Here is a 127,013-nt window from a genome sequence, read left to right as displayed (position 1 = left end):
ACTTAGATTTTCGCAGGGTCTTTGAATTCAGCCCTTTGTATTTCCAAACGATGTGGCATCCTTCCGTTCCTAACACATTACCCAGTCTATATCAGTAAAGATATCCAGCATGATACTTTCCCCAGTGAGATCTGATGTATTTTCAGGTGTTCCTTTAATTTTTTTTGAGGTGTGTGTATATATACACACACACACATATATACACACACGCTTTTTTATCTGGGTGGTAAATTTAAATGGATTGCCATCTATTTTGGTATTGTTCCCCCCCTAAACTAAAGCAATAATTCTTCCTATACAATTGTGATCACCTGCCACATTAACCCACTACTTTAGATTTAGTCAAACCATCTCTCAATAGAAAACATTCAGTTTTACCAAAAGTCTTATGAACTGAATATACTATAACTAACCTGTAATAAAGAAATATGACCAGCGCTACGGACTAGATGTTTGGGAGAAAAATATAATAGATAGAGGTGTAAGGTGCAAGTGTTTAAAAAGAAGTGTGAAGATTGGTGGTGGCGCTACCTCTGAAATAAAAGCAACCGTATATATAATGCCCCTTGTGAAGTGTAAGGGGAAGTATACTGGTAAAAATAACCCACAAATGGTGCAATATCTAAAAATAATGATAAATAGAAATGGATAACAAAGATGTATCCAAAACAAACAACAAATGCGAAAAAAAAAAAAATATATATATATATATCGTGACAAAAGACCCACAACCGGAGATATGTGAGTGATTTCCAAATGAACTATGGATGTGCCACGTGATCTGTATCAGCGTGAGTGAAAAAAATAAAATAAAAGAAAGTGGATAAGTGAAATTCCACGAGTGGCCACTAGGTGGCGCAAATAACTTGGTACAACCTGTATGCTGATGTATGGGGATGTTCCTCTTCGAGATGAACGAGCAGTCAGAGAAGTCAGCGGCGGGTGCCCTGAGTGCTCACATAAAAGGAAATATACCCCATGGTGAATAATAGTAACACACAGTTATACATAAGCGGCGTAGTAGACTCACTCGTATAGTAGATCAGGATCAGAATAGTCGTATTCGCCGGGAGGCTTCCGCGTTCCACGGCCGACAACCGGAAGTCACGTTTGACGTCGGAGACTCCGCCCTACGCGTTTCGTCACAATGACGTCAACATAGCGTACTCCCGGAATATTTATAGCCGCCCGTATCCAGGTAACGGAGGGGACGGAACAAACACCGCCATCTTGCTACTCCCTCTCCGGAAGCCATATTGCTCAGCCATTAGCTTCATTATGGATGTGCAGGGGAACGGCCATACTTCATCATATCTGATCTCATTAATTTGTCTGAGTGTGCTACGAGCCTTTAGCTTTCTAAAAACATAACTTTATTGTGATCATATAAAACATGCTAAAAAAGCCCGGATTATAAAAAATAAAAAATAAGTGAAAAATAGGTAAAAGAATATAAATAAAAAACAAGAGGGCCATATCTACGTATATATCATCATGAAACCTATAACACAAAGCATAAAAAATATATATATAAGGGTGAAGAAAAATTATGAGATATATATATACATAAATATATATAAAAAATGTGTATAAAGAATTCCTCGAACCATACAGGACAGGTCTTATGCAGTCTATGTAAACACGCAAGAGGCATCATAAGTGAGGATGGTTCAGTGCGGATAAGAACTATATCATTTAGTGATACCTGTGCAGAGGATTCAGGACATGGAAAAGTATGTACATATACATGTGTCAATGTTACCAGGTGAGGAGGACAAACACGCAGAAAAAAACAACTACCAAAAAAGATGGTACACACCACTGTGTCAGCGATCAATGATGCTGGATGAGAAGGTCGGGTGCCATGAAAAAAAGGGGGAAAAAAGGACGGAAAGTCCACATATATATCCAAAGGTGGGTACTGATGTGAAAGGAAATTGTAATAGATACATTGAAAAAAAATTTGAAAGAGAATACGTACAGTGCGGAGCATAATGCATAAAACTTAAAAGAATGAAATAGAAATTGAAAAAGTATAAACTTATTTTGGTGAGACTGATTAGCTAAAAGAGAATGTATATTAAGTGTAGTTTACAATGAAAAAAATGAATAAGAAGTAAAAAATGTAAACATAAAAATAAATATAAAAAGGTGAATTCGTACAAATGTATCGAGAAGGGCATGGGAGGAAATCAAAGATGTATTCGAAAAAATGTATTCAAAAAAATAAGGATGGAGCACTAAATTATGTACTTTTGGATTGCAAAAAAAGGGGGATTCCATTGATGCTGGATGAGAAGGGTAGTCCAAAACATACCTGTGTGTAAAAAATATTTTTAAACCAGTATGTTTTACGATTAAGGTAAACAACTGATAGAAAGCCACAAATCATTGGTAAAAACGTAAAAAGACTGGTTTTTAAAAAGGGCTTTCTAAATGAGACTACATAAAAGGACTAGTTATATAAAAAAAAATGTTTTAAAAAATTTTTTAGTGCTCCATCCTCATTTTTTTGAATACATTTTTTCGAATACATCTTTGATTTCCTCCCATGCCCTTCTCGATACATTTGTACGAATTCACCTTTTTATATTTATTTTTATGTTTACATTTTTTACTTCTTATTCATTTTTTTCATTGTAAACTACACTTAATATACATTCTCTTTTAGCTAATCAGTCTCACCAAAATAAGTTTATACTTTTTCAATTTCTATTTCATTCTTTTAAGTTTTATGCATTATGCTCCGCACTGTACGTATTCTCTTTCAAATTTTTTTTCAATGTATCTATTACAATTTCCTTTCACATCAGTACCCACCTTTGGATATATATGTGGACTTTCCGTCCTTTTTTCCCCCTTTTTTTCATGGCACCCGACCTTCTCATCCAGCATCATTGATCGCTGACACAGTGGTGTGTACCATCTTTTTTGGTAGTTGTTTTTTTCTGCGTGTTTGTCCTCCTCACCTAGTAACATTGACACATGTATATGTACATACTTTTCCATGTCCTGAATCCTCTGCACAGGTATCACTAAATGATATAGTTCTTATCCGCACTGAACCATCCTCACTTATGATGCCTCTTGCGTGTTTACATAGACTGCATAAGACCTGTCCTGTATGGTTCGAGGAATTCTTTATACACATTTTTTATATATATTTATGTATATATATATCTCATAATTTTTCTTCACCCTTATATATATTTTTTATGCTTTGTGTTATAGGTTTCATGATGATATATACGTAGATATGGCCCTCTTGTTTTTATTTATATTCTTTTACCTATTTTTCACTTAATTTTTATTTTTTATAATCCGGGCTTTTTTAGCATGTTTTATATGATCACAATAAAGTTATGTTTTTAGAAAGCTAATGGCTCGTAGCACACTCGGACAAATTAATGAGATCAGATATGATGAAGTATGGCCGTTCCCCTGCACATCCATAATGAAGCTAATGGCTGAGCAATATGGCTTCCGGAGAGGGAGTAGCAAGATGGCGGTGTTTGTTCCGTCCCCTCCGTTACCTGGATACGGGCGGCTATAAATATTCCGGGAGTACGCTATGTTGACGCCGCTCCAGTTGACGTCATTGTGACGAAACGCGTAGGGCGGAGTCTCCGACGTCAAACGTCACTTCCGGTTGTCGGCCGTGGAACGCGGAAGCCTCCCGGCGAATACGACTATTCTGATCCTGATCTACTATACGAGTGAGTCTACTACGCCGCTTATGTATAACTGTGTGTTACTATTATTCACCATGGGGTATATTTCCTTTTATGTGAGCACTCAGGGCACCCGCCGCTGACTTCTCTGACTGCTCGTTCATCTCGAAGAGGAACATCCCCATACATCAGCATACAGGTTGTACCAAGTTATTTGCGCCACCTAGTGGCCACTCGTGGAATTTCACTTATCCACTTTCTTTTATTTTATTTTTTTCACTCACGCTGATACAGATCACGTGGCACATCCATAGTTCATTTGGAAATCACTCACATATCTCCGGTTGTGGGTCTTTTGTCACGATATATATATATATTTTTTTTTTTCGCATTTGTTGTTTGTTTTGGATACATCTTTGTTATCCATTTCTATTTATCATTATTTTTAGATATTGCACCATTTGTGGGTTATTTTTACCAGTATACTTCCCCTTACACTTCACAAGGGGCATTATATATACGGTTGCTTTTATTTCAGAGGTAGCGCCACCACCAATCTTCACACTTCTTTTTATAACTAACCTGCACTAAATATACTGTATATAACTGACCTTCACTGCACTACCACTGGGCAGGAAGACTTATGCCTCGTACACACGCAACGATTATCGGCCGACCGATCGGCCGTCTTTTGTCCAGTGTTGTTGTGTTGGTTGAAATGTGCTCTAGACTGCACACAAATTTTGTCGGCCAACAAAAAACTACTTCAGAAGTGATGTCATGTGCTGGTTTACTTTCCGTGTGTTTTTTCTTCTCTGAGCATGCCCAGTCTTGTCTTGCTCATCAGATTTTTGTCTGCTGAAATCTGTACTGACTGACAGAAAATCGGCCGTTGTGGTGACGGCCAACAAAAATTTTATAGCCTGTACACCAGATTTTTTTCGGCCGAAAAGTCGGAGTCGGTTGTCGGAAGCATCATACTAACAAGCTGAAAAACGGCCGATCGAACGTTGGCCGAAAATTCACAGCCGATAATCGTTGCGTGTCTACGGGGCTTTACTATTTCTCCTGTACATAGAACTCAGTTTGCTTTGGCTGAGCCGGAAATTATATTTTATTCAAACACATATATTCACAGTTCATAGTGCCAACGCATTATGAGAGCAGCGGTCAAGGAGGTGAAAACCAAAAAAGCCAAACAGTGGCATGGTGTGCCAATTATACTGCTACATTCTTAAAGATACGGAGAAAAAAAATACGTGATAATGTCAACACTGCTCTCTGCATCAACAAACTGTGAATGCTATGTGACGTGGTGACATCCTGCACTCATAGCACGTTCTCAGCCCTTGCTGGGTGTCATTCAACCCAGAAGACTGAGGGTTAAAACTTGTGCTGGAATTACTGCGGGGAACAGTGATGTAGGGGAGGTAAGGGGAGTACAAGAGCCAGTGTTGCTTTTCTTTTTAGTGCTGGAATACCACTATATATATATATATATATATATATATATATATATATATATATATATATATATATATATATATATAAACAACATTAGCTCAAAGTTGGAATTTATTAGGTCTAATCTACCCAACCAAAGCTAAGTCCTTTGAAGGGGAAACTGTCTATTTGGGTGCTTGTTTTCTCCCCTGCTGAAGGGGAACCACCTGACACGTTCCCACCAAACTACAACTCGAAGTGCGAGCGCGGAGCTCGCCAGCAGTGCGAGCCCGGAGCTCGCCAGCAGTGAGAGCACGGAGCTCGCCAGCAGTGAGAGCACGGAGCTCGCCAGCAGTGAGAGCACGGAGCTCGCCAGCAGTGAGAGCACGGAGCTCGCCAGCAGTGAGAGCACGGAGCTCGCCAGCAGTGAGAGCACGGAGCTCGCCAGCAGTGAGAGCACGGAGCTCGCCAGCAGTGAGAGCACGGAGCTCGCCAGCAGTGAGAGCACGGAGCTCGCCAGCAGTGAGAGCACGGAGCTCGCCAGCAGTGAGAGCACGGAGCTCGCCAGCAGTGAGAGCACGGAGCTCGCCAGCAGTGAGGACACTGCAGTGTAGCAACCCAAAAACTTTAAGCAGAGTGGGGGCCATGCAAAATATTTGCTACTGCTTCTCATGGTGAGGAGCAATTCAGCTGCAGTAGAATGCTGCAAAAAAAAAAAGTGCATCTAATGTGAACACAGCCTAAAACAAATGGTCATCGGTAGAGACCAATTTTCATTCTGCAATCAATGAAAGACCCCTCATATCTGCAGCTTTCATGTTGTCAAAAGAGAACCCAAGAGACTCCGAAAGCAGTCAAGTCTATAAACTGCCCATGGGTACAGATGACAAGGTAAGGTGTACAAAACATGAATTCCAATTCTCATTTAGTTTAGTAGGGTCTTATTACTAACTTTGGCTGCCTCAAAAATCTTCATGACGGCAGAGGAAATCTCAGGCCCGATCCCATCTCCTGGTATCAGAGTGACCGTCTGCATCTGTAGATAAGAAGAGTAAAGAGAAAAATAAGAACTGATGTATGTACAAGTCTTTACAACACATCCATCAGTGCAAAGCATGCTTACATTGCTGGAAAAGGTTCTGGCTCCATTTTGGTTATTGACTGCTCCAGCCAAGCGACAGATCTGTTCAAAATATCAGAACAGAAACACAAAATTAGCCATTACATGGGCATGGAACACAGCTCATTACAGTTCAGGAGAGAGCTCATCATTTACCAGATATTTTATATCACTCAAATCTTCAACAGACATACATCAGATTGGAACTAAAAATAGTAACAATAAAAAAAAGCTGCAGAGCTGTAGTACGATTCTGGGAGAATTGTAAAGCGGAACTAAACCCTCCTATCATTTACAGCCAAGGAAGCTGCCATCTCGGCCTCTGATCTTCAACTGCCATGATGCTGCACATTAGGAGTATTGTTTACCAACAGTTTACACACCAGCCATTTGATGGTTTGACAGCTACATTTCTGCCACGTTTTCAGGAATGTAACTGTTTAACCAAAACAGGCTAATTTGCAGCTTTCAGCTGTCACACTTTGACTGAAAATCCCGCGGTCATGCAACACTGTACCCAAACAAAATGATTGTCTTTGTTTTCACACAAATAGAGCTTTCTTTTGGTGGTATTTAATCACCAATGTTTTTTTGTATTGTTTGCCAAACAAAAAAAAAAATAAAAATCACGCTTTGTTAAAACATTTTGCAAACAATTTTTCTCCTTCACTGATGTGCACTATTGGGACCGATGTCCCTGTAACAGAAGCCAGTTTTCGGCTTTCTGCTCCTCTCCTTACGCTGATGAAAAAGCCTTATAACCGCCTTGTCTTTACCTCCTGTGATCAGCTGTCATTGGCTGACAGCTGATCACGTGGTAAAGTGCCGCTGTGACTGCCCCTATACCCTGATCTGTGATCAGCTGAGTTTAAAGGACTCTGCGATCACAGAACGCGCCGCCCTATGCCACAAGGAGCGTGCGGACAGCGCAATCACGGGAGGACATCTATAGATGCCCTCCTGGCAAATTAAGCCTGCAATGTAGCCGTTAATCGGCTATAGCGGGGCGGGAAGTAGTTAAACTGTTAAATTGATGGGTTCAGTTCCTCTTCTAAAAACATGTCTACTGAGATGTACACCAGACCTGTCAATGTTTAACATTTTTTTAAAATACTGGTTGCCTGCCTGTCAGTTAAAGTGGTTGTAAACCTCAGACATGAAATCTGAACAAAGCATATCCTGTTATAAAGTGTACTTGTCTCAATTAAGAGCACTAGGTGTCACTTTTGTCTGCCGCTTTGTTCCTCTTCTATCAACAGGAGTCACTTCTGACAGTTTTTAAGGCACCACGAGAAAAATGGTGACAGGGGAGGGACCTCCAGCAAATAGTCTCTGAGAGCCTCAGCTCTGTTCCTGACAGTGCTCCTCACTGAGCTCTGCAGAGTGTAACTTTCGGCTCTCCGTCCTCTTTGTTTCCTGAACAGTCATACAAGCTGCATAAATTCAGCACTTTGAACAAATGTAGAAGAGAAATGTTGCAGACAAACGGGTACAACTTTTATAGGAGGATTTGTTTAATCTCTGTATCACCTGAGGCTGGTCACTTCACTGGGTATATGGAAGGGATTACAACCACTTTAAGGCCCCTTTCACACAGGCGGACCGTTCACATCCGCCTGTCAGTTTTTTGGCGAATCTGAACGGTCCCCCCATGCATCCCTATGACATCCGATTCCGATCCGTCAAATCTGGATGGAAACCCTATTTTCCATCTGTCCAGCGGATCGGATGAGAACGGACCGACGGTCCGCTCCCTTCCGATTTCCCGCATAGAGATGTATGGGGAACTGACAGCTGTGTCTCCACACACAGCGCGGAGACACAGCTGTCATCCTCCTGCTCAGCAGGGGAGCGGCAGATCGATCCCCCGCTGAAAAGAACGGACTCCGTCCAACGGACAGAGTGTATGAAAGAGCCCCAAGTCAGAACTCCCAAGCCCAGGGCAACTTCTGTTTTTAGCTTTGGGCTGAATATAAAAGCTTAGGTCTGTATCAGGAGTGTACCCAATGTGGAGTTTCCCCCCCTTCTCGGTCATAGGAAGGGGGAAAGCTCGCTAACAAAAATGTAAACATCAATAAAATATATATATATATTTTATTTTTTTAATCTCACTTCCCCTCACTTGTTATGTGGCATCCACAAAAACAGCCACAAACAAAGTAGATTCAGTATTATCCTGTAGTGATTTGCTGCTGCACACCAGGTCTTGTGTCACCATCTTTCTCTGATATCATCGGGCACCGTCTGTTTCTGCCTGGCTCCTTAAAACCTGTGTGCTGTAGCCAGCAGTAGAGAAGGGAAGCCAGCAGCACTGCTGGGGGGCCCAGGCAGCCAGGGGGAAGTGGAGTAAAAGCCAGCAGCACTTCTGGGGGCCACACAAGGGGCCTGGGCAGCCAGCAGCACTTCTGGGGGGCCATACAGGGTCTAGGCCAGTGATGGCGAACCTTGGCACCCCAGATGTTTTGGAACTACATTTCCCATGATGTTAATGCACTCTGCAGTGTAGCTGAGCATCATGGGAAATGTAGTTCCAAAACATCTGGGGTGCCAAAGGTTGCCATCATTGGTCTAGGCTCTCCTCTGTGACACTTCCTGATGGGATCACTCAGGGGGGTTGGAATTAATATCTGATCACACCTGAGCTCATCCCTAATAAGGATTCTTTCCAATCAGGATAGATGTTATACATGTACTACATAGATGTTGGTAGATCCCAGGGAGATTGTATAGTGTATGTCCACCCACAGTCTGACCTTTATACAGGTGAGAAATGCACCCTGTATGAGTGGGAAGAGGACGATAGGGGGCGCCCAGCCAGAGTCACCCCACACACAGTAGAGGACATACAGAGCGCACACATGCCGAGCAGTCCATAGAGCACACATATACAGGCGGTCAGAGTCGGCTCACATTTCCTTCTATTCCCTCTACCGTAATTCACCTAGACAGCCCGAGCCTCTATGCCAGGTGCCGTACACGCTGCTGGTCACTTCACCCGCCCGGGCTGCTATATTCGTCTCTCCTCGGTAATAAGCCTTCCCTCACCCCAGCACAGGCCGCGCGTGTCCCATAAACACAGCGGCCCCATCACTCACCAATGACCTCCAGCCGCTGCCTGCCATGTTCTTGCGGGAATCTTCGAGGGGGCGGGGCTTCGCACGACGCTTCTAAATCCCGGAAGTCCCTCCCTGTGCCATACCGGAAGTGTCTGTTGCCTAGCTGCAGAGCTGTGTGCACTAGAGATGCTTTCATGTCAGTCATTTTGTATCTCACCCCATATAGATAGTGTGTATCATATATGGTTTATAAACATGAATGACTAGCTTATGGTTTAGAATGCTGATATTTGTTTTCACTAATAATACTGGTATGGTATTTGTCAATCAAAGAGGAGTCTGTCACTGTGTCTATTGAATGCAATGTAACAGGCTCTTCTCATAACACCCCCCTCCCCCCCACTATGACTGATACTTTTACCACACATTGTATTCTGCTATTTCTGTGTGAGAAACCTTAGAAATATGTCACTTTCTCAAGGTATACAGCGGCCAATAACAAGGCCTGGATACTATCACATGACGAGGGGAGGAGGTCATGAACCCAGTGTAAGCTCCAACACAGAGGTGGAGCTTTAATCTTGTTCAGAGCAGAGGGGATTATGTACAGCAAGTGATCTTATAATGGAACATGGATTCAAGAACACCTCTATGTGAGTTACTATTTTATCTTGTCAAATAATAAAATTGTTGCTACATTCAGCGGCGCCTGTTTTCTCTCCTTTCTAGCTTTAATCTTGTGGTCCCCAATGCAAAAGTTGACCTGCCCCCCGCCTGCAGCTACAGATAACAGGGAGGCAACACAGGCCCCCTGGAGTATGGGCAGGGCCATCATTAGGACCCATCAGGCTTTGCCCATGCTCCTACTAGGGTTTCCACCTCATCCCTTTGACACCAAGCACATATTAATTACACAGGTGGCTGATGAAGGTGGCAATTAAACTCACTTGGTGCCTTATCTGCATTAAATTAGCCAAAGAACCTGTGTAATTCATATATGTTTGGGTAAAAGAATGAGGTGACGACCCTAGCTCCAACACATACTAACAAAGCACTTACACAGGAATTAGACTTAGGAAAACAAGGCAGCGGGGGAGGTAAGTACCAGCGGGGTAGGTCTGTCACTCTGCTTTGAATAAGCCAAGTGATAGATTCACTTTAACCCATTTGCTGTCGGAAACATTTTTTGCTTAAACAAAAAAACATGCCAAGTGTACGTGTATATGTGGCGTCACTGCAGTGGGTCTTCATCTGTGGGGCCACATATATTTACTGCTGTGTTTGTGCTACTGAAAAGTAATCTGTTACTGCACACCCCTCCTGACATGCACGCCACCTACCACAGGAGCATGCATGTATGGGTGTCTCCTTACCACCTGGCTAAGTAAAGGGGACATCTGCAAATCACACCTCCCAACTTTTTGAGATGGGAACGAGGGACACCTATTAGCAAAAGTATGTAGGCATAGGACAAAAAAAATGATTAGTTAAACGTCTACAAGTGCTTTTTTAACACTACTATTTCTTTATACTGGCTGTTGAAAATTAAAAATGCAGCAGTTTAGAAATAGGATGAAAAGTTTAGCACGAGGAAACACTTTTTGACAGATAAATAGTGCATTTTATATACAGTATCTCACAAAAGTGAGTACACCCCTCACATTTTTGTAAATATTTTATTATATCTTTTCATATGAGAACACTGAAGAAATGACACTTTGCCACAATGTAGTGAGTGTATAAATATGCTGTCCCCTCAAAATAACTCAACACACAGCCAATAATGTCTAAACCACTGGCAACAAAAGTGAGTACACCCCTAAGTGAAAATATCCAGATTGGGACCAATTAGCCATTTTCCCTCTCCGGTTTCATGTCACTCGTTAGTGTTACAAGGTCTCAGGTATGAATGGGGAGCAGGTGTGTTAAATTTGGTGTTAATGCTCTCGCTCTCTCATACTGGTCACTGGAAGTTCAACATAGCACCTCATGGCAAAGAACTCTTTGAGGGTCTGAAAAAAAAATTTCTGCTCTACATAAAGATGGCCTAGGCCAGTGATGGTGAACCATGGCACTCCAGATGTTTTGGAACTACACTTCCCATGATGCTCATGCACTCTGAAGTGTAGTTGAGCATTATGGGAAATGTAGTTCCAAAACTTCTGGGGTGCCAAGAGTCACCATCACTGCCCTAGGCTATAAGAAGATTACCAAGACCCTGAAACTGAGCTGCAGCATGGTGGCCAATGCCATACAGCAGTTTAACAGGACAAGTGCCACTCAGAACAGGCCCCGCCATGGTCGAGCAAAGGAGTTAAGTGCACATGCTCAGCGTCATATCCAGAGGTTGTCTTTAGAAATAGAAATATGAGTGCTGCAGAGGTTGAAGGGTGGGGGGTCAGCTTGTCAGTGTTCAGACTATACACCGCACCCTGCACCAAATTGGTCTGCATGGCTGTCATCCCAGAAGGAAGCCTCTTCTAAAGATGATGCACAAGAAAGCCCGCAAATAGTTTGCTAAAGAGAAGCAGACTAAGGACATGGATTACTGGAACCGCGTCCTGTGGTCTGATGAGACCAAGATAAACTTATTTGGTTCAGATGGTGCCTAGCGTGTGTGGCGGCAACCAGGTGAGGAGTACATAGACAAGTGTGTCTTGCCTACAGTCAAGAATGGTAGTGGGATGAATGGCCTGGGGCTGCATGAGTTCTGCTAGCCCTGGGGAGCTACGGTTCATTGAGAGAACCATGAATGCCAACATGTACTGTGACATTCTGAAGCAGAGCATGATCCCCTCGCTTTGGAGACTGGGCCACAGGGCAATATTCCAACATGATAACGACCCCAAACATACCTCCAAGACCACCACTGCCTTACTAAAGTATCTGAGGGTAAAGGTGATGGACTGACCAAGCATGTCTCCAGATCTAAACCCTATTGAGTATCTGTGAGGCATCCTCAAATGGAAGGTGGAGGAGCGCAAGGTCTCTAACATCCACCAGCTCTGTGATGTCATCATGGAGGAGTGGAAGAGGACTCCAGTGGCAAACTGTGAAGCTCTGGGGAACTCCATGTCCAAGAGGGTTAAGGCAGTGCTGGAAAATAATGGTGGCCACACAAAATATTGACACTATGGGCCCAATTTGGACACTTAGGGGTGTACTCACTTTTGTTGCCAGTGGTTTAGACATTAATGGCTGCGTATTGAGTTATTTTGAGTGGACTAATTTACACTGTTATACAAGCTGTAAACTCACTACTTTACATTGTAGCAAAGTGTTATTTCTTCAGTGTTGTCACATGAAAAGATATAATAAAATATTTACAAAAATATGAGGGATGCACTCACTTTTGTGAGATACTGTACATCTATATAGATCAGAGGAAAATGAGGGACAAATAAGGAGGAAAGAGGGACAGAGGGACTTTGTCCCAAATCAGGGACAGTTGGGAGCTATGGGTTGAATATCAAATGAATCAGGAGGACAGGACGTACACATTCTGCTTCTTCTACCAATGTTTACGCATATTTATTATTCCAGATTCAGCAAAACTGTTCCTCGGATGTTGGAAATAATGACTTAATTATGTTTTGCCCTGAATTCCTTATGTGTGCTTTGTAGGGGTACATTGCTGTCCTTGTATGTTAATAATTATTACTGGTTTTTGGAGCATGGAGACTGCACATCCCTGCCAGACAGTGAGAGCCAATGCGGCATATGTGTCAGATTTAATCAAGCACATTGACCCCTATGAAATTAAGCACTTTGTGTCCAAAGTCCTAATAAAGTATTTCTAATCTTGAAATTTCACAACATAAATGAACAGAGGTTTCCTTTCATGATCACAAACAGCGTCTTTTCATAATCACAGACACCGTCTTTTCATTGTAGCACCCTCCTAGATCGGTGCTAGAATAAAAGCATTGTTTTGCTCTTCTGCTTATAAGGGAGCAGGATTGTTAGTTTTGCCTGTTGCATGTGTCCATGTGGATTCACTTGGTCTGAGGGAGTGTCCCCACTGTATCCAATAGGAGAGCCTGTTGGACAGTGAATGAAACCCAGCCAGTGACACACAGGCTTTTGTGACAGTCCCAGTGGGAGGGCACAACCACAGTACATCCTGACATTGATCATAAAAGCCAAGGGCACATGTGACAGGGCGTCTTTGACGGGAAGCAGAGTCCCAGGAGGAGGGTGACGGCTGTCTCTCCTTCTGTATGCAGAGGAAAGTGGTTACAGGCAGTCGGCCTGGTGAGCCAGGTGTGGAGCTGAGCCATAAAGGTCCTGGAGAAACTGACAGTGGAGGAGAAGGCAGAGCTTCCTGGGAAAAACAGTGTCCATGAGTACCAGGGGGCTTGCCAAGGGGTCTGCCCAGGAAGGGGACCGCTCCAGTGAAGTCAGTGGACAGAAGGTCAGCGCACATAGTCAGTGAGAAAGGGGGTGCAAAGTAGAACTCCGAAGAGTAATCTACCAAGTAGTTCACCTTTCAAATACTTCACTTCAGTGGCAGGGTGAAGCAGCAGCCTTGCCACATTTATCATAGATAGAAGTCCTCAAGATTGTGCATAGTTTGCTAAGTTGGAGTATCCCATTCATCCCTTCTCCCATCCCATCATACAATTAAAAGAACAAAAACCAAATCCCCTGGACTGTTTACTGACTGAGCCAAGAATCTTAAGTACTAAGAATTTACAAGTCATTGCTATGGGTAACCCAGTGGAATCCACTTTAAGCAGCTCCCATGGGAGTAGTGCTACATTTGGGGGCTCATCTGGGATATCGCCCTGGGTTACGGGACCAGTTGCTAATGGAAGAAAATCTGTGAAAATGTTGTTTTTTGTCTCAAGGACTGTGTTCAAATGCTCAGACAAGTATGAGGCCTGCTCTACAGAAGATAGGGAGAGTGGGATGAAGAGAAAATTGCACAATAATGGTTGCCAGTGGCAACGGAAATTTTCCTGTCAGAATCGCAAATTGTTTGCTCAAGTGATGTGCTGGAGAGTGGGAGAAATGTATCTTACTGTAAAAATGGACTGTGTCTGCTTAACAGTAAATGGTGCAAGTGTGGACGGAGAAATGGCGGCCCAGGGCGCGTGGATCGGTGTGCCGGGAGCCGTGTGTGTGTCAGAGCTATACAGAAAAGTGTCGATCGTGCATCTAATGACAGTGGGACATTTTTCAAATACAGTATGGCGAGTCTTGCTTGTACAAGTCCTAAGAAGAGAAATGTTGGCCGTGCATATGACAGCAGGACAATTCTATGGACTAGCAAAGAGGGTCAGCTGGCTCAGAGTGATGGAGGCGCAGTTGGAGCCCTGGTACATGTAAGAAGAGTGGATGCGTGCAAGCTGAGAGGCACGGTCAGCTTTACAGTAACTTCCATGCAGGCTGAGCTGATAGAGAGTGGGCATCGGAGGGGTTACTGTACCGCGCGGGAAAGCGTGTGCTGGAAAGTTCTGCCTAGCAGGAGGAGCTGCCGCCAATCTGGAGATGTGGGCGGAGACATCGCTCACGCACAGCCAATCGAGAGCAGGAAGGAAAGTCTATAAATTACTTCCGCCTCTTGGTGTGGCTGAGAGGGAGACACATGTGCGGATTCGCAAGATGGCGAGTACCGGATTGAGCCGGAGCGCAGAGGCCAATCCCCATGTTGGCAGAGAAACTGCGGAGCAGACGAGAGAGCCAAAGACGTCCACCCTGTGGGATACAGGAGTGCGAATGGTGCCTGATGGAAGACAGGCGTTGTGCACAGGAGGAGGCATGGAGCATTTGGGCCTGGTATGTCCTCAGTGTCTGAATGTGATCATGCTGTGCAAGCTTGGAGGCCAGTGCAGGCACTGCAGCAATCTGCTGCTCCGGGCAGAGAGGAGTGAAGGTCGGCCCAAGAAGTTGAGTGTGACATGGGAGACCGGGGTCACTCGTGCCTTGTCTGCTGAGGAATCGGGGCCTCTACTGGGCCGTGGAAGAGGAATGCTGCGGCTCATGATGCAGCAGGAGACCATGCAGTCTGTCAGTGGTCCAGCATGCGGGTGGAAAGAGGCCCGGATGTCCAAGTCAGGATGCATGCAGGTAGTGCGGGCCGGGGAGTGGCCACTTGATGCTTTAAAGGCTGCAGCGGCAGAGACAAAGTCTGCTTCTACACAGGCAGAGGAGAAAAGATGGCCAGCGGTGACTGGGGCTGCCAGTGTGAGTGAGGAAGAGGCCGGGGTCATCCATATGGGGTCTCCTAGTTTTCAGAATCGATTCAGGTCCTTGGAGGAAGGACTAGTTGTCTAGAAGTCTGAGGAGGAGACTGAATAGGACTGGGGGTCCGAAGAACGGAGCAATCCAGCCAGGCTTGATGTGCTAGATGAGGAGACTAGGGATTCTGTGGTGCAAGGAGAGTGCGCCAGGAATCTGGGGTTCTGTGAGGCCTATGTAAATTGGGTCCCAGACTTAATCCCACCCAAGAACTATGCCCAGGCTCGGGATCAGAATAAGGCCTATAACTCCCTCATCAAAAGAGAAGAGACCCCATATTCTCCAGCTGGGAGAGGAAATCAGAAGACCCTCCCCAGATTTTCCAGGATGCAACGTTGGATACAGAGGAAGGTGGCCTTGGAGTATGGGTATGATTATCCCTACTCTCCACGGGAGGTCATGTTTGGGATCAAGGCCGAGAGAGAGTCCTGGTGTGATGAGGCCATATTGGACTTCCTCTTTGTCCCCAAACCGCAGCGGAACCAATCAAGGATAGATTTGTGGAAGACCTTTTTGTCTGTCAAGACTCAGTGGAATCATGGGCGGTCCATCTACCTGGACTGAGGGGAGGTCCGCCGCCCAGATGAATCTTGCCAGGCTTGATCGATTCGCATACAGGATCAGGATGGGAAGCTGGTTCGTATTCCCCATCCAGATTTCTACTGTTGAGGAGAATATTCAAATTCAAGTAAGGCTGGCTAGCCTATGTTTGTGAACTGAACAAACAGAGAAAAACATTTTCAAGCTCAGTTATTATTAGCCAAAAATTAATTATATAAAAATGTATCAGCGCAACACCTATATGTAAATGGATTAATATTAAAGCCGCTGAACACTAAGGCCTCTTTCACACGGTCCGCCTCCGTAGGCGGATCCGTGTTGCTCAGCGGGGATCAATCCGCGATCCCCGCTGAGCCGGCGGATGACAGCTCCGTCTCTGCTTGCAGAGCGGAGAGGGAGGTGTCTCAGCCCCCGCTGCCCTCTATGGGGGATCGGATGAGAGCGGACCGCCTGTCCGCTCTCATCCGATCCGATTACTGAACGGATGGAAAAATAGGGTTTCCATCCGTCCAGATTTCACGGACAGGATCGGATACAGATGGCAGCGGGTGTCAGCGGAGGTGTCTCCGCTGACATCCGCTGCCCCATAGAGCTGCATGGAGGATCCGATCAGATCCGCCTAAAAAACTGACAGGAGGATCTGATCGGACCGCCCGTGTGAAAGAGCCCTAAAGGTCAAAATACATAAACCCAGCCATGATAAATATACAATAGAACAGTGCAGCGCTAGAGCAACAATAAAATGTAATGAATGACACAGCCTCTATACTAAAGTCAATGCAAAGAGGGCCCGTGACTGGAAAGATGCTCAACACTCCACTTGAAAGGGGATAAAATGATCCACTGTGCAAAAATCCTCCACCACACAGATTAGCTTCTCACCTCATGGACTGCATAAAATAGCACATTGGATAAAAAGTAAAGCCTCTTACATTCAATACAGATGATGCAGGCAGGTAACGGCGGTGTCAGCATCGGCTAACACTTCGCTCCACTTCCGGATGACAGCGGGGGACGTCAGCAACTCCTCCCTTCCCTCCGCATGTGTATCATCCCAAGGGGAGGGACTTCATCAGCAGTATAGGGAAGAGGAGAAGGCACCCGTTTAAGAGGAAAAAGGACATCAGATGATTGGTTGTTTTTAACAATAAAAACAGAAAAATATACAGTATAAAAAACACAACCAGAAACAATAGAAAAAATGTAATTAAATTAACGGTCAGAAATAAAAATAAAATTTTTCTGTTTTTATTGTTAAACTGGTTGACAGCGGGTGATTATTATTCACTCCTCCCGTCATATTCTGAGGTCTACTCAGAACGTGATTTTATTATTATTATTTTTTTTAACTCACCTTTAGGTACTGACATGCCTTAATTTTTAGAGTTATTTATTGGCTTAGAGTATGTCCAGGGCTGGTATTTTGGCTGCTCATTAGTGTTTTTATGTGTGTATTTCTATGGCTGGCAATGTTGTCTTGTGACCCCGATTTGTTAAAGATTGCTCTTAGTTCCTGGCAGCTACGTGAGGCCGCGGCGTCCTTGTTGCCATGGATTTATGTCCGGGATTTGCAAACCAATCATCTGATGTCCTTTTTCCTCTTAAACAGGTGCCGTCTCCTCTTCCTTTACCGCCGATGAAGTCCCTCCCCTTGGGACGATACGCATGCGGAGGGAAGGGAGGAGTTGCTGACGTCACCCGATGTCTTCCGGAAGTGGACGCTGACACTGCCGTTACCTGCCTGCATCATCTGTATTGAATGTAAGAGGCGTTACTTTTTATCCAAATAAACAAGTTTTATCAGGTTTACACTATGGTTCGTTCCCTTTGCTTCCTTTTATGTTAACTCTGGAGAGGATTTCTTGCCTTTCTTGGAGTGTTTAAAGCTGGATCATTTTATACCTTTGGGTCTCAAGCATATTCTTGTTCCCATCTGGCATCCTTATATGTGAGTGTTCCTGCTCTCTGGGACCCAGGAAGTGGATCTATGTGCTATTTTATGCATTTAACGTGCGGATAAGCTGGAAGCAGCCGTTTATTAAAATCAATATACTCACAAACAGCCACTTGGAGTCATGCTTGTAACAATGAGATCGCACAGCTGAGAGGATACACCGAGCAGCAGGGAAGGATTTTAATAAACGGCTGTTACGAGCTTATCCAAATAGAGAGCATTGGATTTCTTTTTGCTTCTTTGCTTATGTGGTGATCTCTATGTGCCCTGTGTGAAAGCGGCACCATCGTTGTTACATTGTCCCTGTGCATCCGTCTGAGACCTCCTTACCATTTGGTGACATCTGCCTGTGACCCCAGAGGGGTAAAAAAGCTGTTTTTGACTCAGTGTTCTGGGTCAAATCTTAAGGTGAGAGGCTTTGATCTCTGGTGGCGGTGGAGTGAAACACAATACCATACATTAATCACTTCTGTGGTGGCCATTACTTTGAGGATTAGAATGCACCTATTTATGGACATTTAATTTCATGATTTTGAGTGTATGCACATATTGATTTATTGACACTTATTTATTTTTTGATTTTTTGTGTGATATTGGGAAGCACTTATGATTTAAGGTCATTGAGTTTGCTTATTATTTACACATATTGTCATTATACACATTATTTTTTGACATATTCACTATTCATTTTTCTGGCGCAGCAACTGTTTGTTTTGAACATCTTAACGTATATTAAAGGATTAAAGTGTTTGATATACGAAACATGTTAACAAGGTACCGACATCCCAGTTGAATAATCAATATGTGGTAGAAAAGGACTACCAAAAAAAGTGGATGGGGGCTCGAGGTGTTCGAGCCTTCATCCAGAAAATACATGGAAAGCCATGGATGAGCATAGAAAGGAAAGAAATGTAGGGAGGGGGAAAAACAAAGGCTGGGTAAAAAGGGGGGGACGAGAGACAGAAAATGAAGAAGGAAAGAGAGGGAGGGGAAGAGAAGGGGAACAGGAAGAGAGAAGAGAAAAAAATATATATGGAAAAAGAGGAAAGAGAAGAAAAAAGAAGAACAAAGAGACAAAAAATAGAAAAATGAGAAAAAAAAGGAAGAAAAAAAGAAGAACAGAACAAAGATCCAAGAAAGAATATTAATGAGGGCTGGTGGGATTTTAATGGTACCGTAGAAAAAAATCATAGAAAAGGTGATAAAATCAAATATTTTATTTATACATCATTAAAAACCAGGTAGGGGAAAACATTTGTATATGTATAAAAACATATCAGCGGGTACAAACAGTACAGTAACAAAGGTATGGACAATAAGCGATGATAGATTTATAGCTCATCCGGTGTGCAAGACCTCGGAGAATTAACCCAACATGTTTCGCAGCCTGTATAGGGCTGCTTCTTCAGGGGTCTGTAACATGCTACATAAGAGGAAAGTTTTAATAAACCTATGTAGAAACAAAACAAGTAATGAATAAACAAATAAAATACAACTTAATGGTTAAACATGCACATGCGGCTCCTGTGTGTACAATGCACAGCCCATCACCACAAATCATCACCCGGCAGTGCACCAAGGAGGGAGAGAGCCCGGGATCCCCACAATACGTCTTACCCACGGATGTGGAGGAGAAATAAGACAAGGATAGTCAAATGGCGTAAGTGTTGTGAACCAACCGAGGTACCCCGAGGGATACCAGTGGGGTTCGAAAAATGAAAAGAGAGAGCACACCAAAAATTTCCAAAGGGATATCCAAGGGAAGTGTTTGCTAAGGCAAGTAAAAGTAAAAATAGAACTTAAAAGGCAATAAATTTACCTTTAATGGTACTGAATTATATATGACTCGATAATGGGACAGAGTGATTTGGAACCCTAAAGCTCCTATCTCTAAAGAGAGAAATATAGAATATATTAAAAGGCATAACTAGTCCTGACAAAGAAGCAACTTAGAAGGACAAAACGAAAGGAAGGGAAAAGGGAAAGGAGCCAGAGAACATAAAAAAGAGAGAGAAAAAAGGATAAAACAAAAGAAGCAACACAGGGAAAGAAAGAGATGGGGAGAAAGAATGGAAAGGGAGACAAAACACACAGCAAGCGTTAAAAAAGGAAAGGAGAAAAAGGGGGTAGGAAAAAAGGGGGGGAGGAGGAAAAACAAAAAAGGGAAAGCAAATGAATGAAAAGAAAGGAAACGTGAAAGAGATGACTACCTCACAGAGAATGCTGATAAAATATGGAGAGGCCGATTGAGGAAAAAGCAACTAAGCGTCTACAGCTGCAGTGGGTAGTGTCTAATTGTCATGCTCGTTCTGAGGTACGCCAGAGGGAACCACCTATAGGTATCCAGATAGAGTTGACCAAGTAGCACAGAGCACCTAAAGGGAAGATACAGAAATAGTTTGAAATTGAGACATAGCCTCGGGGTTCGTATGATAGCAAACCTCCAGGCATGGCCATCGATCAAACAACAGACCTCCGGGCATGACAAGCAACACGTACTTACCCACATGTGTTCAGATGGAAAGCATGGCCTTCTCACAAGGGTATGAAACGCCAAACCTCCCGCTTATATACTACCTCAACCCGACGCCGGACGCACGTCATAGACATGCGCCACGGCGTGGGTCAGATCCTCAACGATGCGCGCACCGGAAGCGCGCATAGTGCTGCACTGGACTCGGCCGCACCACGCAGCCGCGTGCAGCCATGGAGAGCGGAAGTGGAGGTAATCATACCTCCACATCCCGCACCTCCATCCGAGGATCACACATCCGTGGGAAGCGAGAGGAGGAGCCAGGGCTCTCCAACCCATCACAGGGGCAAAGCAAACCAGGCGATCGGAGGGGTAGATGAGCGTGCATTGCAGATAGAGACAAAAGGAGCAAAAAAGCATGTGAATGGATGACACACAAACAAAAAAGGAATTAACATATAAACAACAAAGTATACAAAGTCATACACCTAGTGCAGCAATCAATGCAGCATACATGAAGCACTCCATTTAGCAATGACGTGGCGATCCGTGGCTGGGAAGAAAGGACGAAAAAAAGGGGGGGGGGAGAGAGATACAGGAGGGGAAGGGAAACATCACCAGCCAAGGACCGTCACGCTGTATACAATATAAAGTATCACAAATTACCTTTCCATAAATACATCAACAATTTATGGAAATGGCCACAAGGGTCCAAAATGAGGATTGGTCAGGAACAAATCATGAAGAAAATAAATAAATATAGCTCCCAGGGAGCGGTTATCAAAAAAAGCCTTACAAAGGCACAATTCCGTCTGTGGAATGAGCAAATTTTTAGATTTTTATTTCTCCCAGAGTCTTTGTGGCCCCATCTCATGACCGCCAGGTGGAACAAGGGACCAACGTGCAAGGGGTAGGGGTCCCACCAGGTGTGAGTGGAGTAGTATGTCTAAATGCAAGAATGCAAGACAGTCTCTATCCAAGGAATGGTTTGTAGGTTAAAACCTCATTAATTCCTGGGGGTTTGATAGCATCCAGCAACTCAATCCAATAGGTTTCTTTTTGTAAGATGCGCTTGTCCCAATTACCCCCGCGGGGGTCTGGGGCAATGACATCCAGGACCGTGAATTTCACAGTTTTATTATTGTATCCATGATGCAAACCAATGTGCCTGGTGACACTCGTTTGTATGGTTCCGCCGTCAGAGTGGTAGATGTGGTCCCCAATACGTTGGCTCAACTTGCGAATCGTCTTGCCGACGTAGAAGGCCCCACATTGACAGGTCATCAAGTAAACAACACCTTGCGTGTTGCAATCAGCAAAGTGTTGGGGCCTAAAATATCTACCGTTGGGTAATCGGACCTTAGATCCGCAACGGATCCAGGGACATTTGTCACAGGATCCACAGGGATAGGTACCTTTTTTTGAAAATTGGGGGGTGTTGTATGGTCTATAGTGACTTTTTGTCAAGCGGTCACGAAAGGAAGTCGCGCGTCTGAATACCAGATTAGGTCTGGTACCTAGATATTTGGCCAAGATATGATCCTGGGTAAGGATAGGCCAGTGTTTGCTGAGAATCTTACGCAAGAGATTGTCATGTGCAGAAAAGGTGGTAATGAATCTAACATTTTGATTGACCTGTTGGTTCTTGACTTTGTAGAGAAGTTCAGTTCTCGACCAGGACTTAGCTCGATTGTATGCTTTTCTGAGCAATTTTCTGGAATAGCCCCTCACAAGTAGGCGTTCTTGCAAGTGTTTGGCTTGTATTTTAAATTTGTGTTCCGTGGAACAATTCCTGCGAAGTCTTAAATATTGGGCATAAGGAATGCTATTTATCAGGGGGGTGGGATGGGCACTTGCTGCGCATAGGATCGTATTGCCAGCACTAGGCTTGCGATAAAGATCGGTATCAATAGATCCATCTGGCAAAAGGCTGATCTTCACGTCCAAAAAAGGAATCTCAAATTTATTGAAAGAATAGGTGAATTTTAGATTCATATTGTTATGATTTAAAGCTGCAAAAAAGAGCATCAGATCCTCTTGAGTTCCCGTCCAAATAATGAGCAGGTCATCAATGAATCTGTGCCAGATGAGTATATAGGGCAGCCATCTGTCCATATTTTCGTCAGAGAAGACCAGTCGTTCCCAAGCGCCAAGGTAGAGATTAGCGTAAGAAGGTGCGCAGCAAGTGCCCATCGCAACCCCCTGAATTTGCAGGTATATTTGATCAAGGAAGGTAAAATAGTTTCTGGTGAGTATGAACCTAAGGAGTCTGAGAACAAACTCCATTAGGGGCCAGGTAGTGTGGTCCTGCTCTTTAAGGAAGGACTCAGCCATCCGGATGCCCTGGTCGTGCGGGATACTTGAGTACAAGGCCTCAATATCTATGGCAACGAGCAGGGCATCCGGAGGGACATGAATCTCTTCCAAATGTTTGAGCAGGTCAGTGGTGTCTCGGATGTAAGACGGAAGTCTCACAACATGTGGTAACAGAAAAGAGTCCACATACCTGCTGGCATTCTCAGTAAGTGATTGGTTTCCTGAAACAATTGGCCTACCGGGGGGGCGCTTAAGGTTCTTGTGTACCTTAGGCAAGGTATAAAAAGTCGGGGTCTTGGGGTGTTTGGTATTCAAAAAATTATAAGTGTCTCTGTCAATCAAACCGTCGGTGAAGGCATTTGAACATAATGATTTAAATTCATGGATGAAGTCCTGAATATAGTCGGAAGAGATAGGAAAATACCAATCTCGATTATTCAAGACCTCAAGGCACATGGTTTCATACTGAGAAGGGGACAGAACAACAATATTACCACCCTTGTCAGCTGGTTTTATCAGAATATCTTTATTGGTTTGAAGTTGCTTAAGAGCCTCTGTCTGCTCAGGACTTAAGTTGCTGGGTATGGAGGGCCACGTCGTTTGTTTGATTTCCAATGATACTCTTTGGACAAACGCCCAAATATTGGGGTTGGTCGTCAAGTCGGGGAATTTCTCCGACTTGGGCTTGAACTTGCCGACCTTGGAGGAGGAAACCAAGGCCGATGAGTTCGTTGCCTGGGAATCAATGGAATCTATAAAGGAGCACACTTCGGTGTTGCCCTCTTCATAAAGGAGAACCAGGTCTCGAAGAGCTCGGTTTTCTGCCATAGTGAGGTGCTTGGTCTGCTCCGCTAGTTGTTTCTCCAGCATTTTTTGTTTTCTGTCATCGTCATAAAGATATTTAAAGGTTAAATTACGAGCAAATAAGTGCAAGTCTTTAATAGTTTCTGACGAATCCAAAGGCCTGGCAGGACAGAAACCTAGACCGAGACCAAGCACCTCCCTATGAGCAGTAGATAATGCAAAGTCAGTCAAGTTGATGATATTGAAGTCATTGGAAGCAGTGGAATAGTTGTGGTCAATACTAAAAGACGTCACCCCCTGGTAAGGACAGTCGGTGTGGTGTGCCTGAACCGACGTAAGGGGGGTAGCCTGTAAATAAAGAGGGCACCCCCAAGGGGAAGAGGTAGAGAAAAAAGGGTGAAGGAGGGTGGGGTGACGATCCGAGGCAGCAGGCCGGTCAAGGGGAGGGGCGGCGCTATAAAGCCCGCTAGCTCCTCCCACAAATACCGGCCTGCGGCCGCACACTTGTGGTCAATACTAAAAGACGTCACCCCCTGGTAAGGACAGTCGGTGTGGTGTGCCTGAACCGACGTAAGGGGGGTAGCCTGTAAATAAAGAGGGCAAAAAGAGTAAGCAAAACAACACACTTTATTCAAAAAATCTAGGACACAAGCTTGCGAAAAGCCAATCTCAATTCCCTCTCTGGGTGCGGTATATACACTTGGAAGGCGTCCGACTCCCACCTACCAAGCCTTTTAATGATATGGCCTGGCGTATTATTCCCTGAAGCAGCCGTAGCCGCTCCTATCCGGAAGGAATGGCCAGAGTGCGCTGCCGGGTCCCACCCCAGTCTGATGCAAAGAGAACGTATGTAGAAAATGAATTTGGACGTAGTGAGGGGAACATCCAGGAGCGCAAAGAGCGGTGCATGGCTGGGGCTGCTCCGGGTCTGAGCCACGAAAACATCCAACACCCTGACCGGGCACCAAAGATTCCCTGATGGGTAAAACGGGATGGTAACGGGGTGGCCCACCTGCCTGGTCTTGGTGCTCTGCAGAGTCAAAACATAATGATCCCCCCATTTGACGAGATCTCGCTTGAGGAGACACAACCGCCCCTCAGCTGCGGAAGCTACCGAAAACTCCCCGGGTCTGAGAAAACCGTAGAAAGCCAGATACATCGCCGCTTTGACCACGGCATTCGTGTATGGCTCAAAGGGCGATGTGTCCAGTAAGTTGGAGAGGGCCCTAAATTTCACCCCATCTATCGGCAGCCGCCTGATGGGGGAACGGTGATCCAACCTGCCAATGCCCTTCAGGAGGCTCTTCAGAGGATATGCCCGGAGGAAAGGCAAGGAGTTTGGATGGTGCGTCAGAAAGTGGTGTTGAACACCCGCCAGATATAGTTTAATAGTACTGACAGATAGCTTGAGTTGGAGGTGGCAAAAAGCAGCGAAGGCGACCATGGTCTGCACTGACTGATCAACCAATCCAAAATCCACTAGAAACCTTCGGAAGATGGTCAAGGCTCGGTCATAAGCCTTCCTGGTGTTGGATGACAGAGCCAAACGGGCCAACTCCCGTCCATGCGCCATGATGCGGGCTAGTCCAGGAGCAGATCCTTGAACTCTGGGGTCCGCGTGGGACATCTGTCGGCCGTCGGGTGGAGAGTGAAGAAAACCTGCAATTTGGAGCGGGAAAGAGCGTCAGCGGCTAAGTTGGTATGACCCGGAATGTGCTCACAGAAAAGAAAAAACTGGTAAGTGGCGGCTACCAAGGTCAGCCTGCGGACCAGTCTCATAATAGTCAGGGACGATGAACGGCCTTTGTTGATGATATCACAAGCAGCCATGTTATCACTGAAACATTTGACTGCCTTCCCTGACCAGTACCTACCCCAGGTGACAGCAGCTGCCACAATAGGGTATAATTCAAACAGCGCTGAGGTCTCCCGGAAAGCAGGTAAGGCTAGAGACTCAACCGGCCAACTATCCCTGAACCATGAATCCCCGAAGATGGCTGCGAACCCGGTACTGGCGGCCGCATCCGTCCAAAACACAGGGGACTGGGCAGAAATGGGCGGGATGAACATGGAGATACCGTTCCAGCTTCCCAAGAACTCAACCCACATACCCAGGTCCGCCCTGGCAGGGGGATCCAGGTGGGAGATGACACCCTCCGGAAGACCTGGCAACAGCCGCAGCAACCGAGAGATAAAGGACCTGCCCTGGGGGATGATACGCATGGCAAAATTTAATGACCCGATCAAGGACTGCAACTCCTTCCTGGAGAAAGTCCCTAGTTCCAGGAACCTGCCTACCACCCCACGAATACGTTCAAGTTTGTCCACAGGGAGGCTGGACTGCATGGAGACAGAATCCAGGGTAATCCCCAAGAAATCCAGCCTGGTGACCGGGCCGACCGTTTTGCCTGGTGACAGGGGAACCCCTAAGGTGGAAAATAAGGCCAAGGTACTATTTAGACTGACCGGCGTGCAGTTGCTATCCTCGACCAACAAAAAATCATCAAGGTAGTGCAACACCGAGGGGCACCTGGAGACATTCAGAAGGAGCCAGCAGAGCGTCTCAGCAAAGGTATCAAAAATCTTGGGGCTGCTTTTAGACCCAAAAGTCAGCCTGCAAGCGAAATAATATTTCTCCCTCCACTTTACACCGTGGATGTGCCATAAGGAGGGGTGAATAGGCAGCAGTTTGAAGGCATTGGCAATATCTGTTTTACTGAGCCAGGCAGCCCTGCCAGCCCCCAAAATGGCCTGGATGGCATTGTCCACGGTAGCATAGTGGAGTGAGAACTCGGCCGAAGGAATAAGGGAATTAAGGCTGGGGTTGGTGGAAGAATGAGGAGCCGACATGTCGATAATCAAACGTTTTTTATTGGTGAATTTGCTTGTGGCAATACCGATCGGGTTGGTACGCCAAGAGGAGAAGGGGGGGGCCGGGAAGGGGCCTAACATGAACCCCTCCTGCACTTCCTTCTCAAGAAGTAGATCTACCGACTCCGGGTCCTCCGTGGCCGATAGTAAATTGGGACATTCCAGGGTCCCCGTGGGAAGAGACACCAGCCCCGTGTGGAACCCACCCAAGAACCCCTGAATCAGATACTCCACCAGGTGTGGAGACGGATGAGCCTGCAGGTAGAACTCCAGTACCTCGACCTTGACCCCGGTTAGTCATTGTTTGGGGTACATCTTGGATGGACACATGGATTTGGTGTGAGCCCTGAAACAGATGGAGCAGACATGGAGCAGCCTGCAAGCACTGAAGCTGCACGCCCCCCCATTGAAATTATTGCAAACCTGGGCTTTACCTAAGAACACTATGGGACGACCCAGCTTATCCCTAAGGCCACGCTGCTCTGACCTGCCAGCCCCCCCCCCTGGGACCCCGGCCGGGGAGGACACAGCCTCCATGGGGCAAAGGCTGGCAGAATGTGAAGTGGAGGAGCATGTGGCACAGGAGGGAGGTGCCAAGCCTGCGAAGTGCCTGCAGAAGAGCTCGGTATCCAGTAGACTCCAATCCACACGAACATTGAATTGAGCCAAGGCTGCCGCCGCCTTGGCCGAGACTGATTTATGAAAGTCGAAGAAGGTAAAACCCCCGTATTTGTGCCCTAAATCCACTATCTTATGCAAGTAGAGATCTAACTCTTCCCGCCGCTGCGGGTAAACGGAACATAAAACGTCCCTGTAGATGCCGAAGGCCAGGACAAACTCGGGGATAGTGAGCTTCTTATTAAGCCGGGGGTCCCTGGCCTTCATGACTACGGACAAATCACCGTAATTGTAGACCTTGCTTTCGACCATGTCCTGGGAGGCAATGAGGAGAGCCACTAGGTTGACATCCTTCCCCTCCAAGATATCCTTGCGGAGAGCCGCGGGGACCAAGTGGGCCGGGGTGATAATAGGAGAAACCGTGGAAGAAGGCAAGATGGGAACTGGGGGCCTACCCTGATCACCAGCAGGAACTGGGGTTGGGACCGGCAAGGAAGGAGGGGGGCCCCCTTGGGCCGGACTGGCGTCCTCCAGCTTAGTCAGTCTATCGCCGATGGACTGTAGGGAGGATAGGATGGAGTCCAGGGTTCCCTGTATGGCAGATGAACAGCCCTGAGAGCTGGTGCCCAGTCCCGGATCTTCTGGATGTTCCATCATCAATTTGAACAGCTCCGCTTTTCTTGCAGTGGCCGGGAACGAGATACCCTTCTGGCGTAGGACCGCCGAGATTTTCGGAATAGTCCAAGACCCGTAAGAGCCCAGCGGAGAAGGAACCCGACGACCCCTGGGGGTACCGGACCTGACAGGGGTGCTGATCCTGGCTGGCGTGGAGGGGGAGGAAAATCCATCTTCCAGGGTGGCTCCTTGAGGCCCGCTGTAGAAGGAAACAGAAAAAGTAGAACGCCCAAGACCGATTAGCGACCGTAACGTATAGGAGAACCACTGGCTGGCTAGCTAGAGCCCAGAGGCGAAAAACTTAACTACCCCGTGACAGGTGAGGCCCTGCTAGATGCCAAGCGGCCGGTGAGAGGCTCTACCTATGATTTGGGCGAGGGGCGTGAGCCACAGACGTGGTGGCGGGAAAGATGGCCTCTCGGTGACAGTAAAAGAATCAAAACGTGTGGCCGTGACAGGTGAGGCCCTAACTATAAACCCCATGAGAAGGGTGGAGCGAGGCGCTAGCTTTGGTTTGGCCCGTGGGGCGAAATAATCTCCGACGAGATTGGGAGGTTGGCCTCGCGGGACCGGCTACGAAGGGGGGGGTCTAAGGCCAGCGCCTGAACCCTAACAGCCAGTTGACTTGCCCTACAAGGGGGGGGGGAGGGCAATATATGACAGAACCATACAGCTGAAAAGACACAGAAAAAAAAACAGTGACGACAAGAAAGACGGACAACATGAAAATGTGGTATGTGCGTGGAGGTGATGAAGCCGTGATGGAGCACGGAACCAAAGCAACCGCAGGTGAAGCACATGAGGAGTGTAAGAGCCTGAAAAACCTGGAAGGGGCTGACCACCGGGCAACCAGACAAAGATGACAAAGTGTGGTGGGGGCAAATGACAGAATGCCTACCAGTGTCTATGGGCGACGCCAGGGTAGCGTCTGTGAAGACTAAAAAATGAGTGGAGCCGTGAGGTACACAAGGAACCTGAACCTGAAGTAGTACCTGATGCCGGTATTGAAGGACATGGTGAGAACCTGAAGGAAAAAGGAAAATGGTCAACAAATAGGGGGGGGTCACCCAGACCCCCCACTGGAGAACATCATGAGGAACCTAACAGAACATGCACACCCTGCGAGCCATGAGACCCCCCACCCCCCCCCTCCCACCAACCCTCACATGCCAACCCCCCCCCCCTCCCTCTGGTAAGACCGGGCCACCCCCCCCAAAGCAATGACAGCCGTGACAACCAGGAACAAAACAGGGAACATGATATGGGGGAGACAAGCTGACGGAGGCTGAAATGAGCGTAGAGACACGTAAATGTGAAGTAGCCGTGGCCTAGTGGAAAGGCAGGCAGTGTGTGCATGAGACTGTGTATGGAGGTAGCCGTGGCCTTGCAGGAAGGCAGGCAGTGTGTGCAGGACCGTATGTGGAGAAAGAATAGCCGTGGCCTACAGGGAGGCAGGCAGTGTGTGCAGGAAGATGCCAACCCCCCCCCCCCTCCCCCCCATACCCTGCCGTACCTGACCTCCTGCTGAACAGCGGGGAGAAAGCAGCGGAGTGGCCGACAGAAACAGCAGAGCAGACGGTGGCCAAACGCAGGGGAGCCTGACAGGATACCAGCGGAGGGAGAGCCAGGCAACTTGACAGAGGCTGTGCTGTGGAAGAGGAGCTCGGGGAGCAGCGCTTCCTGCTGCACGACCCGACCGGACGTCCGGTCCACGAGGAGGAACAGCGAGATCCGACGTCAGGTGATCACTGGAAACACCTGACCAGTGACGATCCGAGGCAGCAGGCCGGTCAAGGGGAGGGGCGGCGCTATAAAGCCCGCTAGCTCCTCCCACAAATACCGGCCTGCGGCCGCACACTTGTCTAGTGAGTTTTGGACTTTATGTAAGTGTCCAGGTTTCCCTGTTTTGCATTTCTCGGAGTTTGAGGGTTGGGTAACCCTAAAAAACCGTCATCTGTAGATGTGGATGCGGAATCGTCAGAGGGTGTGGTGGGTGTCAGACCTTTGTTTAATATTTTTTGTAAAGTGGGTGCTAAGTTGGTCATGTGAGTAGGTGTTTTTAATTGTGCGTTAGTGTCCGGTTTTTTCTTGCTATTGCCATGAGATTGTGTAGGTGAGGGGCCTGTGCTGCCTCGACCTCTTTTTTGTGATTTAGTGCGTTTGTTTGGGATAGAGTGACCTTGTCTAGAAAGTTGTGAAGTATGTGAAATGGAACTAGAAAGTGAAGAATCGGATTCCAAAACTTCATCTGTGCGATTCGAGTGGTGTTTCGTGTGTGTTTTAACATTCCGTGAGGTGCGTATTTTACTGTTCCATCTGTAAGCATAGCCTTCGGCGAAGGCTTGCTTGTCCTTTTGGAACTTGTTTTGTTTTTTCACAATAATTTCCTTATTCATAACTTCCAATTTATTTTTCACTTCCAACCAGTTGGTGGAAAAGGTTGGCAGTTCAAAAATATGCTCAAATTGGGTATTCATTGCATCAACTTCTTTATCCAATGATATCATATCCAACTTGTACTGGACTACGAGTGATTTCATTAGATCTGTACTGCATTTATTGAGGATTTCTTCCCACTCCTTTTTGAAACTCTCAGAGGGGTCTCTGAGAGTAGGGAGGGTATGAATTCTCAAGCCTTGAGGGCTAATATTATCATCTATGTATTTTTGAAAAAACTCGATGTGCCAGTACAAGTGTGATTTATGCTTGAGCAGACCTTGCATTTTGTTCAAATATATTCGGAGGTCTTCCTCCGCTTTAGTCCGAGATCCACATGTGGATTGAATACCTGACATGAACCCCGTCCAAGCCACACCAAGCAGGTCCATGATTCCCAACAGCACAAGGTCTCGAGGCACCCGCGGACAAAAGATGGCAATGACTCAAAAAAGAATGGAGAAAAAAAGAGGAAAGAAAAATTATTATAAGTAATTAGATAACCACTACATGGGAGAGTTCAAAAAGGAGAGACCAATAACCTTAACAGTTTAGACTCTAAATAGAACAAATATTGCACAATATATTAGTTCAAACACTTCTGGCACTAAGCCAGAGAAAAAGAAGGCGCCCTCGGGTGTGTTATAACACACCCGAGGGCGCCTTCTTTTTCTCTGGCTTAGTGCCAGAAGTGTTTGAACTAATATATTGTGCAATATTTGTTCTATTTAGAGTCTAAACTGTTAAGGTTATTGGTCTCTCCTTTTTGAACTCTCCCATGTAGTGGTTATCTAATTACTTATAATAATTTTTCTTTCCTCTTTTTTTCTCCATTCTTTTTTGAGTCATTGCCATCTTTTGTCCGCGGGTGCCTCGAGACCTTGTGCTGTTGGGAATCATGGACCTGCTTGGTGTGGCTTGGACGGGGTTCATGTCAGGTATTCAATCCACATGTGGATCTTGGACTAAAGCGGAGGAAGACCTCCGAATATATTTGAACAAAATGCAAGGTCTGCTCAAGCGTAAATCACACTTGTACTGGCACATCGAGTTTTTTCAAAAATACATAGATGATAATATTAGCCCTCAAGGCTTGAGAATTCATACCCTCCCTACTCTCAGAGACCCCTCTGAGAGTTTCAAAAAGGAGTGGGAAGAAATCCTCAATAAATGCAGTACAGATCTAATGAAATCACTCGTAGTCCAGTACAAGTTGGATATGATATCATTGGATAAAGAAGTTGATGCAATGAATACCCAATTTGAGCATATTTTTGAACTGCCAACCTTTTCCACCAACTGGTTGGAAGTGAAAAATAAATTGGAAGTTATGAATAAGGAAATTATTGTGAAAAAACAAAACAAGTTCCAAAAGGACAAGCAAGCCTTCGCCGAAGGCTATGCTTACAGATGGAACAGTAAAATACGCACCTCACGGAATGTTAAAACACACACGAAACACCACTCGAATCGCACAGATGAAGTTTTGGAATCCGATTCTTCACTTTCTAGTTCCATTTCACATACTTCACAACTTTCTAGACAAGGTCACTCTATCCCAAACAAACGCACTAAATCACAAAAAAGAGGTCGAGGCAGCACAGGCCCCTCACCTACACAATCTCATGGCAATAGCAAGAAAAAACCGGACACTAACGCACAATTAAAAACACCTACTCACATGACCAACTTAGCACCCACTTTACAAAAAATATTAAACAAAGGTCTGACACCCACCACACCCTCTGACGATTCCGCATCCACATCTACAGATGACGGTTTTTTAGGGTTACCCAACCCTCAAACTCAGAGAAATGCAAAACAGGGAAACCTGGACACTTACATAAAGTCCAAAACTCACTAGACAACTATTCCACTGCTTCCAATGACTTCAATATCATCAACTTGACTGACTTTGCATTATCTACTGCTCATAGGGAGGTGCTTGGTCTCGGTCTAGGTTTCTGTCCTGCCAGGCCTTTGGATTCGTCAGAAACTATTAAAGACTTGCACTTATTTGCTCGTAATTTAACCTTTAAATATCTTTATGACGATGACAGAAAACAAAAAATGCTGGAGAAACAACTAGCGGAGCAGACCAAGCACCTCACTATGGCAGAAAACCGAGCTCTTCGAGACCTGGTTCTCCTTTATGAAGAGGGCAACACCAAAGTGTGCTCCTTTATAGATTCCATTGATTCCCAGGCAACGAACTCATCGGCCTTGGTTTCCTCCTCCAAGGTCGGCAAGTTCAAGCCCAAGTCGGAGAAATTCCCCGACTTGACGACCAACCCCAATATTTGGGCGTTTGTCCAAAGAGTATCATTGGAAATCAAACAAACGACGTGGCCCTCCATACTCAGCAACTTAAGTCCTGAGCAGACAGAGGCTCTTAAGCAACTTCAAACCAATAAAGATATTCTGATAAAACCAGCTGACAAGGGTGGTAATATTGTTGTTCTGTCCCCTTCTCAGTATGAAACCATGTGCCTTGAGGTCTTGAATAATCGAGATTGGTATTTTCCTATCTCTTCCGACTATATTCAGGACTTCATCCATGAATTTAAATCATTATGTTCAAATGCCTTCACCGACGGTTTGATTGACAGAGACACTTATAATTTTTTGAATACCAAACACCCCAAGACCCCGACTTTTTATACCTTGCCTAAGGTACACAAGAACCTTAAGCGCCCCCCCGGTAGGCCAATTGTTTCAGGAAACCAATCACTTACTGAGAATGCCAGCAGGTATGTGGACTCTTTTCTGTTACCACATGTTGTGAGACTTCCGTCTTACATCCGAGACACCACTGACCTGCTCAAACATTTGGAAGAGATTCATGTCCCTCCGGATGCCCTGCTCGTTGCCATAGATATTGAGGCCTTGTACTCAAGTATCCCGCACGACCAGGGCATCCGGATGGCTGAGTCCTTCCTTAAAGAGCAGGACCACACTACCTGGCCCCTAATGGAGTTTGTTCTCAGACTCCTTAGGTTCATACTCACCAGAAACTATTTTACCTTCCTTGATCAAATATACCTGCAAATTCAGGGGGTTGCGATGGGCACTTGCTGCGCACCTTCTTACGCTAATCTCTACCTTGGCGCTTGGGAACGACTGGTCTTCTCTGACGAAAATATGGACAGATGGCTGCCCTATATACTCATCTGGCACAGATTCATTGATGACCTGCTCATTATTTGGACGGGAACTCAAGAGGATCTGATGCTCTTTTTTGCAGCTTTAAATCATAACAATATGAATCTAAAATTCACCTATTCTTTCAATAAATTTGAGATTCCTTTTTTGGACGTGAAGATCAGCCTTTTGCCAGATGGATCTATTGATACCGATCTTTATCGCAAGCCTAGTGCTGGCAATACGATCCTATGCGCAGCAAGTGCCCATCCCACCCCCCTGATAAATAGCATTCCTTATGCCCAATATTTAAGACTTCGCAGGAATTGTTCCACGGAACACAAATTTAAAATACAAGCCAAACACTTGCAAGAACGCCTACTTGTGAGGGGCTATTCCAGAAAATTGCTCAGAAAAGCATACAATCGAGCTAAGTCCTGGTCGAGAACTGAACTTCTCTACAAAGTCAAGAACCAACAGGTCAATCAAAATGTTAGATTCATTACCACCTTTTCTGCACATGACAATCTCTTGCGTAAGATTCTCAGCAAACACTGGCCTATCCTTACCCAGGATCATATCTTGGCCAAATATCTAGGTACCAGACCTAATCTGGTATTCAGACGCGCGACTTCCTTTCGTGACCGCTTGACAAAAAGTCACTATAGACCATACAACACCCCCCAATTTTCAAAAAAAGGTACCTATCCCTGTGGATCCTGTGACAAATGTCCCTGGATCCGTTGCGGATCTAAGGTCCGATTACCCAACGGTAGATATTTTAGGCCCCAACACTTTGCTGATTGCAACACGCAAGGTGTTGTTTACTTGATGACCTGTCAATGTGGGGCCTTCTACGTCGGCAAGACGATTCGCAAGTTGAGCCAACGTATTGGGGACCACATCTACCACTCTGACGGCGGAACCATACAAACGAGTGTCACCAGGCACATTGGTTTGCATCATGGATACAATAATAAAACTGTGAAATTCACGGTCCTGGATGTCATTGCCCCAGACCCCCGCGGGGGTAATTGGGACAAGCGCATCTTACAAAAAGAAACCTATTGGATTGAGTTGCTGGATGCTATCAAACCCCCAGGAATTAATGAGGTTTTAACCTACAAACCATTCCTTGGATAGAGACTGTCTTGCATTCTTGCATTTAGACATACTACTCCACTCACACCTGGTGGGACCCCTACCCCTTGCACGTTGGTCCCTTGTTCCACCTGGCGGTCATGAGATGGGGCCACAAAGACTCTGGGAGAAATAAAAATCTAAAAATTTGCTCATTCCACAGACGGAATTGTGCCTTTGTAAGGCTTTTTTTGATAACCGCTCCCTGGGAGCTATATTTATTTATTTTCTTCATGATTTGTTCCTGACCAATCCTCATTTTGGACCCTTGTGGCCATTTCCATAAATTGTTGATGTATTTATGGAAAGGTAATTTGTGATACTTTATATTGTATACAGCGTGACGGTCCTTGGCTGGTGATGTTTCCCTTCCCCTCCTGTATCTCTCTCCCCCCCCCCCCTTTTTTTCGTCCTTTCTTCCCAGCCACGGATCGCCACGTCATTGCTAAATGGAGTGCTTCATGTATGCTGCATTGATTGCTGCACTAGGTGTATGACTTTGTATACTTTGTTGTTTATATGTTAATTCCTTTTTTGTTTGTGTGTCATCCATTCACATGCTTTTTTGCTCCTTTTGTCTCTATCTGCAATGCACGCTCATCTACCCCTCCGATCGCCTGGTTTGCTTTGCCCCTGTGATGGGTTGGAGAGCCCTGGCTCCTCCTCTCGCTTCCTACGGATGTGTGATCCTCGGATGGAGGTGCGGGATGTGGAGGTATGATTACCTCCACTTCCGCTCTCCATGGCTGCACGCGGCTGCGTGGTGCGGCCGAGTCCAGTGCAGCACTATGCGCGCTTCCGGTGCGCGCATCGTTGAGGATCTGACCCACGCCGTGGCGCATGTCTATGACGTGCGTCCGGCGTCGGGTTGAGGTAGTATATAAGCGGGAGGTTTGGCGTTTCATACCCTTGTGAGAAGGCCATGCTTTCCATCTGAACACATGTGGGTAAGTACGTGTTGCTTGTCATGCCCGGAGGTCTGTTGTTTGATCGATGGCCATGCCTGGAGGTTTGCTATCATACGAACCCCGAGGCTATGTCTCAATTTCAAACTATTTCTGTATCTTCCCTTTAGGTGCTCTGTGCTACTTGGTCAACTCTATCTGGATACCTATAGGTGGTTCCCTCTGGCGTACCTCAGAACGAGCATGACAATTAGACACTACCCACTGCAGCTGTAGACGCTTAGTTGCTTTTTCCTCAATCGGCCTCTCCATATTTTATCAGCATTCTCTGTGAGGTAGTCATCTCTTTCACGTTTCCTTTCTTTTCATTCATTTGCTTTCCCTTTTTTGTTTTTCCTCCTCCCCCCCTTTTTTCCTACCCCCTTTTTCTCCTTTCCTTTTTTAACGCTTGCTGTGTGTTTTGTCTCCCTTTCCATTCTTTCTCCCCATCTCTTTCTTTCCCTGTGTTGCTTCTTTTGTTTTATCCTTTTTTCTCTCTCTTTTTTATGTTCTCTGGCTCCTTTCCCTTTTCCCTTCCTTTCGTTTTGTCCTTCTAAGTTGCTTCTTTGTCAGGACTAGTTATGCCTTTTAATATATTCTATATTTCTCTCTTTAGAGATAGGAGCTTTAGGGTTCCAAATCACTCTGTCCCATTATCGAGTCATATATAATTCAGTACCATTAAAGGTAAATTTATTGCCTTTTAAGTTCTATTTTTACTTTTACTTGCCTTAGCAAACACTTCCCTTGGATATCCCTTTGGAAATTTTTGGTGTGCTCTCTCTTTTCATTTTTCGAACCCTACTGGTATCCCTCGGGGTACCTCGGTTGGTTCACAACACTTACGCCATTTGACTATCCTTGTCTTATTTCTCCTCCACATCCGTGGGTAAGACGTATTGTGGGGATCCCGGGCTCTCTCCCTCCTTGGTGCACTGCCGGGTGATGATTTGTGGTGATGGGCTGTGCATTGTACACACAGGAGCCGCATGTGCATGTTTAACCATTAAGTTGTATTTTATTTGTTTATTCATTACTTGTTTTGTTTCTACATAGGTTTATTAAAACTTTCCTCTTATATAGCATGTTACAGACCCCTGAAGAAGCAGCCCTATACAGGCTGCGAAACATGTTGGGTTAATTCTCCGAGGTCTTGCACACCGGATGAGCTATAAATCTATCATCGCTTATTGTCCATACCTTTGTTACTGTACTGTTTGTACCCGCTGATATGTTTTTATACATATACAAATGTTTTCCCCTACCTGGTTTTTAATGATGTATAAATAAAATATTTGATTTTATCACCTTTTCTATGATTTTTTTCTACGGTACCATTAAAATCCCACCAGCCCTCATTAATATTCTTTCTTGGATCTTTGTTCTGTTCTTCTTTTTTTCTTCCTTTTTTTTCTCATTTTTCTATTTTTTGTCTCTTTGTTCTTCTTTTTTCTTCTCTTTCCTCTTTTTCCATATATATTTTTTTCTCTTCTCTCTTCCTGTTCCCCTTCTCTTCCCCTCCCTCTCTTTCCTTCTTCATTTTCTGTCTCTCGTCCCCCCCTTTTTACCCAGCCTTTGTTTTTCCCCCTCCCTACATTTCTTTCCTTTCTATGCTCATCCATGGCTTTCCATGTATTTTCTGGATGAAGGCTCGAACACCTCGAGCCCCCATCCACTTTTTTTGGTAGTCCTTTTCTACCACATATTGATTATCTTAACGTATATCTATGTTCAAAATGTAAAATCATATATTAATTTTCACATTATATTTCAAATATTTTTAGCCTACACCTATTACTCTGACAAATCTTGAAGTTTGTAAATTTACTTTGTGAAGACCCCCCACATTTACTTCCTTGAATTCTGTGACACTAATTCACTGTGCCCTGTGGGTAGTCACCAGGCTCGGGCAAAAAAAAAATAGGCCCAGGCATTTTAAATTAGGCAGCCCAGTCCCGGGGGGGGGGGGGGGGGGTGAGGCAATGGCAGGGGTGGTTGGTGACAGGATATTCATTCCGAGAGACACCCCATGCAGCAAAAAGAAATTCTCATATACCAAAAAAGACATCACCATCCAGCAAAAAGACAGCCCCGTATAGCAAAGGGACAACCTAATCCAGCAAAGAGACATCCCCATATGGCAAGAAGACATCCCAATCCAGCAAAGAGGCATCCCCAGTCCAGCAAAGAGACAGCCCCAGTCCAGCAAAGAGACAGCCCCAGTCCAGCAAAGAGACAGCCCCAGTCCAGCAAAGAGACAGCCCAGTCCAGCAAAGAGCAACCCCCAGACCAGAAAAGAGACACCCCCATGCAGCAAAGAGACCTCCCCATATAGCAAAGAGACACCACCATCCAGCAAAAAGACAGCCCCGCATATAGCAAAGAGACAGCCCAATCCAGCAAAGAAACATTCCTATATGGCAAGAAGACATTCCCAATCCAGTAAAGAGGCATCCCCAATCCAGCAAAGAGGCATCCCCAGTCCAGAAAAAGAGGCATCCCCAGTCCAGAAAAAGAGGCATCCCCAGTCCAGAAAAGAGACACCCCCAGACCAGCAAAGAGACACCCCCAGACCAGCAAAGAAACAGCCCGAGACCAGCAAAGGGACAGCCCCAGTCCAGCAAAGAGGGAGCCCCACACCAGCAAAGAGAGTCCCCCAGACCAGTAAAGAGGCAGTCCCAGTCCAGCAAAGAGACATTCCTATATGGCAAGAAGACATTCCCAATCCAGTAAAGAGGCATCCCCAATCCAGCAAAGAGGCATCCCCAGTCCAGAAAAAGAGGCATCCCCAGTCCAGAAAAGAGACACCCCCAGACCAGCAAAGAGACAGCCTGAGACCAGCAAAGAGGGAGCCCCAGACCAGCAAAGAGAGAGCCCCAGACCAGCAAAGAGAGTCCCCCAGACCAGTAAAGAGACAGTCCCAGTCCAGCAAAGAGACAGCCCCAGTCCAGCAAAGAGACATTCCCAATCAATCCCATCTAATCACAGCTAAACAACGTACAAAAAAAAGTCTTATTTGGCAAAGAGGCAGTCTGGCATAGTGGTACTTACTTTATCAATGGTTTGGGCCCTGGCGTGTGTGGCTCCAGAGACACCTTTCCTAAGGTAGCACTGCCCCCTTAAGGACTGCTGGATACTGACTCTGCAGGCTCCCCTGGTTACCAACACATGGTTATAAGTAAATACAGTTCCTAAATTCCTCTTGGCAGCAGCAATAAACAGTCTAGGGGTATTGTTTTTTTTGTTGTTGTTTATTTTGTAATTGGGATAGGAAAAGGGAATAGTGGGATACTCCAATTTAACTATTCACAATATCTGAGGACTTCTATCTTCACAACTCCACTTGTAGATATGAAACAGCCAGGCTGTTAATTCATCCTGCCACTTTAGATGAATGGGGTTAAGTCTCTTGCTTTCTTTATCCTCTCTCACAAGACGACTTAATGAACAATATTTTATCTCCAGGATACTCTAAGTAGCATCCTCTTTCTGCTGACACCCGTCCACTGACTATCCTACTAGCAGGGGTGGCCCCCCTCAGGTCAGGCCCCTGACACACGATACAGCAGAAACAGGACATCAGTGTCTCCCCTCTCAATCAGCTTCCCTGGACTTCGCGGTTCAGCTCCTATCGACCACTCCTCCGGCCCTCAGAATGACCTCCTGAGACCGCATGGCTCTCCAACGAAAAGCCCCCGAGCACATGAGCTCCTGGCCTTTATACAGTATCCCAACATGCACTGAGGCAGCCTGCCTTCTGCCAATCATCAGGACTGTATCAAAAGCCTGTGCACCCATCTGTCAGGTTTCTTTCCACTGTCCAACATGCCTCCCTATTGGACCAGCGTGAAACACTCTCTAGACTGAATGAATTGCATACTGAGCACAATGAGCAGACCTCACTAACAGATCCTGCTCACTGGTAGGCAGAGAACAATATAGATTTACCTGTAGCCACTCTGGTAAGCAGACAGAGCTCAAAACTATACTTCCTCTCTAGCACCTATCTAGGAGGGTGCTACACTAACATCAGGCCAAAGGGGTCTCCTCCAGTTCCTCCCCCTTCACTGTCAGCTGACACATAATTTCTGTCTCCTGGCTCTCATGGCCTGAATTGAATAGGAGGCCGGATGCCATGGTCCTGGCCGCAGAGAGGCTGGGTGAGCGGCGTTGACCCAAGGAGCAGCACAGCTACCTAGTGAGTCGGGACCCAGAAGGCTATGCACACCAATGTGCCCTATGGCAGAGGTGCAGAGAGGAGGCATTTCAGGAGGCAGAGTCAGTAAACGGATTCAAGCTTGCAGGCAGCAAGGTACCATGGGAAATGTAGTCCTTAGAAATTGAAGATTAAAGAGGAGCTCCAGGCCCCTCCAAAAAAATTAAAAGTCAGCAGCTACAAGTACTGTAGCTGCTGACTTTTAGCCCTTGTTCACATTGAATGCAGGTTTGTAATCGTGTGAGTTCATATGAACTTGCACAGTTTCAAGCCCACATTTCAGTGCGAGTTCAGGGGCAATTTGAAAGACATCTCTGCGGGTTCACGCACAGATGTCTATTGAAATTGCCCCCGAAGTCGCCAAAAGTAGTGCAGAAACTATTTTTGGAAATCGGTACGGCGTCTCAGCGATTGCGACAGTGCCGTTGCCGGCAATAGGGTTCGATTTGGCATGCGATTTGACATGTCAAATGGCGCCGATGTGAACTGGGGCTAAATTTAAGGACACTCACTTGTCCAGGGATCCAGCGATGTCCTCACCCGAGCTGATTCTTCAATTGGCTTCAGGTGCAGGTTCCGGCATCACTAGTAGAGAAAACAGGATGTGAAGCTTGCGGCTTCACAGCAGGTTTCCTACTGCACATGCGCGAGCCACGCTGCGCCTTGTAAATGGTCCCGTAGTCTTCTGGGACCTGTGATGTATCTCAGAAGACTGCAGGGAAAGGAGAGGGGATAAGCTTCACCCTCAAATCGCCTCGGCGATCTAAATTTAGAAGTGGGAGCGTGTAGCTGTCAAAACCTAGGTACCTGCTCCCCCTCCTCCCATCAAGGGGGGGGGTGTAAACAAGCTGAACTTTCCTTTTTGGGTGAAGTTCTGCTTTAACATCAGAAGAGAAGCTGCAAAGCATGCAGGGAATCCAGGAAGGTGTGGAAAGATATGGCCAGCAGACAGGCAGAGCAACAGGAAAGGAGATTTTTCAAGTGAGCTTACATTGGATTGTCAAAAATAACTAGTGTTTGTATTATTATGCTGCTGAATTTATATATTATTGTTATGATATAATATATTATTATATATTATATATACTATTATTATATATTATGATGGTATTAAGGGCCAGTTCACACCATAGAAACACAGTATGGATGCTTTTTTGTACTCACATTTTTTTCGCCGCGTTTTTTGATACGTTCCGGTGCATTTTTTTACTCCTCTTATTTTTCCACCATAAATAAGAACATGTGTGTTCCAGTGCATTTTTTTGGTGCGTTTAAGTGCTGTTGGTGCGTTTTTGATGCGCTTTACCGTGTTCTAGTATAGTTCATTACAGAAAAAAATGCATGTTCGACTTCTTTTTTTCTGGAACTGACTGCACTGGTGAGAACTATGCCATTGAAAACCATATAACTATATAACCTACTTTCCATGTGTTTTTGATGCAGAAAAAAAACGCACTGGACCGCATGTGATGTGAACTGGCCCTGAATTAACAGGTTGCCGACCGCCGCAAGTACATATACTGCGGCGGTCAGCCCCAGCCAGGCAAAGTGACGTATATATACGTCACTTGCCTGTCACTTGCTTGTGAGCCAATAGTGGGCGAGCGCGCGCCCGGGGAGGCGCGCGCCCGCCCCGGCTCGTTCCCTAGGAAGTCCATGCGTGTGACCGGCGGACCCAATGTTCGCCGATCACTCGGCGATCGTCGGTGGAGAGGGAGAAAGGCAGGCGGCTAATGTAAACAAGCCGCCTGTCATTCTCCCCTGTGTAGGAATGGTGATCATACGGTTCTCCTATGCAGGACCGTTGATCACTCTTCCTACACCAGTAGCCATGTCCAATCACTGTTAGAAGCACGCCCCTAGGGACACACTTAACCCCTCCTTCCCCAATAAAGTTAACCCCTTCCCTGCCAGTGTCATTTTGCAGTAACAGTTCATATATATAGCACTGATTACTGTAGTAATGTCACTGGTAACCCCAAAAGTGTCAAAAATGTCAGTAAAGGGTCCGATCTGTCCGCCGCAATGTCGCAGTACCGCAAAAAATATCACAGATCGCCGCCATTACGCGTTAAAAAAAAACACCAAAAATGACAGAAATCTTTCCCTTAGTTAGTAAATGCAATAACTTTTGCGCAAACCAATCAAAATACGCTTTTTGCGATTTTTTTTCATAAAACAAATTGGCCTAAAATGTTAAAAAATTTAGATTTTTACATTTTTTGGGGGGGAATTTCATATAAAAAATGTGAAAAATATTGTTATTTTTGCAAAATTGACGCTCTATTTTTGTTTATAGCGCAAAAGGTAAAAATCGCACAGGTGATCAAATACCACCAAAAGAAAGCTCTGTTTGTGGGAAAAAGGGACGTCAATTTCGTTTAGGTACAGCATCGCACGACCGCGCAATTGTCCGTTAAAGTCACGCAGTGCCGAATCGCAAAAAAAAACCCTGGTCGGAATGGGGTAAAATCTTCCGGGGCTTAAGTGGTTAAAAAGTGTGTGCTGTGAACTCATTTGCACTCCACTTTAAATATATTTTGTCACCAATACAACTATTTACAAAACACATATGACAAGATCACTGAATAGTCTTACCACTGTCATTCATAGTATCTTTCATACCAACAGAAATGACAGAGGGTAAGATGTTTCATTTTGATAATTTGTTATAACTTTGAAAATGTTTGAATCTCAGATCTGCCGTGGGATAATATGGGAATAATGTGTTCCTTCCAGTCATGTGGACAGCACAGCTATAGCATTTAATTACATTAGAGAAAACCCTAGAAGGGCTGGCTCTAGTGTTCCGCATCTAGGTATTGTGCTTTAGGGGTATAATTTATTCATGTGTCCTGCCCCTTGTTTTCACCCCCAGGCTAATGGGATATAAAGACAATCCCTTACATATGATATAGCAGAATTGAGTTACATGGACAGTTTGCTCTACTACAAGAAACATTAGACGCACTTCTCATACAAAGCAGCACATTCGTTTAACCATACACAAAATGTATGCACTTTACATATAAGGGGTTATATACTATAGATGTTTATACCTTTATTATAAATAAATGTATATGTCCCTATACAGGATAATGAAATATCTCAGTCACAGGAAAAACTAGGAATGCTTGCTTGTAAAAAATACAACTTTTGTTCAAAAATCAAGTTCCACTAAAATCCAGCCATGTGTAACTGTTGATGTAAACCTAATGGACATGTGCATGGCGAAAACATTTGTTTAGTTTTGTTTAGATTCATTAATCTAGGTATTTAATTTTGTTAAATTCGTTTACTTCTTTCAATTCGTATTGGGCATTAGTATTCAGAATTCATATTTGAAATTCGTTTTATTTTTTTTTTTTTAATTTTCTTTGAATTAATAGATTTTTTTTTTTTGGATTTGAAATGTTTGAATTGATACGTTTTGAATCGGTCTAATCAAAATCTTTAGACTTTTTTTATTTCTTTTTTAAATTCGATTGTGGCAAAGTGAACAAACAAAAGAAAATTCTTCATCAAATGATTACAATGACTCTCATCATTGGCATTATTTCGAAATGGTACACTAAGTGCAGGTTCACACTATTGCGATGGCAGACATCGCATGTGATTCGGAGCGCACTGCTCCTAAAATCACATGCAATGTCTGTGCGGTGCGAATTTTACAGTTTGTATGGCTGAATTCGCACTGCAATCGCAGTGAACTTGCACAGGACCCTTTTTTTGGTCCGCAGCAGAATCGGATCGCATGGTGGTTCACACCAGTGTGATCCGATTCCTGTGCGAACTCTCAGTTCGCACTGCGATATGCGATCTGATCTGGGGGGGTGTCGTTAAACTTTGAATTGACACCCCCCAGCATATCGCATATGGCAGTGTGAACTGCCTGTGTTGCGGATGCGATGTGGGAACACGCAGTAAATTCACAGTGTTCCCGCATCGCAATAGTGTGAACCGGCACTAAGTCTTTGATTTCAGAAATATGTTTGCATTTTGAATTCAACTGGAATTCAATGTAAAATTTGAATTTGAATTTCAGTTTGAATTTTTCAAAATTCGGATGAATTTCATTTTGTTATTCAGAACATTCAGTAAGCTACCTTTATAATGCAATTCAGGTATTCAGATATATCCGAATCTCCAAATAACAAAAATTTTGTCCAAATATTAATTCGGAACGAAACGCACATGTCTAAAACCTAACCCAGGGACAGAAACTTCCCCTGGTACCCTCCAGCTCTCACTCCCATCAGACCCACCACAGATATTCAAACAAGATTCCAGTTTTGGGATCCCTCCTCCCCTCGGCTCCAGAGGTGGTCTTTAGAAAACCTAGGGACCTTAGGCGTCAGATTGCCCCTAGCAGGGTCAGGAAGACAAAGGAGCGCGGTGGCGTCACCTTGAGTAACCCGTGGTTCACCGTGTTTGATCAAAAGGGTAATTTTAGGTGTGGAGTGAGTAATTGTGGAACTTGTTCATACATGTGGCACAGGAAGAGTGAGGTCTTTGGGTTGGATGGCCGTAGTAGGAAAATTAAACAGTTCATTAATTGCGGCACCAATTATGTGGTCTACGGTATTGTCTGCCCGTGCAACCTACTCTCAGAGATGTATAGTAACTAAGTAGAACTACTTCACAACTGTACTTAAGTACCAAAAGGCGGTATCTGTACTTTCCTGGAGTAGAATTTTTTTCTCCTACTTCCACTTTTACTTCACTACATTTTTTCGATGATTTCAATACTTCTACTCCAATACTTTTTTTTTGTGCTGCATAGTTACTCGTTACTATTATAAAAGTTACCACTGCCAGAACAGTAGATGGCAGGTTTTATGAAGTTCAAAACATGTGTATTATCAGCGCATACGAAAATAAATGCTACTGTATGTATAAATAAAAGCTGCATTTGAAATAAAAAAAAACAATATGATGTTCAAACTTTTGACTTCTTTCTTTAATAACTACATAACACAGTACTTGTACTTTTACTTTCAATACTTGAGTAGCATTTTTTTTTCAAAACTACTGGTACTTTTACTTTCAGTACTTGAGTAGCAAAATTTTAAAAAAAACTACTTGCAATACTTAAGTACAAAAAATGTTGAATACTTTAGTACTTCTACTCAAGTCACTTTTTGATCGAGCACTTCCACTTCTACTCAAGTCACTTTTTGATCGAGCACTTGTACTTTTACTCAAGTATGGGTTTCGAGTACTTTATACAACTCTGCCTACTCTATTTGGGCCGAACAATACGGCCCCTTAGAGTAAGGTTCGGAGAACATAAGTGCAGTATCCTGAACAGGAAAACGAAGGCTGGAACAAAAGACCGCAATAGTTATTCTATACCTCGCCACTTTGAGCAGTACCATGAAGGGGATCCGACGGGCCTACGAGTCTTTGGCATTGAGTCAATAGCCAAGGACCCTGATGAGGGAGCTAGGTTTCAGAAGCTGTGTAGTAGAGAGTCATACTGGATCTTCACCCTAGGGTCTATGTCCCCTGGGGGATTGAATGAAGATCTCGAGATCCAGGGCGTTCTGTAATGTCATATAGCGTGTACCTTCCCCCTCTTCCGAGCGTGTCCCTGTTCCCTTGGCCCCTGTTTAGTTACACTCGACCCTTTCCCTATGGCTCCGCCCTAGGGTTGTAAATTGCACTATTTCTGCTTTCCCTTGAGGGGTTCACATGTGTATGCCGTTGTGCACATGCATATGTGAGTGTATATGCATGTGGTCCCCTACACATGTGTGTGTGTGTATAGATGTATGCACGTACATATACACGCATGTGTGTTATTTATACACCATCTCCTCCTCTCTTAATATAAATTAAATTAATAGTGTATAGTTTATAGTGTAGGTACCCTCACATAGGGTCTCTCGTTAGTTCACTGAGTCATGTTCCCTGATTCTTCAAGGTTTGTTTTTAGAGGAGGTATAGTACGCTTATAATTGCGTCTAAAGTTTTACACACCATATCTAATAAGCCATATACATTTTTAATATAGATTTTACATCAATGAATTGTTTTTTTTTTTATTATATTATATATTTATATTTTTATTTACCACTGTATTTATGGTAATTGTATATTAAGTGTGTTCTTATTAGGGATGATCGAACGGTTCGGGTCGACCATCGGTTCGACCCGAACATTGGATGTTCGATATTCGGCCGAATACCGAACTTTTTGCGGCAAAAGTTCGGTATTCGGCCACCAGAACCGCCCAAAATGCACTGGGACAGGAACTGGGCTTTAAAAGCCCGTGATTGGCCCAGAAACGTCTGCAAAAGCCAATGAGGGGGCAGGAGTCTCCTAGGAACGTGATTGGAGTGACTACGGGGACCAGAGGCCAATCAGGAGTGAATACGCCCCACACTATATAAGATGGCCCCGCCTAACCCCTAGCACAGTTATCCAGAGCCTGTTGAAGAGAGTTGAAGCAGTTCTGTCTGACTCCTGCTTGCTACACTACATTTCCTACATATCGAGTGGTTCTAAAGCTCCATATAGCAGAATTGTATTTAGCTTACAGCCAGTGTAGTTAGATACAGCGATTGTGCTGGTTCTTAGAGTTAAAAAAAAAAAAAAAAAAAAAAAAAAAAAAAACTTAAGGGACAGTGTCAGTCTTCTGCTGTATGGAGCTTTCTATTTAGTGGAAAGGGATATCTAGTGTAGTTAGGGAACTTTGTACTACATTAGTTAGATTTGAAAATTTAGTTTCTGTAGGGAAAGTGTGAGGGTTCTGTTTAGTGAGCACGTGGCACAGTGCTGCTGTATCACAGCAGGTATACGTGCTTGCTAGGCAGCAAAATACAGTGACAACTTAACGCCTGTTGTTCAAAGCGTTAGGTGCACTGTACAAAAGCCTTTGCAACTGTGCGTGACACGCAACTGCTGTGCTGTATCCAGCGACAACTGTGGGTCGCATAGCAGTGTGCGTTTTTCACCGCACACAGTTGCCAACGCATCAGTGACAACCTAACGCCTGTTGTTCAAAGCGTTAGGTCCACTGTGCAAAAGGCTTTGCTACTGTGCGTGAACCGCAACTGCTGTGCTGTATCCAGCGACAACTGTGGGTCGCATAGCAGTGTGCGTTTTTCACCGCACACAGTTGCCAACGCATCAGTGACAACTTAACGCCTGTTGTTCAAAGCGTTAGGTGCACTGTACAAAAGCCTTTGCAACTGTGCGTGACACGCAACTGCTGTGCTGTATCCAGCGACAACTGTGGGTCGCATAGCAGTGTGCGTTTTTCACCGCACACAGTTGCCAACGCATCAGTGACAACCTAACGCCTGTTGTTCAAAGCGTTAGGTCCACTGTGCAAAAGGCTTTGCTACTGTGCGTGAACCGCAACTGCTGTGCTGTATCCAGCGACAACTGTGGGTCGCATAGCAGTGTGCGTTTTTCACCGCACACAGTTGCCAACGCATCAGTGACAACTTAACGCCTGTTGTTCAAAGCGTTAGGTGCACTGTACAAAAGCCTTTGCAACTGTGCGTGACACGCAACTGCTGTGCTGTATCCAGCGACAACTGTGGGTCGCATAGCAGTGTGCGTTTTTCACCGCACACAGTTGCCAACGCATCAGTGACAACCTAACGCCTGTTGTTCAAAGCGTTAGGTCCACTGTGCAAAAGGCTTTGCTACTGTGCGTGAACCGCAACTGCTGTGCTGTATCCAGCGACAACTGTGGGTCGCATAGCAGTGTGCGTTTTTCACCGCACACAGTTGCCAACGCATCAGTGACAACCTAACGCCTGTTGTTCAAAGCGTTAGGTCCACTGTGCAAAAGGCTTTGCTACTGTGCGTGAACCGCAACTGCTGTGCTGTATCCAGCGACAACTGTGGGTCGCATAGCAGTGTGCGTTTTTCACTGCACACAGTTGCCAACGCATCAGTGACAAATATGCCTGGTAGACCAAGAAAAGGCATACGTGGCCCTGCTGCGGAAAGGGGCACAGCTTCTAGGGTGTCTAGAGGCAGGGGTGGACGTGGTGGTCAGTCCTCAGCCAGGCCACCATTTGGATTGTTCTCCGGCAGTGGCCAAGCTATACGTCCACAGTATGTACAGGAGGTGGTGGACTATATGAACAAACCCTCATCATCGGCATCATCTGCAACTACAGTGACCCAGGCAGAGAAAAGTGGTCAGTCTTCTGCAGTTGTCAGAACAAATACAGATGAGTCCATGTCCACCTCATGTCCTCCCTTAGACCCAATTTCAGACATGGCAGAGGAGTCAGCTGAGCTGTTTGACCACAGTGTCGGCCATCTACTCCAGCCTGATGCTCAGTCCTTTATGGAGTCTGATGTTGGGTCTGAGTTTGAGGAGGAGGCAGAGCAAACAAGAGGGGAGAGCAGACGGCCCGCTCCATCTAAGGCCGCACCTGTTGTCTCCCAGGCCAGGCCTGATGCTCAGTCTTTGATAGAATCAGATGTTGGGTCTGAGGTTGAGGAGGAGGCAGAGCAAACAAGAGGGGAGAGCAGACGGCCCGCTCCATCTAAGGCCGCACCTGTTGTCTCCCAGGCCAGGCCTGATGCTCAGTCTTTGATGGAGTCAGATGTTGGGTCTGAGGTTGAGGAGGAGGCAGAGCAAGCAAGAGGGGAGAGCAGACGGCCTACTCCATCTAAGGCCGCACCTGTTGTCTCCCGGGCCACTATACACACCTCATCTTGCTGGGCCTTTTTTGAGACATCCCATGCAGATAAAACAGTTGCGATCTGCAAGATTTGTAAGAAGGGTATAAAACGTGGCAAAAATGTCAACCACCTGGGTACAAGCTGCCTAAACAGGCATTTGACAACCCACCACTCGGCCCGTTGGCAGGAGCATTTAAAGAACCCACAAAAGGGCCAAAGATTGGTCAGTCGGCCTCCTAGTTCTCCTCGCCCTCCTCCTCATGCTCCATCTGCTCCACCTGCTCCACCTGCACATCAGTCTGTTCCTGGCCCTGCTATAGTCACTCGTCACCTGTTGGCAGCCTCCACTGGCAGGGATGATGATATAGCAGGCAGTGTCGCATCTACCTCCAGCACACCACCAGCTGTATCATCTAGACGCCAAATTTCGATTCCACACATGCTGGAACGAAAAAAAATGTATACTCCCCGCCACCCACATGCCCAGCGTCTAAACAGTAGTTTGGCTAAACTACTGGCTCTGCAACTATTACCATTTAACCTGGTAGAGTCTGCTCCCTTCCGTGACTTCGCAAAATGTGCAGTTCCACAGTGGCAGGTGCCAAGTCGGCATTACTTTTCCCGTAAGGCCCTGCCATCCCTATACCAACATGTGGAAGGCAATGTAGTGTCATCCCTGGCCAAGTCAGTCAGCCGTAAGATACACTTGACGGCTGACACTTGGTCAAGCAAACATGGGCAGGGACGGTACATTTCTGTCACTGCTCACTGGGTGACACTGCTTGCCAGTGGAAGGGATTGTAGCCAGGGCTCGGTGCTGCAGCCAGTGTTGCCCCCACGTCTGCAAACAGCTGGTGGTGTCGCTGATCCGGGTAGATCGATCACTTCTACCCCCTCCTGCTCCTCCTCCTCTACCTCCTCCATGCCCTCCTCTGCAGAATGGTCCTTTGAATATGATGAGATACCACGTAAACGTTCAAAGGGCTATTCTATGTCTCAGGCCAAAAGGTGTCACGCAGTGCTGCAGCTTGTGTGTCTAGGGGACAGGCAGCACACTGCCCCTCAGATTCTTGGGGCTCTGCAGGCACAGGCCCAGAGGTGGTTGACACCACGCCAGCTGCAGCCAGGGATGGTGGTTACTGATAATGGGTCAAACCTCCTGGCCGCCCTTCGTCAGGGAAAGTTAACCCATGTGCCATGCCTGGCGCATGTCCTGAATCTCGTGGTACAGCGGTTTTTGAACTCGTACCCGGGAATGCAGGATGTGCTAAGGATGGCAAGAAGGGTGTGCAGTCACTTCAGGCGGTCGTACAGTGCCACTGCACGTTTGGCCGAAGTGCAGCGCGAGTTTCACCTGCCGGTACACCGCCTCATCTGTGACATGCCCACCCGCTGGAACTCCACCTTGGCTATGCTGCAGCGCCTGTACACGCAGCAGAGGGCCCTCAATGAATACCTATGCGAGTACGGCACCAGCACTGGCTTTTCGCGCCTGGGCTTCTTTTCACCACGGCAGTGGCTTTTGATTAAGGATGCATGCGCTGTCCTCTCGCCATTTGAGGAGGCCACAAGGATGGTCAGCCGGGACAGCGCATGCATCAGTGACACCCTACCGGTACTGTTTTTGTTGGAGCACACTCTGCGTGGCATTATGGACAGGGCACTGGAGGCAGAGCAGCAGGAGGAAGAGGAGGACTTCCTTGCCTCTCAAGGCCCCCTTTATCCTGAGAATCCTGACCCCATTATGCCTAGCTCCCAGAGGCCCGAGCAGGATCCAGGGGTGGAAGAGGAGGAGGAGGACGATTCTGCGGGAACTTTTGCAGGGTTTGAGGAGGAGGAGGAGGAAGACATGCGGCAATCTGCAAGGCCTAGTTTGACTCCCTCGGGACACTTTGGAGTAGTACGTGGCTGGGAGGAGGAGGAGCCCGTTGAAGATAATGTCGTTATGAGTGACCCCGAGGAGTCAGCTTCTCAGGCCTTCGCTAATTTGCGACGCATGGGAAACATCATGCTCCAGAGCCTGCGAAAGGACCCCAGAATCAAGGCCATTAAAGAGACTAACCACTATTGGTTGGCCACCCTACTTGACCCCCGGTACAAGTGTAAAGTCTCGGAGCTTTTCCCATCCACCCATAGAGTCCACAGGATCAAATCCCTTGAGGACAGTCTCAAGAGGAATCTGGTGAACATGTTCCCCGACTCCCGTAGGGTGCAGGGGCGGGGACAACCTACCATGGATTCTACTGGTGGTCACGAGAGGAGCGTTGGAGAAGGCGTGCGGTTGACGGATGCCTTTCGGTCTTTTTTTAGTCCTCACCGCCCAGGCCTCTCAGCTGCCACATCGCATCGACAGCGTCTGCATCACATGGTGGACGATTACGTGAGGGCACAAAGTGACACAGAGGGCTTTTCATGTGACGAATCCGATCCACTGGCATACTGGGTCTTAAGATTAGACCACTGGCCAGAACTGGCCCAGTATGCCATGGAGTTGTTGGCCTGCCCTGCTTCCAGTGTCCTATCGGAACGGGCATTCAGCGCAGCAGGAGGATTCGTCACAGACCATCGAACTAGACTCTCCACCGACTCAGTCGACCGTTTGACATTCATTAAGATGAATCAGTCGTGGATATCAAGCTTTGATGCACCTGATGCAGACCTTGTAGACTAGGCTATCGTTGTGATGTGGCAGTTGAGCCTCAGTTTAAGCCTGGACCATGGTGCCACCCTCAAACCCTCCTCTCATTCTCTTTACGTTCACAGAACCTCATTTTGGTTATGACAAAAACGACAATGTTTGCGCACCTGTTCCACAGGTGCACACCTTTACAATTTTTGGGCCTCCTTCAACACCAGCTCTTTGGGGTTAAGGTGGGGAGGCTATGCTAAAACAAAAACGACAATGTTTGCGCACCTGTTCCACAGGTGCACACCTTTACAATTTTTGGGCCTCCTTCAACACCAGCTCTTTGGGGTTAAGGTGGGGAGGCTATGCTAAAACAAAAACGACAATGTTTGCGCACCTGTTCCACAGGTGCACACCTTTACAATTTTTGGGCCTCCTTCAACACCAGCTCTTTGGGGTTAAGGTGGGGAGGCTATGCTAAAACAAAAACGACAATGTTTGCGCACCTGTTCCACAGGTGCACACCTTTACAATTTTTGGGCCTCCTTCAACGCCAGCTCTTTGGGGTTAAGGTGGGGAGGCTATGCTAAAACAAAAACGACAATGTTTGCGCACCTGTTCCACAGGTGCACACCTTTACAATTTTTGGGCCTCCTTCAACACCAGCTCTTTGGGGTTAAGGTGGGGAGGCTATGCTAAACAAAAACGACAATGTTTGCGCACCTGTTCCACAGGTGCACACCTTTACAATTTTTGGGCCTCCTTCAACACCAGCTCTTTGGGGTTAAGGTGGGGAGGCTATGCTAAACAAAAACTACCATGTTTGCGAACCTGTTCCACAGGTGCACACCTTTACAATTTTTGGGCCTCCTTCAACACCAGCTCTTTGGGGTTAAGGTGGGGAGGCTATGCTAAAACAAAAACTACCATGTTTGCGAACCTGTTCCACAGGTGCACACCTTTACAATTTTTGGGCCTCCTTCAACACCAGCTCTTTGGGGTTAAGGTGGGGAGGCTATGCTAAAACAAAAACGACAATGTTTGCGCACCTGTTCCACAGGTGCACACCTTTACAATTTTTGGGCCTCCTTCAACACCAGCTCTTTGGGGTTAAGGTGGGGAGGCTATGCTAAACAAAAACTACCATGTTTGCGAACCTGTTCCACAGGTGCACACCTTTACAATTTTTGGGCCTCCTTCAACACCAGCTCTTTGGGGTTAAGGTGGGGAGGCTATGCTAAACAAAAACTACCATGTTTGCGAACCTGTTCCACAGGTGCACACCTTTACAATTTTTGGGCCTCCTTCAACACCAGCTCTTTGGGGTTAAGGTGGGGAGGCTATGCTAAACAAAAACTACCATGTTTGCGAACCTGTTCCACAGGTGCACACCTTTACAATTTTTGGGCCTCCTTCAACACCAGCTCTTTGGGGTTAAGGTGGGGAGGCTATGCTAAACAAAAACTACCATGTTTGCGAACCTGTTCCACAGGTGCACACCTTTACAATTTTTGGGCCTCCTTCAACACCAGCTCTTTGGGGTTAAGGTGGGGAGGCTATGCTAAACAAAAACTACCATGTTTGCGAACCTGTTCCACAGGTGCACACCTTTACAATTTTTGGGCCTCCTTCAAAGCCAGCTCTTTGGGGTTATGGTGGGGAGGCTCCGCCAACACCAAAACTACCATGTTTGCGCACCTGTTCCACAGGTGCACACCTTCATAATTTTTACGCCTTCTTCAACACCAGCTCTTTGGGCTTACAGTGGTATGGCTCCGCCAACACCCAAACAACAATTTTTGCGCACCTGTCACACAGATGCATATCATTGTAATTTTTTTCCTTACAAAGGCAATTATTGCTTTCATTACCAGCACTTTCATAGGGATATGGTGTCAAGGCATCGTCCGCACCACCAAATGCCCAATTTTTAAGCATCCTTTACTTCTATTCAAAGTCAAGAGACAACAGTATTCATCCAAAACATCTCTAATCTTGTTCACTCTGCACTACATTGTGGCCCCTACCCCTAACCCTCAATGTATCCGTGCATATATGTCTGTTTCTTGTGAGATTTCAAGTTAAAGTGCACCAAACACCATTTTACATGAAATAAAGTGCAATTACATACATCTTTGGACTTCTTGAAACATTTGGTAATAAAAGCCCCATTGTGGAAATACACCCGTTAATTATATGCACATTTAAAGAGACAGCACCTTTTTCCAAAAAAACCTCTAATCTTGTTCCCAGTGCACTGCATTATGTCCCCATCATACACATTGGCTGAGCCGTTGATTAGGAGCAAAAGAAAGGTGCGGTTAAGCAAAAAAGTCATTTTTGAAGGTTTGGTATGCTGTAATTCTGGTTCTGGACATGCTACAGAGCTGAAACTTCACAGGTACAACTTTTAGACCCCCCAGACACTAAATCCAAAGAAATCTCTTTTTTTTTTTTTTTTTTTATTTTTTCAATAATTGGCTATCTATCAAAAACGACAATTTTTAAGAACTTTTTTTTGTGTGATTAATAGTCCCTGGGGCATGACCCAGAACCCTAGGCACTTTTTAGGGGCATTTATTGGGTTTTAGGGCTTAAAAATGGTGTTTTTTGATTACAGAAGTTCGGGTCCCATTGATTTCAATGGGGTTCTGAAATCCGAACCGAACTTTCGTGAAGTTCGGGTGTTCTGGTCGAACCGAACTTTTCAAAAGTTCGATCATCCCTAGTTCTTATATGTATTTCACATATGTGATTTTATGCTGGCTTAGTAAGTAACATTATTGGTCCATAATTGTGTATTAATTTCACCTTTCTAGTCTATTACATCTGATGCTCTGTATAGCAATATTATTATTATTATTTTTTACCTCTATTCTCCTCACACTGGTATGCTTTCCACACAATTCCCACCGTAATAGATTTTTTATTTTATTCTTTGGATACGGTCTTTTGATGATTATAAAGATCGAGCGGGGTTTGTAGTAACTGTCATTTGATTTGTCATATCCCGGCCTATATTGTGTGGGTTGTGCTATCTTGGGGCGGAGTACATATTCGTCCTCCTCTCGCTGCGATTGTGGGGACGGTCTGTTGGGGCTGCCGTCGGATTAGATAGGTCCATCCTCTGGTTGGATGGCTTTCCCCGCCTTTCCGCATCCGGCAGTTGCGCCTCACCGCCCGGATGGTGAGACGGGCGGAAGTCGTCACCATCCGGACGGGCGGAAGTCATGTCACGTGGTGGAACGCATGGCAGTTCCGGGATGAGCGGCGTGCGTTCCACTGCCGTTCCGCCGTTAGGAGACGATCGGTATGACATTCAGAGATGTCTAGTTAACAGTAGACATCGCTGTGTCCCCAGGTAATGTGTCCAATACCACTTCTCTTGCACATATTAACAAGGGATCTACTAGATTATCCTAGATACTCTACATTCCGGTGCACTAGTCCTACATATTGCTTGCCTGCAGGAATTATATATATATATACAACTATATATATATATACATACATTTTTTTGATGTACACAGGCACCAGTCTGATATTAATCATCATGCGCCAGATTGGTCTTACATCGCCACGAGAGGAGGACGAGACGTCCTGTACATCCTGTAGTATCTAAAATGTACTACTTGAAATGTATAATAACTTTGATGAAAAATCTATGATGAGCTGGGAAGTAGTTGTGGATTGGCCAGCATACCAGTAGAGTTAGTGGTTGCATAGGGCTAGCAAATTGAAATCTGTAATGTTTTGGGCAATTAGTTGTGTAGCCACGCCCATTTGGGCGATATCTCCTCCCACATCCCTAAGGGTCATGTGGAGGCCTGGTCTTCCATACTATATTTAAGCCACGGATTTGGCCATGGTCTCCAGGCTCTGAGGAAGAGGCACGGCCTCGAAACGCGTCAGCCCTCTGCTTTCAATGAGATATCGGACCTCTGCTATGAGGCGGATTTATGGAATTGATGTGCCTGAATTTCACGAATGTTTGTGAGTAGCTGATTTTTATTTTGATTTAATAAACTCGCTGAGGATAATGCGCTAGGCTGGTGCGCCCTTTCTTTGTTTTGTATCTACAGATATTCAAACATACTGGGAGAATGCTTCTGTAGCATTATTTTACCATTGTCAGGTTTTGTGCAAATATGCGTGCCCCGTGTGCGAAGGGGGTGTGCTAGGTGTGCCTGGACACATGCTAATCACTAGGTGTGGTCACAATTTCCCTCTACTGCCCCGGATTCCCCCTGTGTTGCCGCAATGCTGCTGGCTTCCCTTCTCTCCTCTCCCCCGGCCCGGCAGGATGTTTCAGGAGGAAGAGCAGGGGAAGGGGCTAGTAAATGGGTAATTTTCTAAATGAACACCGTAAACACACTCGCTCACTGTTTTCATTAATGAAGGAAGCATAGAAAAATGTGTTTACTATGCTTCAGTTTATGAATGAACCACAAGCCGCTCGAAACAGAGCACTTCCCATTCCTTCACTGCGCCATGCAGCTTAGGCTGCAGAGAACAGCATGTGTGTTTGAGCTTTTGCGTAGTATCTGCACACTGAGTCCCCGTTCACACTAAGGCGACCTGTGAGGCGACCTGGTCACCTCACAGGTCGCCGTAGGTCGCCTCCCATAGGGAAGCTGCGGACCTGTTCTAATAGGAGCGACACAAGTCGCTCCGACTTAGAAAAAGGGTCCGGAGCTTCTTTGGGGCGACCAGGAGGCGACCGCCATAGACTTCAATGTTATGAAGTCCGTGGCGGCCGCTCCGAGGACGCGGTGCGAAGTAGCGTCGCTTGTATGTGAACGGGGCCTTATAGTCCCTATGGTTACTAAACAAACACTGCTAAGCTGGACAAGTGTGAGTAAGGGGCCTCTGGGAGCAGCTTTAAGAAGTTTGTTAGCCCAGGGGCCCCTCTCGGACATGTGCCTGTTTTGGCTGCTATAACCATTGATCATATAATTATACATTGTAACAAATATATTACTCTTTAAATAGCAAAGGAACCAAAAGGGAAAGCAACAGGTCGTGTCTAATGGACCACCTAGGATTTTGAGGATGGGGGCGTACCCATCGGATAGAAATTACCGTACATTATGATATTAATATTCAATATGGTACATTTCTCCAATAAGAGGGAGCTAGGCAGATGATTTATATATCCTATTTATTGACATGGAAAAAGTGAATTATCATCCATGTCTATAAGCTTATTTATGTTAAATTAAAGTACATACATTTTTAGTTTACATCTGCATCTAAACCTATATATAAAAAGGTTCTAAAAAATCCACATTCACAAGATGTATTAATTATAAGGAAATATATCTGAAATAAAGTAGGAAGAATCCCCATCTAATGTTGAAGATAGATTCCTTCCTGCTATATAATGCAACAATGTATACATAATCCAGAAAGAACGCTTACCTAAAAACACATGTGAGGACAAATGAGTTCCAATATAATCCCAGGAAAGAGGGAGAGGTAATTCCACGAACGCTGATGGTAATTTTAACGGGTAATAGTATGGTCAAATTGTCCACAGCACTCCACCCAAGGGTAAAATATATATGGGTTCTCGTTATTCCCAGTTCAATAGACTCTACCCTAGGATCCAGTAATAGATCTATATTAGTATTCAGTAATATCCTATGTAGCACTACTCTCATGGGAGCTGCTGGTTACGGATTCCCCTAGGCAGAGGCGTAACTAGAACCTTCAGGGCCCCGGTGCAAGAAAACATAAAGGGCCCCCCCGGATCCCCCTTCCCTTCAAGCCTGGGGCTCATCCAACTGATCCTGGGGCCCTTTACTCTTGTTGCCGGGCCCTTTATTACAGTCCCGCAGCGGGACCCTTCCACAAGTTCTGCAGTGGGCCCCCTTCCTGCCATCTTGGGGCCTCCCCCACGGTGGTGGAATGCCAGGGCCCCGGTTGCAAGTGTGACCTTTGTGATCCTTGAAGTTCACCCACTGGTGTCAGTAGTTTTTATTGTTTGGTATTGTAATTGTATTATTTTTTATCATTTTATTTTTTTTTTTTTACAATGTCACTGACTATGACTCTGTCCATTCAGGAAAGGAAGGAGCCAGTAAATTGCATATTTACCGACCCCTTCCTGGTTCTCTATTATGTCACATCCCCTGCCACAGCCGGCAGGAGAGGGGAGGGAGCACAGTAGGGGGGGGGGGACCAGGGGAGCACACAGGGGCCCAGAGACAGGAGAACACAATTGAACTGGATAGGAGGAGCAGTGGGGGCAGCATACAGAGGAACCAATCTTCTCCATTTTCCTCCTGCAGCTACAGGAGGAAAAAGGAGGACAGTGATTTCTCTACATGCTGCCCCCCGCCACCCCTCCCCTCCTATCCAGGTGTACAGGGCAGCCACACAGGCCCCCCTGGAGCATGGGGCCCGGTTGCAATTGCAACCCCTGCAACCCCTGTAGTTACGCCCCTGCCCCTAGGTTACCCATAGCAACAACTTGACAAAATAGCATATTCTAATTGCTTGGCTCAGTGAGGAAACAGTCCAGGGGTTTGGGTTTTTGTTGTTTTATTGGAGAACTGGGATGGGAGAAGGGATGAGTGGGATACTGCAACTGAATAAACTATGCTCAATTGCTGGGACTTCTGAATAAAGTTGAATGCGGCAAGGCCGCTGCTTTACCATGCCACTAAATGAAGAAGAATTAGATGAACTGTACTGTACTGAACTGTGAATCGCTCTTCAGAGTCCTACTCTGCACCCCCTTTGTCCCTACTCTTCAGGGTTCTATACGGCACCCCCTTTTTCATCTAACACTCTGTGTGAGCTGACCCCTTTATCCTCTGACTTCACTGGAGTGGTCCCCCTTCCTGGGATGACCCTTTGGCAAGTTCCCTAGTACTCACGGACACTGTTTTTCCCGGAAGACTCTGCCAACAGCTCCACTGTCAGCTCCACTGGATCCTCTGCAGCTCAGCTCCACACCTGGTTCACTAGGCCAACTGCCTTAGACCACTTTCCTCATGCAACAGGAGGAGAAACCAGCCGTCAGCCTCCTCCTGGGACTTTGCTTACCACCAAAGACGCCCTGTCACATGTCCCCCTGGCTTTTATGAGCAATCCCAGGATGCACTGCAAGAGTGCCCACCCACCGAGACTCCCATAAAAGCCAATGTATCACTGGCTTGGTTTCCTCCACTGTCCAACATGCTCTCTTATTGGATGCAGTGGGGACACTCCCTCAGACCCAGTGAATCACATTTGGAAACATGCAACAGGCAACTTAATAGATCAGGCTCCCCTGATAAGCAGAAAGAGCATAAGATGCTTTTATTTATCACCTACCTAGGAGGGTGCTACACCTATATGAAATGCTATATCTCCAAGGGTGTAAATCTTACCGTTAAATAAAAGATTTTATAGTACGGAATCCCCTGTAATTGTAAAGGTGCCAATCAAAGTGTCCCCTCCTGCTCAACACCATCCTTCCATGGTCTCCCTTTAAGGTCACAAACGTATCCTCAGGTAGCTAGAGCTAGCAGAGCCGCCCTTCTCTTCCTTGCTGTAAAGCCACTTTTTCTAGGCATGCCCCAACAGAGGAGTACACGCTTGCGCTCCGTGAGCGGGCGATGTCACTCAGCTGGGCCGGAAACACAGCCCCTGACCCCCCGGCACAACACATGCGCAGAACAGGATATGCGCCTTTGCAGTAGGGCGCCGCATCGGGCGAGCAGGGAACTGTATTGCGCAAGGAACCTCCCTCCCCAAGCAATTGCGCGTGCCGCCCACCCCCTACAACGAACAGAGCAGGCAATGCTCCGTCCCCTATAGAGGATGACGGCCCTACCAGCCGCACCCTCAACCAGGTGGAAGTCCCTCTAACTAACCTGCTCATCCCTAGGTGCATGCTTCCTGCCAGTACAATGGTTAATCAATAAACCAATGAGAGCAAGCCACGCTCAGGCAGTGAGCGCAAGCCGCGCTCATCACAGCACCATCCACAAGAGGGCACCGGTTTGCACATAGGAGTGTGTATCCCGCACCAGCAGGCCACAAAGCCGCGGCTTCAATTATCGGACAGCCTGAGGCTAGTCTGCGCACCTGCGGGTGGGCCACATGGGAGGATCGTGACCACTACTGCGGTGTAACCCAGGCTCCAGGACGCAATTTCCAGTCGCCATTGCAACCTGGTGACTGGGTTTTGTCGAGGCCTGCTGTAAGCATATATCCTAAGTTTTCTCATTCACAGAATCATAAGTTAAAGAGGAGCTCCAGTCCCCTATGTAAAATTAAAAGTCAGCAGCTACAAAAACTGTAGCTGCTGACTTTTAATAAACAGCCACTCACCTGTCCCATGGTCCAGCGTTGTGCTCAGCCCAGTTGTCTTTACCCTGTGTCCTCTCTCCTCTGCATCGGCATCTTCACTATGGGCATCTGGCTGTGAGAGCTTACGGCTTCAGAGCTTGGTGCCCACTGTGCATGCTGCAAACTGGGAATGGTCCCGCAGTCTTCTGGGATCTGTCACGTGTCCCAGAAAACTGCAGGGGTGAGGGGGAGAAGAACTTTCACTTCTGATTGCCCAAGCAGTCAATGTGGAAGTGAGAGCAGGCACCTGTCAAAATCAGTTCCCGTCCATTGACAAAGACAGCAGGACTGGGTCCTGTGTCACTGGATTTGATTGACAGCAGCAGAAGCCAATGGCTCCTGCTGCTATCAGTTGGTCCAATGAGGAGAGGGACAGCTGCTAGAGCCTCTGCGCTCATCCACATCGCTGAATCGGATGGGCTCAGGTAAGGAAAAGGGGGGGGGGGGGTCTGGGGGGAGCTGCAGTATAGAAGGTTTTTCACCTTAATATATAGAATTCATTAAGGTAAAAAAACCATGAGGCTTTAGGACCACTTTAATTTGCTGGGATTTCCTCTCACTTCCTGTTTGGCATCGAGGCAGGAAGTGAAAGGAAATATCCACAATGGGACACAAAAAAATCTGACAGGGGTTATAACCCTCCCTTACTCTAGCCAAAAAAAAAAAGAAGGCACTGACAAATAATAAAATTATACTAAAAATGAACATGAAAATGAAAATGAATATGGTACAATACAATTAGGCTCAAAAATGGTACCATGAGCAGGTGGATGATTCTAAAAGAAAATGTCCAAGGCACTGAGCAGCTTTTCCACAGATGAGGAGGAGAATCTGTATGGACAAAAAGAAGAGGGGAGAAGCACTCTAAGTGCAGACAGTAGCACCTGAGGAAAGAGCGCGCAGGGTGTAGATGACCCCGCGCATGCTCAGAAATGCGTCGTGCATGCCGTACCCATCGGACAGATCCCACCATCCCTGCCTATGAGAGTGCCTCCAGCTACCACCCGCACAACGTAGCCGCAGACCGGAGCTTTCAGACCGCTCACCGCTAATTGATGTGGGAAGCAGCCGGCTTCCTTTCCTCCCACCACCAGTGATCGTACTGCAAACGGCTTTATGTGAACGGAGAACACCCCCCAGAGGATGGCTGCAGGACTGTTGGAGAGACACAGCCTTTTTATCTTTCACGTCTAGTGAGTTGTATATAACTTTGCCTTGTGATCAATAAAAAACTGTCTGCACTTAGAGCGCTTCTCCCCTCTTCTTTTTGTTTACATAGGCAGACTGCCCTTCTGTCTCTATGGGGAGTGATCGCTGGTGGCCGGCAGACATCGCGTCCACCATAGCCGCTGATTGGCTCCCCCTCTTGCCAATCAGCTTAAGCACCCCCACTGTCTATTAAACAAAACTACGTACAGGTACATTGTTTTGTGTAATAGAGCTAACCTGCCGCAGTAAAAGTGTGGCGGCTGGTCGGCAAGAGGTTAACCATGTGGAGTCATGGATGTGACACATAGTAGCTGTGGCCCTATATATAAAAATATAATTTTTTTTCTTTTTAAATATATGTTTGATGGTGGGTAGAATGTATGCTGTTACATTTGTGTATTAGTTTGATCACTACTAGCAATGCTTGCAATTTAATTCTGTTTCCGCCTCCTCTAATTTTGGGTGCATTTTCACTATTCATTAAAAATAGAAGGCCAGTGGAATGAAAACAGAGTTGTTTCAGCTGCTGCCCATTAAAGAAAATGTAAACTCAACATTTCATATTCCTGATATTTGCTCGCTGTTCCATGTACTTTTATGAATATGTATCCTGTTCCCTTTGTATTGCTTTCTTTGTGTGAAATACCTGGTGTTCCTGTCAGCCCCTCTGCTTCCTGCTTAAAAACTGACCACCCTAGGAATGAAAACACAGTGTGGTCAGTTCTCTAGTAGGGCTGCAACTAACGATTAATTTGTCTGTCGACTAATCTATCAATTATTTTTACGATTAGTCGACTAATCTAACAATTATTATTATTTTTTTTTTTTGCTTAATTGAGTGTTTTTTTGATTAGCTAATTAATCCTGTAATTAATACAGACCCCTCAGTAAGCCCCCCTATCAGTACAGACCCCTCAGTAAGCCCCCCTCCCAGTACAGACCCCTCATAAGCCCCCCTATCAGTACAGACCCCTCAGTAAGCCCCCCTCCCAGTATAGACCCCTCAGTAAGCCCCCTTCCAGCACAGACCCATCAGTAAGCTCCCTCCCAGTACAGACCCCTCAGTAAGCCCTCCCACCTAGTACAGACCACTTAGTAAGCACCCCCCCCCCTCCCTCCGACGTGTCGTGGCAGCCCTAGATCAAATACCACCAAAAGAAAGCTCTATTTGTGGGGGGGGGGGGGGGTGAGGACATTTTATTAGGGTACAGCGTGGCACGACCGCACAAATGTCAGTTAAAGAACGCAGTGCCGATCGCAAAAAACGGCCTGGTCATTCAGCGGGCAAATCCTTCCGGTCCAGAAGTGGTTAATAGAATTTAAATAATTTCTTCCCAGTTAAAACTATAGAAATAAAACAAGAAAGTGCCCCAAAACAAAATACAGGAAGAGGAATTCGCACCCACATCCATATTCAAAAAAGTTAACAATCTCAGCTGTGTGATAAACAGCCAATCATGAGGGAAGCAGAAAACAGTAGGAATAAATGCAGCCAATGAGCGCACAGATTCAGTCACCCAGCCAATCGTGGAAACCTAGAAGGCTTGGCTATCCGGATTCCTGTGTTGGCAGCGCAGGCCGCAACAGCCAATAAGTAAAGGGAGACAAGGAGCAGCAGCCAATCAGCTCAGCGCTATCAGTAAACCGCTGCAAAGTTCGTGGCGCTTCCTGTCAGTGTAAAGTTCGGTGTCCCGGTGTCCCCCCCCCCCCCGTTCCCGGGTACCTGAAGTAGTAGACATGGCTCAGCCCGAGCTGCCTAATGACCTCCTCCTTCCAGCCCGGTGGCAGAGCCGGGCACTCCATCCTCCGCTTCTCCATCCAGCAGCGCTCACTGTCCTCCTACACCAGCATGTCCCACTCCTGTCTCCTCTCCCACAGTCACAGCGCCACCTAGCAACGCCGTACCCCTCCACACCCCGAGCTCCCAGCGGAGGGATACGCACTCATATACACAGCCAGGGATAGCCAGTGATGCGGTCAGCCAGGGGGCGTGTGACGTCACGTGTTGACGCGTCGAGCCCTTTCACGCACGTCGACGATTTTTAGTAGTCGACGTAGTCGACTACGTTGACGCGTCGTGGCAGCCCTATTCTCTAGCTGACTAGAAGAAAACACAGGCGCCACTCTAAGTGCAATAACTTGTAACTTCTTTATTGGATTAACCGCTAAAAAGGGGGGTACTCACAAAGGGATGAAATAATACAGCTCATAAGCACACTCCGGTGAGGATCAGGATGGCTCGAGTGGTAGCAGGTAGATAGACTGTAGCGGTAGCTGCCGCACTTCCTAGTCCCGGGGACACTCCAAACACCATCCGTCATCACTTCCGCGAGCGGGATTACGTCAGGGCGCCGGCCCCGGGACTAGGAAGTGCGGCAGCTACAGCTACAGTCTATCTACCTGCTACCACTCGAGCCATCCTGATCCTCACCGGAGTGTGCTTATGAGCTGTATTATTTCATCCCTTTGTGAGTACCCCCCTTTTTAGCGGTTAATCCAATAAAGAAGTTACAAGTTATTGCACTTAGAGTGGCGCCTGTGTTTTCTTCTAGTTGGCCCCAAACAAATCTTCTACTTGTTACAAGAGCTGCCTCAGGAGTGCACCTTGAGCTTTCTATGGATTTTATGGACTTTTCCATGGACTTTATTATACATGGATGTTTTAATTAATGTTCTAATCTATCAATTTTTAATATTGTCCTTCTGATTGATCATGTGTGTCTAGTGCTACTGGTATGGCCCCTGGTGATTATTGTTCCCCGTTGTGCGCCAGCTATTTATTTTCTATTCTCTAGCTGTGCTGGGAACTCAGCCTGTTCTCATCCAATGATCAGACTTGTCCTGACACACCCCTCCCCACCCACAAAGCCATTCAATGGGAAGATCAGTGTGCTACTTATTTTCCTCCCCCAGCTCTCTGTCTCAATCCAGATCACAAAATGTAATTTCTGTCTGCTGATTTGTTCCTCTGCTATCAGCATTAATCACTTCTGACAAGTTTTTCTGGCAGGAAGAGAAAAATGGTGATGGGGAGGGAGCTCCAGCTGTTTGAAGGGCTCAGCTCTGTTTCTGTGGGCTGTGTGAAGGGAATGTGCCCCTTCCCTCCAATCAACTTGCAGAGCTCTCCTCACTGAGGTCTGCAGAGTGTAATTTCAGCTCTCTGTCCCCTTTTTTTCTGAACTCTCAGACAAGTTTAATGCTGTTAAAAAAGGTGACTCAATAGGTCACGTGACCGCGCCTAGGAAAACAGTGCAAGTAAATAAATAAAATTATACTTATTTGTGAGCTGCTAGTCCAAAAACAACATGTGTTTAGTAAATATTAAACAGAAAGAGGGGGGACAGCGCTCAAATATAAATAACCAATAATCAAAATTCGGTGATTACCGAATTTTGATTATTGGTTATTTATATTTTAGCGCTGTCCCCCCTCTTTCTGTTTAATAAGTTTAATGCTGTACTTTGAATGACTGTAGAGATAAGAAGGCTGCACATAAACAGCATAGTTGCCAACATTTGAAAAAAATTTCCAGGGACACTGTGCAGCACAGCTATCAATTACTTACCACACCCACGTCCCAGAACCTCCACCCACTCTGCATAATTAATCTCCGCCTACTTATCATCAGATTATAGGGTCTACTCAATAAAGAGAGAATTACAGGAAATTGAAAAGGGAATTTCAAACCTAAGGCCAAAGTAGCAGAGTTGGAATAATTCTCCCATTCAGCTGCACTACTTTTGCCTAAAGTTTAAAATTCTCATCACAATTCCCTGCAATTCTAAAATGTCAAATGTGCTCAGGTGTGACCATACAAAAAATGGAATATGTAAATATAAATAAAGTGCAAGGTGTAAATAAGTATGATAAAACCTAATTATACTATCTGGTATAATTAGGTTTTAATGGCACCAGGCAGGCAGCGCCATTACGTAACTGTGCATGCGCTCACACGGCTGAGCTTGTACGAGCTTTTTCGAGCCCGGCAGGCATCGGAACGGCGCATGCGCAGTTACGATGTCGGCCCGCAACCATGTTTTTTACGGCACCGCTTGCAGGGACAATGTAAATTACCTGCAAAAACGGGACAGTTGGCAAGTATGAAACAGGTAGAACATATGTAGAAGGATTTGTTTCCTCTCTGTGTATCACCTGAGGCCGGTCACTTCACTGAGTATATGTGGGTGTTTACAATCACTTTATTAATCTCGGTGCTATAAGAAGAAAACAAACAGCATCTGCATCCCTGTTGGCATGCAAGAAACCTACTTATCAAACATGAAATTGCAGGGAATGGCTGTAGTTTGACTTCAGGCTCAGCGTAGACTTCCTAGGAAAGTAATAAAGTGGAAGTGTAGGATACATATAAGCCTTCCTAAAAACACTGCTCCCCCCTCCTCCTACCTATGTTGTATATTGTTTGTAAAAGACATGTGTGTAAATACCTTTTTTTGAATCTGCTTGAATCCGGCCACATGATGCAGTAGCTCCGGCTCCATTTACCCCAGGGCTGAAATGGCAGAGCTGTGAAGTCACCCACCAGCATCCATTGCCCCGGCATTGTCGGGGTTCCCTCCTCTCCACTGCAACAGCTGCTTGCTGACACAGGGGAGCTGCTGCTTCTGCATCATGTGACTGGACTGAAGGGGATTCAAGAAAAGGTATTTACACAGATCTCTGCATAGGTAGAAGGACAGGGGAAACAGTGTTTTATAATTTATTATACATTTTATTATTATTATTGTACATGATTTATATAGTGCCAACAGTTTGAGCAGCTCTTTACAAAATACAAGGAGACCGTACATTTACAATTGAATACAAGAGGGTTCAGAGAGCCCTGCTCATTAGAGCTTACAATCTAAAAAGGAGGGTAATAACTGTCAGAGATGAGCTGACAGAGAATGTAATAGCACAGTTTTTTAGGTGGAGGAATAATAGGCTTCCCTAAAGAGATGAGTTTTCAGGGATTGCAAAGAGAGTAGGAGAAAACTAGAGAGAATGGGGTAAGAAGTTCCACAGGATGGGAGAGGCTTTGAAGAAGTTTGGGAGGCAAGCGTGGGAGGTGACTAGGGGGCTAGAGAGCAGGTGGTTATGAAAAGAATAAAGTGGACAGTTTGGGTGGTACTTTGAGATGCGGCTGGTAAAGTAGCTTTGGGGAGAGTTGTGGATGGCTTTGTATGTTGTAGTATTTTGAATTGTATTTGTTAGATGAGCAGAAGCCAGTGGAAGGATTGGCAGTGAGGGTGGCAGGCACTGAGTGGTTGTGAGAAATGGATGAGTCTGGCAGCAGAATTCTTGATAGACTGAAGGGGGTTCCCTGTGTAAAGACCAGCCACTGTGGAGAGGCGTGAAATAACAAGGGAGTAAATTATGGAATTTCTGTGCGCCGTGTACAGAATGCCTCCAGTTTTGCCTATTACCAGGAACAACATTTAAATGTTTTGGTAGTTTTAGGAAACCAAACCAACTGCATCTTGAGATGTAAAGGGAACTTTAATAACAATAAACAATAATAACAATAAATTACAGAGCAATTAAATTACAAAGTGTGTATGTAGCAATGTATATATTTTTAGATTTTATCAATTCAACCTTTAAAAAAATGCAGCTTTGAAACATCGATTCACAAACTATTTATCTCAGCAGAACCCTGGAATGAATCCTGGTTTGGGGTTAGGACTGGTCAACTGCTCTGTGATTTCTCTGCGCCATCTAGTGGCCTGTGAAAGAAGTGCTGAGCTGTAACAATTCAGGAGGGAGTGTCTTGCCCTCACTGATGAACTGAGCAGCACATAGAACATGCACAGACATCCTGGAGACTGCAAGCTGCTGGCAGAGGAGCATCAAGGAGAATTCCGAGAAATCCACACACCATTCTCTACTATCTGATCTAAAACCCAGTGGATGCTTCTGAAATCTGACACTGACCCATCTCATCTCTCCTCTTACCAAGGACCCTGATGTCCCTGACTACCCCATCTGCCTCCTTGTAAATGCCAATGCATACACTAGATATCCCAGCTGCCTCTCCCTGTGTGATGCATTTCAGGAGAGCAAAGATCCCTTATTTAACATGGGAAATAAGCAAACTATATTTACTGATGAACAGCTAGATGCTTACCAGGTAAGGACCAGAAAGTGTCATTTTTGTATTGGTGTGTGCTATAGTCTCTTATACCTGTTATAATTACATTGGTGTGTGCTTTATTCTCCTATACCTGTCATAATTGTATTTGTGTGTGCTTTATTCTCTTGTACATGTTATATTTGAATTGCTGTGTGCTATAGTCTCTTATACCTGTCATTACTGAAAATCCATTATTATTACCAAAGAATGGATAGTATAGGAGAACACTTATGGATGGTTGTATTGGGCCATCAGCTGTTCATGATCACCAGTGTTTATAGATAGACCATTATTATCCTAGTTGTATAACACATACATTACACTCTGGTTTATTATTGTAGTTGTATAACACATTTATTACACTCTGGATTATTATTGTAGTTATATAACACATGTATTACACTAGAGATTATTATTGTAGTTATATAACACATGTATTACACTCTGTATTATTATTGTAGTTGTATAACACATTTATGACACTCTGGATTATTATTGTAGTTGTATAACACATGTATTACACTCTGGATTATTATTGTAGTTGTATAACACATGTATTACACTCTGGATTATTATTGTAGTTGTATAACACATTTATTACACTCTGGATTATTATTGTAGTTGTATAACACATTTATTACACTCTGGATTATTATTGTAGTTGTATAACACATTTATGACACTCTGGATTATTATTGTAGTTGTATAACACATGTATTACATTCCAAATTATTATTGTAGTTGTATAACACATGTATTACATTTCAGATTATTATGGTAGTTGTATAACACATGTATTACATTCCAGATTATTATTGTAGTTGTATAACACATGTATTACACTATGGATTAATATTGTAGTGTAACACATGTATTACACTCTGGAATATTATTGTAGTTGTATAACACATGTATTACACTCTTGAATATTATTGAAGTTGTATAACACATGTATTACACTCTGGATTATTATTGTAGTTGTATAACACATGTATTACACTCTGGAATATTATTGAAGTTGTATAATACATACACTGTGGATAATTCAGTATCGAACACTCTATACTCAAGGCTCTAGTGACATTTATTTTGCATATTTCGGCATGGATTGAATAATACAATGTAGAAAGATACTGATGTGCACAATTCTCTGTATGTATAAAAAGGTAAGCTAACCATGAATATGTAATAAGCTCATGTGTATGCAGTGAACTGTGTCCAACTCCATTAAGTTGTTTTTGTTGATGTACAAACATAGCATTGACAGGAAATGAGATCTTACTGTTGTGTGACTCACACATAATGCTCATTAGCTTGGGCTTTGACATCATAATGCATGACATCCTCTTTGGAGGAGATGGCTTCATTCTGATTGTAGGTGGGTTATGTGAATGGAAGGCAATTGTTGGCCCTGGGTATCACCCCACCAGGTACTAAGGAGGAATGGATACTCTGGGCTACAGCCCAAAGATAGACTGGGCTCCATATATAAGATAATGGACTGGATTGAAAGGTATAATGCTGCTATCATGGTTTGATGGCTGTAAAATTAATGGTGGCCTACAAGACTTGTAAACAGGGAAACGGTGCTGATGGAAGGGTAATAACCAAGGATAATTTATAGAAGTTTCTATGTAATTTGTTGGCTGTCTGTTTTCTAACATGATAACATCTGGCACACATCCCATGCCATCCAAGCCTATATTCAACATATTATTGCTTAGAGGCCAGGCATAGAAATGACAGGAGCTAGATATCAATTCATGGTGAATATATAAAGAGCACGGCCTGCAGCAAATCTTTCATTACAAATGTCAGCTCGGGAAGAGGCCTAGTGGGATTAATGTGGAAGGCACTGCAGAGGAGAATATTTCATCAGGAAAAAGAAGAAAATAAACACATTACACTAAACAAATAGGTGAGTTACTCTGGTTTTAAAAAAAATAATCTATTCAAATATAATAGCTTGGCTTGTTCAGACTAGCTCCTGTATGAAGAGCATTTAGGGCGATAGAAAAAAATAAAACATAACATTGCAGGCTATAATTTTATATTGGACAACACCTAATTCTATTATGTCATAGAGCTTTGAAGTGACTGAACATTGTGATTTCTGTCTAATATTAAAGTGCACCTAGGATCAAATATCTTTTTTCATAAGCATGCATGTTAAAGGCGGCCCTAATATTTAGGTGCCCACTCTCCTTGCAATAACCTAAAAAAATGTGTGTGCGGGTTGAGCAAAAAAAAAAAAAAAAAAACGGACCTGATTCCCCCATCCACACTTTCAAAGTGGATGGGGGAATCCTTCTGCTGTGGCATTGTATTTTAAAAGTGGGGAGACTTCCCCTCCATCAGAATACACTGATCAGCACTGCAGACTATAGACTGCAGTGCTGATCATGCAGATTTTTTACAGCAGGCTGGTTGAACAGAAGTCGATTGGTAGACTTCCGTTGAACCACAGTGCCCATTCATTCATTGAAATTCAGCCAGTCCCTGCTGAACCAGCCAAACTTCGATCAATATAATGCCAGCTTAAGTTAGCCATATACTGCTCAAATGTCAGCATCCCAACTTAACAAAAGTCATTTTTTTCAATGTATTATTTAAAGGAACTGAATCTTAACTGATCAGTGCTTGCATCTAATCCAACATAAGCACTGTTCAGGTATTCAATAGGCAGCAGCTTACATTGCTCTATACATGCTGTTTAGAGTGGATGGGGGAATTGGTGGCTTTTAGCTTGAATAAGGCATGTGTGGCCAGCATTATCTAATCCCTAGTTTCTGCCCATGGTGCCTAGGCAAGGGTGACATCACTATAGGGTAGGGACGTGCGATGAAGTCAGTGGCTGGCGAGACACTGGCTAGTATCAGAGCCAGATACAACCCCCACATTATTTAGTGAATAAACCCCCCACAGCTTAGCCAAGCACTGTGAGATGAAAAATGTCATCTTCAGGCAATTGGCTTACACTTAAAAAACTTGCGCGTCAGGACGCAGGCAGTCAGGTTCCGCCAGACAAATAAGCGTCTTGCGAAAGTAATCTATTGGACAGCAGATTTTGATTTCTGCATTCTGTAACAGCCCTGTAAATGGTGAGATTTCACTGCTCAAGTACAGGACTGTTACAGAATACAGAAATAAAAAATAAAATTTACACTGTGCTCTATGTAGCTACCAACAGTCCTGATTTTATTAAAACAAGTCCTTTATGTTGGTTAAATTAGTAAACTGTGAGAACTAATGAAAGTGCCATAAATAATCTATATAATAAAAGAATAGAACCTGAATCATTCTCTGATTATATAGATTATATATGGCACCTTCATTAGTTCTCATAGTTTACTAATTTAAAGCGGAGTTTTGGCCACGAAAATGGTTTTTCAATAAAAATACCCCTGGGACAGTCAGGGCTAGTACATTCCACAATGGATAGCCTCTGATCTGTCCCAGGTCTCACTTACCATTTAGAAGAAATACTTACCTTGAAAATTTCTTCTCCAGCGCTGCCATCTCAGGTGTGGGCAGCTGAAGCCAGCGCGTCCTCCTCTGCGTCCTCTTCCGTGTCCTCTTCGGTCCCACAATGCACTGCACCGGCCCTGCCGTCACTTCCTGGGCAGGAGCGTTATCCCTGCACAGCTTCTGGGCATGCCCAGAAGCTGTTTAGCAGGGAATGACGCGCCTGCACCGGAAGTGACGAGCGGGGCCGGTGTTCCGTGAAAAAACCATACCCATAAAAATTCCATAGCCTCGTCACTTCCGGTGCACTTACGTCAGCACCTTTGTCAGTGAACAGCTGAGGAGCTTACTAGTGCGCATGCTCGGAGGGTATGGAATGTTCATGGTAGTGTGTTATAACGTTACACCGCATCACCAAATTAAAACATCTCCGCTGCAACATGAGTCATCTCCGCTCCTACCCCTGTCACTTCCCTGATCTTGGCTACTAAATGTAAAAGCAGATCACGGAGCCGACATCCCTGTGATTTAGATTCCATACACCTGCCACCGCTTTTACATTTACTAGCCGAGATCAGGGAAGTGACAGGGGTAGGAGCGGAGATGACTCATGTTGCAGTTGAGCTGTTTTAATGTAACCGCCGCAACAGCTGAGGCGGTGTAACTTTATAACACACTACCGTGAACATTCCATACCCTCCGAGCATGCGCAATGCTAGGCTCATCAGCTGTTCAATAACGTAACCGGAGCTGTGAGCATGCGCACTGCTACGCTGCTCAGCTGTTTCTGACAGGAAGTGACGTGGGTATGGAATTTTCACGAGGTATGGTTTTCTCACGTTACACCGGTGCAGGCGCATTGATTCCTGGGAGAGATGACGTTCAGCTCCCAGGAATCAATGCAAGCAGGAAGTTACGGTGCGGGCCGCGACTGCAGAGGGATGAAGTGGAAGGAAGGTGAGTATATTTTCTTCAATAACAAGGTAAGTAAAAAAAAAAAAAAATCGTGACTATCCATTTCTTTTACAGGTGACACTGAGCAAGCGGATGGCCCAAAGTGCATTTTGTGGCCGGAACTCCGCTTTAACCAGCATAAGGACTTGTTTTAACATATGTAAACGGTGTTCAAACCACACATGTGAGGTATCACCGTGTTCGTTAGAGTGAGAGCAATAATTCTAGCACTAGACTGCCTCTGTAGCTACACAGGTAACCTGTAAGAAATTTTAAAGCCCCGCCTATGGAGATTTTTACGTATTGAAGTTTGGCACCATTCCACAATTTTAACTACTTCTGGACCGGAAGATTTTCCCCCTTAATGACCAGGCCATAGGGGGGGCTGGAACAGCAGGGAAAATCAGGGCGGTCGGGCAGAGGGGCAATTACAGAAGGATGCCCTGTGCGGCTCTCTGCAGCAGCTGAAAGCCTGTTTCTCTCCCTCCCGCCAGCTTTCAATTGCTGCAGGGAGAGACACAGACACAGGGCATTGTTCTTGTAATTGCTTCTCCGGCTCCCTCCCAGTTCTGTCTGTTTCTGATCCCCCCCCCCCCCCCCGTGTACCCCCCTGTCAGTCTGACACCCCCTCCCCCTTGTGGCCCTCTCCTGTAAAAAAATAATTTTTAAAAGTAATAAATCATTTGAAAAAATTAAAGGGCTAATTCACACAGGTTCTCTGTTATGTTTGTGTCCGCTAACAATGATTTTAGTGTATTTTAAGTGAAAATATTGCTTTGATATATTCTGTGAGGCCCTGCCAGGTAGGCTGTACAGGGCCCCATGATTTCTAACAGCAGCCCTGTTCTCTGCACTAGAGTAGTCAGTGGTAAAGGTGAGCATTATATCTAACTTTTTTTTTGTAACTGCATGGAGTCTGCTTTAAAAATGTGTCAGTGTGACACTTACAAGTATTTCTGAATTTGATGCCCTGATCTGCTTTTTCTCCATAAAGATGGAGGCACCTTTGTGCAGGCAACATGCATGGACAGCATCTACTGGATAAGGATATTGTTTAGTGCAGTGTTTCTTTTTTCAGTCAAGGCACCCATTAAAATTCTGCACAATCTGGAGGCACCCCCTACTAAAATGTAAAAAACAAAACAGTTTTCAATATCAAAGAATCATTCACACATGTAGGATACCCAACGTGATTTATTTTTACAATGCAAATTAATGGGGAGCTCCAGTCGTTTTTGTGCTTATTAAAAGTCAGCAGCTACATAAACTGTAGCTGCTGACTTATAATTAGAGAGAGACTCAGCCTGTTTGAAATCCTAGTGAGACATTTCCCGGTCCGCAGCTGCACAGACCGGAAAATGTCTCACTGCCTGTGATTAGTGTTGTGCAGTGTCGGCTTCCTGGCGGGATCGGTCAGGTGGGTTGGGATTAGGTATCCGGAACACGCCTGCGCCCATCTCTACTTATGATAAACACACCCTCACCTGTCTCATGATCCAGCGATGTGCTCACCTGAGCCGTCCCTTTTCTCCCTCTTCTCCCCCCAGCATTGGCATCTCAACTGTGGGCCCTGGCTGTAACAGCTTGTGGCTTCACATCCAGGTGCCCACTGCGCATGCACAAGTAACGCTGCGCCTCCTGAATGGTCTGGCAGTCTTCTGAGATCTGTGCCCTGTCCCAGAGGACTGCAGGGAGGGAGGGGAAGAGGAGAACATCCAAGCAGAAGTTGGAGTGGGTACCTTTCAAAACTAGGTACCCGCTGCCCCTCAAAAAAATTGCATGCCAAATGTGGCAGGGGAGGAGTACTTAAAGTGGTTCTAAAGGCTGAAGGTTTTTTACCTTTATGCATTCTCTGCACGAAGGTAAAAAACCTTCTGTGTGCAGCAGCCCCCCAATCCTTACCTGAGCTCCCTCCATTTCAGCGATTTTCACGCTATAGCCTTGGCTGTCTCGGGACTCTCCCTCCTGGTTGACTGAGACAGCAGTGGGAGCCCATTGGCTCACTGGCTGTGAATGACAGCAGTGGGAGCCAATGAGAAGAGAGCGAGGCCGAGACACTGCTCTATGTGTCTTATGTGTCCACTTTAAATTGGGTGGAGCTCTGCTTTAGGCTTTTCACACTGGAACTGACTAGTATTCCAGCGTTTCTCTTCTCCATTCGTTTCTCTACCTCATTTAGCTAACATAACCCCAGTGCTGACAGAGAGGGGCAAAAAAAGGACATCTTCAGGTGCCCAACGTCCTCTTTATCAATCTATAGCTTCATCAATTGTTAGGGCGCTGGCAGCTGGCCCGCATATTACCCAAGGTTGTAATGCTGCACAACAAAATCCTCTAGCTTTGCGTAACAAAAAAGGCAGGCCTTTCAGTTTTTCAGGTGGACCTGATTGGATCCTCCAGTCTCCTCTATGGAGTGGCGGATGTCAGCGGATACATGTCTGCTGACATCCGCCACCATCCGATCCAATCCTGTTTGCAAAAACCAGATGGTGGTCCTATTTTCCATCCATCTGGCTGATCGGATAGGATCCGATGGAAATGAACAGGCGGGCCATTTTCATCCAATTTCCCTATAGAGGAGAGCGGGACTGTGTCTGTGTCCACTCTGCATAGCACAGCGGAACACGGACCTGTCATCTGCCTGCTTAGCGGGGATCAGTGGAGTAATCCCCCGCTGAGCAAGTGGAATCTGTAACACGGAGGCACATGTGTGAAAGGACCCTTAGGTATTTTGGCAAGTCACCTCTGAAGAACCCAGGAAGCACCCTGGTTGAAAAAGGCTTTTTAGTGTCACTTTAACCTGTTGTTTTTGGCTGCATATGTAAAGCATTGGTTCACTTTACCACTTGTTTACCACTGGGATCTCTGCGCCAGAGGCCAACTTTTCTTCATTAAAACATACCAGCACCAGAATCTACTGTTCCACTGTACTATACGGTTCAAATGCTGGGTATAATTATTATTAACATGTCACCTTTATTACGTACATCATCTGTAGAAATGAAGATAAATTGTGGCTTCGAATGTGTAGAATTATGGCAGATGGTGCAGCTGGTCCTATAAGCTTTCCCTAGGCCTTGTAGAACACACAAGTCTTCTTATACCGTTTATATACTGTTTATATATCAGAGGGGAGATAGGACAGATGATTACAGTCCGGAGGATGTTGTGTGTTTGGATAGCCATATATTTACTGACTGCCATCTTATCCTTAGCACATGCCTGAATTATTCATTCCAGAGGCTCTAGAGAACAAACCTGGAACTCTAGACATTGATAACGTATCCTCCAGAACATTCTAACAAACCTCACTCCCCATCCCCCCACTAGCCATTAACCCCATGGCTGCCGGCCGTGTACGTTATGGAACATCACACACAACCCCAGCAATATCTGTCTCATTAAATGATTCCAATGAAACATGCTTAACTGTGCAGACAGGAAGGACTAAATCTACATGAATAGAATGCATGCAGCTGTTATCACGTCACCAGTACCTGCAGTGCCATGTGGTGTTTTGGTATGCATACACTATAGGTATAACGGACCACAGTCTGAATATATATGCAGTGGAGTGCTATAGATTTGTGTAATAATTAAAGTACGTTAAAAATTATTTTCTATTCTTTTCCTGAATTTAACGGCTATGATAATGTAGGGGCAAGGTGCCATTATAGCAGAATAAAATGACATAGATGCAGTTTGTGTAAATGCGGCCGTTGTCTGCTTGCCCCAGGGTTAGCAGCATTGTTCCATTAAAAAGTGAGTGGAATTTGTCCCCTTTTTAAAAGTATTATATTATATAATATTATTAATTAACTATATTATATATAATAATTATATACTGTATAATATATATAATATATATATAATATATAATAATTTTATATATATATATATATATATATATATATATATATATATATAATTAATTATATTATATATAATTATTATATATAATATATATACAATTATATTTCTGGTACAAAGATTTTTTTTTAATTGTGGCACCACATAAGCATGAACAGATACAAATTTGAAAGGTCTATTTGCACTTCTGTGATTTTCCTATAGTATATTGTGGGGCAAACCACACAGCATATAGCATAGAAAGGGTTTACTATTAAATTTAGTAGTACGGGGCGTGTCCTGGACATGGCGGAATGAGGTCGCACTTCTTTAGAGCTCCCGCCGTTTCTCCCTGTCCACCACGTTTAGACTGCCAGATATTACCCCGGAATGAGCACAAGCCGTAGGAGAGGACCCAGGAAGCCTCTCCGTACCTCACCCGGCGCGGAGCTACACAGATACTTCCCGGGGACCCGATCCTCGGCAGCCCGCACGGGACAGGCCCGGACGCGTGGGGCCTCCCCGGGACGCATGGCGTCGGCTCCGGCTTCCCCGGCTACTCCCCGGCTGGACTTGGGGTCTCCGCGCCTGCCGCCCGCTGCTCCCCCCTTGACTGCTGCCTTGCCGCTGGGAGATGCAGGTGACTTACGGGCACTGATCCAGGCCTTACCTACAAAAAGGGACTTTGAGGCCCTGGCCCTGAGACTTGAAGAGGCCCACGCCAGGGACATCCAGGAGGTTCGCTCGGAGGTCCGGGATCTTACTGACCGGGTGATCGAGGGGGAATCTTCGGTCCAATCGTTGGAGGCGAGGGTGGCCCTGCTGGAGACCGCTCGAGAGGTGCAGGCGCAACATGTCACCGACTTGCAGCTGCGCTTGGAGGAGATGGAGGACCGCAGCCGCAGAAACAACTTGCGGCTGCGTGGGTTGCCTGAGGCCACGGAGCGAGATTCGCTGCAGTCCACGGTCCACGCCATCTGTCACCGCCTGGTTCCGGACATCCCTCCCGCATCGTTGGAGTTTGACCGCGTACACCGAGCCCTGGGGCCCCGGTCCTCCGATGCCGATCGGCCGCGCGATGTTATCTGCCGGCTGCACCGCTACACGCACAAGGATGCCATCATCAGACAAGCCTGGGAGGCGGGTGAGGTCGACTTCGATGGAGCCAAGGTGAAGATCCTGCCGGACCTGTCGCGGGCCACCCTGCAGCGTAGAGCCCTGCTGAGGCCCCTTCTGGATCGTATTCGGCAGCTGGGCTGCACATACCGCTGGGGCTTCCCCTTCGCCTTGACGATCCGTAAGGGCCAGACGTCGATGACACTACGCCACCCAGATGATCTGCAGGCGCTCTTTGCCTTCCTGGAGGTCCCCCCGTTTGAGATTCCCAATTGGCTGCAGCATCTCCCGGCCCCGGGACGCAGAGCGCCTTTTACACCCGGGCGGGAAAGAGGTCTTCCATCACGTACTCCGCGGGGTCGCCGCAGATTGATCCCTGAGCCGGCGACGGCGGTGAGGGAGGACTGATGCGTGCTGTTCCTGGACTGTTGAGCCTTCCCCTGAGGTGAGCCTTTATTCCTTTTTACCGGAGCCCCTGAGCTGGACCCCCTCACTTCCCCCTGCCCGACAGTTTTAACGCCCTGCACATGCCCTCATTGCCCCATGCTTATATCTCCACCGCTGGGGTCTGCCTCCGCTCCCTCACCGGCCCCCCTACATGTTGTGACCGGGTCCCTTCCCTGGGGACTGTCTTTCATGAGGCTACGCTGTTCATGGACTGCCCCGCTGTTATCGGACTGCCCCGCTGTCTGCCCCCCCCCCGTCCTCCCGGACTTCTTGGACACGGTGGTCACCCCGCTTGCTGTTACCGATGCTGGTGCGGACCGTTGCTGTGAGGGCCTTGGTCCTTAGTCTGCTGCTTCTGAGCTTTGTGCTGCCCCGTGTTCGCCTGGCCCCCCCAGTTGATCCTATCCCCAGTGACTTTGTGCTGTCCCGAGATCGCCTGGCCCCCCCTAGTTGACCCTATCCCCAGTGACTTTATGCGGTCCCGATATCTGATGGCTCCCCCTCGCCGGCCCTGCCCCCAGTGTCTTTACCATACGTGCTTTGATCGGAGGGGGGCACGGGTTCTTTGACTACCTCCGTGGGACTTTGATCTATTGCAGATACATGGTGGTCCTGCCCTTCCGGATCTCGTTCCCTAAGCTGGATGGCGGGTTCTGCGGGGGGAGGGGGGCGGGGGGGGGTCTCGGGGGGGGGTGTGCTGTGGGCGAAGGGTGGAGCTCTGATCTGATCTGATTTTGAAGGGGGGGGGATTGGGATTGCGGGGGGTCTGGCTCATGTATCTCTGGGTTGTTGTTGTTTGGCTTATATCTTGGGGGGGGCATATGATCAGCAGCCCCGCACCTCCGAGCCCACTATAATGGAGACGCCGGCCCTCTTTTGGGGGCAAGGCTTTTTTAGGGTTTGAACGGCGGGGGCCTTCCCCTCTAGCTCCGGTGGCTTGGAGAGTGTGGTTCTGTGCGATTGGCCCCCGGGCCCATTCGATGGCAGCTGTCCTTGCCCTTTCCTGGGGTTTTTTCAGGGCGGAAGGTGGCTGTCGTGGGCTGTGCTCATTGCACTACAGTTCAGTTTAGAGTGTTCTACCTTTCTACTGTTTTTTTTTTTTTTGTGATTTTGCACTTTACTACTTGGCAGTCTTTTTCTTTTTTGTGTTGGGGCGGCGGGCGGAGGGGAGGGTTTACGTCCCCCTCTCCCGTGTGTCCCCTTTTCTGGTACGTATCAATGGATGGGGAGAGTTCTGGCTCATGGGCTCGTCTCTCCCGCTTCCGTTTTTAGTTCTCAGGTCTTCGTCCCCAATAGGCCTGCGTCCCTAGGTGTGACTCCGCCCTCTTAGAGGAGGGGTCCCGGGACGTCTTAAAGTTTGTATCTTATCCACTACCACTTCTACGTATCCTCTCCTGTTCTCTGTCTTTTTCTTCTCCCCACTGTTCCCCCTGCCTTGCCCTACCGGCTCTTATCCTTCTTCCACTTCTACCTGCTTCCCTCCCTCCTTCCCCCTTATCCCCCCTCCACCCCCCTTCTACCACAAGTCTCTGCTCGGGTCACCTACCCTATCTCTCTTATCCCCTGGTCCTCCCCCTTCTCTACTCCTGGGTCTCTTGTCCTTCCGTCTGGCCTCATGGATCCCGTGCGGGTGACCACGCTCAATGCCAGGGGGCTTAACGTGCCCGAGAAGCGGCGTGTCCTGTTGGGAGAGCTTAAGCGACTACGTGCAGACGTTGCTTTCATACAGGAGACGCACTTTAGGGAGGGTGCGTTCCCCCTCCTGCAGAACAGGTTCTACCCATGCGTATATCATGCCCCTAATGCCGAGGCCAAGTCTCGAGGGGTTTCCATTATGATTTCTAACCGGCTCCCTTGGACCTTGCGGGCCCGTGAGGTGGACCCTCGGGGCAGGTTTCTGTTCCTGAAGGGACTCCTGGGCGAGGTCAAGGTCACACTTGCCACGATTTACGCCCCTAATGTTCATCAGGAGGTTTTCCTCCGCAGGTCGCTGAAGTCCTTGTTGGATTTCGCGGAGGGCAAACTCATCCTGGGCGGAGATTGCAATATCCCGCTGGATCCTCGCTTAGACACCTCAACGGGCCTCTCGTCGGTCCCTAGGGGTACGCGCAGACAGATCCATACCCTACTGCACGACCTTCAACTAGTTGACGTGTGGCGGATTCTTCACGCTGGTGAGAGAGATTACTCGTATTTCTCCGCGCCACACCAGGTTTACTCACGCATTGACCTATTCCTCCTTCCGCACAGACTGCTTCAGTCGGTCGTGGGGGTGGAGCTGGGCACTATTACCTGGTCGGACCATGCCCCGGTGACCCTGACGGTCAACCTCAGTGGCACGAACAGGGTTTCAGACTGGCACTGGAGACTAAACGAGAGCCTTCTGCAAGTGCCGGAGGTGCTTGCTGACGTCACTCAAACTCTGCGAATGTATTTTCAGACGAACGTGGAACCGGACAGCGACCCAAGTGTGCTGTGGGAAGCGCATAAGGCGGTGATCCGGGGGGTCCTCATCCGCCATGGAGCGCGCCTCAAGAGGGAGAGGGAAGCCACACTGACAGACCTATTGGCGAAGGTGGGATCAGATTGCTGACCTTCTGCGCTATCGGGCCAAGGCGGCGATCCAGCGCGGTGGAAAGATTAGCTATGAATCTGGGGACAAGTGCGGCAAGGTGCTGGCTCGGTCCCTCCGAGAGCGACAGGCTGTGTCGTACGTCCCCCATCTGATCGATGCTACTGGCTCTAGGGTGCACCTGCCTGCAGACATAGCACAGTGCTTCGGGACTTTCTACGCTACTCTTTATGGCTTACCTCAGCAGCCGTCCCGCCTGATCCCGCTCTCCTCTTATTTGGATGAGATTTCCCTGCCGCAACTCTCCTCTTCGGACAGAGAGGCACTGGACTCCCCTTTCACTCAAGAAGAACTGGTGGCGGTCATATCCTCGGCGAAAAAGGGCAAGGCGCCTGGACCGGACGGCTTTACAGTCGCCTACTACCAGACACTTCATCCCTTGTTGGCGCCCCACCTGTTACGGCTTTTTAACGCGGTGGGACGCACCTGTGAGTTCCGTGAGGAAACGTTGAGTGCTCACATCTCGGTCATTCCCAAAGAAGGGAAGGACCCCTCGGCGTGCGGCAGCTACCGCCCGATCTCGCTGCTCAATGCGGACTTGAAGTTTTTCACAAAACTTCTTGCCCTCCGCCTCCAGTCCTTTTTGCCGAGCCTGATTCACTGGGACCAAGTGGGCTTTGTTCCCACCCGTGAGGCGAGGGACAACACGACCAAGGTCATTGACCTGATCCATCGGGCCCGTGTTAGCCACACGCCTTCTATTTTCCTAAGTACCGACGCCGAGAAGGCGTTCGATAGGGTTAGTTGGCCCTACATGTTCGAGGTCCTGCGCCGTTTCGGCATTGGTCAGCAGATGATGGCCTGGATTCGGGGGGTCTATACCAATCCGGGGGCGAGGGTAAAGGCGAACGGGATCCTTTCGGATCCGATCCGCATCTTCAACGGTACCCGTCAGGGTTGTCCCCTTTCACCCTTGCTATTTGCCCTCTCCCTTGAGCCCTTCCTGGCCCGGGTGCGCGCAAACCCGAACATCTCCGGGATACGGGTTGGAACCTCCACTTGCAAGGTATCCGCCTACGCGGATGACCTCCTCTTCTCACTCGCCCAACCCTTGATTTCGTTGCCCTGTCTCCTGAAGGAATTTGAGACGTACGGGGCCTTGTCCAACTTGAAAATCAATTTTTCCAAGTCAGAGATCATGGGGGTGGCCCTGCCACCGGATCTACGGGATTTGTTAGCCAAAGACTTTCCATTCCGCTGGGCCTCGGAGGGACTCCGGTACTTGGGCACCTGGCTCTCCCCGGATCCGGCGGATTTGTTCAGATTGAACTTCCCGCCTCTCCTTTCGATGATTCGCTCTCTGCTCGACACATGGTCTAAGGGTCTCCACTCGTGGTTTGGCCGGTGCAACGTCTTGAAAATGTCAGTCCTACCGAAACTCCTCTACTTATTTCAGACACTCCCGGTTCACATCCCGGCGTCCTTCTTCGGCAAGGTCGACTCCGCCTTCACGCGTTTTGTCTGGGCCGGTAAGAGGCCCCGATTGGCCCGCAGACTCCTGGTCCTTCCCAAGAGGCACGGCGGTGTTGCCCTCCCCGATGTCCGCCGCTATTATCAGGCGGCACATCTGGCACGGTGGGTGGACTGGGCAAGACACGCCGACCTGAAACAGTGGGTGAGTCTGGAGGCCTCCTTGTTTCCATTATGTCTGTCCAGGGCTCCCCTGATTCTGAAGGACCTCCCGGCCGAAGTTAGACGACATCCCACCTTGGGCCCGACTCTTCGGTCGTGTGCCGTGGTGGTGGCCTCCAGGGGTCTGGTGAACAGTCACTCCCAGCTGTTCCCGGTGTTGGGAAACCCGCGGTTCCCCCCGGGCTGCGCAGGGGATAGATTTGCTGCACTACTGGCGGAGGGAGTCTTCCAGGTCTCCCACTTCAGGGAGGGCCACGAGTGGATGTCTCTCTCCCAGCTGACGTCGATGACGGGACGCTATCGCTTGACTCGGTGGCAGGCGTTACAACTTCTGCACTTTCTGCGGGAACTGGGGCCCCCGACGCGGTTCGGGGGGGACCTTACCTCGTTGGAACATCTACTGGTAACTGCGGGAGCTCTGCCCCATGCCCTCTCCCAGATGTATGAACTTCTCTCCGTGCCGCCGGAGGGCTTTGTCCTCCCGGGCATTTCCAAATGGGAAAGAGAGCTTCAGAAGACATTTACTGAATCGGAGAGGAGCAACATTATCAGGTTTTCTCTCAAGTCATCAATCTGCACCCGCATCCAGGAATGCAACTACAAAGTTCTCATGCACTGGTACTATACTCCAGACAAACTGTGCCGCATCTTCCCGGAGGCGACGGATAGGTGTTGGCGTTGTCTACAGGACAGGGGCACCCTATACCACGTTTTCTGGAACTGCCCCCTGATACGGGGTTTCTGGTCGGAGGTCCGTAGGATCTCCCAGCTGATGACGGAACGCACCATCCCAGATGATCCGGCCTTTTTCCTGCTGCACTGCACTGGCATTGCCCCTAAGCGCTATAAGCGCTCAGTACTTAGCCACCTGGCGGATGCGGCTAAATCCTGTGTAGCCCTCTGCTGGAAGAGCACGTCCCCTCCTACGATCCCTCTCTGGCTGCGTAGAGTCAAATGGCTTAATGAATTAGAGGATCTGGTCCTTACGGCTCAGGGCAGGAAGGAGCAATACTCCAAAACCTGGGCTTGCTGGAATTCTTTTATCATGTCTGCGGAGGGCATGGCCCTGGGCGGGGATGCAGGTCCGCCCGCGGACTGACCGGTGCGGTGGTCACCCGCGCGGGACGACTCTACCCGTTTCCTACAGGCCGCGCTTCCTCCTCCTCCTCCTTTACCACCACCCTCTACTACATCTGTTTACTACTCCATTCTCTCCTCTGCTCCTCTGTCTCCTCCCACCCCTTCGTGAGCCCCCTCCCTCCTGTCTCCCCCCCCCTTGTCCCACCCGCCTCCCCTATCTGACCTGGGTTTTACTTAAGCGTCTCTGTCTGGTACTTATGAAGTGGTTACCCCTATTGCATAAGTGTGCATTACTCCTTTTTTCTTTTTATGTGTCACTTACCTTGTGGTTGGCCATCATGGGACTTATAGTTATACCAGTTTACACCAAGTCATTGTTATGGAGCTCTACTTATGTATGTGTGTTTTGATGATGTGGTTGTTGATGTTAACCTCTGATCCTTCATGTAACCTACATATTGGACTTGTGTTCTAATGCATACTTTGTATGATGGTTATATTACATTTGATCAATAAAAGAAATTTGAAAAAAAATAAATAAATTTAGTAGTACAGTATATATGAACAGAATACATATGTTTTTGTGGGTTCTAGTTTAGAAAAATGCACCCTGATGTTTATTTCCATATCGTTTTCCAAAAATTTATGCATATTGTCTTCAGTAACGTTGTATGCAAATCAAAAGCAAACTGCATAGTAGCCTCCAAGATTGGAGAATATCCATTCCCAGAAGACGTCAATTGTGGGAAAATGCGTCAGACGAAGTTAGCGTCTGACGTCATATCCTAGTGGCCCGTCGGCTGGTTTCCGCAGCCACATTGACTTGTTCAATGCCTGCTTTTTATCTACATTAATGTAAGTGAAATACATTTTTAATAAAAGTCGGTTTAAACACACTGCACTATGAGGAGCGGAGGTTCTGACAGGTTCTTCCTACATGAGAAGTTTATCATTCCCATCCATCCCAATCATCCAAAGGCTTTCAACAGTAGGAGTGTCGACCTTGTCTTTGAGATACCAAAAACGCATTTGATCTCTAACTCGAGATCATTATGATCTGGTAAGAGCCCTTTTTATTTGAGGAGCACCTTTTAGCATTAGAGCACTTTTTCAACATTTTGTTACGAGCATGGAGCACTTTATTCACATGCAAATATTATGGACTATTAGTGTACATGAGATTCAATAATTAGTATGATGATTATTGCAGGTAATAATTGTATTTTCATTTTTTATCACAAGAAGTTTATCGTGTTTGTTTGATTAAGTATTTATGAATCGTATAAGATTTGAAGGAGCGGCCCACGTTTTGCACAATATACATTTGGGTCTAGTATTCAATGCACATTAGTTGCAGGGGTCCCTAGTATTCCATTAACTGAGCGCAAGAGTTTCCTTTTTTTAATTTTTATCTTACTTCTAAGGCTCCATGTACACGGGATGCTGGAAATGGCCGTTTAGGAGCAGTTGGGCGTTTTTTTTAGAAGCCCCTGAACCCATCTACATTTTATCTTATCTGTCCATGTACACCAGGTCGTTTGCGGTCCTTTGCGGGCAGTTGCGTTCAGGGACTTTTTTTAGAACGCAATTATTTGCGTTCGAACGTCTGTTTCCCGGCGTTTCAAACGCAAAAACGCGTCCGAACGCGACCGAACGTGATGACCCGCGTTTGGCGTTCGCGTTTTTCCATTTTAAAGGGGAATAATTTTTTTGACCTCTAGGAACGGTTCTAAACGCAAACGCCCACAAACGCCCGCAAACGCCCGCTAAACGCGGGTACAAACGCGACCGAACGGACGTTTCAAACGTCCTAAAAATTCCAGCATTCAAAGGGACTTTTAACAACGTCCCGTGTACATGGACCCTAAGACCAGACTCTCCTTAGTGCTGTGGATTTCTGCCCCAGTGTTGGAGTTCGTTTTTTATGACGGATGCCATCTTGTCAGGTTGGGGTACAATTCTGGACACCCTCAGGGTCTTGGTCATTGGAGGAAGCTCACCTTCACATTAATATTAAAGAACTCCGGGTTATTCAGTTGTCCATTCTGTAAGGACATCTGGCAAAAGAAAAACAGTCAAACAATACCATGGCTGTGGCCTACAAGAATCATCAAGAATGCACTGCTCTAAAAGAAGCGGACTTGATTCTTTCCATGCAAAACTTCACATTCTGGCCCTGACCACCTGTCAGGTCACCTGTGGCCAGGTGACAACTGCACCCTGTTGGAGGCAGGGGCGCAGCGCAAGGTAGTGAACCCAATAGCAGACTGCTGCGGATGGACCGAAACGTGAGCCCAAGATTCCCCAGGGCGTGGAGTCTAAGACCCAGCAGGTGTTCACCAGAGCCTCTAGTGGTGATAATGGACTTGGCTGCAGCTGGGCCCAGGTCGCGGCCCCTGGGGTCCCCTAGGTCACGCTCCGTAGGGAGAGAAGGGAAGCAGCCACTCAGGACCAGTGTTGGTCATGTAACTTAAAAAAAGTAATTAGTTATAGTTACTAGTTACTTCTCCCAAAAAGTAATTGAGTTAGTGACTGAGTTACTTTTTTACTGATGTAACTCAATTACCAGGGAAAGTAACTATCGCGTTACTTTATAAAAATAATCAAATATGTCAAATAACTTGTATGCCCCTTGTATGTGTGGTATTTGCTTAGTGGTACCTGCATGGTATTTGCTGAGTGGTACCTGCGTGGTATTTTATTAGTGGTAACTGCGTGGTACACTGGTACGGTACCTGAGTGGTATTTGCTGAGTGGTACTGGCTGGCTGCGTGGTACACTGGTACCTGAGTGGTATTTGCTGAGTGGTACCTGCGTCTGCTGCCTGGAGTGTATGGCTGCTGGTAGTGGCTGGTGGTGGTGTGGCACACTGGTGGTGGGGGTCTGAGTCCCGAGCCCTCCTGTCCTGACTGTGAGTAACCGTATTTTTTTTTTGTACCTGTGCTGCTGCTGCTGCAGTGCTGCCTGGCTGGCTGCTGGTGGCTGGCTGCTGCTGGTGGCTGCTGCTGGAGGTGGCGGTGGCTGGCTGCTGCTGCTGGTGGCTGCTGCTGCTGGTGGTGGTGGCTGGCTGCTGCTGCTGGTGATGGTGGTGGCTGGCTGCTGCTGCTGGTGATGGTGGTGGCTGGCGGCTGCTGCTGCTGGTGATGGTGGTGGCTGGCTGGGGATGATGGAGGTGGCTGGCAGGGGATGATGATGGTGGTGGCTGGCTGGGGATGATGATGGTGGTGGCTGGCTGGGGATGATGGTGGTGGTGGCTGGCTGGGGATGATGGTGGTGGTGGCTGGCTGGGGATGATGGTGGTGGTGGCTGGGGATGATGATGGTGGTGGCTGGCTGGGGATGATGTGGTGGTGGCTGGCTGGGGATGATGGTGGTGGCTGGCTGGGGATGATGGTGGTGGTGGCTGGCTGGGGATGATGGTGGTGGTGGCTGGCTGGGGATGATGGTGGTGGCTGGCTGGGGATGATGGTGGTGGTGGCTGGCTGGAGATGATGGTGGTGGTGGCTGGGGATGATGGTGGTGGTGGCTGGGGATGATGATGGTGGTGGTGGCTGGGGATGATGGTGGTGGTGGCTGGGGATGATGGTGGTGGTGGCTGGGGATGATGGTGGTGGTTGCTGGGGATGATGGTGGTGGTGGCTGGAGATGATGGTGGTGGTGGCTGGGGATGATGTTGGTGGTTGCTGGGGATGATGGTGGTGGTGGGTGGCTGGGGATGATGGTGGTGGCTGGCTGGGGATGATGGTGGTGGTGGCTGGGGATGATGGTGGTGGTTGCTGGGGATGATGATGGTGGTGGTGGCTGGGGATGATGGTGGTGGTGGCTGGGGATGATGATGGTGGTGGTGGCTGGGGATGATGGTGGTGGTGGCTGGGGATGATGGTGGTGGTGGCTGGGGATGATGGTGGTGGTTGCTGGGGATGATGGTGGTGGTGGCTGGAGATGATGGTGGTGGTGGCTGGGGATGATGTTGGTGGTTGCTGGGGATGATGGTGGTGGTGGGTGGCTGGGGATGATGGTGGTGGCTGGCTGGGGATGATGGTGGTGGTGGCTGGGGATAATGGTGGTGGTGGCTGGGGATGATGATGGTGGTGGTGGCTGGGGATGATGGTGGTGGCTGGCTGGGGATGATGGTGGTGGTGGCTGGCTGGCTGGCTGCTGCTGGGCTTGGCGTGCTGTACTCACTCAGTCCGGAGTCCGCGCTCGTCCTCTCTGCTCACTCACAGTCTCCTCCTCTCTCGTCCTCGGTCATAGAGGAGAGGGGGAATTACAATTACATCTACTGCCATCTAGTGGCGGTTGATGTAATTGCGGTAACGCAGCCGAAAGTACCGGCAGCGGCGTTACAATGAGAGAACGAGTAATCTGATAGATTACTCGTTACCCTCAAAAGTAACTGCGTTAAGTAACGCCGTTTACTTAAACGCAGTTACTACCAACACTGCTCAGGACACACGGAATGGTGATGGGTAAGTCAAGGTTAACAGGCAGACAAGGGTAACCAAGGGACAGGCCAAAGGTCAGGGTAACAGGCAAACAGGAATAGTCAGAGACAAGCCAAAGTCAGTACAAAGAAAAGTAGATGAAACAGGAAACAGGAACAAACACTATTGAACAGCAAAGCAGACCTGCAGTGCACTGGTTAATATAGACTTCCTGTGATGACCTGTGGGGGGCAGGAACAGGAAGTAGAGGTGATAAAAAGGAACCAGAATTGCAGTCTGGCCTCTAATACAGACATGAAGGGACAGGTAAGCTTGCCAACCACTATTGCAAGTCCATGACACCACCTTTCACATCCCAGGTGTGTAAAATTGGTAGGTGTTTTTTCCTGATCATTAGTATCTGGATCCTAGGGATTGGGCCCTCTATCCAGAAGTATTTCAAGCCCTTTTTGTTGGACGCTCGATGTAGATTTGTTGGCATCCAGGTTGAGTAACAAATTGGACAGATTTTTTGCCAGGGCTAGGAACTCACTGGACACTCTGGTGACACATTGGTTTAATTTAGCCTGCTATGCCTTTTTGCTGCTCCATATTCTCTATCACTTACTGCAGGTTCCAGATGGAGGGCATTCCGGTGTTCTTTATCTTTCTCAATTGGCCCAGGAGGACATAGTCCTCAGACATACTCAGGCTCCTGGCAGAGGCTTTGTAGGTCCTCCTAGATGGTCCGGACCTCCTTTTCCAAGGGCCAGTGTTTCATCCTGCTTCTAGGTCAATGGCTTTAATGGCATGATTGTTGAAAGCACAGTCCTGAGGGTTGGGGGGCATATTAGATTCTGACATTTTTACCCTATTAAATGCTAGGAAGTTGACTTATTGCAACTGTAAATCTTACTTTGCTTGGTGCGAGGTAAGGCACTTTTATTCTAGAAAGTACTCCATGGGACACATTCTGTCATTCCATTAGTCTGTTGTAACGTTAAAAAACCCTACCTCGTGAAAATTCCCTACCCTCGTCACTTCCTGTGCACATACGTCATGGAACAGCTGAGAAGCTTACCACTGCGCATGCTCACAGCTCCGGAGGGTAGGGAATTCTCACGGGGTAGTGTTTTGTAACGTTACACCGCATCAGCTGTTGCCGCGGGTACATTAAATCATCTCCGCTGCAACATTACATCATCTCCGCTCCTACCCCTGTGACTTCCCTGATCTCGGCTACTAAATGTAAAAGCGGCGGGTGTATGAAAATATAAATCATGGAGATCTCGGCTCCGTGAGTTATATTTTCATAGACCCGCCGCCGCTTTTACATTTAGTAGCCGAGATCAGGGAAGTCACAGGGGTAGGAACGGAGATGATGTAATGTTGCAGCGGAGATGATTTAATGTACCCCCGGCCAACAGCTGATGCAGTGTAACGTTAAAAAACCCTACCCCGTGAGAATTCCCTACCCTCCGGAGCTGTGAGCATGCGCAGTGGTAAGCTGCTCAGCTGTTCCATGATGTATGTGCACAGGAAATGACGAGGGTAGGGAATTTTCACAGGTAGGGTTTTTTCACGGAACACCAGTCTGGACCAACATCTGACCTTCAGTACTATCATGGGACAAATCTTGACCTTGGCTCTTCTGTTTCAGAGACCTGTGGCCTCTCATTCTCTAGTTAGGGTCTTTGTTTAAGGCAAAGCTCACATCTCTCCTCCTGTCCAATCTCCTGTGTCCCCTTGACACCTAAGTTGGTTTCTCTTGGCTCTACAGAAGCCACCTTTTCAAACCAATTAGGAATTTTCTATAGCCTGACCTTACACTTTGTTTTGTAGGTCTGTTGACACCGTTTTTGTATTCCCTACTCCTCAGTTGTAATGCTTTTGGGACACCCCAGTCTTTTTTAAAGAGTCTGTGTCCTGTGATTTTTTACTTACAAGTAAAATATGTTTCCTGGAATACAATCTAGGACACAGGCCACTCCCTTTTGTTCTTATGATCACCTTATTACTTGATACAAAACTGAGAATAGCTGGGAGCGGGAGGAATATGGGGGATGTCCCAGCAATTTGTTTTTTACTTTGTCAGTATCTAATCAACTGAAGGTTCCTGCATACAATCCATAGTGATTTAAAGAGCCTGTGCCCTATACTGCATTCCAGAAAAAAACTATTTTAATAGTAAAATGCACATTAGTAAAGAACATTGCTGTGCTTTATGAAAAGGCGATGTTTGTCTTTTTAAAGCAGAACTATAGGCATTTTTTTTTTCATTTTGTAAAGAGTAAGGGAGGGTTAAAACACCTGTCAGTTTTTTTGTCATCTGTGTGCCTCTGGGGAGATTTCCCTTTTACTTCCTGTCCCATAGCCAAACGGGAAGTGAGAGGAATTCGCTGCAAATTAAGGGAATCTCTTGGAGGCCGCCCAGATTTCCCCTCTATCACTGTTCTGGGAACAACCCAAAATTTAGGATTTTCTTTTACTTTGACTTTTAACCACTTCCCGACCGCCCGCCGCAGTAATACTGCGGCAGAGCGGCCCTCCTGCACGAACCGACATAGGTATACGTTGGTCAGCTAGGGGAGCAGCAGCGGGGGACTGCGATGCACTGGGCAAACGGCTCAATTGCCGCCTGACACCTGCGAGCTTTTGTAAACACAGCTGACTGTTCTTCTCTCTGGAATGATCACAGAGCTCCTGTGATCCTTCTATATAGGAACACAGGTCTCTGTGATCATTTCACAAGCTCTGCCCCCATACAGTTAGAAACACGCCCCTAGGTACACATTTAACCCCTTGATCACTTACTGTGTTGACCCGTTCCCTGCCAGTGTCATTATTACAGTAACAGTGCATATTTTTAGCACTGATTACTGTAGTAGTGTCACTGGTCCCCCCCAAAAGTGTCAAAAATGTCAGTCAGGAGTCCGATCTGTCCGCTGCAATGTCACAGTCCCGCAAAAAATCGCAGATCGCCGCCATTACTAGTAAAATAAACAATAAAAAGGACAAATCTTTCCCGTAGTTAGTAGGCGTAATAACTTTTGCGCAAACCAATCAAAAAACGCTTATTGGGATTTTTTTTTTACCAAAAATATGTAGCAGAAAACAAATTGGCCTAAAATTTTAAAAAATTTGGATTTTTAAATTTTTTTTTTTTGGGGAATGTTATATAGCGGAATGTGAAAAATATTGTTTTTTTTTTCAGAATTGTTGCTCTTTTTTTGTTTATAGCAAAAAAAAATAAATTAAAATTGCACAGGTGATCAAATACCACCAAAAGAAAGCTCTATTTGTGGGGAAAAGGACATCAATTTTATTTGGGTACAGCGTCGCACGACCACGCAATTGTCCGTTAAAGTAACGCAGTGCCGAATCACAAAATATGGCCTGGTCATTAATTGGGAAAATCTTCCAGTCCAGAAGTGGTTAATGATATTAGTAAACAGAACAAACAGGGAGGGTGAATCTCTTTATCAGGGGCAGAGGTAGCAATAAAAAAACCTGTATTCCAATACATCTCCACTCTTTCCAAAACTAAAAAAAAAAAAAAAAAAAAATTGCCTTTAGTTGTACTCTAGGTAGGGGTAAGCATGAAATTCATGTTGATCCTGCCACCAACCTGAGTTTCATGGATCCTCACAATAGGGTACTTCTTGCTTTAGTGTTATTGTGTCCCCCTGTACACTCCATAAATCAGTGTAAAGATCACATTATCAACTTACTGCATCCTGTACACTAACCTCATCACTGCGATCATCTTAAAAGTTATCTTTGAACAATTGTTAAAGGCATATCTACTGCAGGATTCTTAGGAAATGTGTGAGCATTGTTATGAGTCTTTTTGGACTTTACAAATATTGGAATAAGTTATATGATTAGCCTGCCATTTAAAATATTTTTCAAATTTTTTTTTTATTGGACTACAGTTTTTATGCAACTGTAAAAGTAATAGTAATGTTATTAAAAAAAAAAAAAAGCATTTACATTTTAATCTACAAATCTTGGAATTAGCTTTCTTATATATACAAAATACATACACTCCAAACTAAAATTTTAGTTTTCAATCTGTGTATTGGACCATTACAAATTACCGTACTTAGGGTTTGTTTGCCTCCTGTAGGATTGTTACCGCAGCTCATTAAACAAATACATCTTTCTTCTATATAGGACTGTCGCTTTATCCTAAAAATACTGGGTACTGTGATTAACGCACTGCTGCCTTTAAGGTCACTGGGAGTTCTTGCTGCATCTCAGCTCTTTTTGGAAGGGATCATTTTGGGAGGAAATGAGCAATAAATCTATATTTTAATCATTCACAAAGTCCTTCCTGTTCTGAATCACAGTGCATGTCCCCAAATGCACTTTTAAGTACTGTAAATCCTGTTGATTTTATCAACGTTTTTTTAGGAATATTCATATAAGACTCTTGCAAGATGTTTCTAATGTATCAAGCAATGCTGTATAAGCAAAGAGTGTTTTACTTAGCAATATTTGTTGCAGTCTAAATAAAACAGTACATTATAAAATCAGTGTTCGCAGAAAATTTACAATAAGACAAATACTAAAAAGAAATGAAAATGAACTATGTATGAAGAAACTTTATAAACATAAAGCAAGGGCTGATGTCCTTGCCATCTTGGGTTTGTATTTGATCAAGGCAATACTTCGGCCTAATTTCCCTGCCCTGCAATGTAAGGATCTAGCACAAGGGATGCTGGCCAATAATCTTTAGGAGCTAGATTTTTTTTTTTGTATCCAACAAATATTTTTATTTGGAAAAATTGAGTTGAATACTTACAATGACAGATAAATATACAAGTCATTATAAATGCGCCACATCCAGTTTAAACTGTTAGATCATGTAAATCAGTGGAAAAAACACATGTATTTAGAGCACACATATACAGGTCTCATGTACCAAACCTCAAGATACATCTCGATAATTCTATTGTTATCGCACCATGCCCAGCCTCCATCATCTAACCTGCCGCCCCTAAACCGTATCATGTCGGCCCTTCTGGACACTGCACAAGTCACATCTGGACCAGCTCCCGATGACTAAGTCCAGGGGTGTCTAGCCAACACGCCCATAGCTTCTCAAACTTATGCACACAACCCCTGTGCTGGTACACATATTTTTCAAAAATTAGGCTGTGTCCCATGTGCGCTACCCACATTTGATGCGAGGGGGGGGGGGTCTGGGGATTTCCAAAGTAATAGAATCACTTTACAGGCTTGGAAGAAAGCGTGGTTAATTGCCACTCCCGTGTAGTCCTCAGTTATAAGATCATTCAGCATACCCAACAGACAATATTTAGGGTCTAGTGGGATAGATAAACACCCTATTTTGGGTGTTCAAAATGAATGACCAGTAACAATGTAATTTCGGGCATCTCCAAGTGAGGTGGATAAGATCCCCCCTGTCCCGTTTGCATCTGTGGCAGATGGGGTCGTCTAGTAGGCCCATGTCATGCAGTCTGACAGGTGTGAGATGTGACCTCAAAACTATATATAACTGGGATAATTTTTGTGATAATATTAATGAGCTAATTGTCACCGCCTATAAATTGTCTCCTCATTGATCACTTGAGATTGTTTCCATATCCCCTCCCATCTCTCTCAAGGTTTGTTGGGGTACTTATCCAGATGGTCACTGAGCAGCATATTATAGCACTGGGAAATAAGGCCTTTAGGATGTTTTGTTAGGGAGATCTGTGCAAAGATGGGGGTAGGTGACAAAGTCCACAGGATTGCGTCGCCTTGGGCTGTAACTGCGTGTTGTAATTGGGCATAGTAAAACTGCATATAGGAGGGGAGGTTGTATCTCTCCTGAAGAACGGAGAATGCGAGAAGACTCCCATTATGAAAAATATGTTTCAGATGCCTCACTCCATATGCTTTCCACCTAGTGCCCTGGTCTAGTTTATACAATTCTTCATATGTTTTATTACCCCAAATCGGGCTATAGGCTGTAAATCCCTCAACTCCCTGGATCTGTTTAGTTTTACATCACACTCTATGTATAAGGTTGTAGGTGGGAAACGTTTTATTTGGTTTGGCAAACAGTCCAGCCTCTAAGCCACTGGGGTCCGAGTCAGCTCCAGTGCATTTTACCAGGATACAGGTATCCGACTGTTTTTGAGTAGTAGAGTTACCTGGAGAGGCCGAGAATAGACCTATGAGATGTTGCAATTGAGCTGCAAGGTAGTACTGCCATGGATTTGGAAGTGCCAGGCCACCCTGGCCTTTGGCATTTTGGAGTTGTTCCAACCTAATACGAGGGGGATGGTTATTCTAGATTAAGGACCGGAGGATGGATTGTACTATCCTGAAGGTCTTCAAGGGAACCACCACCAATGAGTTGTTTAAGAGCCAGATTGACACAGACTCTGATTCTTGGCTGTACCTCAATATAAGTGCTTGCTCTGCAGACATGTATAACTAGGAACAAGCCAAAGATCAGGACAGGAGGCAGATATGGATAACAAGGAACCAGGCCATGGTCAGGACAAGAAGCAGACACAGATAGTCAAGAACAAGCCAAAGATCAGGATAGGCAGCAGATACAGATAACTAGGAACCAGGTCAAGGTCTGGACAGCAAGCAGACATGGACAACCAGGAACAAGCCAGACGTTAGTACATAGGAATCAATGGAGGAGATAGGCTGGAAAGCAGGCATATAAGGGACTCAGCAGCTAGCTTGCAAAATAATTTATTGGGCAGAAAACTGAAACTGTAAAGAGTGTATTTCCTATTTTTAACATCTTTGTTTAAATTACACCCCAACAGGTTGTACGTCCATCTTTAGTAAACGTATTTCTTATGTATTAGGTGATTATAGGTCCTTTAACTGTATTATATGTATTTCCTCCTGGTATGTTACTACACTTACGTTCATCTGTCCATTTCTGTGCCATTGAAAGTTGCTGAAAATGGCCCCTATACTAGCCTCTATCTGTAGGTAGACCCGAAACAGTAAAGTGCAGTACAGTGATTTTCTAATAGTAATTTTTTAGCAGAAAATATAAAGGACAGTAACATGACAGGTTCTTCAAGACAATAAATTGCAGAAAAGAAACGAGTAAATAAGTAGGGAAGCTACTTATAAACTAGTTTTTTATTCTTAGAATATTTGCATCTAGATCTCAAATGAATCTTTATTGGATCTTAAGTGGGTGTTGTCTTACTAACATTTCTGTGGCTGGGTATTCATAGTATTTTAGAACAAGGGAATCATGCTTGACAATGTCTAGAATTAGATTTAAAAAAATCAGGAAATATGTCAGTTTTTGTACTGCGTGGCTATTAATAACGTTTTTTTTTACTCTTTTTCTTTTGTTTCTTTTAGGACTGTACTTTCTTCACACGAAAAGAAATCCTTCGGTATGTGAAACATTATTTAAAATCAAAAAAAGAAAAAAACAGAACTTCTAACAGAAAAGATAAGCCTTACTTAAAAAAGCAAATCATTTATGGGTCCCGAAAACTAAATGTACCTCCAGATATGGCCATCTTCCTGTATTTCTGGTTGAGTTGATTTATGTTTAGACTTTAAAAATGGCATGTAAGGGAATGTCAGCTTTTAATTATGTGCATACATTCCCATCCACCTTTGTCTCTGTAGTCAATAAGACAAATGGCTACTGAATAATTCTGTCTTTTCTCTCTCTTGTATTGCATGGGTTGACTCTAGCTGTAACTGAGTTTGCACAGATCTGTTAATTTCTGAAACCTGATTCACAATGGAACTTTATGTAACAGTCTGCCCATGCAGATCCCAATTTAAAGTTTCTCATGTTGTAGCACCCCCTATCAGAGTGAGCACATGGTGAACAGGACTACGAAAGGCATTATACAAGTTAGCAAGGGGAAGTATTCTGTGAACAAAGCTACACATTGTCGTAGGGCTATCTGCATTAGGTGGATGGCGGTGCATTTATAAATTTCGTACTAGGCCTAAATTCTTATTGGTACTGGCTGGCCAATGTTAGAATTCCCAACCTTTAGTCTAGTCTAGGGTTTTCTAAATATATATATATATATATATATATATATATATATTTATATATACACTATATTTCCAACAGTATTGGGACGCCTGGCTTTACACACACATTAACTTTAATGGCATCCCAGTCTTAGTCCGTTGGGTTCAATATTGAGTTGGCCCAGTGGCGTACCAACGGGGGGGGGGGGATGCAGGGGGGGACGGCCCGTCCTGGGTGCCACGCACTGGGATTGTGTCAGGCTGGCTCCGCTCAGGGGTGCCCGCCGGAGCCGCCAGGCCGGCCCGCATCTCCCTGTGAAGGCAGCTGCAGCAGCAGCTCCTTCAGTCCTTGCTGCTCACAGGGGGCGGGAAGAAGGTTGTGCATGTGCAGCCTCCCTGTGTGCCTGAATAGGAGAAGCAGTGAGGGCAGCTGCATATAGAGGAATTGATCTTTCCATATTTCTCCTGCAGCCGCTGAATGCCTAACTCTCCTCCTCTCCCTCCTGCAGGCATCCAGCGGCTGCAGGAGAAATATGGAAAAATCAATTCCTCTATATGCAGCTGCCTCGTTGCTCCTCCTATCCAACTTCTTTTTTCTGCCCCCCCCCCCCCCAGTGCTATCCAGCCCATTCCCCTCCCCAGTGCTGTCCAGCCCCCCCTCCCCAGTGCTGTCCAGCCCCCCCCCCTTTCCAGCACCCCCCAAATGCTCTTCAGCCCCCCCCCCCTCTCCAGCCCCCCACTTTTACAATGCATGAAAGACACTTTAGTTTCTCCATAGTGGAGAAGGATCTGGGTGTTCTGGTAGATCCTAAGCTTAATAATAGCATGCAATGCCAAACTGCGGTTTCCAAAGCAAGCAAAGTCCTTTCTTGTATTAAGAGAGGTATGAAGTCCAGAGAGAGATATATCCTTTTGCCCCTGTACAAATCATTAGTAAGACCTCATCTGGAATATGCAGTTCAGTTTTGGCCACCAGTTCTCCAAACGGATAGCGGGGAACTGGAGAAAGTGCAGAGAAGGACAACCAAACTGTTAAGAGGCATGGAGGAGCTCAGCGATGAGAAAAGATTAGAGGAACTGATTTTATTCTCTCTTGAGAAGAGGAGATTAAAGGGGGATATGATTAACATGTATAAATACATAAGTGGTCAATATAGTGAACTTGGTGTTAAATTATTCACTTTAAGGTCATCACAGAGGACAAGGGGGCACTCTTTATGTCTAGAGGAAAAGAGATTTCATCTCCAAATACGGAAAGGTTTCTTCACAGTAAGAGCTGTGGAATAGACTCCCTCCAGAGGTGGTTCTGACCAGCTCAGTAGATTGCTTTAAAAAAGCCCTGGATTCTTTCCTAAATGTACATAAAATAACTATAGGTAAAGTTGATCCAGGGAAAATCAGATTGCCTCTTGGGGGATCAGGAAGGACTTTTTTGCTGTAGGAATTTTGGATCATGCTTTGCTGGTGTTTTTCACATTCCACTGGATCAACTGCGGGTATAGGATTGTGTATACTGGATTGTATGATTTTTTTTACTTTTTTTATTGGTTGAACTAGATGGACTTTTTTTAAACCTGATTAACTATGTATCTTTCACAAAATCTGTCTGCACCAGTCTTTATGAATTCCAGGGCTTGTGTCCTAGCTCACCGCTATTATATATACAGGATTTCTATGCAATTCTAAAGAATCACTTGAGTGACAGGAAGAAATAAGTGTGGCAGATTGTGTTGTGCAGGACAGTATAGATCACAGAGGAACCCTTGAAATAAATTTCTGGTCTCGGGGAACCCCTGCTAAAAATTAAAATTCTACAACTCAGAACACATTAGTGTGACAGTCAGTGGGAAGAATGCTCCTTACTCTTGTCATCATTGGGAAGAATTACCCCCTTACAGATAGCTAAAAGGGACAATGGTGTCATTGAGAACTTATCTGAGAGGCAGAAATTGCCCATTTCTCAAGGAACCCCTAGCAACCCCAAGAGGAACCCTGGTTGAGAAACCCTGGTATATATTAAGGAATCTTGATTTTGAAATGTGAAGGCCCCAGAATATGCCAGGTGCTATTCCAGCAGTTCAGGAGATCAGAAATGGATGTCTAGAAAGGAGTGAACGGGAGACAGATGATAGAGGAATAGTTGTATGGGGTAAAGTCAAAGTGAGGGAAAGATACCCCTAAATCACTCCAGTAAGAACAGTTTGTTCCACTAACTAAAGGTGCTAGAGCTATGAAGTTATCGGTGTCCATGTAGAGGATCCAAGTCATCCATTTGGTTTGAATATTATCAAACCTGTTTTGCTGTTGGCCAGTTAATTCTTTCCCCTTCATCATATGGCATAGTTTGACTACTCATTCCCTAATTGTGGGTGAGTGCCATTATCTAAGAATTAATGCTCTAGCTGTGCATATAAAAATAAAAAATCTAAGTAGTGATCACTTGGCTGCTGAAACTGATCTGAGGAACATCAAAAGTAGCACAATTTCTGGGGTCAGCGCAAGTGTGTTTGATGTGATCTTAGGATCTGAGCCACGTTTTCAGGCTGTTGATTTTTAAAAGTTTACAATCGACTACAGTCTCACTTAAAAGGGGGACACTGCAAAAGCTAGTGATTTAAATAAAATAAAAACCTTCCACTGAAGCTTGCCCAAGAATGGAAAATTTTCATTAGTAACTGGGAGATTTTCAGTTATTGTTGAAAGGTTTCTTTTTGGATGATTCCAACCAAAATAATATTACCATGTATGGATTGAGGTCATATAGATTTCCAAAACATGAAGAAACATTAGTGGCTATTGGTCAGTTTATTCTGACAAATGATAGTATATTTTCAAGGACATGTTACAGAGTCAGCTAGTGGATGACAGAGGGTAATAGGCAGCAGTTTGTTGGTATTGACATCTTCTGGATGGATGGGTGGTTAGTTAAGTAGACATCAGACATGGGTTCTGTTGTGTATAATCCATAGCACTGTTTAGATGAAACATAGAGAAATATGACTTGTATACAATGAATAATAACAAATAATTTCTAGTACTGGAGTTGAAATTACTAATCACTTTTCAAGATTAATCGGTATATAAGTGAATACTTAGTATTGTTCACTGTTTGGTACTAAATGGAATACATTGGGTTTTTGTGGTTTCTTACAGGTTACACGGGAGGTTCTATGAGCTGGCTCCTAATATTGTGCCTATGGATTATACAGATGATCCAGATGTCAAAGTGCCCATGCAACTTATCATTAATATGCCTGAGCTTATGGTGAGCTATGAATCAAAAGATCATTTTAGCTATCATTAATGGAGCAAAAAGTTTAATGTTTAAATATATAATTGGTATGCCAATGATGTGTTGGTAGAGGATATAAGATCATTTTTTTTATTATAAGGTTTGTTATTTCACCTAAAACAATGGAGCCATGCATTTCATACTTATAGGGAAAGGTAGAATTACAGATTTTAAATATCTCATGATAACTGTCAATATAGCTACACATTGCATTTCACATTTTACTTTTGCTATCTGTTAACGTCAGTGGAACTCCACTAAAACTACACTAAGCACTGTCTGTATATCAACCAGTCACATACGTGTACACAATGCAGTTGTAAAAAAAACATTTACCTTTAATGAGGGGCGTTGTATAACAAGGTTTGCTGTGCGAATGTCTTCTGGGGTTTTCTATGATGCACAGCCATCATAGAAAACCCCAGAAATGTCTGCAATATGTTTACTTCCTATGATCACTCCATCTAGTGGCTATAATGCTGTATTTTACTGATTGAGGTTTTTCAGGAAAACACCATATTTTGGCTACTAGATGGAGCTAATAATCATAGGAAGTAAACCTTTTACACAAATTATTGGGATTATTTGTGACGACTGAGAGAATGCTTGAGACATTCACACAGCAATCTATTTATAAATAGACCCCTTGAAGATGATTGGGGTCCCATGACTCCAAAAGTCATGCATATGTGTCTCTGTCCTTTTACTGTATCTCCTCAGCAATGCATAGATAATCAGGTTAGAACCAAGAAAGTTAAAATGAATTCCAGGATGTAGTAGGAGCTTCTTGTATTTTGCGCTGTCATTCCGTAGTGGAGGATGGTGGGCACAGACACAAATTATTTCATATTAGCATGTATATTCCTGGATTTTCAGTATAAGAGTTTACCATTTTTGTTTTTAGTGATTCTAGACATCACCTAGACAGAGTTCTCTAACATTTACCATCTTCTGTAAAAGCAGCAAAACTGAGGTGCAAAGTAGAACAGCCCAAAGTGACTAGTTAGATCTCAGTTTACTGAAGTCGTATAAATTAACCTCTTCGAGCCTAAGCCTTTTTCTGACATTTGTTGCTTACAAGTTAAAATCAGAATTTTTTGCAAAAAAATATCTTACAGTAGAACCCCCAAACATTATATATCTTTCTTTAGCAGAGACCCTAGAAAATAAAATGGCGATTGTTACAATCCTTTATGCACATTTACGCAGCGGTCCTTCAAATGCAACTGTTTGGGGAGATGGGATGTCTGCCTTGACAAAAGGGCACTTTGGGCATCAAATCAAGGGGCATAGGGGGAGGTGCTCAAGCACCTTCTACCCCCCGCACATGCCTGGGTGGCAGTAACACACTGGAGCCACAATCTGTAATTCCTGCTTGTAAGGCAACTTATTCAGATGTCTATTGTATAGGTAGCAGAACTGGATGCGGTATAGAAGGCACTTAAAGTGATTCTAAAGGCAGAAGTTTTTTTTTATATCTTAATGCATTCAAAAAAAACCTTTTGTGTGCAGCATCCCCCCTCAGTCCCCCTGATACTTACCTGAGCCCCACGAGTGCCTCGGCCATCCAGGACTCTCCCTTCTGATTGGCTGAGAAAAAGCAGTGGTGCCATTGGCTCCTGCTGCTCTCAAAGTCAGTTAGCCAATGAGAAAAGAGAGAGGGGACGGGGACGAACTGCGGCTCTGTGTCTGAATGGATACACAGAGCTGCAGCTTGGCTCAGGTGCCCCATAGCAAGCTGCTTGCTGTGGGGGCACTTGACAGGAAGGAGGGGCCAGGAGCACCATAGAGGGACCTGAGAAGAGGAGGATCCAGGCTGCTCTGTGCAAAACCACTGCACAGAGCAGGTAAGTATAACATGTTTGTTATTTAAAAAAATAAAAACGAGGAGACTTTAGTATCACTTTAATGTATTAGAGGACATACAGATAAAAATAGTCAAATGGTATCCTCTGTGCAATCCTCTGTTAGTGCGAAACTACCAGTGATAGTGAAAATAACACATAAACCCCAAAAAATTATTTATAACCAATAAAGTCGTTGCTTACACTGTCATATGTATTCCCACACCGTTAAAAATGTCAGATAGAAAATGTGTTGTGCAAATCAATAATAAATCAAATATCAATAGCGCATGTAAGGATTCATGCGTTAAAGTGCATAAATATGTGACAGTGTACCATATCATAAATATCATAAGTTATCATACATATATGTAAAGTGCCGAGTGCTAGTAATGCCAAATACCACGTGTTGTGATCCGTGCTAAAAACAATGTATGGCGTCGGTGGATAACCCACCAAAGACACCGCTGCTTACCGCACTCTTTAGGTCGGTGACTCAACACTCCTTGGTCACTAGAACAAAAGATAAGCCTCCATTGCGTAGCATATGTTGCGTATAATAAAAAAACTTAGCATCCACTCACAGTTTAGGGAGTTCACTGTCAGCTCAAAAGGTGTTCGCCGGGCCGATTCCGCGTTCCACCGGCTCAAACCACCATTCCCCGAAGTGACGTATTGACGTACACAAACCACGCCCTACGCGTTTTGTCATACAACGTCATCTGGAGACGCTCCAGATGACGTCGTATGATGAAACGCGTAGGGCGTGGTTTGTGTACATCAATACGTCACTTCCGGGAATGGTGGTTTGAGCCGGTGGAACGCGGAATCGGCCCGGCGAACACCTTTTGAGCTGACAGTGAACTCCCTAAACTGTGAGTGGATGCTAAGTTTTTTTATTATACGCAACATATGCTACGCAATGGAGGCTTATCTTTTGTTCTAGTGACCAAGGAGTGTTGAGTCACCGACCTAAAGAGTGCGGTAAGCAGCGGTGTCTTTGGTGGGTTATCCACCGACGCCATACATTCTTTTTAGCACGGATCACAACACGTGGTATTTGGCATTACTAGCACTCGGCACTTTACATATATGTATGATAACTTATGATATTTATGATATGGTACACTGAGCACAGCCCATGTTAAACTTATTGATGTTTTAACAGCACGTAGCACTTTTGATTGTTTGCACTACAAGCACTATATGCACTTTTCTATAACGTATGAAGTATATAATTGCACAAACACATTTTTAAAGTGGTAGCGCCGGTCCCAACATTACTTGCAATTTTTTCTATAGATACCTGAACTCCTCATAAAAATCTTGTTGTATGCATTGGCCTCCCTGATACTACAAGTATTGCTTTTATTGGAGATATGTTTTTTTAGGGGTAACTGACCAGCAGCAAGGGAGAATCAGCACTGTGGTCTACTGACACCAGCACCCAGTACATTGCTCCCAGTGTAGCCCCCCATACTTTTCTTTGCTTTGACTTTTTTGTCTTTTCAAATTATTCTACTATATTAGTGTTGTTTTATTTTCATAAATAAAAAAGGCCATGTGGAAATTTCGTGGTTAGTCAAGGAGAAAATGAACACAAGAGAAGTTAAAATTAAGGCTATGGGGTATTGATTAGCCATTTTCCTGTTTGACTAATCAATTTACGGATGAAGAGAAATGTCATCTGATGATAGATATGCAGTCAATTGTGCATATTAAGAATCACTTTGCTGACACTTGAAAAACAGCAGCTGGAAACATAAACACTAGTGTTCCGTGTAATGCATTATATGACGCAAAACCAAAAACGTGTGACCGCAGCTCTGGAAAACCATAGTGAACAGGTTTTGTGTAGTAATCTATACAAAAAGGTGGCAAAGGAACTATCAGGCTTTTTACTAAGCTGGTGGAAAGTATAGAAGCCCGTAGCAACCTATCAGATATCACAAGTTTATAGCAAAGCTTCAAAACTTTGTTGCCCTTGGTTACATGGTAATGAGCTATAACAGATATTTCAGTAAATATATATGTTCACTATATTGTCAAAAGTATTGGCACACCTGCCTTTACACCCACATAAACTTTGATGTTAACCCAGTCTAAAGCCCCGTACACACACAACGATTATCGGCTGACCTTTGTCCAGAGTTGTGTTTTGTTGGTTGGAATGTGCCTAGACTGCACACAAATTTTCTTGCCCAACAAAATTCTACTTCAGAAGTGATGTCATGTGTTGGTTTGCTTTCTTTTTGTTCTTTCTTCACTGAGCATGCCCAGTCTTGCTCATCAGATTTTTCCCTGTCGAAATCTGTACTGACTGCACGAAAATTGGCCATTATGTTGACGGCCAACAAAAATTTTATAGCCTGCACACCAGATTTTTTTCGGCCGAAAAGTCGGAGTTGGTTGTCAGAAGCATCATACTAACAAGCCGACAATCGGCAGATCGGTCGTCGGACGAAAATTCCCTGCCAATTTTCGACGCGTGTGTACGGGGCTTTAGTCTGTAGGTTTCAATATTGAGTTGGCCCACCCTTTGCAGCTAGAACAGCTTCAACTCTTCTGGGAAAGCTGTAAACAAGGTTTAGGAGTGTGTCATTTGTGAGGTCAGGCACTGATGTTGGACGAGAAGGCCTGGCTAGCAGTCTCTGCTCTAATTCATCCCAAAGGTTTTCTATCGGTTTGAGGTCAGGACTCTGTGCAGGTCAGTCAAGTTCCTCCACTCCACACTCACTCATCCATGTCTTTATGGACCTTGCTTTGTACTCTGGTGTGCAGTCATGTTGGAACAGGAAGGGGCCATCCCCAAACTCTTCCCACAAAGTTGGGAGCATGAAATTTTCCAAAATATCTTGGTATGCTGACGCCTTAAGAGTTCCCTTCACCAGAACTAAGGGACCAAGCCAACCCCTGAAAAACAACCCCACACCACACTCCCCCCCTTCACCAAATGATTTGGACCAGTGCACAAAGCAAGGTCCATAAAGACATGGATGAGCGAGTTTGGAGTGGAGGAACCTGACTGGCCTGCATATAGTCCTGACCTCAACCCAATGGAAAACCTTTGGGATGAATTAGAGCAGAGACTGGGAGCCAGGCCTTCTCATCCACATCAGTGCCTGACCTCACAAATGCACTTCTGGAAGAATGGTCAAACATTCCCATAGACACACTCCTAAACCTTGTGGACCGCATTCCCAGTAGATTTGAAGCTGTTATAGCAGCAAAGGGTGGACCAACTTAACCACTTGCCGACCGCTCAAGTTGAGGGTACTGCGGCAAAGTGGCTCGTTATCGACAACACCCCATCTCGGCGGCGCGCGCGCACCGCCGGAGGCTCGCTCCCGCTGTATTCAGACACAGCGGGAGTCGGGCCAGGGGAGAAGAGGCGGTGATCACCGCCGCTCTTCCTCGATTGTCTGGGATCGAGTGTGGAAATCCGCCCACTTGTGTAAACAAAGTGGGCGAATCTCTTCTGTGACAGACAGTCACAGATTAAAGGATTCAGCATAGCTGAACCTGCGACCTGTGTCTGTATCACACTATCCCCTCCCCCCACACACATCAGTAAGCATGAGGCATACATTTAACCCCTTCATCACCATTAAGTTAACCCCTTCCCTGCCAGTGTCATTATTACAGTAACAGTGCATATTTAAAGCACTGACTACTGTAGTAATGTCACTGGTACCCCCAAAAGTGTCAAAAATGTCAGTTAGGGGTCCGATCTGTCCGCTGCAATGTCGCAGTCCCGCAAAAAAAAAAAATGCAGATCGCCGCCATTACTAGTAAAAAATAAAGAATAAAAATGACAAATCTTTCCCGTAGTTAGTAAACACGAAAACTTTTGCGCAAACCAATCAAAATACGCTTATTGTGATTTTTTTTTTTACCAAAAATATGTAGCAGAAAACAAATTGGGCTAAAATGTTAAAACATTTTGATTTTTACATTTTTTTTTGGGAATGTTATATATCAGAATGTGAAAAATATTGTTTTTTTTTTCAAAAGTGTCGCTCTTTTTTTCAAAAATTAAAAATCCCACAGGTGATCAAATACCACCAAAAGAAAGCTCTATATGTGGGGAAAAAAAGGACATAAATTTAATTTGGGTACATCGTTGCATGACCACGCAATTGTCCGTTAAAATAACGCAGTGCAGAATCGCAAAATATAGCCTGGTCAGTAATGAGGTAAAATCTTCCGGTCTTAAAGCGGTTAAAAATACGCTCATTGAGGATTTTTTTGTCGAAGACATGTAGCTAAATACATTTTGGCCTAAATATATGACAAAAATTGAATATATTGGATATTTTTTAACTGTCAAAGTAGAAAATGTAATTTTTTTTTCGCAAAATTTTCGCTCTTTTTTTATTAATATCGCAAAAAATGAAAAGTGCAGAGGTGATCAAATACCACCAAAAGGGAGCCCTGTTTGTGGGAAAAAAAGGACGTAAATTTTGTTTGGGTACGGCGTTGCATGACCACGCAATTGTCAGTTAAAATCGCGCAGTGCCAAGTTGCAAAAAGTGGCCTGGACGTAAAGCAGGAAAATCCTCCGGTGGTAAAGTGGTTAATATTGAACCCAACAGACTAAGACTGAGATGCCATTAAAGGTTATGTGCGTGAAAAAGCAGGTGTCCCAATCCCAATATTTTTGACAATATAGTGTGTTTGTATATATATATATATATATATATATATATATATATATATATATATATATATACACTGCTCAAAAGAACCACTTTTAATCAGAGTATAGCATAAATTCTAGTAAACTCCTGGGATATCGATCTGGTCAGTTAATTAGGAGAGGGGGTTGTTAATCAGTTTCAGCTGCTTTGGTGTTAATGAAATTAACAGGTGCACTAGATGGGCAACAATGAGACAACCTCCAAAACAGGAATAGTTTTACAGGTGGAGGCCACTGACATTTTTTTCCCTACTCATCTTTTCTGACTGTTTTTCACTAGTTTTGCATTAGGCTAGGGTCAATGTCACTACTGGTAGCATTAAGGGGATACCTGGACCCTATAGAGGTTGCACAGGCAGTTTAACTCCTCCAGAATGGCACATCAACACGTGCCATTGCCAGAAGGTTTGCTGTGTCTTTCAGCACAGTCAGAAGAGCATGGAGGAGTTTCCGGGAGACTGGCAGTTTCTCTAGGAGAGCTGGACAGGGCTGAAGAAGGTCCTTAACCCATCAGCAGGACCGGTATCTGCTCCTTTGTGCAAGGAGGAACAGGATGAGCACTGCCAGAGCCCTACAAAATGACCTCCAGCAGGCCACTGGTGTGAATGTCTCTGACCAAACAATCAGAATGTCCTGTAGTGGGCCATGTGCTCACTGCCCGGCACATTGGAGCTCAATTGGCATATTCCATTGAACACCAGAATTGGCAGATCTGGCACTGGCGCCCTGTGCTTTTCACAGATGAGAGCAAGTTTACCCTGAGCACATGTGACAGACAAGAAAGGGTCTGGAGAAGTCGAGAAGACCCCTGTGCTGCCTTTAACATCATTCAGCATAACCAGTATAGTGGTGAGTCAGTGATAGTCAGGGGAGGCATATCCATGGAGGGACGCACAGACCTCTACAGGGTAGACAATGGCACCCTGACTGCAATTAGGTATCGGGATGAAATCATTGGACCCATTGTCAGACCCTACTCTGGTGCAGTGGGTCCTGGGTTCCTCCTGGTGCACGACAATGCCTGGCCCTTATGTGGCGAGAATATGCAGCCAGTTCCTGGAAGATGAAGGAATTTATACCATTGAATGACCCCCACGCTCTCCTGACTCAAATCCAATAGAACACCTCTGGGACATTAGGTTTTGGTCCATTAGACACCACCAGGTTGCACCTCAGTCTGTTCAAGAGCTCAGTAATGCCCTGGTCCAGATCTGGGAGGAAATACCCCAGGACACCATCCATCGTTTCATTAGGAGCATGCCCCTACGTTGTCAGGCATGCATACAAGCACGTGGGGGCCATACAAACTACAAAGTACCATTTAGAGTTGCTGAAATGAAATTTCAGCAAAATGGACTAGCCTGCTGTGTCATTTTTTCACTTTACTTTTGGGGTGTCTTTTAATTCAGCCCTCTGTAGGATGATAATTTTCATTTTAATTTCCATCAAAAGATATGGCATCCTTTTCATTCCTAACACATTACCCAGTCCATACAGTGGCGTACCTAGAGCATTTGGCACCCGGGGCGGTTTCTATATCTGGCACCCCCCTCCCAACTTTAAAATTTTAAAATGTAAAAACACCCGCAAAAATTTGTAATTTTTCCAAGAATATTTATTGCACAAATTTCACAGCCCCCCTATCACAGTGCCCTTTGCAGTCTGCCCCCCCCCCTTCTCTCTAATCACAGTTCCCCCATTTGCACTCTCTGCCTCCCCTGCACAGTCCTACCTTTGGCATAAACAGATAGCTAATACTATTATCAATGTGTTTAAGTTTGAGTAAGAGATTTGAGACATGCTAAAGGAGATGGTCAGAGACTGCGGACATGGTGCAGGAGATAGTCAGAGACTGAGGACATGATACAAGAGATGGTCAGAGACTACGGACATGATACAAGAGAAATCTGAAACTGAGGACATGATACAAGAGATGGTCAGAGACTACGGACATGGTACAGGAGAGGGTCAGAGACTGAGGACATGATACAAGAGATGGTCAGAGACTACGGACATGGTACAGGAGAGGGTCAGAGACTGAGGACATGATACAAGAGATGGTCAGAGACTGAGGACATGATACAAGAGATGGTCAGTGACTGAGGACATGATACAGGAGATGGTCAGTGACTGAGGACATGATACAAGAGATGGTCAGAGACTGAGGACATGATACAATAGATGGTCAGTGACTGAGGACATGAAACAGAAGATTACCAGGGACTACAGGCATGATACAGGAGATGATCAGAGACTGCAGACTTGATACAGGAGATGGTCAGAGACTACAGACATGATACAAGAGATGATCAGACACTGCAGACCTGATACAAGAGATGGTCAGAGGCTGAAGACATGATACAAGAGATGGTCAGACGAGACTGAGGACATGATACAAGAGATGGTCAGAGACTGAGGACATGATACAAGAGATGGTCAGTGACTGAGGACATGATACAGGAGATGGTCAGTGACTGAGGACATGATACAGGAGATGACCAGAGACTACAGACATGATACAGGAGATGATCAGAGACTGCAGACATGATACAGTAAATGGTCAGACACTGCAGACATGATACAGTCGATGGTCAGATACTGCGGACTGATACAGTAGATGGTCAGACACTGCAGATGTGACACAAGAGATGGCCAGAGACAGCGGACATGATACAAGAGATGATCCGAGACTGCGGACATGTTACAAGAGATGGTCAGAGACTGAGGACATAATCCAAGAGTTGGTCAGAGACTGAGGACATGATCCAAGAGATGATCAGAGACTGAGGACATGATACAAGAGATGGTCAGAGACTGAGGACATGATCCAAGAGATGATTAGAGACTGAGGACATGAAACAAGAGATGGTCAGAGACTGAGGACATGATACAAGAGATGGTCAGAGACTGAGGACATGATACAAGAGATGGTCAGAGACTGATGACATGATACAAAAGAAAGTCAGAGACTGCAGACATGATAGAAGATAGAAGAGCACTAGGGGGGCTGGAGTGCACAGGGCAAGCCAAGAGCACTGGAGGAGCTGAAGGGCGCAGGGGGAGGGAGGGCTTGAGAGAATTAAGAGGGGTTTGAAAAGCATTGCAGGGGGGTTGGAAGGCGCAGGGGGTGGAGAGCACTGGGGGGGACAGGGAAAACCAGGGGGATGGAGAGCACGGGGGAGGGGGGGAGATGGAAATCACTGGGGGGGGGGAGCCAGGGAGCACTGGGGGAGATGAAAAGCACTGTGGGGAGCTGAAGAGCACCGGGGGGGGCTAAAGAGCACTGGGGGGCTGAAGAGCACGGGGGGCTAAAGAGCACTGGGGGGGCTAAGGAGCGCTGGGGGGTACCAAGAGCACTGGAGGGGTGTTAAGAGCAGGGGGTGTTAAGAGCAGGGGGGGTGTTAAGAGCACGGGGGGGGTGGTAAGAGCAGGGGGGTGGTAAGAGCAGGGGGGTGTTAAGAGCAGGGGGGGTGGGGGGTGTTAAGAGCAGGGGGGGTGTTAAGAGCACAGGGGGGGTGTTAAGAGCACTAGGGGGCCAGCAAGTTGTATAGGAGGGGGATGGGACAGCTGCATATAGATGATTTGATCTTTCCATATTCCTCCTGCAGCCGCTGAATGACTGCAGAAGGGAGAGGAGAATCAGCCATTCAACGGCTGCAGGAGGAATACGGAAAGATTAATTCCTCTATATGCAGCTCAGCTGTTCCATCCCCTCTCCTATCCAGTCACACAGAAGGCTGCTCACCTTCTTCCCGCCGGCCGCCGCCCCCGCGAGCAGTGCGGATTGAAGATGCCTTCACACTGAGATGATGTGGGCCGGCCTGACGCCCCCCCAGTGCGTGGCACCCGGGCGGGCCGCCCCCCCCCCCGCACCCCCCCTTGGTACGCCACTCCATATCAGTATAGATATGCAACATGATAATTTTCCCCATTGAGATCTGATGTGTTTTCAAAGTGTTCCTTTAATTTTTTTGAGCAGTGTATATACAGTATATATCTGTCACAAATCTGTCTAAATCTGTGTTAGTGGGCACTTCTCCTTTGCCAAGATAATCCATCCATTTTTCATTTTTTTTTTTTTTTAAGATAATCCATCCACCTCACAGGTGTGGCATATCAAGATGCTGATTAGACAGCATGATTGCTGCACAGGTGTGCCTTAGGCTCAACAATAAATACCACTGTAAAATGTGCAGTTTTACTGCATTGGGGGGGTTCCAAAACCAGTCAGTATCTGGTGTGACCACCATTTGCCTCAAGTAGTGCAACACATCTCCTTCGCATAGAGTTGATCAGGTTGTTGATTGTGGCCTGTGGAATGTTGGTTTACTCCTCTGGTTGTGTGAAGTTGCTGGATATTGGCAGGACCTGGAACACGCTGTTGTATACGCCGATCCAGAGCATCCCAAACATGCTCAATGGGTGACATGTCCGGTGAATATGCTGGCCATGCAAGAACTGGGATGTATTCCGCTTCCAGGAATTGTGTACAGATTCTTGTAACATGGGGCCATGCATTATCATGCTGCAACATGAGGTGATGGTTGTGGATGAATGGCACAACAATGGGCCTCAGGATCTCGTCACGGGAATCTCTGTGCATTCAAAATGCCATCAATAAAATGCACCTGTGTTCCTTGTCCATAACTTACGCCTGCCCATACCATAACCCCACCGCCACCATGGGCCACTCGATCCACAAGGTTGATATCAGCAAACCACTCACCCACACAACGCCATACATGCTGTCTGCCATCGGCCCTGTACAGTGAAAACCGGGATTCATTCATGAAGAGAACACCTCTCCAAAGTGCCTGACGCCATAGAATGTGAGCTCAAGTTGGTTATGACGACAAAGTGCAGTCAGGTTAAGAGCCCGATGAGGACGACGATCATGCAGATGAGCTTCCCTAAGACGGTTTCTGACAGTCTGTGCAGAAAATCTTTGATTATGCAAACCGATTGTTGCAGCAGCTGTCCGGGTGGCTGGCTCATACAATCTTGGAGGTGAAGATGCTGGATGTGGTTACATGTGGTCTGCAGTTGTGAGGCTGGTTGGATGTTAGGGCTGCGCATCTTCACTTACCTCACGATTCGATTTGATTACGATTATTAGGGTCACGATTCGATACGATTCGATTATGCAATGCATCACGATGCATCACGATTACTGCCCAATGCCCATGCCCAGCCCACTGCCCAATGGTTTTCAAAACTTTATAAAAAAACAAACAAGCAGTCACAAATTAAAGAATAATTTTTATTTTCATTTGCTTTTAAAGGACACTTCCCTGGACCCTGGCATGGCCTGCAAGCCCTGCATAGTGCACTGCAAACATATAGTAGGTCTCCTCAGGGATGTGATAAATACATGGCGGTGTATGGAGGTCTCCTCAGGGATATCCAGGATGTGATATACACATGGCGGTGTATGGGGGTCTCCTCAGGGATGTGATATATACATGGCGGTGTATGGAGGTCTCCTCAGGGATATCCCGGATGTGATATACACATGGTGGTGTATGGGGGTCTCCTCAGGGATGTGATATATACATGGCGGTGTATGGGGGTCTCCTCAGGGATATCCAGGATGTGATATACACATGGCGGTGTATGGGGGTCTCCTCAGGGATGGGATATATACATGGCGGTGTATGGGGGTCTCCTCAGGGATATCCAGGATGTGATATACACATGGCGGTGTATGGGGGTCTCCTCAGGGATGGGATATATACATGGCGGTGTATGGGGGTCTCCTCAGGGATATCCAGGATGTGATATACACATGGCGGTGTATGGAGGTCTACTCAGGGATATGATATACACATGGCGGTGTATGGAGGTTTCCTCAGGGATATCCAGGATGTGATATACACATGGCGGTGTATGGGGTCTCCTCAGGGATGTGATATATACATGGCAGTGTATGGGGGTCTCCTCAGGGATGTGATATATACATGGCGGTGTATGGGGGTCTCCTCAGGGAAGTGATATATACATGGTGGTGTTACACCACCATGTATATATCATATCCCTGAGGAGACCCCTATACACCGCCATGTATATATCACATCCTGGATATCCCTGAGGAGACCCCCATACACCGCCATGTATATAACACATCCCTGAGGAGACCACCATACACCACCATGTATATATCACATCCCTGAGGAGACCCCCATACACCGCCATGTATAGATCACATCCCTGAAGAGACCCCCATACACCACCATGTATATATCACATCCCTGAGGAGACCCCAATACACGGCCATGTATATATCACATCCTGGATATCCCTGAGGAGACCCCCATACACCGCCATGTATATATCACATCCCTGAGGAGACCCCCATACACCGCCATGTATATATCACATCCCTGAGGAGAACCCCATACACCGCCATGTATATATCACATCCTGGATATCCCTGAGGAGACCTCCATACACCACTGGAATATCAGGGATGTGATATATATATATATATATACTAACCAGTGTGACCCCAGCATGTCTGACAGGAAGAATCACATGACTTCGGGGAGGACAATACAAAGCTGCAGCACAGGTTATAAGCACATTTTATGCAATCTGTAATGTTTCTAATATCGATGTGAGTCTCTTCACTGACACAGATCTTTCCTAGTTGCTGTGACCCCCTCGCTTCCCCTCTCCCTCAGTGTGCTTCCCCAGTGTCCGCCCCCTCACCTGGCTCTGCCGCTCTCCCGATTCGTGTCATCCTCCACCGTCATATCTCTGGCAGGGAAGGCCGCGACCGCCCCGAACCTTCCTGGGGCCAGAGCACTGATAGCTCCGCTCTCCTCTCCCGCGAGGCCCGGCCGCCGCCGCCACTCTCATCACGCGCCAGTGCCGCCATGACAATCTGTACTGACAGACAACTCCCCTTACCCCCGGAAATGACATCATTAGGTAATCGATTTTGCAGTCACCCCGAATCTATGCAGAATCGTGAGGGGTTGCATCGCGATACATCGATTCAGCGATTATATTCCGCAGGCCTATTGGATGTACTGCCAAATTCTCTGAAACCCCTCTGGAGACAGCTTATGGTAGAGAAATGAACAATCAATTCATGGGCAATCGCTCTGTTGGACATTCCTGCAGTCAGCATGCTAACTGCACGCTCCCTCAAAACTTGCGACATCTGTGGCATTGTGCTGTGTGATAAAACTGCACATTTTAGAGTGGCCTTTTATTGTGGCCAGCCTAAGGCACACCTGTGCAATAATCATGCTGTCTAATCAGCATCTTGATATGCCACACCCTTGAGGTGGATGGATTATCTCGGCAAAGGAGAAGTGATCACTAACACAGATTTAGACAGATTTTGAACAATATTTGAGAGAAATGGGCCTTTTGTGTACCTAGAAAAAGTCTTAGATCTTTGAGTTCAGCTCATGAAAAATGGGGGCAAAAACAAAAGTGTTGCGTTTATAATTTTGTTCAGTGTACAGTATATATACAAAGTGTATATATATATATATATATATATATATATATATATATATATATATGTAGGAAAAAATTTTATGTGCAATATTTTAGCTACATTTTGGTATTGGGAATGCAAAATGCCCCATTGCATGATTCTAGCCCACAAAGAGTGCATTTCAGATTTCCTTGTTGAGCTGAATGGGGATATCTTATGGCATACATTCTAATGATCATGGGCCTTCATTTTGTAATCTATAGACTGTGCCTGCAAAATAGCAGGAGGAATAATTACTGCAGAAATCTTTTGTCTTCTGATCAGCATCACCCATCCTAACACTCATTTTTCTTGTGTCAATTTATGACCTGCTGTTAGCTTGTTCTGCTGCCTCTCCATAGAAGAAAAATGTCCTAATTATTAGGTTGCAATAAGATGATGTCATACATCACAATGACACAACTAAAATGACCTCTTTCTCTTTTTCCAGGAAAACCCTTTCAAGGAGAGAATTGTGCAAGCATTCTCAGAAGATGGGGAGGGCAATCTCAGCTTCAATGACTTTGTAGATATGTTCTCTGTGATGAGTGAAATGGCTCCCCGTGAGCTGAAAGCAATCTATGCCTTTAAAATCTATGGTAAAGGTTATGTAATAAATACAGGGGCATGTGCAGTATTTTATAGCAGACCTTCCAACAAATCTGTGTAAATAGGGACGGGGATTAATAGGCATCCTTCTAGGGGAGATGAAGAGAATGGTACTTTGTCTCTTTCTTCCCTCTGTCCTCCTCTCCTTCATTCCATGTCTCCTCTTTCTCTCCTTATAATTTTGGCCATCTTTTGCACTTTCAGTTTCTATCTTCTTCTCTATTTTTTATTGTTTGTTTTTTTATGTCTGAATCAGTGGCGTCCCTATGGAGGTGCGGCTGACAACCCAACAGAGGGGTGACACCATCAACTAGGAAGTGATATATCAGACTGCAATGGTGTCACCCCCATCTGTGACAGCGCACGGATCAGCGAGCCAGTACTGATCGCATTATTTGCAGAGATTGGTTTAGGGTGCGCACCTTTACCATGCGCTGCCGGCCTGAAACTAGCCTGCCCAGCGCCATGCAGGGCACTGTGGCAGGCTAGACAAGAGCGAGCCCAATTGTGCGGGGAGAGGCAGGGTTTACTCCATGTTTTACTGCACCAGGTGATGCCAACCGCAGTGAGTTTTTGTATCTGCCTTTCTTTGTCATTTTATCTCAATCTTCTCTTTCTCTACCTGTCTGTCCATCAATTCTGGTATGCATGTCCAACCTACTTTCTCTTTCTCTAAAAGTATAATTCCACTTTTGGGAAAATATAGCAAATGAAAAAAATAATAATATAATAAATATAATATGGGGGGTGTGTGTGATCCCTGCGCTGTCTGAGGTGGCCAGAGACTCCCTGCTGCAGCGCCACTGGGACTGATACTAAAGCAGTAAATGATATAATTCAAAGGGTAGTGGTGCGCTTCAGGGATTGGCTCTAATGGATCTCTATTTGGGTTGGTGGCAGTGATGTGTACAATTCTTGCTTTAAAGGTGCTCCGCGTGATAAATATAATATTTATGTTTTTAGGTGATGAAAGTGCAGGTGTATTAATCAAATCAGTCAATATCAAGGTTTTCTTAAAATAAATAAATATATGAGTACGGTGTGTATCAATGGATAAATAAATAAATAAATAAATATCAGAGTGCTACTTCTTTACCAGTGATATCAATAAATAAATTATATAAATCCAGTGTTGGTCTTCAATCTGATTCATAAACAGTAAAACACATATATATTGTGCTCAAAATAAAGTGCTACATGCAATTTTCTATTAAAACGGTGCTAGAAAAGATGTCTGTGAATAATTCAATTGTAATTCTTCAAATATAAATATTTAAATGAAATAGTCCAAAAGAAAAAAATTATATAGAGAACATCCAAAATAGCTTGTGTGAATACGTTCCTCGCTTATATCCGTGCTTCACTCATGCAATTAAGTGACTAAGATCTCCTTCACCTTGTGTGTCACCTCTGAGTGCTCTAGCCTCTCACCTTATAGGCAAGATCAATTTGCCTTTGGTATCTATCCAAGCTCAACGATAGACTCAATTTCTCTCAATCCAGGTCCTTTCTTACTTAGTGGAGCTGCTTTCTTGGATCCCTCTAAATGTTTGTCTTGATCGTTTTTTGTACTATCCTCTTTGTCCGATCTTTAGTGTGCCTCAGAGACAAAGACAACAACTTTGTTTTCATGAGTCCTCCAGGACAGCCTGATTCCCACCCTTGTTTTATGATGTTTTGTTTAGAGTTTGTCCTTTGGTTCTACAAGAACCAAAGGACAAACTCTAAACAAAACATCATAAAACAAGGGTGGGAATCAGGCTGTCCTGGAGGACTCATGAAAACAAAGTTGTTGTCTTTGTCTCTGAGGCACACTAAAGATCGGACAAAGAGGATAGTACAAAAAACGATCAAGACAAACATTTAGAGGGATCCAAGAAAGCAGCTCCACTAAGTAAGAAAGGACCTGGATTGAGAGAAATTGAGTCTATCGTTGAGCTTGGATAGATACCAAAGGCAAATTGATCTTGCCTATAAGGTGAGAGGCTAGAGCACTCAGAGGTGACACACAAGGTGAAGGAGATCTTAGTCACTTAATTGCATGAGTGAAGCACGGATATAAGCGAGGAACGTATTCACACAAGCTATTTTGGATGTTCTCTATATAATTTTTTTCTTTTGGACTATTTCATTTAAATATTTATATTTGAAGAATTACAATTGAATTATTCACAGACATCTTTTCTAGCACCGTTTTAATAGAAAATTGCATGTAGCACTTTATTTTGAGCACAATATATATGTGTTTTACTGTTTATGAATCAGATTGAAGACCAACACTGGATTTGTATAATTTATTTATTGATATCACTGGTAAAGAAGTAGCACTCTGATATTTATTTATTTATTTATTTATCCATTGATACACACCGTACTCATATATTTATTTATTTTAAGAAAACCTTGATATTGACTGATTTGATTAATACACCTGCACTTTCATCACCTAAAAACATAAATATTATATTTATCACGCGGAGCACCTTTAAAGCAAGAATTGTACACATCACTGCCACCAACCCAAATAGAGATCCATTAGAGCCAATCCCTGAAGCGCACCACTACCCTTTGAATTATAATAAATATAATATAATAAATATAATATAATAAAAAAAATAATAGTTTACACAATTGCTACACAAGCTATATTGCAAAACAATGTTATTAACAGTTTTCTTTCCTTTTCAATCTGCAGCCCCTGTAATCTTAAGTAAAATTCAATGCAATAATGCAACCTAGAGGCGTTCTGTACACTGCATACAGAAAACCCTCATAAATGTTATTTCCTGCCTGCGTAATTGGCTCATTGATTTTACCAAAAAGTCAAGTTTTAGGCATCCTCTGTAGTAGGAGTTTTTGTTTTGGTGTGATACTCTAAAAGGGTTAAATGCTTCTAAAGGAATTCAGCTTTTTTCATTATAACATTAATAGTGTGCCAGGTGATTATAATGAACCAGGCCCTGCCATTTAGAATTAGTCTGAAAAACATTTGGTTAAACAAACAACTTTTTTCTTCAGAGCAGAAACAGGTTGAAATCTGCAACAATGTTTTGTAAAATCCTTGCATTGTACATTAATCTTCCAGAGAAGATTGTTTTTTTTTTTTTTTTTTTCAAAAAAAGTGGAGTTACACTTTAACCTATAATTAAAGGCAAAACTCTTCTTAGTTTTGGATGGAGTGAAGATGATTTAAAGGAGAAGTACAGCCAAGGCTCATTTAGCTGTATTTATCTTGTGGATCACAGGAGTGCAGTTTGTTCAGCACTCCTGTGATCTGTTTTCAGCAGAAAGGGGCTGAAGCCCACTGTCAACTGACGTCACAGAGCTGGTGTAGGCTCAGGCAAGATTGCGACGATGTGGTCAGGATCCACCCACATGCCTGGAGCGGCACTTACCTCAGCCTCTCAGCGAGCCGCTCCCGCCCTCTCCACAGTCCAGTGTTCCAGTGAGCACAGGGTGGAAGCAGAGAGCCGCTGAATGAAAGGCAGCAGCTCTCTGCTCAGGGAGCTGTGAGAACCGAGCAATTTGATTGCTCAGTTCTCAGTGTTAGAGCTGGTGGGGGAGAGGTGCAGCATCGGTCCACCTAGGTAAGTATGATTTTTAAAAAAATGTTTCCCAAATTTCTCTTTTAAAACACCTATTGGTTTCTTATTGCTGTCACCCTCTCTATTTGTCCTTTTTATTTTGTAAGTAAAAGACAATCCAACATGTTGTCCCCAGAAAAGTAAAAGAGGGGGAATCTTCCCATGGGGATATTACTTCTAGTGACCTGGGGGCCCCAAGAGATTCCTTTTAAATGCAGGGATTTTCTCTCACTTTCTGTTTTGGCTATGGGACAAGAAATGAAGGTAAATCTTCCCAATAGGACACAGATTGCAAAAAAAAAAGAAAAAAATTGACAAGGGTTATAGCCTTTTCTTATGCCTTGTACACACGTTCAGATAATTGTACGAAAATAATCGCTTTTGACTTAATCGCATGATAATCTGATCATTAGTACATAGCTTTCGACAGCCGATCACCACAGTTCGTCCAACAAAATCCAAAGGGACAAACACGAAAACTTCTGTCGTACGATAGCCTAGCGTACGACAATCGTTTACTCAGTACAGTGTGCGTCCGCTAAAAATCGATCGACTAGTTCGATGGTTGAATTCTTTGCTAAATTTGATACTGTTCTGTATTGATTTCTTGCATTTCTTGATATCTTCTGTATATGGATTTCTTGTTATTATGTTTATATTTTCCTTTTTCTCAATAAAAATCTATTGAAACAAAAAAAAAAAAAAAAATCGATCGACAGGACCGCGCATGATCAGAAACACTAAAATAGCACGGAAAAAGCCTGGCTGCATTTGTTTTTGTTTTTTACCATCTGATACGTAGCTAAGCAACCAGGAAGCTTTTCTGGAATCCTACGAAAAAAATCCTACGTTTATGTGCATTGTTGAATTCGATATTAGTATCATGCAACAAATTGCTAACGATAAGTCGTCCGATTATCTGAACGTGTGTACGAGGCATTACTCTATTCAAAATGAAAAAAAGTTTTGTCTATAGTTCTACTTTAAATCTCTCATTGGGGTTGATTTACTAAAGGCAAATTGGCTGTTCATCTTTGCACATCATTGCAAAGCAGTTTCCCTCAGATCTTAGTGAATATGGTGACATTTCACTTTGCAAAGAATACCCAATCACATGCAGTCCCCCCCCCCCCCCCCAACCTTTAGAGGCCTGGTGGTGACCCCCCAGAGAGAGAGAGGGCAGACATTCCTCCTCAGGGTGCAGGTTACTAGGCATGGTGGGTAGTGTGCAAGGTAGAAAGTTGGGCGCCAGTCACCTTTATGCATTAACAAGGAGAAGTTTATTTCTCACAACAGTAAAAATGTGGGAGAGAGGGGTAGGGTACAGGACACCCTTAGTCAAAAACAGCAGCAGACTTGCAGATCAGCAGACTCCTTAGACAAAAATGTAGAAGAAGGTAGAAAGCAGTACAGAAAAAAAGAGCCTTTAACCACTTAAGCCCCGGAGGATTTGGCTGCCCAAAGACCAGGCCCTATTTTGCGATTCTGCACTGCATGAATTTAACGGACAATTGCGCGGTCGTGCGACGCTGTACCCAAATGAAATTGACGTCCTTTTTTTTTCCAGAAACAGAGCTTTCTTTTGGTGGTATTTGATCACCTGTGCGGTTTTTACTTTTTGCGCTATAAACAAAAAAAAGCGACAATTTTGAAAAAATAATATTTTTCACATTTTTTTATATGAAATTCCCCAAAAAAATGTAAAAATCAAAATTTTTTTAACATTTTAGGCCAATTTGTTTTATGCTACATATGTTTGGCAAAAAAATCGCAATAAGCGTATTTTGATTGGTTTGCGCAAAAGTTATTGCGTTACTAAGGGAAAGATTTTTGTCATTTTTATTGTTTTTTTTTTTAACGAGTAATGGCAGTGATCTGCGATTTTATTTTGCGGGACTGCGACATTGCGGCGGACAGATCGAGCCCTTGACTGACATTTTTGACACTTTTGGGGATACCAGTGACATTACTACAGTAATCAATGCTATACATATGCACTGTTACTGTAAAAATGACACTGGCAGGGAAGGGGTTAACTTTATTGGTGATGCAGGGGTTAAGTGTGTCCCTAGGGGCGTGCTTCTAACTGTAAATGGGTGTGGCTAGTGATGTAACCACAGAGACATACGATCCTACATAGCAGGATTGTATGATCTCTGTAGTTAGATCAAGGAGAATGACAGGCGGCTTTGTTTACATTAGCTGCCTGCCTTTCTCCCTCTGCCCCGGGAGATCGCAAGTGACCGGCGGACATCGGGTCCGCCGGTCACACGCGCGGACATGTTAGGGAACGAGCGGGGGCAGGAACGCGCCTCCGGCGGCACGTGCTCGCCCCCTAGAGGCTCTCAGGCTAGCGACGTAGTACTACGTCACTTTGCCTGTACGGGGCTGACTGACGGAGGAAATATACTGTGGGCGGTCGGCAAGTGGTTAAGCTGGAACCAGAAATCTGTACTTTGTACAAGTCTCCTATAGCAACAAAACTCAGCTCACAGAAGGTGCAGGAATTCTCTATGATTCCATCTTGACGCTTTCCCAGGCTCTCCATGGTTTCCCCGGTCCATGGCAGAGTAACTCTGCTACTTCATCTCAGGTGTCCTATCTTTCCTTCATGCTTCCAGGTAGTGAGCAGGCTCTTCCTTGCAGAGCCTTGAGCACATGGCTAGGCCTCAGGCTCCAGATTTACCCAGCAGCAGCTGTTACTCACACACCCACCCAGACAGCAGTCTGGGTGGAAAAGAAAAAGACTACCTGACTTCCTCCAAATAAATACCTTCTCCCAGCACCCTCAGCGACCAGTATGATTGGCTAAGAAAAGTATACATATCCTTAACCTAGACTCACTGTAATACATCACACTAGTGCCAAAGGTAACAGTGCCACTTATTGACAAAAGGGATAAACCTTTTCAGCTTAGGATGAAAATACCATAATCACAAAGACTACAAATTAGCCAGGCTATTTACCACCTAGCACAGCTAAATTTATTAGCAGCCCTGTTTAGGACTAGGGTGCTACACACATGTGAGGAAAATAAAAGAAAAAACTATTTTGCTTGCAGATGATTGGGTGATGGTAGTCAGTAGAGCTTCACCCTATTTACTAGGTTTTGGGGAAAATTCCCTTGCAAAGTGCAACTTTCCTTGCAAAGTGAACAATCGATTTGCCTTTAATAAATCAACCCTGTTATGTACATTTTTAAACATTTACAGATATCAAAGTTTCATGTAAGTTTTACTATTCTTTTTTTTTTTTATCAGAACAAAGTGCCCATGTGTTTGTTTAATGCATGTGTTGGTTGTCTACGAGAGTTCTCTATTGTGCAATGTCTTTTAGCAGCTGCGCAGTACTGCTTAGTGAACATGAGGCCCTTATGTGTGGATTGTTTTCTTCCTGCTCAGATTTCAATACAGATAATTTCATTTGTAAGTCTGATCTGGAGAAGACTCTTAACAAGCTGACACGAGAAGAATTGGAAGAGGAAGAGGTGACATTGGTATGTGAGAAGGTTATTGATGAAGCTGACATGGATGGTGATGGCAAATTAGCATTTGCAGACTTTGAGAATATGATTTCGAAAGCCCCAGATTTTCTCAGGTAATGTGCCTAATTAAACCAATGGTTATTTCAAATGATTTGTGTTAAAGTTCCATTTAGTAACCATATGTTAAGCCCTTAAAGTGGTTGTTAAGCAATATTTTTAAAATTAAAATAACAAACATGACATACAATAGTTTTACACAGAGCAGCCCTGATTCTCCTCTTCACGGGTCACCTGCTGGCGCTCCTGTCCCCTCCCCCCTGCCGATGGTCCCCAGACCTAAAAGACTCTGGCCTTTTTTTTTACACAAGCCTTTTTGTTTACATTCTCCTCTTGTAGTAAGACCCCGTTCACACAGGGGCGACCTGACTTGCTGGGGCGACCTGTGAAGTCGCGGTGCACGCTGTGCACCGCGACCTTGGCGCGACATGCACGGACTTCATATAATTGAAGTCAATGCAGGTTGCCTCCAGGTCGCCCCAAAGTAGTACAGGACCCTTTTTCTAAGTCGGAGCGACTTGTGTCGCTCCTATTAGAACGGGTCCTGTGCTAATCTATGGCAGGCGACCCACCGCGACTTGTCAGGCGACCAAGTCGCCTGACAAGTCGCGCTAGTGTGAATAGGGACTAAGGGGGAAAAGATTCATTGTATCTTTTTCTCCATTCAAGAGGAGAAAGAGAAAATCCTAGCTTCTAGACTGAACAATTTCCTAGGCCGTCTGATAAAGATCAGGCTGAATTTGTCCCTCTTTGGGGCGCAGGTGACAATATCCACAGGGCGGTGCTTCTCATACATTTAGTCAAAACTTGCTCCCACTCTGCCATGTTATTGTCCCTTGATGTTCGCAATGCTTTTGATACCATTTTCTGGGACTACCCGTTCTTTGCCTTACGATGATGGAGCTTCAGCGACACCTTCTTTCTTGGATTTCTGCCCTCTACGCTTGCCTGTCCGCAACCATTAAATATGCTAGCTTTTCTTCTGAGCTTTTTCGAATGTGTAGGGGCACCAGACAGGTATGCCCCATCCCCTATACTGTTTATTTTGGCACTCTAACTCTGGCACTCTAATCTAGACATTCGAGGCCTGGAACTAGTGGCGGAACATCATAAAATAATGTTCACTGACATCTTGTTGTACGACTCTAGCCCCCTTACCTCTTTGCTGAACCTTTTCACTCTCCTTTTTGACTTTGGACCCACATCCCAGCTTCAGATAAATGACTCTAAGTCTAAGCCTTTAACCTTTCCCTCCCCCCAGATTAGCTATTGGTTGTCCACCAAAACTGTACTTTCTCATGGCCTACTTCCTTACCTTTTTTGGGTGCCCATCTAGCCCCGTCAAAGGATTCTCTTTACCAGGCTCCTTTGTTTAGGGAACTCTCAGAACTTTTTACCTTCTGGGCCTCTTTCCAGATATCATGGTTATGCAGGATCCATGCTCTTCACATGACATACTTGCCTAAATGTCTTTATTTTTTTTGGGTCCTTCCAATCCCTATACTGAACCATATTCTTTGTATTGGGCAGTGTAAGATGCTTGCTTCATGTGGCTTCGTCACAGGCTGTGGCTGCCTGCATCAGCTTTTTACTGTAGATGAACGTCTGGGGGCTTAGCAGTCCCTAATCTCAAATCACACTATGTCGCCACCCACTCATTTATCTTCATGCTACCACTGAAATGCCTATCTGGGTTCATATAGCAATTGTGGACTGCTCCCCCCTTCCCAGTTTTCGACCTTCTATGGACTCTGCCTCAATATAGGCCCAACTGCTGACAGCCTTAAAGTAGAATAAAACTCTCCTATCCTTTACAGCCAAGGTAGCTGCTTCTGTCTGCTCTGCAACTGCCATGATGCTGCACATGTGATGGCACCAACCTTTTGATGGTTTGACAGTTTGGTTGAGGACACAAGAAAATGTGACAGTTAGCAATCCCGCCATTCCAGGAATGTAACTGTTTTTTGAACCTGTTAAATTGATGGGTTTAGTTCCACTTTACGACTTACTTACTGTTCAGGGGCTCTGGGCTTCAGCAAAATGGCAGCCTCCAGCAAGAAGAAACAGGAGCAATGCTGGAGGCAATTTACAGCACACACTAATTTTGGTAGCATAATTATTAATGTGAAATGTATGTTTCTTTCTAAAGAACATTATTTTTTAAGTTGTTATGGGTAAAGTTTCTCTTTATAAAAACCTTTGCCTTGTGTCTCCTTTCTAGTACCTTCCATATAAGGATATGAGGATGGTGCAGCCATTTTCTCTGGTTCAGGACATATGGAACTCAGGCCTCCAAGGGACCCAGTCTTTCCAACTTGCAAAAAAAATACTGTGTTCATTTGCACAGCAGAAGTAAACGTCACTCCAGGAAGTTCTGTCCTCTGTAATTTCAGTCATGAACTTGCTTGCATTTTATACTCAGAAACTTTTATAATCTTTAAAGCAAAAAAGTTGAAGGATTTTTAAAGATCTTGTCGCTTCTAAAGAAGATTACGATTATTATGAGGGGCCTTACGTGAGAGAAAAGGGTTGTACGCAAGGAACTTCACAACTGTTTTGGCATGCAGTACATTTTACAGCTGCTTGCGATCTCCAGACACTTATTGGTTGTTCAGCGCCAAGTGAATCAACATTATTTAATGTTTTTTTTCTTTACATGCATTTTTTCTAAATCATGATACCGTGTCATCGAATTAAGGAAACTAGAACACCAATAACATGGAGTACAAATGACAACTGCTTTTTCAAGGGCTTATATCAGTGGCGTGTTTCAGAAATGGATGCCAATCTGACTTTCAAGATGTCTTATATAAGATGTCTCAAGAACAAAGGACACACGCACACTTAAGGAAAGCATTGCCTGATGAAAGCAATGAAGAGCAAACATACAACCCTATAACTTACCTGGCAGGTTGTGAATGGGAGCAGACCTGCAGAATGTTAGAATTTATGCTTTGGCAGTTGGGGTATCAAAGGTGTTCTATGACTCTGACATGCTTGTCACTCAAAATATATGCCAAACAAGCATATTTATTTAAAGACATCATTTGGATGTACTGGATAAACAGTTACTTTTCACAGGTGATCTCTTCTCCTTTAGATAAACTGATAAATTTGATTATGAAGGATATAATGTGTGCAATGAACTATCACAAGGGCTAACATGCAAGAGAGTATACCCACTTCGTTTTATGAACTTAGGATGGAGGTCAATACATGCCTTTACCGTGATAAGTCACTGAACTTCTAAAGGGCATTGCTTGCCTGGGAGAATATTCATGGGAATTTGTACAAATTCTCCCAGAATTAATATGGTGCCTTTTTATAATCATGCTGAGTTTCTGAACATCTCAAGAAAATCATGAACGACTTTTCTTTTGTTCTGGAAATGCGCATATTTATTAAAGATATGGAAAATTCTTCTGTTTAAAGTAAAACAAAGTGTGTTGTAGAGTTATTTCTTCTTTACTTGCTAGAGTATACTAAATATTCAGTGCTAATGGGGGCTTGGTCAAGGCAGGCTTTGTGCTGTCCTTAGTTCTCCTGGATAGGTTACTCCCTCTCGTCTCCTGGATCGGTTACTCCCTCTAGTCTCCTGGATCGGTTACTCCCTCTAGTCTCCTGGATCGGTTACTCCCTCTAGTCTCCTGGATCGGTTACTCCCTCTTGTCTCCTGGATCGGTTGCTCCCTCTAGTCTCCTGAATCGGTTACTCCCTCTAGTCTCCTGGATCGGTTACTCCCTCTAGTTTCCTGGATTGGTTACCCTTTCTAGTTGATACTTTAGTTGATACGTTGCATACTCCTTGCTAAATCATTTTGTAAAGCCAATAGTAAAATGTGTCTATGAGGTTTGAAAAACTACAAATGTCTCTCCACTGGACATTTTAACATATTAAAATTATAAGGGCTTGTTCACAATTGGCTACATTTCTAACGCTTAGAGTGTAAGTCCACCCTAACACTAAAATCCCTGCATCTACAGACATCAACAATCTAACACTATCTAGCCCTAAAAAGAAGAAACCCGTATACAAACCTTTTTTGAAGCCAATCCGGTCCGGTCTCCAGTGGCAGAAGCTCTGCAGAAGACACGGCCGACAACGGCTGTGATTTGAATGGCATGTGACATCACCCATAGATCTACTATGAGGTTTCTTTTGTCGGCTGTGTCCTCTGCACCCACCTCCACAGCGAAGCCGCAGATGACAGCTCAGCATGTGATCGGGTCAGATTGGCTTCAAAAAAGGTATGTATACTGATTTCTTCTTTACAGGGCTAAAGAGGTTAGTGTTAGATTGTGGATGTCTGGAGATGCAAGGGTTTTATTGTTAGGGTGGACTTACACTTTAACAAATGCTCCTATAGCGTTAGCATGGGCATTAGACTTGCAGCGTTTGATGAGCATTAAAACTGCTCCACAAATTCCTATTTTATTGCCCTGCAACCACACCGAAACAGCCTGCCAGAGCATTCGCGAAGCATTACTATAGACATGAATGGGAGACCTTAAAAGGCTTCAAACACCTCCTGACTCAACATTCAATTTTAAAGCGACGGGATTCTAACCCCACATGTTTTGATAGTGTAAACAGCACTGTGTGCTGTCTATTGTATCTTGTGCATAGTGTGAACTTAGCCTAAGTGTTAAGTGCCAAAGGGCACATAAAGTCCTGGCTTCACTGTTTGATCCTTGGGGTCATGGGCCCTTTCATTGCCTAAACTGACTAGAAGAGGGAGACAGGCTGTATATGATGCATTAGACCAGGGGTACCAAAATCAACGTTATCACAGGCCACATCAGCTGTATGGTTGCTGTCAAATGGCCAGTTGCATCTGGGGTCCGCTGTGTACAGAGTGCAGAGTCAAGAAGTGTGCTACATACAAAATGCAGAGTTCAGTGGTGCACTATGCACAGTGTGCAATCCCAACCCCCTAAAGCTTGCTTGCATCTCTCTCCCCTACATGGCCCTGCTCTAGTACCTCCTTGTGTTGGCAGCTATGCCTCCCCTTGCAGGGAGATTGTTCTCTCCAAGATATTGAAGATCTGTTCCCGCAGTGAGTGCATGCAGGGATCCGTTAGTTCCAGGAGCTTCAGAGAGCAGCTGTCCCATGTAAACACTGAAGGCTTCTTTGTTTACAAGTGACAGTGGGGAGCGGTAGTGGAGGATGAGAACTGGAGGTGGCAGAAAGGAGTTCCAGCTGCAAAACTGGGTACAAGTGACACATAAAAAGGCCTGGCAGGCCGGATTTGGCCAGCGGGTCTTGTGTTTGACATACACTATATTACCAAAATTATTGGGACGTCTGCCTTTACACGCACATGAACTTTAATGGCATCCCAGTCTGGAGGGTTCAATATTGAGTTGGCCCACCCTTTGGAGCTATAATAGGTTCAACTCTTCTGGGAAGGCTGTCCACAAGGTTTAGGAGGGTGTCTATGGGAATGTTTGACCATTCTTCCAGTAGCACATTTGTGAGGTAAGGCACTGATGTGGACAAGAAGGCCTGGATTGCAGTCTCCGCTCTAATTCATCCCAAAGGTGTTATATCGGGTGGAGGTCAGTCAAGTTTCTCCACCCCAAACTCACTCATCAATGTCTTTATGGACCTTTATTTTTTGCATTGTTCCAAATCATTTGGTGGAGGGGGGATTACGGTGTGGGGTTGTTTTTCAGGGGTTGCGCTTGGCCCCTTAGTTCCAGTGAAGAGAACTCTTAAGGTGTCAGCATATCAAGACAATTTCATGCTCTCAACTTTGAGGGAACAGTTTGGGGATGGCCCTTTCCTGTTCCAACATAACTGTGCATGAGTGCACAATGAAAGGTCCATAAAGACATGGATGAGTAAGTTTGGGATGGAGGAACTTGACTGGCCTGCACAGAGTCCTGACCTCAACCAGATGGAACACCTTTGGAATAATTTAGAGCAGAGAATATGAGCCAGGCCTTCTTATCCAACATCAGTGCCTGACCTCACAAATGCGGTTCTGGAAGGAAGAATGTTCAAACATTCCCGGAGACACACTTAAACCTTGCGGGCAGCCTTCCCAGAAGAGTTGAAGCTGTTAAATTTGCAAAGGGTGGGCCAACTTAATATTAAACCCTATGGACTAAGGCTGGGATGCCATTAAAGTTCATGTGCGTGTAAAGGCAGGTGTCCCAATACTTTTGGTAATATAGTGTATATGTATTAGACAGTGTCTTCAGCTTATTATATGTATGGATTCCAGGAAGCTTAGAATTTGAAAAAAGGAGCTGTTTGAATATCCAGACTTGATGAAACATGTTAAATGTCCTGGCATCATCAAGGTTTTGAGAAAAAATCCTTTCACTTTTACTTACATAATTTATTTTTAACAAGAGAACAAAACAATTCCTTTCACTTTTACTTACTTAATTTATTTTTAACAAGAGAACAGCTTTTATGTAGTCCAGCTCCTAACAGCCCTTATATGTTATGTGCCTACTACTTACTCATCTACACAGGGCCGTAGATACATTTATGTTCGGAGAGGGGTTCAGCAGTAGGTACTAAGTAAAAGTCTTTTTAAATAAAACAAATTGCGCCAAATTAAAAAAATCTGGAAAAAGGAAAAACTATGTGTTGCTCATAGTAAGCAATCACATTCTTAATTCTATGTTCTCAGATCCTCTTGAAAATTGGTCATGATTTCAGTTTTGTCTTCTTCCAGTTCTTATGAACATTGCCCAGTTTGGTTGGCTATTGTCCAGTCTAAGGGCCCTTTCACACGGGCGATCCGATCAGATCCGCCTGTCAGTTTTTTAGGCGGATCTGATCGGATCCTCCATGCAGCTCTATGGGGCTGCGGATGTCAGAGACACCTCCGCTGACACCCGCTGCCATCCGTATCCGATCCTGTCCGTGAAATCTGGACGGATGGAAACCCTATTTTTCCATCCATTCAGTGATCGGATCGGATGAGAGCGGACAGGCGGTCCGCTCTCATCCGATCCCCCATAGAGGGCAGCGGGAGCTGTGACACCTCCCTCTCCGCTCTGCAAGCGGAGACGGAGCTGTCATCCGCCGGCTCAGCGGGGATCATGGATCGATCCTCGCTGAGCAACACGGAACACGCAGACCGTGTGAAAGAGGCCTAAAGCTGGGTACTGGCTGAAGAGAAAAAGACTGACAGATCACTGTACTAAAACTCACTGTGTTAGTACAGCGATCTGCCCAGCTGTGCTATTGTGTCCCCCCCCCCCCCTCACCAGAACACAGTGTACAGTGCCCTCAGCCATTGGACTGCCCACATGGTGGTGCACTGTAATATCCAATCTTGCTGGGCAGGTGCAAAGGGCACCATCTTGTGGAAGGAAGCACTGATTTTTTTGTTAACCTGGCATACCATTGTTCATACATACAGAACATACCCGACATGACAGGGAGGAAGTGACTACGCGCACCACAGCAAAAAAGTGGGTGTGGCAAAACATTAGAGTGGGAGGGTCTAAGGGACATGGTTAAACAAAACCTGGGCTTCCTTGTGCCTATAAAATACATTGAGGCCGGGGCCTCCATATTTGCTGTTGTGTTAGCCTGTTAGGCCCTGCCTTTTCACATGTATCAATTTGGGATCTTTACTGGGCAGATGCAAAGGGCACCATCTTGTGGAAGGAAGCAGCAAAGTACACACTGATTTTTTGTTAAACAGGCATACAGGACAAAAGAAGTGGTACTTTCCAGAAACCGCAG

The 127,013-nt window shown here is 45.3% G+C and overlaps 2 protein-coding genes across 2 annotated transcripts in view; one reads left to right on the top strand and one right to left on the bottom strand.

Annotated features, from left to right (window-relative positions):
* IDH3A (isocitrate dehydrogenase (NAD(+)) 3 catalytic subunit alpha) overlaps positions 1 to 9,423 on the bottom strand; it is a 34,904-nt gene extending 25,481 nt beyond the window's left edge. The window contains exons 1-3 of the mRNA XM_082254700.1: positions 9,330 to 9,423; positions 6,238 to 6,297; positions 6,067 to 6,150 (exon numbers count right to left, since the gene is read on the bottom strand). Coding sequence (XP_082110826.1) covers positions 6,067 to 6,150; positions 6,238 to 6,297; positions 9,330 to 9,356 — 171 coding nt within the window. The 5' untranslated portion in view covers positions 9,357 to 9,423. The remainder of the gene's footprint in view (positions 1 to 6,066; positions 6,151 to 6,237; positions 6,298 to 9,329) is intronic.
* A 56,859-nt stretch (positions 9,424 to 66,282) lies between these two features.
* CIB2 (calcium and integrin binding family member 2) lies at positions 66,283 to 122,748 on the top strand. The gene is made up of 6 exons (XM_082255129.1): positions 66,283 to 66,642; positions 93,603 to 93,637; positions 97,395 to 97,506; positions 112,017 to 112,164; positions 119,160 to 119,355; positions 121,521 to 122,748. The coding sequence occupies exons 1-6, from the start codon at positions 66,592 to 66,594 to the stop codon at positions 121,540 to 121,542; spliced, it is 564 nt and encodes a 187-aa protein (XP_082111255.1). The 5' UTR covers positions 66,283 to 66,591; the 3' UTR covers positions 121,543 to 122,748.
* Positions 122,749 to 127,013: the final 4,265 nt, after the last annotated feature.

The sequence above is a fragment of the Pelophylax lessonae genome (genome assembly GCF_965119305.1).
Source record: "Pelophylax lessonae genome assembly, chromosome: 4".
Classification (NCBI taxonomy): Eukaryota; Metazoa; Chordata; class Amphibia; order Anura; family Ranidae; genus Pelophylax; species Pelophylax lessonae.
Note: the sequence above shows the minus strand (reverse complement) of the source record. Positions and strands in the feature narration are given on the sequence as shown.

What these genes read in the sequence shown, in the direction of transcription:
- CIB2 (XM_082255129.1), top strand. Translation starts at nt 66,592, where the DNA reads ATGGGAAATAAGCAAACTATATTTACTGATGAACAGCTAGATGCTTAC. An exon ending in AACAGCTAGATGCTTACCAG is followed by an intron (nt 66,643 to 93,602) that starts GTAAGGACCAGA and finishes TGTTTCTTTTAG; the next exon opens with GACTGTACTTTCTTCACACG. An exon ending in TTAATATGCCTGAGCTTATG is followed by an intron (nt 97,507 to 112,016) that starts GTGAGCTATGAA and finishes CTCTTTTTCCAG; the next exon opens with GAAAACCCTTTCAAGGAGAG.